The sequence below is a fragment of the Schistocerca piceifrons genome, chromosome 4 (assembly GCF_021461385.2).
Source record: "Schistocerca piceifrons isolate TAMUIC-IGC-003096 chromosome 4, iqSchPice1.1, whole genome shotgun sequence".
Classification (NCBI taxonomy): Eukaryota; Metazoa; Arthropoda; class Insecta; order Orthoptera; family Acrididae; genus Schistocerca; species Schistocerca piceifrons.
In genome coordinates this window covers 240149855-240294033 of record NC_060141.1, presented here as the reverse complement: position 1 = coordinate 240294033, position 144179 = coordinate 240149855, and positions in this window count along the sequence as shown.

The window sequence follows — 144179 nt, the reverse complement described above, 5'->3', positions numbered from 1 at the left end:
ACGACTTGTTATTTTAACAACATGGAAAAGAGAATTTGGAGAGTCTTGTCTATTTGTAAACTTCGTCAAAAGGCTAAACCATCTACCATCTCACATCCTGCTCCGTTGTTTCCTATCATTCCTTCTAAATTAAAAGAATTTGCTGCTGTTGATCCCTTGGGACCTCTTGTCAGAACATCGAATGGATTTTCGTACGTTCTAGTCGCTGTTGTACTAACTTCAAAATTTGTTTCTTTCACACCATTACGTAAAGCCACTAGACGGTCTGTATCCAACGCCTTTGTTAAAAATTTCGTAGGTGAAGTTGGACATGTTGCTAAAGTCATTTCAGGTAACGGACTGCAATTCAGATCTGCTGTTTGGTCACGCATGCTTCGGAATCACAAAATCAAACCTGTTTTTATTTCATTGTACCCACCACATTGTAACCTGTCTGAACGGAATATGACAGAAATCAATAAGCTTTGCAGACTTTATTGTCACAGAAAGCATCAATATTGGGACAGATATTTACACTCATTTCAAAACATGCTGAATGAAATGCCTCATGACTCCACCGCTTTACCACCAATTTTTGTACTGGAGAATGAGGAACCACCTAACAGAATCAGAGGGCTTGTGCCTTTTCCGAATACACATAAACTTCGACACAAAGACATAATTGATTTGCCTATTAAAAACATAAATTCTGCTGCAGAGAAAAGGAGAAAACTACATTCTAATGCAAATGTCAAGAAACTATATATTGGTCAGAAAGTTCTAGTTAAAGCTCACTCATTGTCACATAAGAAGAAACACTTGAGTCACAAATTCTTTCTGATTTACAATGGACCTTACAGAATCCGACGTATACCACATGATAAAGTTGAAACTCTGCGTACTAGGAAGAGTAAAGGATTGCACCACATTTCACATGTAAAACCATTTATTGAGAGATAATTTGCTTTCTGAATTAGTCGTTGCTATAATATTTCTACTTCATGTTACTAGTACACTTTCACACACTTAGAAATTTAATATGCAACAATGTTTTAAAGTTAACTACCCAGTCAAGAACCTAGGGAATTTATTTCAACAGTAATTACGAATGCATTGTTATAGTGAACAGATGACACAGTGTTATTGTGTGTACATTCTTGCTTGTTAGTTGCGCGATTGTGTAATGACTGTAAGGCTTACATACTTTGAACATCATGTGGTGTCGAGGTGTGGTTGTGATCATTATGAAGGGTGAGTGTGTGCATGAATGTGAGTACCACTTAGTTAACAGAAATTTTGAACACTATTATATATGAGATTTTGTTTCTACACCCTTCTAATGTAAATTTTCAACCTGTGAAATTTTTTAAATGAGAGTGTCACTGTAGCAGAATCTGCTGTCGTAAATATTTCAGTAAAGAAGGTAGGTGACCTTGACGTAATGTGTTGTGGGCGCCCAGCTGCGTAACAGTCGCCCGGAAAAAAAGCCATTAGTGTGGGCCTTTCAGAGGCACAGGTGGAGAAAAAAGAGGCCGCTAACCTCACTATTGACATTTCTTTGTAGAAAGCATCGCAAATATGACACGCTCAACCTTGAAAACATATGATTGCAGTTTGGAGCTCGTACTTTCTGATATTTACTGAAATGCCTAGTGATATTGATGAGAAATATTTTACATCTACACACCTGATTATGACTACTGTCTAGTTGAGAGATTTTTTACTGCCTTATGAAATGCCATATGGCTAGTGAATGACGTTTCATGCCTTGCTTTATGTATATATTTGCCAATTTTGTTTAATATCTCGTTTCTAGCTGCACTGCAGCATTGGTTAAAATAAAAGTTAATTGATGAACTAATATGAATGTTTTCTGTCTAAAGATGTATTAAATAATAATTTTGTGATCTACTTTCTTTAAAAAAGGGAGCACAAATAGACATTTCCCTTCACAGGATTCGCATATGTAATTTTTTCAATGCTTTGGTAACCTGTTTGGTAGAGTAAGTTATTGTGAAGCATCACTCTAGTGTTAAGATGTGACATAGGTATTAGACATTTCCTAGCTTTACTGTAGTATTTTTTCTACTTGAGCTTTGTCACGTTTAGGTATAAGAAATTGCATTTGCAGCTGCTGTTTACCAAGTATTGCCCTATTGAATTTTACGTTGTATTAATCCAGTTTTACAACTGAAATATTGTTGCTGCACATTGCCTTACATTAGTTGTAATGTTGCTTTTGCTTTGCTAAATTAGATATACTGCTGCTTGCTTTGCCAATCTGCATTTTTTTGTCACTGCTGTTTGTGTTAATTGTTTTGTGCTGCATTGCCTCGTTCTCTAGTATATACACTCCTGGAAATGGAAAAAAGAACACATTGACACCGGTGTGTCAGACCCACCATACTTGCTCCGGACACTGCGAGAGGGCTGTACAAGCAATGATCACACGCACGGCACAGCGGACACACCAGGAACCGCGGTGTTGGCCGTTGAATGGCGCTAGCTGCGCAGCATTTGTGCACCGCCGCCGTCAGTGTCAGCCAGTTTGCCGTGGCATACGGAGCTCCATCGCAGTCTTTAACACTGGTAGCATGCCGCGACAGCGTGGACGTGAACCGTATGTGCAGTTGACGGACTTTGAGCGAGGGCGTATAGTGGGCATGCGGGAGGCCGGGTGGACGTACTGCCGAATTGCTCAACACGTGGGGCGTGAGGTCTCCACAGTACATCGATGTTGTCGCCAGTGGTCGGCGGAAGGTGCACGTGCCTGTCGACCTGAGACCGGACCGCAGCGACGCACGGATGCACGCCAAGACCGTAGGATCCTACGCAGTGCCGTAGGGGACCGCACCGCCACTTCCCAGCAAATTAGGGACACTGTTGCTCCTGGGGTATCGGCGAGGACCATTCGCAACCGTCTCCATGAAGCTGGGCTACGGTCCCGCACACCGTTAGGCCGTCTTCCGCTCACGCCCCAACATCGTGCAGCCCGCCTCCAGTGGTGTCGCGACAGGCGTGAATGGAGGGACGAATGGAGACGTGTCGTCTTCAGCGATGAGAGTCGCTTCTGCCTTGGTGCCAATGATGGTCGTATGCGTGTTTGGCGCCGTGCAGGTGAGCGCTACAATCAGGACTGCATACGACCGAGGCACACAGAGCCAACACCCGGCATCATGGTGTGGGGAGCGATCTCCTACACTGGCCGTACACCACTGGTGATCGTCGAGGGGACACTGAATAGTGCACGGTACATCCAAACCGTCATCGAACCCATCGTTCTACCATTCCTAGACCGGCAAGGGAACTTGCTGTTCCAACAGGACAATGCACGTCCGCATGTATCCCGTGCCACCCAACGTGCTCTAGAAGGTGTAAGTCAACTACCCTGGCCAGCAAGATCTCCGGATCTGTCCCCCATTGAGCATGTTTGGGACTGGATGAACCGTCGTCTCACGCGGTCTGCACGTCCAGCACGAACGCTGGTCCAACTGAGGCGCCAGGTGGAAATGGCATGGCAAGCCGTTCCACAGGACTACATCCAGCATCTCTACGATCGTCTCCATGGGAGAATAGCAGCCTGCATTGCTGCGAAAGGTGGATATACACTGTACTAGTGCCGACATTGTGCATGCTCTGTTGCCTGTGTCTATGTGCCTGTGGTTCTGTCAGTGTGATCATGTGATGTTCTGACCCCAGGAATGTGTCAATAAAGTTTCCCCTTCCTGGGACAATGAATTCACGGTGTTCTTATTTCAATTTCCAGGAGTGTATATCTGAGCTCAATAGATTTAACTTAGCCTAAGAGGGGGTAGGCTATATAAGAGAATGAGCTGTAATGAATTGGAAGAAATGCATTGAGAAGCTATAAGAAAAAGGTTTGGCCAAGAAAGTAGTGTACAATGAAGAATAATTATTTTGAAAGAGGATATGAACAAAAAAGTAGGGTTTAGGGACAACAGGTTTAAGTAGGATTTTCTTGGAAACAAATGATGAGGTAAGATAATGGAAAATACAGAAAGCATGCTTAGATAGGACCTTTTTGCAAAACAAAACAAAAATGTTGAAATAAGAGGAAAAATCTGTGGAATGAGGTTTTGGGTTGAACTGCAGTACCAAATGTTATACTGAAAACAAACTCTGTCCTTTCCTTTTGTGTTATTCCGCTATGTGTTTATGTGTACCCTTGTGTATCTATGTTCTTCCTGTCGTTATGTGTTTATCTGATAAGAGTTATGTTGTAGCATTTTCTAATACTAAGCTGCATTTACTATGGTGAGGAGTACTGTTATCCTCAAATACTTTGGAAAAATGTTTAGTAATTATTTATTCTGTTATGTTTTCCTTTAATGATCATATGTCAAATTAATGTTTGAATATTCTCATTTCTTATTTATTTGTGAGTACTTATATCATAATTCCTGTAACACTGATGTATATGTTTATTGCTATTCTTTTGTGAAGCCTGTATTACTACAAATGTTGTTTGTATTATTATGCTCTTTAATGATGTTTTCTGTACCGTTATAATTGTATTCTTATGCTGTACATTTGTAAATGTATAGGCACCCATTCTTCAAATTAAGTTTCATTTCACTGCACATGTTTCTGTTGGTCATAGTATATGCACAATATGTGAGAAGTTAAAAAAAAAAGGTACTGTTACTGCTTGCATGTGTGTTGATATATATATATATATGACTTTATTAGTCGATAAACGACAGCCTCATCTGCAAACAACCGAAGAAGGCTGCTCAGGATATGAACAAAAAAGTAGGGTTTAATGACAACAGGTTTAAGTAGGATTTTCTTGGAAACAAATGATGAGGTAAGATAATGGAAAATACTTTTGAACGCTATTATGGTAAATACATTGTTTGTTCTCTATCAAAATCTTTCATTTGCTAACTATGCCTATCAATAGTTAGTGCCTTCAGTAGTTAGAATCTCTTATTTAGCTGGCAGTATTGGCGCTCGCTGTATTGCAGTAGTTCGAGTAACGAAGATTTTTGTGAGGTAAGTGACTCATGGAAGGTATAGATTCTTGTTAGTCAGGGCCATTCTTTTGTATGGATTATTGAAGGTCAGATTGTGTTGCGCTAAAAAAAAATATTGTGTGTCAGTTTAGTGATGATTAGGATAGGTAAAGAGAAAGGTGTCTGAGTACGCCGAGTTTTACTCTGCTGTTTGTTTATCAAATAACGTAAGAGTTTTTCCAGCACTGTCATTCTTAATATTCAGAGGGGAAGTTTCAAATGTTAAGGAAATGTAACTCATCTACGAAGGAAGCGGTTTATAAGGAGCCCGTTCGACCGATTCTTGAGTGTTGTTCATCTATCTGAGATCCCTACCAGGTAGGACTTATAGAAGAGAGAGAGAACATCCAACGAAGGGCTGCGCGTTTCATCACAGAATCGTTTAGTTGGAGCGAGAGCGTTACGGAGATGCTCAACAAACTCCATTGGCGGACGTTACAAGAAAGACGATGTGCTTCACGGAAAGATTTACTACTGAAATTTCGAGAGCACACTCTCTGGGAAGAGTCGGATACAATATTACTCCCCTCCGCCCCACACATACGTCTCGCTTATACAGAGGCTTACCGACAATCATTCCTCCCATGTGCTATTCGCGAGTGGAACAGGTTTGGAGGGCTCACTTAGTGGTACAAAAAGTACCCTCCGCCATACATGATTAGGTGGCTTGTGGAGTGTGATGTAGATGTTAAAGTAGATATAACTGCTAGCTGACTGACACACACACAGTATTTTCCAGTTCCTTCAATTGCTTCGGTTCGCGGGACCAGCCCCATTTGGCGCAACACTCACGCTGACCTAACGCCATTTGACGCCCATCTTCTGTGTAGGGCTGTGAGATCTCTGGCATCGTGCTCCCGCACTTTCATTCATTTTTACCTGTTACTTAATACTCGTATATTGCGTTAGTTTATCTAGTGCGTCCTTCAGTTTTGCAGAGCAATGTAGATGCCAACTACCACACGAAAGCCAATGCACAAAGCTTTAAGAACCAGTACTAAGTGAAAAATCTAGAAATACTCTATAGCGCCTAAGTACTGCTACCGAAGGAACGCCAAGACAAGATTAGGTTAATAACAATTGCGCAAAGAGGCATTTAAGCAATCATTCTTCGCGCACTCGTACGTGAATGGAAGGAGAAGAATCCTTCATATGTGACTGCCAGTCACTTTGCAGTGGTTTTTAATGTATGATCGTACATGTACGCATAGGTTTACGGAATGCGTAACATCACAGTACCACATAGTTAAGACACATATAAAACTATTTTTGCTGCGACGTGTAAATACAAGACGTGGCTATAAAATAACGGGACTCAAACTACCCTTCTCTATCCATACAACGCTCTATGAGAATTTTCCATTGATGGAAAGAGTGCTTTTTCTTTCACTGCTGCAACGGGCTCAAATCGAGTTCCTTTTAATACAGATTTGACCTTGAGGAATAGATAAATGTCACATGATGCTAGGTCACGCGAATAGCTCTTTATTCACATGAAGTGTTGAGTGCTATTGACAAGCGATTTCAGATCGATTCCGTGTTTCTGGATTTCCGGAAGACTTTTGACACTGTACCACACAAGCGGCTCATATTGAAATTGCGTACTTATGGAACATCGTATCGTTATGAGACTGGATTTGTGATTTCCGGTCAAAGAGGTCACAGTTCGTAGTAACTGACGGAAAGTCATCGAGTAAAACAGAAGTGATTTCTGGCGTTCCCCAAGGTAGTGTCATAGGTCCTTTGCTGTTCCTTATCTATATAAACGATTTGGGAGACAATCTGAGCAGCCGTCTTCGGTTGTTTGCAGATGACTCAGTCGTTTATCGACTAATAAAGTCATCAGAAGATCAAAACAAACTGCAAAACGATTTAGAAAAGATATCTGAATGGTGCGTAAATTGGCAATTGACCCTAAATAACGAAGTGTGACGTCATCCAGATGAGCGCTAAAAGGAACTCGCTAAACTTCGGTTACACGATAAATCAGTCTAATCTAAAAGCCGTAAATTCAACTAAATACCTAGGTATTACAATTACGAACAACTTAAATTGGAAGGAACACATACAAAATGTTGTGGGGATGGCTAACCAAAGACTGCGTTTTATTGGCAGGACACTTAGAAAATGTAACAGACCTACTAAGGAGACTGTCTACACTACGCTTGTCCGTCCTCTTTTAGAATACTGCTGCGCGGTGTGGGATCCTTACCAGATAGGACTGACAGAGTACATCTAAAAAGTTCAAAGAAAGGCAGCACGTTTTGTATTATCGTGAAATATGGGAGAGAGTGTCACAGAAATGATACACGATTTGGGCTGGACATCATTAAAAGAAAGGCGTTTTTCGTTGCGACGGAATCTTCTCACGAAATTACAATCACCAACTTTCTCCTCCGAATGCGAAAGTATTTTGTTGACACCGACCTACATAGGGAGGAATGATCACCAGGACAAAATAAGGGAAATCAGAGATCGTACGGAAAGATATAGGTGTCCATTCTTTCCGCGTGCTATACGAGAGTGGAATAATAGAGAACTGTCAAGGTGGTTCGATGAACCCTCTGCCAGGCACTTAAATGTGATTTGCAGAGTATACATGTAGGTGTAGATCTAACACTGGGCTACTGTACTGCACGGTATGAGCCGCTGTGTTGTCTTGTTGCAGAACTCATGGCTCGATCTTTCGCAATTCGGGACTTTTTTTCTTATTTTCTGACGAATTTTAGCAATAACCTCAAGGCAGTAATGTTGATTAATAGTTTGGCCTTCACCTACCCAGTGAAGATACACAGTACCATAAATATCGAAAGAAATAACTGTCGTCGCTTTGAATCTTGATTTGTTCATTCGAGCTTTCTCGCTCTGGCTGAAGTTGGGCCCTTTCAGTGAATGGATTGGTGCTTAGTTTCTGAATAATAAGAGAAAAACCAAGGTCCGTCACAAGTTATCACTCTTTCCAAGAAATTACCATCATTTTTAATGCATTTAAAGTGGCAATGCATTTAAAGTGTCAGTACAAACATTTTCACGAGCTTCTTTCCGTTCGACCGTGCAATCTTCGGCACCAGTTTCTTACACACACTTTTCTCATGTTAAATTGCTTATGTAACATATGCCTTACGCATTCCTTGTCAATTCCTAAAGTTTCAGCAATCAATCGGGTACTCAACCGATGTTCACATCGAATCAGATACCTATTTCTCGTTATTTTCATCCGTTTTTTGATGTTGAAGGGTGTCTCGGGCGTGAGTGACAATTCGTTGCTCTGTTATTACATTTATCACTTTTCCGGCAAAACAAACAGCTCTTACACAAACGAAGGCAACGACCGCACTAAATTGTCTACAGGCACTAGAGATGCCGCATTTGACTCAGGACGTTTCATGCTCCACGAGTATTGGTCGTTGATCTTTGGCCCATGTACTCTGGGACAGCATCAGTCCCGATATTTTATAGCCACACATCGTACAATGAATCTTAATTGAAAATGTGGATCATTATTTACGGTTGTACTTACTGTAATACCAATTTATAAATTGTTTAAAGTATATGTGGAATTCATAATCAATACGTGATTTGCAAAAATAATACATAAATTCACTGATGAGGGAAAACATGATAACCAATACTTAATAGTGTGTACAGCAGCGATTCTGCATGCCATAGATTTGACAAGTCCTTCACATGTTTTCAGAGGCATGTGATGGCACAAGCTGTCTAGGCACAGGTAATGCAGTTTGTCTGTGGTTTTTTGGCGCGACGCATGCGACAAATTTTGTCCCACATGTATTCCACCGGGTCCAGATCAGGTTACTTTGATTGCAGAGACACCATTGTGAGTGCACTATCATGCTCCTCAAACCTCTGTAGCTCGGTTCTGACGTTGTCACAGGGAAAGTTATCCTGCTGGAGGATACAATGGCCATCACGGAAGACATCAAACATGAACGGATGCAGGTGGTCCAGAATAATATTCACATAGTCCAGAGCTGTCATGGTGCCTTCGACAGCAACCGTAGGTCCCATGGAAATCCAGAGGAATGTCCCCCACAGCATAACACGGCCCCCACCAGCCTGCGTCTGTGGCACGATGTAGGTTTGAGCAGCCGATCGCCTGTGTGTCAGCGTATCCAGACACGACCATGGACTTGCTGCAACAAGAAACGTGATCCATCTGACCACTATAATGAGCCTTGCATCCTAGGAACTTCCCCCTGTTAATCGAAATGTTCGATTCCGTATTAACTGTAGAAAACCTTGTGTTAATTTTCTTACTTAAATTATATACTTATCATCTTAAGATACCTCTAACATATTTGGTCGCCAAACTAGTATAGTATCGATCTATTTCGTAATATCGATCTTGTACCATATAAATTAGTGATTAAAAATGTCAACTTAAATGATCTAAAAACAAATTTAGAATAAATATAGTGTATTGTATGCTTCCGTTTTGATGTAAGCAAAATTTCTATCCTCATTTACAATTTTTTGAATTTCACTATCGATAACGAAATTGATTTTATAGAATTAACAGGAAGCGTCTTTTTTTCATATTGTCCAAATTTACAATCTTTGTTATCAACCATTAAAGTTTTAAATCATCGCTTAAATAATTATTTTCAATTAACAATATATAAATGAAATCTGAAAAACAGTTTCAAGCATGACAGTCATGTTAACCTTAATTTGCACTATTTCTTGTTCTAGAAGGTACTGAAAGCAGGGATCCTAATATGTAATGTATTTTTGGCACCATATGCGTCAGAGATGCGTTATATTGTGTTAAGATAGTGTTGAACGATAATGATACAGTGTTTAGCATCTGTTGAGCTCTGTACGTGTTGTGCTCTGATTAACTGTGATCTTTTTGTGGCTCAAGCAAGCTGTACAACGTAGTTTTGAAAACTGTCAAATATAAGGTAGTTAATTGTGTTTCAAGAACATACAAATAAAAGAAGGAAATGATTAAAAGCAACATCGCGTTCCAGCAGCTTCTCATTTAAACAAACCCAGGACGAATTCTTTTCAACGGGTTATAGAGCAACAAAGGAAGCAGCCCTTACACTGAGACTAACTTTGTCCGAGAAAAAATCACAGCACCAAACGGAGCTATGCGACATAAGCGAAAGTTGGTAGGCGTGTTTCTACATCTGAAAGATGATGTTTATTCAACTTCTGCGCCAATCGCGTAAGTGTGGCGCTAGTAGCAGCACTATTAGGATACACGCTGTAACGATCGTGAGCGTTAGTTACCTTTGAGATTGCCGGCCGGAGTGGCCAAGCGGTTCTAGGCGCTTCAGTCGTGAGCCTCGTGACCGCTACGGTCGCAGGTTCGAATCGTGCCTCGGGCATGGATGTGTGTGATGTCCTTAGGTTAGTTAGGTTTAAGTAGTTCTAAGTTCTAGGGGACTGATGACCTCAGAAGTTAAGTTCCAAAGTGCTCAGAGCCATTTGAACCATTTTTGAACCTTTGAGATTGGAAGTGGTGAATTGACGTTAGTCAAGAACGCCTTTAAGGCAACAAAGAGGCCATTATCAACACTTCACTGGGATTGAAAGCGGTCATCTAATAGGGCTACGAGAAGCTGGATGTCCCCTCTGCGATACTGCAGAAAGACTTGGCTGCAATGTAGCCACTGCATATGATTGCTGGCAACGATAATCATGAGAATGTATATCGCAAGAAGACCGGGCTCTGGATGGCCAAGAGGCACTACCGAGAGGGAAGACCATCGTGTTCAGTGTACTGCTCTGGCGCCACTCTCTCGCATCATACTGCACCTGCAGCAACGCTCTGTTACAAACTGGTTACTTAAAGGACAACTCCGAGCAGACACCCTGAAGCGTACTTTCCGCTGAACTCAGACCACCGCTGTTTGCTGCGGCACTGATCTCAAGCAAGAGCTCATTGGAGGGCAGTGTGGAGGTCTGTTGTTTTTTCCTGATGAAAGCTGGTTCTGCCTCGTTCCCAGTGACGGCCGTGTGTTGGCTAGAAGGAGGACGGTGCGGAGTGCGATTTCGTATAGCAGCAAGAGCACTTTCGCGGTTATCCCACGCACCGTGACTGCAGATTTGTACTTCACTTTGGTGATTCGACCTGTTGTACTGTCATTCATGAACATCATTTCTGGAGGTGTTTTCCAACAGGATAACGTTCGTCTACATACCGCTGTTCTAACCCAACATGCCCTACAGAGTGTCGACATGTCGACTTGTCTTCCTCGAGCACGAGACCTGCCGCCAGTCGAGCACGGATGGGACATCATCGGACGACAACGCCAGCTTCATTAACAAAACTGACGGACCACATGCAGTAGGCATGGAACTCCATCCTTCTGACATCCGGCAGCTGTACAATACAACGCATGCACGTTTGCAGGTTTGTATTCAATATTCTGTCAGTTACATCGGTTATTAATGTACTAGTATTTCACATTTGCAATGGTTTATCTCTCGCTCACGTTAACCTGTGATCTTGCAATATTAATCACTGAAATATGTTACCTAGACAACGGTATTCCCGAAATTTCACTACTCTACATTAATTATTGATTGGTACTGCAATCTTTTCCGTCAGTGTATTGATCTGCAAATACGATGGAAGTTGCCTTACGTATTTATTTTAACGCTGTCTAAACTATGAGATAGTTCGAACAACGCAAAAATAAACAATTGAAATTTTAATAATATGAGGACAGTTAAGTATGGGATTGCATTATGCCAGGCACATATTTGCATGATCTTGATGGTCTCATACATAATGCGATCGTAATTGACGCTGTCGTGGGGCAACACAGTTGCACATGGAGGTAATCTCCTACGGACCCCTTTATTTAATAATATGCACTGAACGATGTGCTCCAAAACATGAGCGCCTGTACCAGCAACGTTCTCTGTCTTCACGTCTGCCACAGATGGCCGCCTATCCTACTTTACAGAGCAGGCAAGCTTTCCATTTCCAAGTTCTCTGGTGGGGTGGGGAAGTCCAACGCCTTGTTGTCTGCTCGTCCTTCAAAGACTTCCCATAGAATTTGAAGACATCAGCACGAGAATAGCCGAGCAACCGAGATGCTCGTTCCTAGATTTTGGGCTACAGCAATTCACCCTTTCTCAGAGTCGCTTATGCCAGTGGATTTCCCCATTTGGGGCCTGCATAGTCTCTAGTCTCTGCGGCGCTTATGCAGGATGTCGAAAAAAAGTGTTCCATTTTTGAGAAGTGGGTTATTTTGTTGGGTTATTTTTTGGGGAGGAGCCCAGACAGCGAGGTCATCGGTCTCATCGGATTAGGGAAAGAAGAGGAATGAAGTCGGCCGTGCCCTTTCAAAGGAACCATCCCGGCATTTGCCTGGAGCGATTTAGGGAAATCACGGAAAACCTAAATCAGGATGGCCGGACGCGGGATTGAACCGTCGTCCTCCCGAATGCGAGTCCAGTGTGCTAGCCACTGCGCCACCTCGCTCGGTTTTGAGAAGTGGTAGTGTGGGCCAAAAGAAGAATAAAGATATTCCGTCACAGACTTTAAGAGTTATAAGCATTTGTACACCTACGCTACTGTATAAAACAATTCGCCTCCATCCTCCAAGCTCTTTGCTACTAACAATGCAGTAAACAAATGAGAACACTCATTATTGAGAGTTTGTAATGTACATGCTATTACATACGACCTGTACTTGTGTACCTTCACTAAATGAGGTTTTCAACATGGTTTTCTTTCACAGTACGACGTCTTTTGGAATAATTGTGAAGATGGTACCCTGTTTTCTGGATATATTTCAGTGCGGGCTCGATGGTTGTTTCCATTTACGAGACATAATAGAAGATCATGTCTGCCATTTCCTGTGTGCAATAATAGGTTTCTATTAAGACTGTCAGTGAAAGATAAAACTATAATTACAAACTAGAAGCATTACACAAAAGTATTAAAACACAAAATGGCCCCATTTCAATTAAATAACCTACTGCACTTAACAGAGAACTGCGAATACAGTGTACAGTAACAACACGAACAGATATTTACTGCAAGAGCACCAAAACGCCGCGCGGGATTAGCCGAGCTGTCTCGGGCGCTGCAGTCACGGACTGAGCGGCTGGTCCCGGCGGAGGTTCGAGTCCTCCCTCGGGCATAGGTGTGTGTGTTTGTCCTTAGGATAATTTAGTTTAAGTAGTGTGTAAGCTTAGGGACTGATGACCTTAGCAGTTAAGTCCCATGAAATTTCACACACATTTGTACATTTATTTACACTCCTGGAAATTGAAATAAGAACACCGTGAATTCATTGTCCCAGGAAGGGGAAACTTTAGTGACACATTCCTGGGGTCAGATACATCACATGATCACACTGACAGAACCACAGGCACATAGACACAGGCAACAGAGCATGCACAATGTCGGCACTAGTACAGTGTATATCCACCTTTCGCAGCAATGCAGGCTGCTATTCTCCCATGGAGACGATCGTAGAGATGCTGGATGTAGTCCTGTGGAACGGCTTGCCATGCCATTTCCACCTGGCGCCTCAGTTGGACCAGCGTTCGTGCTGGACGTGCAGACCGCGTGAGACGACGCTTCATCCAGTCCCAAACATGCTCAATGGGGGACAGATCCGGAGATCTTGCTGGCCAGGGTAGTTGACTTACACCTTCTAGAGCACGTTGGGTGGCACGGGATACATGTGGACGTGCATTGTCCTGTTGGAACAGCAAGTTCCCTTGCCGGTCTAGGAATGGTAGTACGATGGGTTCGATGACGGTTTGGATGTACCGTGCACTATTCAGTGTCCCCTCGACGATCACCAGTGGTGTACGGCCAGTGTAGGAGATCGCTCCTCACACCATGATGCCGGGTGTTGGCCCTGTGTGCCTCGGTCGTATGCAGTCCTGATTGTGGCGCTCACCTGCACGGCGCCAAACACGCATTCGACCATCATTGGCACCAAGGCAGAAGCGACTCTCATTGCTGAAGACGACACGTCTCCATTCGTCCCTCCATTCACGCCTGTCGCGACACCACTGGAGGCGGGCTGCACGATGTTGGGGCGTGAGCGGAAGACGGCCTAACGGTGTGCGGGACCGTAGCCCAGCTTCATGGAGACGGTTGCGAATGGTCCTCGCCGATACCCCAGGAGCAACAGTGTCCCTAATTTGCTGGGAAGTGGCGGTGCGGTCCCCTACGGCACTGCGTAGGATCCTACGGTCTTGGCGTGCATCCGTGCGTCGCTGCGGTCCGGTCCCAGGTCGACGGGCACGTGCACCTTCCGCCGACCACTGGCGATAACATCGATGTACTGTGGAGACCTCACGCCCCACGTGTTGAGCAATTCGGCGGTACGTCCACCCGGCCTCCCGCATGCCCACTATACGCCCTCGCTCAAAGTCCGTCAACTGCACATACGGTTCACGTCCACGCTGTCGCGGCATGCTACCAGTGTTAAACACTGCGATGGAGCTCCGTGTGCCACGGCAAACTGGCTGACACTGACGGCGGCGGTGCACAAATGCTGCACAGCTAGCGTCATTCGACGGCCAACACCGCGGTTCCTGGTGTGTCCGCTGTGCCGTGCGTGTGATCATTGCTTGTACAGCCCTCTCGCAGTGTCCGGAACAAGTATGGTGGGTCTTTTTTCCATTTCCAGGAGTGTATTTATTTATTTTTGCTTTCCCTGAGAGCTGGGTTAGGGGAGAGGGAGACGCGGCCCAATCTTGCTAGTGTTAACCACCACATATCTGCATCAGGTTGTTGCAAAATTGTAAAATACAGGGGAAGGGACGTTACAATTTTTCCGTGGAACTCTCTCGCCAGTCCAAGAAGCCTGTGGCCATTCACAGCGCCATTTTTCCTATACGTTCTCCGTCTATTGTTGGTCGAACCGTTATACACTAAATCGCCAAAGAAACTGGCACTGGCAAGCATTTTTAAATACGGACCTTAACAGTTAAGTCCCATAGGATTTCACATACATTAGAAAATTTGAACAGCACCAAAACACCTGAAGTGCAACACCCGTGTTGTTGTTGTTGTTGTTGTGTATTTGTGGTCTGATGCAGCTCTCCATGCTACTCTATCCTGTGCAAGCTTGTTCATCTCCTAGAACTTACTGCAACCTACATCCTTCTGAATCTGCATAGTGTATTCATATCTTGGTCTCCTTCTGCGATTTGTACCCTACACGCTGCCCTCCAATGCTAAATTTGTGATCCCTTGATGCCTCAGAACATGTTCTACCAACTGATTCCTTCTTCTAGTCACGTTGTGCCACAAACTTCTCTTCTCCCCAATCCTATTCAATACCTCCTCATTTGTTATGTGACCTACCCATCTAATCTTCAGCATTCTTCTGTAGCACCACATTTCGAAAGCTTATATTCTCTTCTTGTCTAAACTATTTATCGTCCACGCTTCACTTCCATACATGGCTACTCTCCATACAAATACTTTCAGAAACGACTTCCTGACACTTAAATCTATACTCGATGTTAACAAATTTCTCTTCTTCAGAAACGCTCTCCTTGCCATTGCCAGTCTACATTTCATATCCTCTCTAATTCGACCATCATCAGTTATTTTGCTCCCCAAATAGCAAAACTGCTTTACTACTTTAAGTCACTCATTTCTTATTCTAATTCCCTCAGCATCACCCGACTTAATTCGACTACATTCCATTATCCTCATTTTGTTTTTGTTGATGTTCATCTTATATCCTCCTTTCAAGACACTGTCCATTCCGTTCAACTGCTCTTCCAAGTCCTTTGTTGTCTCTGACATAATTACAATGTCATCGGCGAACCTTAAAGTTTTTATTTCTTCTCCATGGATTCTAATACCTACTCCGAATTTTTCTTTTGTTTCCTTTACTGCTTGCTCAATATACAGATTAAATAACATCGGGGATAGGCTACAACCCTGTCTCACTCCCTTCCCAACCACTGCATCTCTTTCATGCCCCTCGACTCTTATAACTGCCATCTGGTTTCTGTACAAATTGTAAATAGCCTTTCGCAACCAGTATCTTACCCCTGCCACCTTCAGAATTTGAAAGAGAGTATTCCAGTCAATATTGTCAAAAGCTTTCCTAAGTCTACAACGGCTATAAACGTAGGTTTGCCTTTCCTTAATCTATCTTCTAAGATAAGTCGTTGGGTCAGTATTGCTTCACGTGCTCCAATAATTCTACAGAATCCAAACTAATCTTCCCCGAGGTCGGCTTCTACCAGTTTTTCCATTCGTCTGTAAAGAATTCGCGTTAATATTTTGCAGCGGTGACTTATTAAGCTGATAGTTGGACAATTATTACATCTGTCAACACCTGCTTTCTTTGGGATTGCAATTATTATATTCTTCTTGAAATCTGAGGGTATTTCGCCTGTCTCATACATCGTGCTTACCAGATGGTAGAGTTTTGTCAGGACTGGCTCTCCCAAGGCTGTCAGTAGTTCTAATGAAATGTTGTCTACTCCCGGGGCCTTGTTTCGACTCAGCTCTTTCAGTGCTGTGTCAAACTCTTCACCCAGTATCGTATCTCCTATTTCATCTTCATCTACATCCTTTTCCATTTCCATAATATTGTCCTCAAGTATATCGTCCTTGTATAGACCCTCTATATACTCCTTCCACCTTTCTGCTTTCCCTTCTTTGCTTAGAACTGGGTTTCCATCTGAGCTCTTGATATTCATACACGTGGTTCTCTTTTCTCCAAAGGTCTCCTTAATTTTCCTGTAGGCAGTATCTATCTTGCCCCTAGTGAGATAAGCCTCTACATCCTTACATTCGTCCTCTAGCCATCCCTGCTTAGCCATTTTGCACTTCCTGTCGATCTCATTTTTGAGACGTTTGTATTCCTTTTTGCCTGCTCCATTTACTGAATTTTTATATTTTCTCCTTTCATCAATTAAATTCAATATTTCTTCTGTTACCCAAGGGTTTCTACTAGCCCTCGTCTTTTTACCTACTTGATCCTCTGCTGCCTTCACTGCTTCATCCCTCAGAGCTACCCATTCTCCTTCTACTGTATTTCTTTCCCCCATTCGTGACGATTGTTCCCTTACGCTCTTCCTGAAACTCTGTACAACCTCTGGTTTAGTCAGTTTATCCAGGTCCCATCTCCTTAAATTTCCACCTTTTTGCAGTTTCTTGAGTTATAATCTACAGTTCATAACCAACAGATTGTGGTCAGAGTCCACACCTTCCCCGGGAAATGTCTTACAATTTAAAACCTGGTTCTTAAATCTCTGTCTTACCATTATATAATCTATCTGATACCTTCTAGTATCTCCAGGATTCTTCCATGTGTACAACCTTCTTTTATGATTCTTGAACCAAGTGTTAGCTATGATTAAGTTATGCTCTGTGCAAAATTCTACCAGACGGCTTCCTGTTTCATTTCTTACCCCCAATCCATATTCACCTACTATGGTTCCTTCTCTCCCTTTCCCTACTCTCGAATTCCAGTCACCCATGACTATAAAATTTTCGTCCCCCTTCACTACGTGAATAATTTCTTTTATCTCATCATACATTTCTTCAATTTTTCATCATCTGCAGAGCTAGTTGGCATATAAACTTGTACTACTCTAATAGGCGTGGGCATCGTGTCTATCTTGGCCACAATAATGCGTTTACTATGCTGTTTGTAGTATCTTACCCACACTCCTATTTTTTTATTCATTATTAAACCTACTCCTGCATTACCCCTATATGATTTTGTATTTATAACCCTGTATTCACCTGACCAGAAGTCTTGTTCCTTCTGCTACCGAACATCACTAATTCCCACTATATCTAACTTTAACCTATCCAATTCCATTTTAAATTTTCCAACCTACCTGCCCGATTAAGGGATCTGATATTCCACGCTCCGATCCGTAGAACGCCAGTTTTCTTTCTCCTGATAACGACGTCCTCTTGAGTATTCCCCCCGGAGATCCGAATGGGGGACTATTTTACCTCCGGAATATTTTACCCATGAGGACGCCATCATCATTTAACCATACAGTAAAGCTGCATGCCCTCGGGAAAAATTACGGCTGTAGTTTCTCCTTGCTTTCAGCCGTTTGCAGTACCAGCACAGCAAGGCCGTTTTGGTTATTGTTACAAGGCCAGATCGGTCAATCATCCAGACTGTTGTCCCTGCAACTACTGAAAAGGCTGCTGCCCCTCTTCAGGAACCACATGTTTTTCTAGCCTCTCAACAGATACCCCTCCGTTGTGGTTGCACCTACGGTACGACCATCTGTATTGCTGAGGCACGCAAACCTCCCCACCAACTGCAAGGTCCATGGTTCATGAGGCGGGGACAACACCCGTGTTACGACACGGAAACAGTGAACTTTCAATACTAGAAATATGGCTCTGAATTCTGTATTATTGCTTTTCGAAATTCGAGTACTAGATGATAAATTTTTCATTTATACGTTATGGGTGCGGTTAGTTGTCTGGTGGTAAAGTTTGTTTACGTTTAAATCCCAATAGTGCAATTTCGATCGGGTGGCTATTATCAAGTGGAAATTATGTTCTTGACTGCGACCTTCTAGTGCATATTGCACTCTTTGAATTGCAGCGTAAATATGCTGTTCGTATTGTGCTTGATTTTTGCTCCCATCCGTATTATAGTGTGGGGAAAAATGTTACATTTTGGTTTTGGTTTCATATGAGGTAGAAACTGGCTTCGTCATATGGAAGCCTCGTGTCTGTTGGTTACTGCTTACGAATCCTTCTCTGAACTGCCCAATCTAAATGCAGTCTAAATACATTGCTCCTATTCTAAGTTACTTTTGTTACCATCTCTTTATCGTTCTCTAGCATTTCATGGAGGTCACCGAAATTTTCATAGACTTCTGCTAAAATGTACTGTTTGCAGAACCTGTTAATAACTTGTGAAAATAATTGCGTAGCTATTGTCGGATATTGTCGGACTTGTAGCATTTGCAAGGAGGAGGAGGGGCCGGAGGAGATAAGTGTTTAACGCCCTATCGATAACGAGGTCATTAGAGACGGAGCACGAGCTCTGATTAGGGACAGGTGGGGAAGGAAATCGATCGTGCTCTTTGAAAGGAACCATTCTGGCATTAGCTTGAAGCGATTTAGGGAAATCACGAAAAACCTAAATCTGCAGGGCCGGACGCGGGTTTGAACCGTATTCCTCCCGCATGCGAGTGCAGTGTGCTAACCGCTGCGTCACCTCGCTCGCTAGCATTTGTAAGGAAGAATGCTGCAGTCACCAAGGCCACAAAGCATAGGGCCTACTCATTTACATCTACACCCACACTCACCAAGCCACTGAGAAATGCAAGGCACTCAGTGGCAAGAAGCAACACCACTCAAAGCAGAATGACACACTCATTCTGTGGCAAGGTATAATAAAGTTGAGTACCAATACTGCCAAAACCTGATAACAAAGGGGTTTTCCATTAAATGCGAGAAAATACGGAAAAATGAGGCAAACGAAAGTAACGTAGAATACGAGAAAAACTCTTCAAATCATTTAAATCGAGCAGTTCATACACATACATTCGTAAGCAACAACAGATACACGTACGCCCGCAGAACACCATACAATGGAAGCAGCTCCTGCTTTGTATGAAACAAAAACAAATTTAGAATCACTTACTTCACCCAATGTGACGGATGCGAATAGAGCGCAATCAGAATACGCGAAACATATTTATTACGCAATTCAAAGATTGCAATATAGAAGAGAAATCGTAATCAGAACCGCACAGTGATGAAACCAACTTCTGTTATCTACACTACTGGCCATTCAAATTGCTACACCACGAAGATGACGTGCTACAGACGCCAAATTTAACCGACAGTAAGAAGATGCTGTGATACGCAAATGATTAGCTTTTCAGAGCATTCCACAAGGTTGGCGCCGGTGATGACATCTACAGCCTGCTGACATGAGGAAAGTTTCCAACCGATTTCTCATACACAAACAGCAGTTGACCGGCGTTGCCTGGTGAAACGTTGTTGTAATACCTCGTGTAAGAAGGACTTTGATAAAGGTCGGATTGTAGCCTATCACGATTGCAGTTTATCGTATCGCGACATTGCTGCCCGCGTTCGTCGAGGTCCAATGACTGTTAGCAGAATATGGAATCGGTGGGTTCAGGAGGGTAATACGGAACGCCGTGCTGGATCCCAACGGCCTCGTATCACTAGCAGTCGAGATGACAGGCATCTTATCCGCATGGCTGTAACGGATCGTGCAGCCACGTCTCGATCCCTGAGTCAACAGATGGGGATGTTCGCAAGACAACAACCATCTGCACGAACAATTGGACGACGTTTGCAGCAGCATGGACTATCAGCTCGGAGACAATGGCTGCGGTTACCCTTGACGCTGCATCACAGACAGGAGCGCCTGCGATGGTGTACTCAACGACGAACCTGGGTGCACAAATAGCAAAACGTCATTTTTTCGTATGAATCCAGGTTCTGTTTATAGCATCATGATGGTCGTATCCGTGTTTGGCGACATCACGGTGAACGTACATTGGAACCGTGTATTCGTCATCGCCATACTGGCGTATCACCGTGCGTGATGGTATGGGGTGCCATTGGTTACACGTATCGGTTACCTCTTGTTCGCATTGACGGCACTTTGAACAGTGGACGCTACATTTCAGATGTGTTACGACCCGTGGCTCTACCCTTCATTCGATCCCTGCGAAACCCTACATTTCAGCAGGATAATCTACGACCGCATGTTGCAGGTCCTGTAAGGGCCTTTCTGGATACAGAAAATGTTCGACTGCTGACCTGGCCAGCACGTTCTCCAGATCTCTCACCAACTGAAAATGTCTGGTCAATGGTGGCCGAGCAACTGGCTCATCACAATACGCGAGTGACTACTCGTGGTGAACTGTGGTATCGTGTTGAAACTGTATGGGCAGCTGTACCTGTGCACACCATCCAAGCTGTGTTTGACTCAATGCCCAGGTGTATCAAGGCCGTTATCACGGCCAAAGGTGGTTGTTCTGGGTACTGATTTTTCAGGATCTATGCACCCAAATTGCGTGAAAATGTTATCACATGTCAGTTATAGTATAATATATTTGTCCAATGAATACCCATTTATCATCTGCATTTCTTCTTGGTGTAGCAGTTTTAATGGGCAGTAGTGTATGAAGTAAAAACAAACATGGAAGACTATTAATCAGCCAATAGGGAAGCGAGATGACGGATTGATAAACTTGCAGCGCTTGAAGTGGCGTGGCAGCGAATCAAGGGTGTGTTATCAGAAGTCCCTATATGAGTACTGCATGCTATATATCCAAGGAGAGAATAACAGAAGAACATGTCCCTATTTTTTTACTGCATTTTGTAGGTCGTTTGTAATAGCAAAGAGCTTGCAGTAGAAGACGTTTGTTTCACAATAGTGTAGATAAACAATTGCTCATAGATCTTAAGATCTGCATTTTAGAGCCCACAAGTACTGAACAATTTTGTCTTGTTTTTGCCAGCACTGCCACCTCTAAAAATATGAAATACTTTTTCTTTAACGTCCTGCATAATTTCCTTACCGCATCATGTGTGAGGAATGCCACCAGGCAGCACTCATTGTCGGGTTGTACAGTGGTCATAATGTTTTAGATCATTATTGTGTGTGTGTGTGTGTGTGTGTGTGTGTGTGTGTGTGTGTGTGTGTGGGTAACAATTCCTGTAGTGTCATATAGGAGGACCCACCATCACAAGTAAAATTTGTTAAGTGTCACAACAAACGTCTAAACGAAGACACAAATTTAAAATATAAAATTCCAATATTGTCTTACGTTGATGACGTTGTTATTTTGGGAGAAAATAAAATCGAACTTGAAACTCTGACGCAACAGGTAATGGAACGTCTCAGAGGATATACTTAGTAGTTAAATGTCAACAAAACAAAATATTTTACTCCAATCTGAACCACCAAAGACAAAGACCAGACTGAAAGGTTTGAACAACTAAACGAGTTTAAACATCTGGATGTCTTCTTCATTACAGTAAATAACGTAAAACTTGAAACTAAAATTACAAGTCAGAACCCAAATAAAACTTATTTTACTGTCAAGTACTTAAAAGCAAAATTATTTTGTAAGTGAAGGATCCTGTCAACGAAGAATGATAAATTCGAAAAAAGATAGGTCTGAACTATTTGATCTGTTTAAACAAACTTTTCAGATACAAAAGCTAGGAGGATTACGTTGATGCTTCATGTAACAAAAAGTCCAGGTACACAGATTCATCAAAATTATGTTAGAAAAATCTGCAAAAGCATAACCATCATCAGGTCGGCTCAGAATGTGACTTTCACATCATGCAGGAAAGGAACTAAATATCTTGGGCACATCAAAACAAAGTAGTTTTGCAATATGTTACGTCGCCGGCGAAGTATTTCCATAACTTGTACTTGGTTAACAACAACAATAACAACAATAATAATATGTAATAAATCTACACTGATTAGTATGGAGCAGGTGTATCTCTGTAATGAACCTTGAGATGTGCTGAAGACAATTTTTGTCGCCGGCATACATAGCCTCCAAGAGTCAAGTGTCTATGGCTGATTTTTAGTGTTGTTACATCGCTAGTACTGACGGAAATCGTTCAAAAGCCCTGTGGATTTTGAATATTCATTTCATAGACACCTTGATAATTTGATTTCGATACCTGAATAAACTTGGCTTAAAGCTTTGAAGAGAGAAACACGAGGGCACTTAGCTCGTTTGCGACAAATGTTATAGCTGGGATGTAACTTTCTTTTCTTATGACAAAAAGAAGGGACAGCCACCGCTGTTTCTAGATTTCATACTACACATGATCGGGTTGCTAATATCTATTTTTACAAATTACACTGTGGTAGCACTGCGAAATGGTTTCCTAGTATGCCCAAGTGAAACATGCAACAAAGAAAGGATTTCCAACACGTTGAAATATTTTTAGGGACAAAATTGTTCCGTTTCTGCTTTGCGGTACCAAATCTTTAGTCCTATTACAGGATATAAATTAATAGTGGTAGGCCTAAATATTAATACTGAGGCTACTTTAAAATAGGCAAAATGGTTTGGGGATATGCATAAACCGGAGCTGATGACTCAGACAGCCGTATACAGATCTTATCTTCAGGTGAAAACTACTCATCAGAAGTATACGTATGTATACATCGAGTAATGACTGCCAGTACACTTATATGCTACAGAATTTCTCTAGCACTTTTCTGATAAATATATCGCCACATACTCACATAATTTAGTCATGCAATGTTATTTCAATAGATAATGCGGCTCTTTCCGGTCAGACATCTGAAATTAGATCTTTGTGGTACTTACCTATGAAAAGTAGCTTTTCATCCTTTCATGTTTTTCAATTTGCATCCGTAGCAACTACAGTTGTCCGCAGTTAAAAACTGTTATTGACAAATAAATAAACGTGTGTAACCAGGGAAACTTTGAGTAACATTAATGTTTCAGTCATAGCTCGAAAAGTAAGCAAAATGTATGCTTAAGTAATAAAAAAGTCCCAGTTTGATGAAGACCACATGCACTGTAATGCATTATGCTCACTCTATAGATGTTTCTACTCTATGTTGATTCGCATTCAGAGAGTGTGTTTGATATAGGCAGGTACGAAACAAGTCAGTGCAAATAAAATCTGGGACTAGAGAATAAAGTTAGAAGAAGCCCATAAAATAAAAGAAAGTATACGGAACGTATGATGCAGGCGCATAAAACATAACTTCCGATGCGACAAGGAATATCTGTTTATCAGGAACTTTGAGACTTAATATGCTCCATAGTTTTAAAATGTTTGACTTGATGGAAATGGCTACATTATCCCTCTGGACGAATTCTAAGGTAGCTAGAACTGCGTGTGTGTCTGTGTGACCGGGATGCGTACACACACGTGAGGCAATTTGCGAAGTTGCTTTACTGAGAAATAGCGGCTCCAGCTCCCGAAAAATGACAACTGCCGTGAGATGCATCTGGTGATCCTACGCCCCTCCATACTGCATCCCAATGACACCACTGGCAGAGCACGAAACAGCGATCAGTCGGTACGGATGGGCCCGCCAGCGCTGTGGACGGAGTTTACGTTTATATTTATGTAGAACTATGTGTAACGAATTCTGCTGTAGTAGTAATTGCCTACAGTAACTGCGGTGTAGTTCATCATCAACTCCAAGCTACGTGAACGGTTCCATTTTTAATGTCAAAGGACATGGCCAGTGAATTTACTAATCAGCGTCCATGCGGTTACTAAACGTTCAATGTATGATAGGTTGTCTTCACTCTAGTGAACACAAACATCTGATAAAAAATCTTATCTCCATCGACTCGTGTTCTGAATGTCATGTTGAAGACAGTTAATCTGTTGAAATGTAAGTGCTATACGAAAATATTTGTCTATTTGGAAGTAGAATCAAAGAACTGCTGAAAGTAAGGAAATTGCTCAAAGGAATAGATCTATCAGTGTTAATTCATGGGAGAAAATGGTTATAGAAAAGGTTGCAGATAATTGGAGATAATGCAAACAAACGTCCCGAGTACTGACATGCATAAATTGAAAACCATATGCACGGTCATAAGCTGAGAGCCATGTAACATATATCCATATGTCATTTCCAAAGTTTAAAAATACATATATTCTGTTTTACTCCATACACTGTGAGTATTTATTTTCTCCTGCAATTAAAGCTGCTGTAAAATGTATTTATTTACCGACATCAGTTGCTACAAGTTACGGATGCCATAACGTCAGATTAAAGGTGATCAACCACAAATATTATCAGTTGCAGCCCTGTCCATAGAAAATACTTTCTCCTATGCTGAGTTGATAAAGAGCTACACTGTAACTGCGTTGCATTTTTTAAAAATTTCCTTATTATACATCTGAAGTGTTGGTAGGTATAATTCAAGCAAAAGTATGCTAACAATAGTGAATAGTGAAGCGCATGTTGCAAGGTGTCAGCATTACAGAAAGGCCAGAGGAACAGCGAACATGTTAGTATCCATTAGTGAGGGAAAATGAATACCAGGCTACTACTGTATAGTGTTGATGCTTAACTTTGAAAGGATCGTGGAAGGAGAAAGCCACATACTTCGCACAGTACGGGAGCATTTTGTAGATCAATTTACATGTATTATAGAAAATCTTAGAGAAACACATCTTCTGACACTTACATTACGAAGAAATTTTACTTATAAAGAATAGTTTGTCGGCTGTAATTGTAATGTATCGATTTATTCTAATGTATCGGTTTACTGAGACATAATTTCTCATAGCACAAGTTTATCAGCCATTTGTGTAGCAGATCGATTGCAAAAATTTTAACTTCCATAGATACGTTTGTAAACCTTGGACGCAAGAAAGGATACATTGTCTCTGAATATTAAGAAAAGCATTGTTGAGTAAAACAGATCGTGACAGGCGGAACAGAAATAGTGGGAAGAGCGAGTAGTAATCAAGTGTTGGGCGAGGTATGGCGGTGAACGATTGGCTTACTTGAGCAGCTCTTCGTCAGAGCAAGTGGTTCCCTTTTGAAGATGAGAAATTTTGAGAAGTGAACAATAGCTAGCTAAGATTTGAATATTATTGGAGGAAAAATTTTTGGAATTTGATTTTGACACAGAAACGACTAGCAATCAAAAGGTATTTGTTGAATAGCTTTGCATGCATTTAGAGATTATTGTACTTTGTTAACTTTCATTGTTCAGTGATTCCGAGTGTTAGGTAAGGGAGACGACTTATCAATCATATGTCCAAGGTGTTAACAATTTCCATCCACTTCTGTTAGTTAAAAGGAGATTATGATTTAATAATTTAAAAGTAAAACTCATATCAGTTTTATACTTCAGTAATGCTTCGTGTCTGTGATAGCGTTGAAAAGAATGAGTAATATTATTAAAAGAAGTTTAAATTTTAGATTTGCAATGTTGATAAATTTAAATAAATCCTAATTTGATTTTACTTCTCATTTATAATAATCGTCTCTCTTTTCTTAACCGACTTACATTCTGAATACATCTTGAATGCAATGGGTACTAAGAGCCTTTCAGCAGTTTATCAGAATGAAGGGGGGCATTGTCTTTCTTGACAAGCGGTGAACTATAGCACGCAGCACAGTGCTTTTCTCTTTCAGCTTATTGTGCCACAACAGCATTGTCATTGGCAGCTACGTCGAAACAGAACAGAAACGAACATCCGTTGCAGCTGAGACATAATCAGAGCTTAATTAGAGAACTCATTTGGAAGGAGATTTCATTGTTATGGGCAGCGAAATAAAGTAGACGTGAACATATTTGCAGCACGTAATGTATAGCCATTGTGAGCGAGCATTTCCACAACAAGCTTAGTTTCATTTAACACTGTCAAAGTTCAAAGTACCTTTCGTTAGAAATTTCCAAATAAAATATTTTTCATTTTATTAGATACTTTCCACAATTTTCCAATATTAAATATTTTCCATTAGATACTATCAACTTCTTATATACTCAGAAACAGTAAAATATATCTACACTTATACGTAAAAAGGGAACGTTGATTCAAACATCTCGAAAAGTGCTTGCTTCAAATTTTCACACGATGCGCTAATAACCATTCAGGCACATATAGGATATACATTTCTGAAACAACAATGTACAGGTTTTCTGCAAAACAGAAAATGCTATGCTGTGAAACTCTCCATTTTGGGTTTCTTTCTCGTGGCCTGTTTTAAATACGATAACTTAAATTGAACAGGTAAATCATTTGGGATAGTAGCTTCGAGGACATTATTTCAGATAGTTTCAATCTGCGAATGGGTAGCATTACAAAGTTTATGATCATTCAGATTGCATAGTTGTATTGTTATCCCGCAGAGCAAACAAGGGAAAGAAATTAAATTTTTCTTAAGTTCACACAAGCACAAGCACAAAGCAACACCCGCAGAAGTGGTAACATGATTATGCGACAGAAAAAAAATCTACGCCGAAGGTTGGTCGCATACAAGAGCACACGTTGCTGCTGGTTGATGTCTAAGTTCGTTGCGTTTTTGTTTTGCATGTTCACATACCGGTTGCTATGAATTTATTTATCGATTGTCATTTTTTATTTGTAGTTCATTGTTGCTATTTGAGTTTACGTATCATCATTTTGTCATTGAAGATAGTGGGTGGAGCTGTGGACTAGAAAATGGAGTGGCAAGTGGACAAGTGGGAACATTTCTGCAATATTCTTCTGTTTGAGTTCAATAGAAGAGTGACAGCAGCGGTGGCAGCCAAGTACATTTGCGTCGTATGTGGGGATAATGCCATTGGGTAGAGCATGGGAAGAAAATGGATTCCTTGCTTTAAGAAGGATTGTTTTGACATTAGTGTCTCTCCTTGTTCAGGAAGTCCTTTAGGGGTTTGATGAAGATCATTTTAACGCAATAATCCACAATGATCCACGTCATTGTGCTCATGAACTGGCAAATTTGATGAACTGTGATCATTCCAACATCGTGCAATATTTGCAGGCATTGAGGAAGGTTCAAAAATCGGGTGTGTAGGTACCACATGCTCTTAGTCAAAATCATAAAATTAAGTGTGTGGCCATACGTGCATCTCTGCTTGTTCGTTATCAATTGGCATGTAAACAACACCGACCATTCCTGCCCTGTGTCTTTATTGGTGACAAGAAATGGTGTCTTTATGCTAACATAAGGAAAAGAAAAGAAAGGTTGAATCCAAACAAAGCAGCAACTCCCGTACAATGGCCTGCCTGCACACATCCACAAAAGATAATGTTTTGCATCTGGTGGAACAACGATGGTGTGTTGTACCATGAATTTCTTCCCTGAGGTGTAACCATTACTACTGACATTTGTTGTCAATAACTGTGACATCTTGCAGAAAACTCAAGAACCACAAGCAGGAAGACCACGTGAAGTGATGTTACTCCATGATAACACCTGCCCGCTTTCTGATAGACCGACAGAAAACACTATACAGTATTTGGTTGGGAAGCCATCCCGCACCCACATTATGCACCTAATCTTATGACTTCAGACTTCCTCTCTCTATCGAACAACCTTCAAGGAAGTTTCTCCCCTGAGCAAAATGCGCTCCGAACAACTCTCTAACAATTCTTCACCGCAAACATACGCGCAGTTGTGGAATTGAAAATTTACTCCAGCTCTGGTGGACTGTTGTAAACAAGGAAAGTGAATATATTAATGATGACCAAAGGCTCTATGATATGTATTTGTTGTGTTTATTCAACTTGTGTAAAAACGCTGCAAATTTATGCACTGACCCAATACATCGGCACCAGTCGTCAAGCAAAAGTTACATATTCAGGAAAATGAGGGGGGAGATATATTCGCCGGCCGATGTGGTCGGGCGGTTGTAGGCGCTTCAGTCCGGAACCGCGCTGCTGTTACTGTCGAAGGTTCGAATGCTGTCTGGGGCATGGATGTGTGTGCTGTCCGTAGGTTGGTTAGATTTAAGTAGTTCTAAGTCTAGGGGACTGATGACCTCAGATGTTAAGTCCCACAGTGCTCAGAGCCATTTGAACCATTTTTGAGCTATATTCGTTAGCTCTTGTTACGTGAAGCAGTAAACGTTACCTCAAATGCAATATCGCATTTCTGAGGTGTGACAGTGCAGTTAAGTGCCTGTACCAAAGTTTTAAGCAAATCCAACAGGACGAGGACTGCTAACGAGCATTAAAGAAGTGCGCCACTTTTGGTCATAAACAACAGACCCTCACATCTTTAACTTCTACCTGTCTCTATAAATACCCTGTTTCTCCAGCTCTGATTGGAGTTGGCGATTAGGATCGATGGTATTCATACAAAAGCACTCAATTCAATGGCTATTACAGTGTAGTGACAGCCATGTGTCAGATGTTCCAGCACACACTCTGAACATGCTATTGCAGTTCCTGAGATGACAACATCCCAGTAATCACAACCTGTCACTTGTGGGACATTCCACAGGCCGCCGCCTATCACATCGTTGATGGGTAGACTGATGGTCTTCTAGCTCGTGGTGCTTATCACACTATCATCATCGTCATTTCTGGATGAGAGGGCTACCCAGCGCCTCTTGTTCTGATCATTGCTTGCAGGCACTTCCGGATGCCAGGACTTGCCTGTCCGGTGGGGTCAGGATCAGCCTACTACAAGACTTCCCACACCACAGTACATTCGTATGTGTCATCATGGGTCACTATCATCTTGTAGAGTGGGATCAAGGACACTTCAACAGCATGGGGCTACACACCCAAGTTACAACTTCCCCTACACACTGCCAGATGCCAGCCTGGAAGACTTCAGCTAAATAATTGCTGAAATAGTGTCCTTGGTGACCAGCCAAGAGCTAGTGTGATTGTACCACATTACTGGCATGGTGTAGCAGCAGAGCCTGCTGACAAGATGCTGAACTGTAAATCAGAGCCAATAAATGTAATCATGGTTATCTCCTTTTATTAGCGCTGAGAGACGTTCTACTGATTCACATCACCATCTTGGCAACATAGAGATGTCTCGACTTGATATTGTTACAGTGTTCTAGTGATAAACTGATAAGCCATAAATACTGCTTCCCTAATATACAGGTTTTGTGTTATAACCAACTGCAAGCAGGAAAGCAAAACAAAACATTGTTGCATATACAATTTTTGTTTAAAATTGTATATCTGGAGGAACAATATATATGGGATAAACAGTTTGTCTAATGGTTTACTACAATGCAGTCTGAATTGTCTGAAACCTCGTGATGCTACCTGTTCACAGATTAAAACTAAGCGAAATGATGTCATCGAAGCTACTATACTCACTGATTCAGCAGCTAGAGTGCCTCATTCACACCCCACATACCAATAGGTACTGGGAGATGAACAAGCTTGCACAGGATAGAGTAGCATGGAGAGCTGCATCAAACCAGTCTCTGGACTGAAGACCATAACAACAACAACATAAAACTCATCCCAACCGATTTATCCATTCAGTTTAAGAGAACTAGGCTTTCGTTTGCAGTACCAATGAAGAAGGTCGGACATTCAAGTACGCTGAAATTGGTTTACGACTAGACTGTTTTCGCCATAGTGAATTGCTTGCGCCATTTCACGGGTAGCTTAGAAGACCACTTCATACTCTCATCAAACAGTATCCAAAAAACTGAAACAGATACATCTTCTGAAGTTTCGTAATGGTATTCTGCACAAAAAAGTTAAAAAATCTGAAAACAGTAAACCCAAAAACGAAAACAAAGGAGTGTTTTTCATTCATATCGATATGATTTATTATAAGTTTGAATCCCATACATTCAATGTGGGCGTACTCGCAACGAGGAGCCGGAATTTGCGCCCCAGGGATACCTCAGATTAGAACATATATCTCCTTCCCATACATATTTAGCAATCGCGAATTCGTCATGATCATGTGAAGCAGTCGCACCTGAATATTGCGGAAATCTGATTCACTGCGAGACCAAGCAGAAAGAAACTCGTCGACACAAATTCGCGGTTGCTTTATAGCAAGCTGCAATGATCATCAATCGCAATAAAATTCTTTGTAGCGAGCGCAGGCAACGCCCGCCGGGGGAACAGAGGCCGTTAGAAATCAAAGTTATGCAGCAGCCAAAAGTCGTATGAAACTTTGACGACATGTTTCACTCGTCAGACACGAACATGTTCAGAAATGTAGCAGCCAACGGCAATGCGTTAAATATATCCAGCTGTGAACAGCTCCGAAGTGAAACAAAAAATTTATGTCTGACGTCGGAGCTGCACACAGCCGGATATATTTACCGTTTGTCCACTGGCTAGTGCATTTCTGATGATGCTCGTGTCTGATGTGCAAACACGTCAATAAAGGAACACTGTTTGCTACTGGTGGCTTCTGCACAGTTTTAAAATTACACGTGTATTGGTTTGCAGAAATAAACTTTTCCGTTAGAAAAGTTGACACCTGAATTCAAAGACAGAGAATCAGAGATAAACTTTTCCTTAGCAAAGTATAGACTCATGGATTCAAACGTCGATTGCCTGAAAGCCAATACAGTCTACACATCAAACTATTGACAGAAATGTTTACACTATACTCCCCGAATCTCTGAGCACTTTGTAGCAGAGAGCACTTTTAATTGTAGCGTGTATTAAGGTTTCTCATCTTCTCGCCGTTCCGTTCACGGAAAAAACGCAGGAATAGTGGCTGCCTCAACGGCTCTGTGTAAGATGTTATTTGCAACATATTATTTCCGTGATTTATGCGGATAGATATGTTGGGGCTTAAGAATAATTGTAGCTTACTCCTTGAAAACGATTCTCGAACTTTTGTAAGGAGGTTCTCGCGCACATGTACAGCCAGTTACATTTTCCAACTTTGCAAGGGGTACTGCTATCGACAATAGTGTAAAGTAGTAAATTGTACCCCTTACGTGTCGCTGGTTCTCTGTAACTTTCGGACTGAGAGCGCCTCTTTTACTGGCAGGGGCTCTATTTTGCTATTTTTATGTTCAACAATGCCCGTGCAGTTTTGTACAGGTTGCGTACGGAACAATTTTGTGTAGACGCGTCACACCAAAATCATTCGAACAGTTTGCTAAGTTGATGAAGTGTGAGTTTGGAAGAAATATTAGAACGACGATAATGAGCAATGATATGGTTTATTCGCAGAAGATGCGCATAAGTATACGAAATCAGTGAACGAAACAGTATCGTCATTATTAGTCAGTACCTTCCTTTGGAGAAACACATTACAATTTGAACAGTTATAGAAAAGGCAACCGCGGACAGTTATAAGTTGAAACATTAATTCAAAAAAGCAATCCATTTGAATGTGAGAAACTTTAATAATAAAATAAATAGATACGTTTTCATATTAGGCAACAAGATCAAATTCCTTTAGCAATGAAGACTGTTCTTTCTGTTAGCCAAGGTCGTCCACACAATAGTTTGCAAGGGGGTGGGGGCGGCTAGATGTGGAGGTATGGAGTACTTCTAATATTTGAGAAGATGAATTGTGGCTTGTAAGTAGCCATAAAAATGTTACAGATCCTCCTATTAAAAATCTGGATGGTATCAACCTGTAAATCATTTTCTTGAAAGAAAACATATGATAACACTACATTTTTCGCTTTCCCTGGGATTAGCCGAGCGGTCTAAGGCGCTGCAGTCATGGACTGTGCGGCTGATCCCGGCGGAGGTTCGAGTCCTCCCTCGGGCATAGGTGTGTGTGTTTCTCCTTAGGATAATTTAGGTTAAGTTGTATGTAAGCTTAGGGACTGATGACCTTAGCAGTTAAGTCCCATGAAATTTCACACACATTTGAACATTTGTTTATTTATTTATTTTTGCTTTCCCTGAGAGCTGGGTTAGGGGAGAGGGAGACGCGGCCCTATCTTGATAGTGTTAACCACCACATATCTGCTTCAGGTTGTTGCAAAATTGTAAAATACAGGGGAAGGGACGTTACAATTTTTCCGTGGAACTCTCTCGCCAGTCCAAGAAGCCTGTGACCATTCACAGCACCATTTTTCCTATGCGTTCTCCGTCTATTGTTGGTCCAACCGTTATACACTAAATCGCCAAAGAAACTGGCACTGGCATGCATGTTGAAATACGGAGATATGTAAACAGGCAGAATACTGTACTGCGGTCGCCGTTTGCCTGTAGACAACAACTGTCTGACGTAGTTGTTAGATCGGTTACTGATGCTACAATGGCAGGTTTTCAAGATTTAAGTAAAATTGAACGTGGTGTTATAGTCGGCGCACGAGCGACAGGACAAAGTATCTGCGACGCAGCGAAGAAGTGAGAACTTTCCCGTACGACCATTTCACGCGTATACCGTGAATATCAGGAATCCGGTAAAACACCAAATCTCCGAGATCGCTGCAGCCGGAAAAAGATACTGCAACAATGGGACCAACGACGACTGAAGAGAATTGTTCAACGCGATAGAAGTGCAACCCTTCCGCAAATTATTACAGATCTCAATGCTGGGCCATGAACAAGTGTCAACGTGCGAGCCATTCAACGAAACATCATCGATATGGGCTTTCGGAGCCGAAGATCCACCGAGTACCCTTCATGACAGCACGACACAAAGCTGTACTCCTCGCCAACGACATCGGACTGCTGACTGGAAACATGTTGCCTGGTCGGACGAGTCTCGTTTAAAATTGTATCGAGAGGACGGACGTGTACGGGTGCGACGACAACCTCATGAATCCATGGACCCTGCATGTCAACAGGGAACTGTTGAAGCGGCCGGCCGAAGTGGCCGTGCGGTTAAAGGCGCTGCAGTCTGGAACCGCAAGACCGCAACGGTCGCAGGTTCGAATCCTGCCTCGGGCATGGATGTTTGTGATGTCCTTAGGTTAGTTAGGTTTAACTAGTTCTAAGTTCTAGGGGACTAATGACCTCAGCAGTTGAGTCCCATAGTGCTCAGAGCCATTTGAACCATTTTTTGAACTGTTGAAGCTGGCGGAGGCTCTGCAATGGTGTGGGGCGTGTGCAGTTGGAGTGATATGGGACCCCTGATACATCTAGATACGACTCTGACACGTGAAACGTACATAAGCGTTCTGTCTGATCACCTGCATCCATTTATGACCATTGAGCATTCCGACGGACTTGGGCAATTCCAGCAGGACAATGTGACACCCCAAACGTCCAGAATTGCTACAGATTGGCTCCAGGAACACTCATCTGAGTTTAAGCACTTACGCTGGCCACCAAACTATCCAGACATGAATATTATGGTGCATATCTAGGATGCCTTGCAACGTGCTGTTCAGAAGAGATCTCCACCCCGTCGTACTCTTACGGATTTATGGGCCGCCCTGCAGGATTCATGGTGTAAATTCCCTCCAGCACTACTTCAGACATTAGTCGCGCCCATGCCACGTCGTGTTACAGCACGTCTGCGCGCTCGCGGGGACCCTACACGATATTAGGCAGGCGTACCAGTTTCTTTGCCTCTTCAGTGTATAAGTTCCCTACACTTGAAGAGGATTGAAACTTGGACCATAAATGTGTTTTGTATGCATCTTCTGTAAAGAAGCTACAGTCTTTCACTATCCTACCGATGAATTGCTGGTTGCCATTTGATTTACTCACATGTGCATCTGTATGGTCGGTTCACTTCATACCTCTACGCATATTACTTGAAATATTATTGTAATATTCCTGTATTTGTGATTCATTAATCTTGTAGTAAAAGGAAACTGCGCTATTACGTTTCGCGAGGTGCGCATTTAGAGCCATCTGTCAGTGTTTGCATCAAGCCAACATTTTGACGAAACCTTAAAGTAAATTACTGCAGTCTTTATCCGACAGAATTTCCTTGTAGATAGCTACATCATATCAAAAATGCCGGAGACTCTAACTAGTGCTAGCCGCTAAGTCATAAATCTTTTTTTTTTTTAATTTTTTATGTCTAACTATTTGACGTTGCTATTTACTTGCTCTTTTCCAAGTATAACTTCTTCTCTTCTAATTTCTTACGGACTGTGTTTCGTTACCTCTTGTGGAATAAAACCTTCCCTTTCTCGAGGCTCAATGTCTCCGATAATCCTTCCTTTCATACTCCTTCCTCCTACAACTTTCCAGTCTCTCATGACAAGAAAATTTTCATCTCCTCGCATATATTTTATTAACATCTCAATTTCCGCGTTTATTCTCCGTTCTGTTACCTTCAGCTCTCGGCGCGGTCATGTAAACCTATTGAGACGAGCTTCGTGTGGGCTTTCCAGAATAATCACTCAGTCGATACATTGCTCAGTGTGCGCTGCACTGTACTGCTCTTCAAATATTCAGTGTAAGTTATGACACTCTTTGAAGATATACACTGGTGTGTAAACATTAAGGACGAAACTCGCTTCCACATGATGTGTCACTAGCAAGTAACAAAGCTCTATGAAACTTGGACTATACATGGAAAGAACTGCTACAGTATAGTACAGAAGTTAATTGAAAGAAATACGGAGCGAGACAAACAGAAACGAGAGTTGTATTCAAATACAATAATTACACTGAAGTTACCGTGATTCAGTATGATCTCCTGGATATTACAAACGGCATTAAATGGTCAGTAGGGTGTGTGTTCACCACGGAAGGCAATTGTAAGTGGTCAACCACCCCTTACGTACAGAGAACAATCTATATTTTCCTCAGGCACGTCGCAACAGGTACTGTTGATAGTCGAGCTCCCAGTGCTCCAGAGGGTAGTCAGTATTGAGACTCCGAGCAAGCTGTTGGCTGCTAAGAGAGCAGGGCGGATTTCGGCAGGACGGCCGACCGCGTTTACAGTTTTTTAACGGCTGTGTCTGTCACTCAAAGCTGCGGGCCTGACCTCCAGCAAGCACGTAAATGGCGTTAATTGAGTGATTTGGTTGATGTGTTTAAGTGTTCATCTGTGCACCGTGATTACGCGACAACCACTCTGGACACCCACGATTTGGATTGTAGGGAGGATTGAGTAGTCAGTGCCACATGAAGACATTAATAGGTGGCCTATGACGAGTCAAACATTATTACTTTCTCAGCTGAAGGGAGTAACTGCCACATTCGTGCTGTTTAGACAAAAGATATAGAACATTAACAACAAAGTATGTACCGATTATTGCTACCTGACATCCAAATTAGCTTTGTTGGCTTTGATACTAAACAACTCCCGTGCAAATATTAACCGAGCAGCCTTTATCAGTTGCACACGGTCTAACTATTTTAAACTGTTAGGCTATAGAATACTAGTCAATAACGGTTGGTTTAATAGGGCCTGTTTCACAATGCACAGTTAACAAGAAGCGCCCATGCTGCTCACAAGGTTGAAAAGGTCCTGTAGTCCCCTTTCATTATCATTTTATTTGCTTTCCAATGATACAGAACTCTCTGCCATGCGTGAGTGAATAAATGAATGTGGGTGTGTTTCATTTTGCTATACAGTGGTTTAGTCTGCTGCAGAGAATCAGCGGTAGTCGTTCAGAATGGCCAATCCTTGTAGTTTTCAGGTAGGCAAAGAGGTTTGCTCCCCTTTTGCTAAAGTTACCGGTGTTAGGTTAGCGGCGGAAGCCTCATCTCTGGCTTTTCATGGCCACGTGGTCGCGTGTGAGACGTTGGAGTGTGTGAGAGTCAGTCTGCTTCCAGGTCGCTGGGGGGTCCGCAGCCGAAGTCTCTTCGAAGAAGGGTGAGTTGACTTAACCGGGTGGCGCGTTGTCTCATAGCAAGAGGGGAGCTTTTAACTTTTGGTCTCGCATTTTATCTTATAACGATTCATTTGCTGGGTCGCAGCAAGGAATGCAAGGCTTTTGCAGACTTTCAGTTTGATTCCTAATGCAGACTTGACTTTTATCCGTAAGGCGAACTTAGCGCAAAGGTGTTGCAAAAGTTGAAGCGCCCTCGGTTCAGTGTGAATGTTTCTTTGCCTGCAACTGCGTGTGTATGCATTCTAGTCTTATCCGAATCTTGGTAATGTTTGCTTCTTGATGAATTTTCTTTCTCTCATTACTTTATGTCCAGTGGAAACCATCCACGTGGGATAATATTAGAGTTTGTTGGCCCTCTGCCATTGTTGTTGTTGTTGTGGTCTTCAGTCCTGAGACTGGTTTGATGCTGCTCTCCATGCTACTCTAACCTGTGCAAGCTTCTTCATCTCCCAGTACCTACTGCAACCTACGTCCTTCTGAATCTGTTTAGTGTATTCATCTCTCGGTCTCCCGCTACGACTTTTACCCTCCACGCTGCCCTCCAATACTAAATTGGTGATCCCTTGATGCTTCAGAACATGTTCTACCAACCGATCCCTTCTTCTAGTCAAGTTGTGCCACAAACTTCTCTTCTCCCCAATCCTATTCAATACCTCCTCATTAGTTATGTGACCTACCCATCTAATCTTCAGCATTCTTCTGTAGCACCACATTTCGAAAGCTTCTATTCTCTTCTTGTCTAAACTATTTATCGTCCACGTTTCACTTCCATACAAGGCTACACTCCATACAAATACTTTCAGAAACCACTTTCTGACACTTAAATCAATACTCGATGTTAATAAATTTCCCTTCTTCAGAAACGCTTTCCTCGCCATTGCCAGTCTACATTTTATATCCTCTCTACTTCGACCATCATCAGTTATTTTGCTCCCCAAATAGCAAAACTGCTTTACTACTTTAAGTGTCTCATTTCCTAATCTAATTCCCTCAGCATCACCCGACTTAATTCGACTACATTCCATTATCCTCGTTTTGCTTTTGTTGATGTTCATCTTATACCCTCCTTTGAAGACGCTGTCAATTCCGTTCAACTGGTCTTCCAAGTCCTTTGTTGTCTCTAATAGAATTACAATGTCATCGGCGAACCTTAAAGTTTTTAATTCTTCTCCATGGATTTTAATGCCTACTCCGAATTTTTCTTTTGTTTCCTTCACTGCCTGCTCAATATACAGATTGAATAACGTCGGGGATAAGCTACAACCCTGTCTCACTCCCTTCCCAACCACTGCTTCTCTTTCATGCCCCTCAACTCTTATAAATGCCATCTGATTTCTGTACAAATTATAAATAGCCTTTCGTTCCCTGTATTTTAACCCCGCCACCTTCAGAATTTGAAAGAGAGTATTCCAGTCAACATTGTCAAAAGTTTTCTCTAAGTCTACAAATGCTAGAAACGTAGGTTTGCCTTTCCTTAATCTAGCTTCTAAGATAAGTCGTAGGGTCAGTATTGCCTCACGTGTTCCAATATTTCTACGGAATCCGAACTGATCTTCCCCGAGGTCGGCTTCTACCAGTTTTTCCATTCGTCTGTAGAGAATTCGCGTTAGTATTTTGCATCCATGACTTATTAAACTGATTGATCCATAATTTTCACATCTGTCAGCACCTGCTTTCTTTGGGATTGGAATTATTATATTCTTCTTGAAGTCTGAGGGTATTTCGCCTGTCTCATACATCTTGCTCACCAGATGGTAGAGTTTTGTCAGGACTGGCTCTCCCAAGGCCGTCAGTAGTTCTAATGGAATGTTGTCTACTCCCGGGGCCTTGTTTCGACTCAGGTCTTTCAGTGCTCTGTCAAACTCTTCACGCAGTATCGTATCTCCCATTTCATCTTCATCTACATCCTCTTCCATTTCCATAATATTGTCCTCAAGTGCATTGCCCTTGTATAGACCCTCTATATACTCCTTCCACCTTTCTGCTTTCCCTTCTTTGCTTAGAACTGGGTTTCCGTCTGAGCTCTTGATATTCATAGAAATGGTTCTTTTCTCTCCAATGGTCTCTTTAATTTTCCTGTAGGCTGTATCTATCTTACCCCTAATGAGATAAGCCTCTACATCCTTACATTTGTCGTCTAGCCATCCCTGCTTAGCCATTTTGCACTTCCTGTCGATCTCATTTTTGAGACGTTTGTATTCCTTTTTGCCCGCTTCTTTTACTGTATTTTTAAATTTTGTCCTTTCATCAATTAAATTCAATATTTATTCTGTTACCCAAGGATTTCTACTAGCCCTCGTGTTTTTACCTACTAGGTCCTCTGCTGCTTTCACTACTTCATCTCTCTTCTTCTATTGTATTTCTTTCCCCTCTTCCTGTCAATTGTTCCCTTATGCTCTCCCTGAAACTCTGTACAACCTCTGATTTAGTCAGTTTATCCAGGTCCCATCTTCTTAAATTCCCACCTCTGCCATTATCCTTTGTCTATTCAAATGTGTCCTCTGTAAGACGTTAACTGCTCGTGACTGCGTGGTTTGATGTTACTAAAATTTGGTCACGGTACGTAGAAATTGTGTCTCCGAGAATCACGTGGGCACACGAATTTGCTGTGAAACGAATAGCGTTTCACAAGCAATTGTATTTAGTAGTTACCAGGCCACAGCAGCCTGTAGAGGCATTACATCATTGTTTTAAGGAATAAATAATTTTACTTCCAATCTTATGCAGTGTACCGATGCTACGTCTCTGTTACCTACGCCATTTACCTTGTAGTTTCCTTGTTAGCCCATCCATAGCATTTCCATGCGCACAGGTCTAATAATTAGTATTCCCTTTTTATTTAAAACAAATGCGTTAGAATAGATCTTGTTTTCAGGGATGCTGCTGCAAGCTGCTCTTATGCACAGTGTTCACTCACTCTTTACTTTATTTTAATTTTTGATTCACGTGAACAATGCCTGTATCATATTAATAATTACATCCCATTCTTTATGAATGACTTTATAATGAATGTTCTTTTATGAGTTTTTCTTATGAATTAATTAAGTAAGTTTCCGACTCAGTCCAACCTGTTATTTGTCGTGTGGCTAGAGTTGGTGGTGACCCAATCTTTTAAGTTGACTCCAATGTCAGATAGCATTTTCTTATTCAAAGTGCACGTGGCTCTGTTGGCCACCACGATATACGCTACTTGCCATTAAAATTGCTACACCAAGAAGAAATGCAGATGATAAACCTGTATTCATTTGAAAAATATATTATACTAGAACTGACATGTGATTACATTTTCACGCAATTTGGGTGCATAGACCCTGAGAAAGCAGTACCCAGTACAACCACCTCTGGCCCCAATAACGGCCTTGATACGCCTGGGCATTGAGTCAAACAGAGCTTGGATGACGTGTACAGGTACAGCTGCCCATGCAGCTTCAACACGATACCACAGTTCATCAAGAGTAGTGACTGGCGTATTGTGACGAGCCAGTTGCTCGGCCACCATTGACCAGACGTTTTCAATTGGTGAGAGATCTGAAGAATGTGCTGGCCAGGGCAGCAGTCGCACATTTTCTGTATCCAGACGGCCCGTACAGGACCTGCAACATGCGGTCGTGGATTATCCTGCTGAAATGTAGGGTTTCGCAGAAATCGAATGAAGGATAGAGCCACGAGTCGTAACACATCTGAAATGTAACGTCCACTGTTCAAAGTGCCGTCAACGCGAACAAGAGGTGACCGAGACGTGTAACCAATGCCACCCCATACCATCACGCCGGGTGATACGCCAGTATGGCGATGACGAATACAAGCTTCCAATGTGCGTTCACCGCGATGTCGCCAAACACGGATGCGACCATCATGATGCTATATACAGAACCTGGATGCATCTGAAAAAATGACGTTTTGCCATTCGTGCACCCAGGTTCGTCGTGAGTACACCATCGCAGGCGCTCCTGTCTGTGATGCGGCGTCAAGGGTAACCGCAGCCATGGTCTCCGAGCTGACAGTCCATGCTGCTGCAAACGTCGTCGAACTGTTCGTGCAGATGGTTGTTGTCTTGCAAACGTCCCCATCTGTTGACTCAGGGATCGAGACGTTACAGCCATACGGATAAGATGCCTGTCATCTCGACTGCTAGTTATACGAGGCCGTTGGGATCCAGCACGGCGTTCCGTATTACCCTCCTGAACCCACCGATTCCATATTGTGCTAACAATCATTGGATCTCGGCCAACGCGAGCAGCAATGTCGCGATACGACAAACCGCAATCGCGGTACGCTACAATTCGACCTTTATTAAAGTCGGAAACGTGATGGTACGAATTTCTCGTCCTTACACGAGGTATCACAACAACGTTTCACTGGGCAACGCCGGTCAACTGCTGTTTGTGTATGAGAAATCGGTTGTAAACTTTCCTCATGTCAGCACGTTGTAGGTGTCGCCACCGACGCCAACCTTGTGTGAATGCTCTGAAAAGCTAACCATTTGCGTATCACAGCATCTTCTTCCTGTCGGTTAAATTTCGCGTCTGTAGCATGTCATCTTCGTGGTGTAGCAATTTTAATGGCCAGTAGTCTATTCAAAGTGCACTTCACGCACCTTACACGTAGCGACCCTTTACTCACGCTACTTACAAGGTTTGTAAGGAGTTCTTGTGATATGGGGTCCATTCCTCTTCCAACGCGAGTGACAACTCCTGGACGATCGTTGGCATGCTGCATTACGACTCCCCAACGCATCCCACACGTGAGGTGAGGTTTAACTTGGGGGAATGGACAGGCCGGGTCATTCGCTGAATATACTCTCCTGCCAAGAGCTGCTCCACCTGCTCTGTTCGATGTGGTCACTCATCCACAAAAATGAAGTAATGGCGAAATGCACCACTAAAATGACGCACTTGGCGAAGGAGTACAGTGTCACGATAACGTTCACCAGTGAGTGAAGCGTATTCAAAGATTTGGCGATCAGTACGCCCACGCAACATTATGCCTCCGCACACAGTAACACCTGGACCACAAACACGATCATGTTCGACAGTGCCAGACCTAGTTTCATATAGCGACAGGTGGGAGGAGAGGACCTAAGGTATAATAATGTCGTGTGACGAGGGCCTCCCGTAGGGTAAACCGCTCGCTTGGTGCAAATCTTTCGATTTGACGCCACTTCGGCGACTTACGCGTCGATGGAGATGAAGTGATGATAATTAGGACAACACAACACCCAGTCCCTGAGCGGAGAAAATCTCCGACCCAGCCGGGAATCGAACCCGGGCCCTTAGGATTGACAGTCTGTCGCACTGACAACTCAGCTACCGGGGGCGGACAGGACTAAGGATAAATGTGGGTACTGACCTACAAATCTTTGAACACGGTACACTCAGCGGTCCACGTTATTATGGCACTGCACTCCTTCCCCATATTTGTCTTTTCAGGAATGCATTCGGCCCCGACGCAGTTTTTATAAATGACAATGCGCGACCGCATCGAACAGCGCATATGGAGGAGCCCTTGGAACGGACTGTCCCGCCCGTTGCCTAGAAATAAATCCCATCGATCACTTGTGGTATGCATTGTGGAGACAGATCGCAGCATGGCCACATGCAGCAACGACCATCCAGCAGCTGTAGATCAAACTGGTGGAGGAATGGAACGCTCTACCACAAGAACTCCTCGCCGACCTTGGAGCCAGAGTGGAAGCACGTTGCACAGCAAGCACTGCTGCTTACGGTGATCACTCACTCTGTTACGAACCTTGTCCGTCTATTGTTATGGTGAAAGGACAATCATCAATCGTTGCGAGTGCAGTGTAATTATTGTCTTTGAGCAAACGTGTAAATTCTCTTCGTCTCATTGCGTATTTCATTCAGTTAATTTCTGTACTATAATTGTAGCGGTTCTTTCAGTGGATGATCGAAGTTCCGCCGAGCTCAGTCACTTGGCAGTGACACTTCACGCGAAAGTTTTGCGCACCGCTGTATGTAGCGGATTTAAGTAAATACGATGTGTCCCAAGACGAATGGTCAATATTCTGCGATATAACAGGAACAATCTTTCGAAGAAAAAAGTCAAGTAAATATTGGCTCTAAAATGCATACCTTAGGAGCTATGAGCACCTGTTGATCTTCGATACTGTGAAACAAATCTCTTCTACTGTCAGCTATATGCTTCACAAATTTGGAACGTCTTAGTATGGACAAAACAAGAAAAAAGAATTCCAATTAAAATGGGCTCTGAACTGCATTCCTTAAGAAATGTGAACAGTTGTTCATCTTTCGATGCTGTGAGATACTACCGAAGAGAGGCAGCAGCCTTTTCAGTGGTTGCAGGGGCAACAGCGTGGATGATTCACTTATCTGGCGTTATAACATTAACCAAAACGGGCTTGTTGTATTGATACCGTGAACGGCTGAAAGCAAGGGGAAACTACAGCCGTATGGTTAAATGATGAAGGCGTTCTCTTCGGTAAAATATTCTGCAGGTAAAATAGTCCCCCATTCGCATCTCCGGGCGGGGACTACTCAGGAGGAAGTCGTCATCAGGAGAAACAAAACTGGCGTTCTACGGATTGGAATGTGGAACGTCAGGTCCCTTAATCGGGCAGATGGGTTAGAAAATTTTAAAAGGGAAATGGATAAGTTAACGTTAGATATAGTGGGAATTAGTGAAGTTTGGTGACAGGAGGAGCAAGACTTCTGGTCAGGTGAATACAGGATTATAAATAGAAAATCAAATAGGGGTAATGCAGGAGTAGGTTTAATAATGAATAGAAAAATAGGAGCGCGCGTAAGCTACTACTAGCAGCATAGTGAACGCATTATTGTGGCCAACTTACAGACATGAGGCACACGCCTACCACAGTAATACAAGTTTATATGCCAACTGGCTCAGCAGACGACGAAGAGATTGAAGAAATGTATGGTGAGATAAAAGAAATTATTCAAATAGTGAAGGGAGACGAAAATTTAATAGTCATGGGGAACTGGAATTCGATAGTAGGGAAAGGGAGAGAAGGAAAAGTAGTAGGTGAATATGGAATGGGGGTAAGGAATGAAAGAGGAAGCCACCCGGTGTAATTTTTCAAAGAGCATAACTTAATCATAGCTAACACTTGTTTTAAGAATCATGAAACAAGGTTGTATACGTGGAAGAGACCTGGAGACACTGGAAGGTTTCAGATAGATTATATAATGGTAAGACAAAGATTTAGGAACCAGGTTTTAAACTGTAAGACATTTACAGGGGAAAATGTGGAATCTGAGCACAATCTATTGGTTATGAAGTGTAGATTAAAACTGAAAAAACTGCAAAAAGGAGGCCATTTAAGGAGATGGGACCTGGATAAACTGAAAGAACCAGAGGCTGAGGGAACGACTGACAAGAAGAGGGGAAAGAAATACAGTAGAAGAAGAATGGGTAGCTTTGAGAGATGAAGTAGTGAAGGCAGCAGAGGATCAAGAAGGTAAAAGGACGTAGGCTAGTAGAAATCCTTGGGTAACAGAAGATATATTGATGAAAGGAGAAAATATAAAAATGCAGTACATGAAGCGGACAAAAAGAGATACAAAAGTCCAAAAAATCAGAACGACAGGAAGTGCGAAATGGTTAAGCAGGAATGTCTAGAGGACAAATGTAAGGACGTAGAGGCATATATCACTAGGGGTAAGATAGATACTGCCTACAGGAAAATTAAAGAGACCTTTGGAGAAAAGAGAACCACTTGTATAAATTTCAAGAGCTCAGATGGAAAACCAGTTCTAAGCAAAGAAGGGAAAGCAGGAAGGTGGAGGGAGTATATAGAGGCGATGTACTTGACGGAAATATTATGGAAATGGAGGAGCAAGTAGGTGAAGATGAAATGGAAGATGTGATACTACGTGAAGAATTTGACAGAGCACTGGAATACCTGAGTCGAAACAAGACCCCGGGAGTATACAACATTCCATTGACTGATAGACTTGGGACACTCATCCCTGACAAAACTCTACCATCTGGTGAGCAAGATGTATGAGACAAACGAAATACCCCCAGACTTCAAGAAAAATATAAGAATTACAATCCCAAAGAAATCAGGTGTTGGCAGGTGTGAAAATTGCCGTTTAATAAGTCACGGCTGCGAAATACTGACGCGAATTCTTTACAGACGAATGGAAAAACTGGTAGAAGTCCAACTTGGGTAAGATCAGCTTGGATTCCGTAGAAATGGCGGAACGCGTGAGGCAATACTGACTCTACGACTTATCTTAGAAGACAGATTAAGGAAAGGCAAACCTACGTTTCTAGCATTTGTAGACTTAGAGAAAGCTTTTGACAATGATGCCTGGAGTACTCTCTTTCAAATTCTGAAGGTAGCAGGGATCAAATACAGGGAGCGAAAGGCTATTTACAATTTGTACAGAAATCAGATGGCAGTTATAAGAGTCGAGGGGCATGAAACGGAAGCGTTGGTTGGGAATGGAGTGAGACACGATTGTAGCCTATCCCCGATGTCATTCAAGCTATACATTGAGCAAGCAGTAAAGGACACAAAATAAATTGGAGTAGGAATTAAAATCCGCGGAGAAGAAATAAAAACTTTGAGGTTTGCCGATGACATTGTAATTCTGTCAGAGACAGCAAAGGGCCTGGAAGAACAGTTGAACGGAATGGACAGTGTCTTGGCAGGAGGATATAAGATGAACATCCACAAAAGCAAAACGAGGATAATGGAAGATAGTCTAATTAAATGAGATGATGCTGAAGGAATTCGATTAGGAAATGAGATACTTAAAGTAGTAGATGGGTTTCTGCTATTTGGGGAGCAAAATTACTGATGATGGTCGAAGTAGGGAAGACATAAAATGTAGACTGGCAATGGCAAGAAAAGCGTTTCTGAAGAAGAGAAATTTGTTAACACCGAGAATAGATTTAAGTGTCAGGAAGTCTTTTCTGAAAGTATTTGTATGGAGTGTAGCCATGTATGGATGTGAAACGTGAACGATAAATGGTTTAGACAAGAAGAGAATAGAAGCTTTCGAAATGTGATGCTACAGAAGAACGCTGAAGATTAGATGAGTAGATCACGTAACTAATGAGGAGGTACTGAATAAAATTGGGAGAACAGGAATTTGTGGCCCAACTTCTCTAAAAGAAGGGATCGGTTGGTAGGGCATATTCTGAGGCATCAAGGGATCACCAATGGGCAGCGTGGAGGGTAAAATCGTAGAGGGAGACCAAGAGATGAATACACTAAGCAGATTCATGAGGATGTAGGGTGCAGTAGTTACTTGGAAATGAAGAAGCTTGCACAGGATAGAGTGGCATGGAGACCTGAATCAAACCAGTCTCTGGACTGAAGACCACAACAACAACAGTCCGAGTTACCTCTTCCCAAAATATGGAAAACAAAGAGCTTGCAGTAGAAGTATGGAAGGCGAGGAAGTCTCTTAGCTGTTAAGGTACGCATTTTTGGTTAATGATTTCCAGACTCTTTTGCTTTGAATGATCGTTCCTCTCATGTCGCTGAATATTGAGCATTTCTCCTGTATAGTTGTATACAGAAGGTAGTTTCATCTGTAATTTGGCTCCCTAGTTGTATACTATCAGCCATTCATTAATTTAGAAGTCATTTGGTAATAAGTCGAAATGGATAATGTTACCGTTTATGCGACCTCAGCCTGAAAAGTACAACAAAATAGTTTACTAGATTGATACTGTGTTTCCTTAAGACAGCAGGCCTGGTTTGTATATGAGTTGGAAACTGTTCCTTTCAGTCTGCGTGTGAGACCATTAGGATCTAACAAAGCGTCACCAACAATGCCGACCAAATCTTTGTTTATAACTTGCTTCAAAAGTTGTGTGGAGACTTACGTCAGCCCGTATGAGCAGACTGTGAAAATGTGTTTCTCATTATTAACGTAGGTCTACTATGAAGACTAGAAAATGATAACTTTAACATGAAAATAAAGCTTTTTCGGACCCACGCCCATGTAACATGTTTTCTTGTTCCGCATTTGACGAAATCTTGCAGATTTGCCAAACGTTTTTCTTACGCCCTATGTGAAAATTCTTTATTGGTAGGGCTGTGGTAATAATGTGTTTCATAAATCCCGTACCTCGACACATATTAGAATACGCTAATATCCGATTTCTGTTACGGGTTCCGTGCTACACGATGTAAAAAGCTGTTCGAGTCCTATCACGCAAATTCATACCGCTGTCGAAGCTAATTATCGCCCAGCCCTTTGTTTGTTATTCCCGCAGCCGTTGGTGATTACCAAACTTTGCATTGGAGTGAGAACTGTTGGCGACTTTTTTTTATGTTTCCTGTTGATAGACTGGAGCTGTCGCGGATTTATTACGTGACGGCCCTGGCGACAGCTGCCATCACCAGCAATTGCTCTACGTCAGTCCACACGCCGCCACATTTTATGACATTACGGACGCGAGGTAATGGCGCCATCGTTTATGATCATTGTATACGCGCTTATCGACATGTTAATGAATCATAATGAAGCATGGTGTCAAGGCAACTGTGATTAATTATCAGGAATGAGCTACTTTTCTTCCCTCCCCCTCCCACCCCCCCACCCCCCAGAAAAAATTGGTTGTCATTATTCTCAAATGTGGTTTTAAATCAGTCGCCCTCAGAAATGTCAACATCTATAGCGTCCAAGTCACTGTAAAGTGCGGGGCAGAGGGTGCTTCTGATAGCATCATCTGTATAGGGGAAAAAGAAGGGTAAAGTGGCCAGGTTGGGAAAAATGTCCACCAGTTATTTGATGCCGTCAACATTCTTGCTCCGTACTGAGAAATGACCAAACTAGGTATAATCGACACCATTTGTTTTCTCAGCGACGTTGACAAAGGATGCTTGCTCCATTATCCTTCTGTGAACACTTTTAGGTTTTTCGATCGTTTGATGTAAGGTAAGTCACTCACATTGCTTTAGCCGCTTCACTTTTACGTAGATTAATAGGTTCTTGCGATCTCAGGGTTTATGCAATGCCTTCTGGCTCACAGATATGAGTCACCGTCGTTCCCTTCGGTTGTATTGTTTCGCGTGTGAACCGTTTATACAGACAAGCCGTCCGATCGGAAAATTGGCCACGTTACGTGTCGGGAAAAGTGGCCAGTACAGGCAAGGACTGGATGGCATGCTTTAGAGGACGGCATCCTAATATTAGTTTTAAGAAGCCAGAATCAACTTCTATGACTAAAGCACAAGCATTTAACAAGGTGACCGTAGACAAGTTTTTTGATATCCGTAAAATATTGCAAGATAAATGATTTCATTCGGCTCATCGTATTTATAATGTAGATGAAACTGGTCTTCTGATAGTTCAGTCCAAAAACAGCAATGTGTTTTCGCTCAAAGGAAGACAACAAATCGGAGCCGCTAGTTCAGCTGACAGAAGGTTGCTGTCGACTTTTGTAGTGTACGTGTATGCAGGAGAAAATTTCATTCCCCCTTTTGTAATCTTCCCTAGGCGAAGAAAAATGAGGCTTCGACAGGAACCGAATTTGCGTGCCACCATAGCGGGTGGATGCAGAGTGAAAGCTTTTTGGACTGGTTTGAACATTTTTTAAAACATGCAAAACCAACTGTTCAAGATCCTGTTCATGTTCTGCTAATCTTAGATGGTCACTCTATCCATACTAACAATATAGGTTTCATTGATAAGGCCACAGAAAATCATATAACTGTTGAGTGCTCGACCCCACACTGTAGCCACAAACTCCAACCTTTGGATGTGGCATTCATGTCTTCTTTTAAAACTTTCTAAATTGTAGCTCGTGAAAAATATCTTCGTAATAATCCAGGAAGAACTATTACACAGTTTCAAATAAGTGCTCTCTTCAGTGAAGCGTTTTTTCGGGCAACCGTTCCAACGACAGCAGTCACTGGGTTTCGAAAGTGTGGAATTTCTCCTCTAGTCACTACCGTGTTTACCATAAACGCTGTACTGCAGCTGAGGTTACTGATATTCCTTTGGATAGTGACACTAACTTGTCCTTGTTCAAATATTGGTTCTTCTCATTGCGAAATTGCTGCATCTACTATAAGTGGTGGTCCCTCTGGACGCCAGACTGCTGTGTCTTCTTAAAAAAGGCCTGCTGGTTCATTCCCGGAACCAACTTATGAGCTGTCTTCAAGTGCAGGCTGCATTCAGATTATAGGTGGTAGAACTTCTCCAAGAGAAGGTTCCCCTCAGCGTCCGACCACCGAAGAACGTCCCTCTGAGTATCCAACTGGTGGCTCCACATAAGCCCATCATCATCATCATTTAAGACTGATTATGCCTTTCAGCGTTCAGTCTGGAGCATAGCCCCCTTATAAAATTCCTCCATGATCCCCTATTCAGTGCTAACATTGGTGCCTCTTCTGATGTTAAGCCTATTACTTCAAAATCATTCTTAACCGAATCCAGGTACCTTCTCCTTGGTCTACCCCTACTCCTCCTATCCTCTACTGCTGAACCCATGAGTCTCTTGGGTAACCTTGCTTCTCTCATGCGTGTAACTTGACCCAACCATCTAAGCCTGTTCGCCCTGACCGCTACATCTATAGAGTTCATTCCCAGCTTTTCTCTGATTTCCTCATTGTGGACACCCTCCTGCCATTGTTCCCATCTACTAATACTTGCAATCATCCTATCTACTTTCATATCCGTAAACTCAACCTTATTGATAAGGTAACCTGAATCCACCCAGCTTTCGCTCCCATACAACAAAGTTGGTCGAAAGATTGAACGGTGCACAGATAAGTTAGTCTTGGTACTGACTTCATGTCCATAAGCCCAATGGATGTAAAATCTTTACCTAAGAAACAAAGTGTGAATGAAAGACAAACTAGGAGTAAAATAGGAAAGACTGCCGTAATCACTTCTAGCACTTATAAAAATGTGTTGGCTGAAGCTAAAAGAAAGAATGATGAAGAGCTTTTAAGGAAAAAAAGGAATTTCGAAGAAAAACAAGCAGATAAGGCCAATATTCTGCATTCTAAGGCAACACAAAATAAAAGTAAGAAGTTAAAATTGGGACCAAATGCTAAGAGTTACTGCTAAACGGTAACTTTTTCGAGAAGAAATGGAAAAAAAATTCCACTGATGAGGACAATGACAGACTGTTTTGACTGCAAGGAAGTGTTTTTTAGATCTAAAGAAAATGAAGGAAGGATGAGATGTCGGAGCTGTAAAGGCTGGGCACGTGAACTGTGCGCTGGATGTGATGAGAACGATGACTTCATGGGAGAATTTTGTACATAAATTAGTATTGTTACTGAGTGGATAAGTTGTGTATGACTTAGGCTGAAATAGTAACCTACAGTTATTCGTTGATTTCTCTATTTACATAATTAGGCATAATTAGTACTTCTCATTTGTTGAAGTTTTCACGCCAACAATATATTGCACTTTTGGTTTGCATTATTGGTCTCCTAATAATAATCAATGGTGAAATAAAAACTATAAGCCTACCTGTTTTTGTAAACTAAACACTCTTTTTGGGAATGATGGCAAAGGACTGGCCACTTTAACCGATTAGGTAGGGAAAAGCGGCCACTACATAAGCAGTCAGAAAACTTTTATATATTCTAAAAATATACTTTAACTTAGCTATAAGTGTTTGATGTGATACATTACAGAATGTAGATTCGAGACGTATATGCAACAAGCCTGTTAATAGCCATGGTGTTACGAAAATTCAATTTCACCTAGAGTGACCAGTTTACCCTTCCTTCCCCTATATAAAAGACAATGGCCCTCTGACTGACTCTTTCAATGGCTCATCATCGGCCACAACATACCACTAAGGAGAGAAATTTGAAATTTGCAGAGAATGTTATATTGTAGGGGCCGTCTGAGAAAGGAGTTTTCGAAATTCAACCGCTGAGAAGATTTTTTAAGGTCCTAATAAAGCATTTTAAAGCAACATCTATGAAAATTTATATTTGACTTCTCGGTTGGGAATAAAAAAAATAGGGGATGAAAATTTATATGAAAATATTTCGTTATATTAAAACATTTTTAAAGCTAAATCCATGAAAATTTTTATTTGGCATCTAAATAAAAATGTGTTAAGAGGTGAAAGCTTTTATGGAAATAACACCACCAGAACTCAAAAGGCAGGCTTAACAAATATTTTGGATTCTACCTGCCAGGATCGCTTTTTGGTCAGAAGTAAGTCGTGAAAAGACCATGCTTCTGTGGCCTTAATTATCAAGCAGTTTAGAAAATGTTTCAGTTTGTGAACAACATAAAAGTTCGAGTACAAGAAAACAAAAACAAAAAAATCTGTATAGATCATACAGTCAACGTGAGCGAAGCAGCGGGCCCTAAGCTAGTATATTATATGTTGGTCTTCGTTCTATTCGTGAATGGAGCGTGTGCAGGATGAATGTTTGTACACCTCTGTAGGATCTGTTATTTGCCTAGCGTAATCAGTACAATCTCTAAGTGATAAATGGAAATTGGCTGAACGCTTTCCTTAGTTTATACTCTGAAGCAGGACTCTTGAAATGCTCTACGCACGTTCTCACGAGAAGTACGGCTCCTTTCTTCGACAGCCTGCCAGTTATGGCTGTTCAATATTTCTATCACACTCTCTCAGTAGTAAAACAAGCCTTTAACCATGGCATCGCCATTCTTTGTGTGCTGTCAATGTACAGTGTTATCCTGATCTTATATGGGTCTCATAGACGTAAGCAGTATTCAAGACGGGTCCATACTAGTGTTTTGTACACAATCTTGTTTGTTGACAAACTGCAGTTTATCAGTATCCTACTAATAATTTATAGCCTGCCAACTAGTTTACCTACAACTCAGTCTGTGTGGCCGTTCCATTTCGTACCTCAACCAATTTTACTTTCTAATATTTGTGTGAAATGATTGACTCATCAATCTTGTAGGCCAAAGACACCATGCTTTTCCATTTCATGGAGTGCTGAATTTCACATTTCTCTTCATGAGGAGATAGTTCCCAGCCTTTGCGTCAAGCTAATATTTTGCGAAGATCAGAATAGATGTTGTTGTTCCTGACTTCAGTCCTAAGACTAGTTTGGTACAAAAACAACTCTAGTCTGTTCTGTGCATGTCTCTTCATCTCTGCATAACTACACATCCACTTCAATCTGCCCACTGTATTCACGACTTGGTCTCACTCTACTATGAGTATTTTTATCCCCCACACTTTCCTCCATAATGAAACTGACGAATCCTTGACGACCACTGTGCGTCACATCAACCGATCTCTCTTTTTTAAAATCTCTCTTCTCCCCAGTTCGACTCAGTACTACTTCATTAGTCATTCGATCTGCGCATCTAATATTCAGCATTCTTCTACTGCTCCACATTTCGAAGAGCTTCTGTTCTTCTGCTGTCTGAAGTTTGTATTGTCAACGTTTCACTTCCGTAAAAGGCTACACACTTTTAAGTTTGATGTTAACAAATTTCTCTCTTCAGAGATGTTTTTCTTGCTATTCCCAATCTGCATTTTACGTCCTCTCTACTAATTTGCATCATCAGTAATTTTTCTGTTTAAATAGCAAACCTCGGCTGGTACCTGTTAGTGTATCATTTCCCAAGCTATTTCCTTCACCTTCCACCTTACTTAATTTGACTATATTCCATTGCCCTTGTTCTACTTTTGTTGATGTTCGTCTCATAACATTTTTTTCAAGATGCTATCCACGCCTGATCTTCAAAGACTGTTGCTGTCTCTGGCAGAATTATATTGCCATCAACGTACCTCAAAAATTTTATGTCTTCTCGTTGAACTTAAATTTCCTTTTCAAAACGACTGAATAACATTAGGGATAGGCTAAACCCTATCACACTCCCTTATAACAAAAAAAAGTTCAAATGTGTGTGAAATCTTATGGGACTTAACTGCTAAGGTCATCAGTCCCTAAGCTTACACACTACTTAACCTAAATTACCCTAAGGACAAACACACACACCATGCCCGAGTCCCTTATAACCACTGCTTCCCTGACACGCCCTTCGATTCTTACAACCGCAATCTGTCTTCTGTAAAAGTTGTAGACAGTCTTTCGCTTCCTACATTTTATCCTTCCTACCTTTATAACATGTATGATTGCAGTGCAGTCAACATTGTCGAAATCTGTTTCTAAACCTACAAACACTATATATGTGGAGTTTTATTTCTTCACTTCGTCTTCTAAGATAAATCATAATATCGGTACTGCCTTGCTACTCCTATTTTTCCCTACAACCCAAACTGATCTTCCACGAGATAGGATTCTACCAATTTTTCCATTCGTCCATATATAATTCGTGTGAATGTTATGCAAATATGACTTATTAAATTTACAGTAGAGTAGAGTTCATACCCATCAACACCTGCCTTCTTCGGAACTGCGTTTGCCTCTGTCTTCATGACGTCTGAGGGTATTACGTGTATCTCATCTTATATCTTGCACCCCATGTGAATTGTTGTGTCACGAGTATTACTCCCCAGGTTGTCAATAATTCTGAGGGAATTTCGTCTACACCAGTGGCTTTCTTTCAAATCAGGTCTTTTAGTGAACAGTCAAATTAGTCTCGCGGTATCGTATCCCTTTCTCCAAAACTGGATATTACTCCGACATTTATCAGATATAATTTCCCCATAAGTAAATGTAAACAAGCTGTAGTGCTTTACATCAGCGAACAAATGGCGAATATGCTCCTCTTTATTAAAAGACTCTGACTGAAAAGTGGGTTACCTGCTGCTCATTCTGCCTTCCTCAGCAACCTTACAAATTTTCGCAAGAGTATTGGCATGCGAACATATGGTGCTTTTGTATGCTCAGAGAGAAGGAGGCAGTGGGAGAGGGAAAGAAGCGGGGAAGTAATAAATACTGGACAGTGGTTGTGGTTTAGAAAGAGTGCGGGAGGCAATGACAGTGTGTGACAAAGAGAGGAACGTAGTGGCAGTGGAACATAGTAGACAGTGAGAGTGTGAAGGAGACAGTGCTAGTGACAGAAGAATAAAGAGAGGCAGAAAGAGAAAGTGGGTGAGAACCACCGATAATGATAGACAGAGTTTATAACAATGACAACGAAAAAGAGATGGATAGTGACAGCGGGAACAGACAGCAGCAGTGGGAAGGAATAATGAGATAGTGGCAGTAAGAGAGAATAAGAGGGAGACAGTAACAGTGAGAGCAGGCAGGAACAGTTACAGTGAGAGGAGGCAGTAGTAGTGGGACAGAACGAAGGCGACTGTGCTGTGAGAAAGGGAACAGTGGCAGCTGAAGAAACACAAAGAGGTAATGACAATGAGTTGGACCGAATGAGTGAGTAGAAATTTGACTGCTTTCAAGAAATGGTCTTAAATGATTAGTTATGTCATTTTATGACCCTAACATGCTTTTCTTTCTCTTGACTTTCAGTATTCTTTTATAAAAACAGAAGTGAAATTCAAATAATTTGAACGCCTGCTAAAACACTTCATTCGAGCCACGTGATGCCTGTGACGTCACTGGCTAGCTCGCTGCTTCTACAGTCATAATGCTAATTCACAGTGATGTCTTGTTTCAAGATTTACGTTGCGGAAAATGGGTTACAAATGGTGTGTAGTACCATACTGTATAGACAAATCTACAAAAACTCCTGAAAAGTTGTTTTTGGGTGTTCCAGAGACTGAGAAGCTGCGTAAAATGTGGTTGCACTTTACCAGAAAATTGCCACCACGTCAAAACTAAATTAAAATATGTTGCACTGTGAAGTTAACATTAACTTATCTACGTGATATGCTCTCCCACTGTTACAACGAAGGACATTGTTGTTCAACGAAATTAAACTGCTAGTGAAAATTACCGTTTTGCTTAATTACAGCTCAGTTATTTGGTAGCTCAGTTATTTGGTAGCTCAGTTGTTAGACCGGTAACCGTCGAATTTTGTAAGACGATGTCCATAGATTGCTTGTTCGAATCTAACCCGAGAGAACATTTTAACTTATTTGTAAAACGACTCGATAGTCCTGTCATATGAAAACCAAATCAAAATTACAGAACCTCACCACACCGACCAGAACCAGAATATTATTGTGTTTTCATTGCTGTTTGTATGAGCTTACATTTACAGTCGCTGTTCACATACGCCACGTTCAAAAAGATATTTTCTAGTTAATGCAACCACACACTTTTTATTGTATTGGAAATATTGTTCTTATCTTCCTTCGTACAGTCTAGGTAGGATCCTTATACAGATGAAGTAAGTCTGCTTCACACGCTAACTTTAGTTTACGCTTATATACATCACAGCCCTTACGTTGGTGTCATCTGCATTTTGCACACGCTTTATATCTTTTCGTATAACCTCGTTGTCCTGCATCTTGATGTACCGTGGACAAATGGTGATATTCTCACTTCACTATTTGCAATGCTTTCTAAAAGAGTGAATTGTTGTTTGCACAGTAAATGCATTTATCCTCTGTTGTTCGTTTCTCAGAATCAGACTGGTGTATACTTTGAAGCTATACTTCACATCCCACAATCGCAACAACCGCTACATCAGTTCTTGCAAACGCTGTTTTCGTATTTCGTGCAAAACTTTTCAAAACATGTGCCGTCTTTTACTGCAGTCGAATGCGCTACGTGTATGCGTTGTGCCACGTAACACCTGACACATGTAGGCTCTCTGCTGAGTGCCTTCTACACAGGAAATCAACACTAAGTTTTGCCAAGAATAATTGTGTTGTGCTTTGGGTCGTAGCTCATGACTGATAGGCGACAATCTAGTCATAATACGCTGACCCATTTGCAAAAGTTCTACAATTCCTTAGTTTTGAGCGAGTTTAATGATGTTGCATTGAAGGCCAGTCGTTTTATAAAATGGCCCTGAGCACTATGGGACTTAACTGCATTGGTCATTAGTCCCCTAGAACTTAGAACTACTTAAACCTAACTAACCTAAGGACATCAAACACATCCATGCCCGAGGCAGAATTCGAACCTGCGAACGTAGCGGTCGCGCGGTTCCGAACTGTAGCGCCTACAGCCGCTCGTCCACTCTGGCCGGCAGTCGTTTTACATATCGCCGCTCTAAATGCGTAGAACATAAACACATTAACTTTCACAAGGGTTCCTCTATCAGGGTTCAAAGAATTCTTTTTTACAGTCACATAAAGTTGTAATTGCGTTTTACATCACTTAAGAGCTAAACTGTTTGCAATAAATGCACGTAAAAACTCGTACATTCGGCTAACGCTGCTATAACACAAGTACAGCTTCGTCTCACTCCTGGCCTGTGACGTCAGCCAAGAACAGAGCGTTTTCGATCACGTGACCAGAGCTTGATATTTAATGATTTTTAAGCTTTAATTACATAAAAATAACAGATATTTTGTGGGACTACTGATCGTAAATGCTCTTTAAATGTTATAATCAATCAGAATAATAACAATCGGAAACATATTTTAACGTAGGAAGATAGCCTACTGGGAGTTGATGGGTGTGAGAGACTTAAGCGATGGACTGGTGGGTGTGGGCGAATTACAATTAGGGCACCTTGTGGATTTGGGAGGTGAGTTGCATGTCAAAAAGAGTGAGAGTATGTTCGCGTGCCAATATTAAGGTGAAAATGTTTGAAGGTGCTGCGGAATGTAGAATGGGGCAGCAAGTACCCCGGCTTTCATTCAGAGTCTTTTAATAAAGAGGAGCTTATTCGCTTTTTTCGCGCTCGCCTAGGAGCAGCTTTCCGCTAGTTCCCTTCTATTCCACGCCACGGCAAGGCATTTCACTCATATGGAAGGAACTTGATGAGTCAGTAAAATTTAGATAGTTTACTTATGTGGAACTGAAGTCACGCGAAACAAATTTTACGCCTGAGACCAGATTTTATGTGCACAAAAATTTTGCATGTGCTTCAGTACTGCGACGTGGAGTTTCCAGAACCCTTCTGATGATAATGGACGCACTTTACACCGTATTTCTCAGTGTTACTTCACTTTATAAACTACGTTTTCACCTCACACTGCATTTTACATGCGTATTTTGTGTGTCCAAGCAGGGTAAGGGGAAATTATGTATCTCGGAAACGGATAAAGAGATCCAAAAAAATTTTCAAGGTTCGAGACTGGAATCATAGGAATATATCGTAAAAATTACAACCATTAACTGTGCACAGCCGTCTTCGAATCCGCGACTGGGGGTTGGTCCCCTGCTGATTTCGAAAATATAGTAAAGAGAACCTTTTTTTGGTGTTTTCCGAGGAAATGACGTATACTAATGGTGCCTTCATACGTCACATCAAGCCCACTATACAGCACATCAGATACAAAAAGAACCAACCGATTTGTTCCATTTACCTAAGCAGGAAGAAGTGTGTAACATTCGGACTTTGACCTTGTACTGTAGGGTATAGGCACTAAGATGATCCTCCGGCTGGGTGTACAAATGGTCCCTAACCAAAGGGCTATCCAAAACATTTGACCCTACCTTACTATCGCCAACAGAACCCAAGGCATGAGCACCAGAAAATCACATTTTTTTTCACGCGACATTGTAGTACATATTGGTAAACATTGCATGACGCGGGAGGGGGGAGGGGGGAGGGGGAGGGGGGAGTTGGTGGAGGAACAAAAACTGAGGTTCTCAGGTCCGTCGCCGCCGAGGTCGTCAGAGACGGAACACGAGTTTGGACTGCAGAGGAGTAGGAAAGTAACTCGGCTGTGTGCTTCCAAAGGAACCACCCTCGGCATTCACCTTAAGTAATTTAGGGAAGTCACAGAGAATCTAAATCTGGATGGCCACACGAGGATATGAACAGCTTTCCTGTGCCTGGTTTATTACTGACGCATCTTGCTCGGTGTACATCAGGCCTATGTCGACATCTACGTGATTGCTCTGCAGTTCACAAATATCTATTTGGCAGAAGGTAGTAGTGAAGTGTTCGGTACTATGTGTATAGCTCCCTCCTAGTGTTCTGTAAAATACTTTGTGAGTGTGTCTTTGTAACTGATTGGCCAGCTGCTGTTGAAATGTAACTGTGTATCCTAGGATGGGAACGCCAAGTGAAACTTAACTTTAGATATTTTATTTCTATTTACCGCTGCCTGTGACGTGATGAACTGCACTTTCAGTGTAAATCTTGAACTAAACATGGAATTTAAATAAATAAACCTTGACATAACTGAGTGAATATAGAAAACTTTCATAGTAATAAGGTATTCGTTATAGGAATAACTTGTACAATGCACATTTTTGTGCCTTATATGTGAATGCACGTACAGTCCAGAAAACAGGAAAATACAACAGTAATACGACTATGTAAGTACAAGTTCACTCCGGAGTTTGTATTCCTAAGAACACTTAACAAGCACTAACTAATATAGACTGCATTTCCGCCTTTGTGCGACTGAGTCGCATATACAGTCTAGCTAAAACCTTGTAAGATCACATACATACTGATACTGTATACGGTGACTATATGCTGTTCTACATCCCCTACATACTTTGTGGTTATACAAACTGAATGTCATTTAATAATAGTTCACGTGGCTGTGGTGTTATGACACTGAATGAACATACTCAGCCGACCGTTGTGGCCGAGCGGTTCTAGGCGCTTCAGTCTGGAACCCTGCGCTGCGACCGCAACGGTCGCAGGTTCGAATCCTGCCTCGGGTATGGATGTGTGTGATGTCCTTAGGTTACAAAATTGTTGAGGCTTTCGTGGCCACTTGTTGACAAACTGCCTACTGGCATCTAATGATTTTTCTGACGTTTCGCCAGCACGAGTGGCTGGCATTGTCAAAGCTTCACCCTCCATTGCCGGTGGTGAACTGGAGCCGAGCTCGCGGGCGCAGACTATATGTACCTGGCGCGCCAACGTCCGAGGGCTTCTCCGCGGTCATTTCCGGTGCGGTTCTCCTCTTGCTACCTGCGACGGTCGTTCGCTGCAGTACGGGAAGCCAGAATCCGTTTACCTTAAGGCTTTCTTCTTTCTTGTTCAAACTGTTCGCATGTTTTTGTATTTCCACAGCTTCTCTGAACAAGCGCGTGTGATAGTGTTTCTCTACAGCCAGAACTTCCGTGTCGGCGAATTTTATTACATGGTCGGTCTCATTCAGTGCGTGCTCTGCCACGGCCGATTTCTCCTCCTGCCCCAACCTGCAATGTCACTTATGCTCTTTGATGCTGGTGTTGTCCGCCCTGGTAGCTGAGTGGTCAGCGTGACAGACTGTCAATCCTAAGGGCACGGGTTCGATTCCCGGCTGGGTCGGAAATTTTCTCCGCTCAGGGACTGGGTGTTGTGTTGTCCTAATCATCATCATTTCATCCCCATCGACGCGCAGGTCGCCGAAGTGGCGTCAAATCGAAAGACCTGCACCAGGCGAACGGTCTACCCGACGGGAGGCCCTAGCCATACGACATTTCCATTTTATCCTGGTGTTAATGGATCGTCCAGTCATTCCGACATAAACTTTTCCGCATGTGCATGGTATACGGTATATTCCCGACATTGCAAGTGGGTCTCTTTTCTCCTTCGCCGATCTAAGACACTCTTTGATCTTTGTTTAATTGTTTTTCGAGCCATCACAGGTTCATCATCAGATGAAGGTGTTACACGAACATTATATCATGGATGACGTGTAGCTAGAACATCACCACAGCGTTATCTGATGATGAGGCTGTAGTGGTTCGAAAACTGTTTAATGGCACAATAAATTGTACCAAAAATCCAAAGAGCGACTGGTTGAATATTTATATCCAAATAAATCGCCAACTGAAATCAAAGTTGACCCTTTTGTGATGTTTATGATGCAATAGGGTAATATCGGTCTGCGTATTATCTAAAAGTATATATAACGTACGTTTGAAACACGTACCGTTTATGAAATATATAACAGCTGGTCTAGTTACAAAATGCTCTACTGGCTTTAGTGGTTGGTCACGTGACAGTTTTTAAAAAGGTAAGCAGGAACTGTTTCGTAGTCTTTTCGACGTTCGTGTTTTGGTGGATAAAGCTGTTTGGTAAGGTCTGCACAGTCGGTGAGCAGCGGTGAGTTTGAGTGTTGGTCAGAACATAGAATTAATTCGTGTGCACCTGCTCAGGACTTAGGAATATTTCAAAGTAGCTGTTCGGGACTTACAAGATATATCAGGAATAAGAGGCAGTGTAGCTAAAAGTGACTGAGCTTTTGCCATGCTGAACTGGGTATTGTATAAGCGCTCGAATGAACTTGATTATCCTGAGAGATCAATCCTTTAATACTGCCTTTGTTTCATTAATCCATTCATTTACTTACTTCGTAAATAAAATTTTCAGTTGAGTATTTTTATCATCATGCAGCAGAGTCAGCAACTGTAAAATGTAATTACACTAAATTTCAGCCTCTAGTTGCATAAGCAAAGGAACTGTACCTGGATTTCGGCTATAATAAGGTAGCCTTCTTCAGAAATGTCACAATATAAAATTAAAATTAAAACATGCCAGGTATTGGCCTTATCAAACTTAAAATGTTAGTACCACAGTACATAGTCATACACTGAAGAAGACTACAGTATTATAGCCGAAACCTAGGCAAAGTTTCTTTGCTTATGCAACTGGAGGCTGAAATTTAACATAATTAAAATTTTCATTGATTATTTGCTCACTGCACCTTCTCGAAGATAAATGCTTTTATTGGGGCCTCAGGCAGCAATGTATCACCGAACCCCTAATTTACAGACGAGCCATATACGAGGGTCACTCCAAAAGAAATGCACACTATTTCTGTAAAAATACAGTTTTCATTCTGTCAGTGTGAAACTTTTACAGTGTATAGATACGTCCTTCCCGCTTGTTTTCAAACTTAGTTCGACCTGTTCCCATGAGTGGCGCCGTCACAGCATGTCTTCAAGATGGCTGCTACACTTGGCGTTCCTCAGAAGCAACGTGCTGTCACAGAATTCCTGTGCTGTGAAAACGAGACAGTGGGAAACATCCACAAGAGGCTGAAAAAGGTGTATGGAGATGGTGCTTTCGATCGCAGTACAGTTAGTCGGTGGGAAAGCAGGTTACGTGATGAAAGCGGGCTCGGCAATATTGAGGATTGTCCTCGCAGCAGCAGGCCTTGTACTGCACACACTCCAGACAATGTGCAGAGAGTTAACCAATTGGTGACTGCTGAAAAATGCATCAGAGTGAACGAATTGTCACGCTGCGTTGGGACAGGGGAAGGAAGTGTTTGCAGAATACTGAAAATTTTGGCGTTAAAAAAGGTTTGTGCCAGGTGGGTTCCCAGGATGTTGACAGTGGCTCACAAAGAAACAAGAAAAACGGTATGCAGCGAACTTTTGGAACAGTACAAGAATGGTGGAGATGAAATTCTTGGAAGAATTGTGACAGGTGATGAAACATGGCTCAATCATTTTTCACCAGAGAGGAAGAGGCAATCAGTGGAGTGGCATCATGCAAATTCACCCAAGGAAAAAAAAATTCAAAACCACACCTTCTGCTGGAGAAGTTATGGCTACAGTGTTTCTCGATTTCGAAGGACTCTTGCTTGTGAACATCATGTCAAGTAGAACCACCACAAATTCTGATGCATGTGTGACGACACTGAAAAAACTTCAAGTTCGACTGAGTCGTGTTCGACCACATCGGCAAAAGCAGGATGTTTCGTTGTTGCACGACAATGTACGGCCACATGTCATTTAAAAAACCATGGAAGCGATCACAAAATGGAATGGGCAACACTGAAACACCCGCCTTACCGTTCTGACGTGGCTCCATGTGACTATCATCTCTTTGGGAAACTGAAAGACACTCTTCGTGGAACAAGGTTTGAAGATGATGACTCCCTTGTGCATGCTGCCCAACAGTGGCTCCAACAGGTTGGTCCAGAATTTTACCGTGCGGGTATACAGGCGCTGGTTCCAAGATGGCGTAAGGCAGTTGAGAGTGATGGAAATTATGTGGAGAAATGAAAATATTGTTCGTAAAGGATGTATCTACACACTGTAAAACGTTCAAACATGTAGAATAAAAGATGGATTAAAAAAATAGTGTGCATTTCATTTGGAGTGACCCTCGTACACATTCAATGTCGTTACTCGTCCTCTGGGGGTTAGGTATCAACAAATTGACCCCACCTTGCGAATGATTTAACATCATTTTATTAGTTACCACCCTCAGCCTGAATTTTCAAGGAAACACATCGACATAATCAAACGAAAATACGCTAATAAGCCAATACATTATAGCCACTGCCACTGCTACCATCTAGTGGCGTTGCAGGCCCGTGACGCAGTAAGAAAAGTATGTAAGCCGAGCAGAGGCGGATGGGGGATTATCCTATCGAAGATATTCACTGCAAACGCAGAAATCCACTGAGATAAACGACTCTGTGAATAGCAGGTTATTATTACGTAGAGCCCGTGATTGAGTATCTCGAAAACAGCGAAGCTGATCGAACATTCACATGCTACTGTCCTGAGCATCTACGGAAAGTGATAGAAGGGCAACGAAACTGGCATTAGGCGCTAAGTGAGCGGACATCTACGAGTCTTCACAGAACGTAGGGTTTGGAGGCTTGTCTACTCTGTAAAGTAGGATAAAAGGTGACTTATGGCTAGAGAGGACGACGTCGGACGGGGCACATGTGTTCCGGAGCACACCATTAGCGCACGTTGTTGAACAAGGGTCTCCACAGCAAACAACCCCTGCGTGTTCACATATTGAGCCCATGACATTCTAAATTACTATTGCAGTGGGCCCGGGATCATCGAGATTGGACCCTGTATCACTGGAAACAGTCGGCTCGTCGGATGAATCGCGTTTTTCTACACCAGGTGGATGGTCATCTGCACAAACGCCGTCATCTAGGCGAACGGCGGCTCGAAACGTGCAGCGTACCAAAGGCGCAGGCTGGTGGGAGCAGTATTATGCTGCGCTTCTTTGGGAGCTGTGGTAGTAATCGAAGGCACCATGTCAGCTGTGGACCACCTGCATCCCTTCATACTTGATATATTCCCAGACGACGATGTCATCTTTCAGCTGCGTAATTGTTCGTGCCTCGAATTCAGGATCGAGCTACACTGGTTCGAGGAACATGATAGTGAAATCACGTTAATGTCTTGGCCACCAAATTCGCCTGCAATGAATCCGATGGTTCCCAACTGGGTCGCTATCGAGCGCCATCACCACGTACACAAATCAGCGGCCAGCCACTCCCGCTTGTAACGCCGGAAATGCATATCCTCCTATTTCCATCTATTCTACTACTTTTTTTTCTTATTTTGTTACCTGAAGATATGACGTTTCTGTGTCTTTATATATTGTAATTGTTTTACTATGCATTTATGTCGATGTATAATTGGTTTGTTGTGTAAATATTATTTCTATTTTTACGCTGGGTCTTGCCTAGGGAAAACTATGCTATCGAACGATTACATCGATAGGTCGTGTGGAGAACCAAAGTGTTTAGGATCTTTGGTAGTGTTAACACTGTCGCGTGGAGCGCGGGCAGAGCGGAGTCTGGCTGGAGCAGGGCGGCGGAGCAGGTGTGTTGAGTGGCGCTCCCGCGAGTTGCCGCGTTTCCGGGGTTTGGCAGCATGTAATTGCGCTCGACTTGCTATGATAGTTTCTGACACGGTGTCGCGGACGGGAAGCATTAGCTGGTGCACATAAAGAGCCAGTTTCGCCTGGTGACCCTGTCGAGGAGAAGGCGCGCCAACATCCAGCTTCTGCAACAGCTACGGCCGACAATGAGTGATTGTCGCCACCTCCTCGATCGACGACTTCAAACCTTCAATCAACCAACAAGGAAGACTGAAAGGACATAAAGTTTTAGAACAGTATGGCAGACCTCAGCTTTTCAAACTATTCCATTAGCATCACTAAAATACAGCAACTTAGCGTGAACCTTTGTTGCTCATTGTCCCAATTGCATTACCAAGCAGGGTCCCTTCCTTTTCCGAAATGAACTCGTGTGTCATTGAAATTCAAACGCCATCATTAAATTAATATCGTTCGATTTCACTGCTTTAATTTCAAAGTTCAGTTAAGGTATTCATGGCTGGCTACAATATTTAGATTACACAAGCACAAATTAAGATTGCGAGTTTTGTTACCATATTTTAGCTTACCTGTGACTGCAGCTCAGCTTGGTACGTAATAAATTTTACTATTGTTAATTGTTCAGATTCATTTAATTCAAGTTCAAAGTTAAATCTCTTATTTCTAAATTGCGTAGATTCAAGTAGCTTTTGAAATGATTGTTGAGGTAGCGCAAGACTGACCTTATTTTATATAATTTCGTAGTGCTTCAAAAACAAAGTTCACTATTAATTTCAGTCACTAAATTGACTTTCAATTTTCCGGTTTTATTAATTCTTTTGCTAAATTAAGTCAGAGTGTAGCAAAATTTATTACTTCTGAAAAACATTCAGTTTTCACACAACACGTGTCAACCTTCAGTTGCCACGTTTTTAGTGCTACTTATATGTGCAATAACCTTTCTTTTTCAGTTATTATAGTAGTTGTCCATAGGACTGGCGACCGTAATCTTCTCGAAATCTCAAATATCTAATTAACGGAAGTTAACTGTTAACGTAACGACCGCACATTTACTTTCTTTATTAACTTTACCCCTTTTCAAAATTAATTTCCACCAGTTTCATTTGCATTTTTCCTTTCATTTAGATGTAACACTTTCCTCCCTCTTTACCGACAGATTAAGTTCGGTGACGATTGCTTTTCCCAAATTTCCATGAGGTACACGCGGTTCAGTTTTTACTGTCACTAGGGTCGATAAGTGAGGGGGAGGTTACACGCAAATTACGTCACTTGGGCGTAGACACCTGGTACCACATAGCTCCGCGAATCTTTCAACGAACTGTAGAATCGATGATACCAACAATCTATTAAGCACGTGGTTGTAATGTTTTGGCTCGTCAGAGTAGGTAGCTCGATTAGTAACTAGTTTGATCTCCAAACGGTCACCATTACTGAGGGGGAGAGGAAATGGACTGTCAGTTCTTGTCTGATTACTCCTAAGGCATAGATAGCATTTATCACGCATTTCTTCTTATGGTGCAAATGGTTATGAACTCAATTACCACAACAAGTGGAGACAGTTGAGAATGACTACCCAAAAATTCAATTTTTGCAATGATTATACAAAACAACTCATAATGTTCACGAAGCAAAACAACATAAAGAATGGATGTTGATTCTGCATAGGACTGCCCTCTTTGATATCTATCGAACTCGGCGTGTTCGACTAAAATCCACAGATTTACGAAACGAGGCACACAGAAACAGCTTCCACATTTCAAGGATCTTCGTCTCATCAATATAAATATTGAGGGCAGCTAATGCTACACCCTTGACAAGATCATTCCTTTCCAAAGCATTCCTGCTTAATGCTTATCTTAGCCAGTGTGTGCAAACTTTTATTGGATTATGAACCGTTTTGTCTTCAGGCTTACCCACTGCGCTAATATCACCGACCACGCAGTGCGACATCACAGTGGGTATGTCGGACATATAGAGGGAACACAAAAATACGGGAACACCAACACCACATTACATCTACATCTACATCCATACTCCGCAAGCCACCTGACGGTGTGTGGCGGAGGGTACCTTGAGTACCTCTATCGGTTCTCCCTTCTATTCCATTCTCGTGTTGTTCGTGGATAGAAAGATTGTCGGTATGCCTCTGTGTGGGCTCTAATCTCTCTGATTTTATCTTCTTGGTCTCTTCGTGAGATATACGTAGGAGGGAGCAATATACTGCTTGACTCCTCGGTGAAGGTATGTTCTCGAAACTTCATCAAAAGCCCGTACCGAGCTACTGAGCGTCTCTCCTGCAGAGTCTTCCACTGGAGTTTATCTATCATCTCCGTAACGCTTTCGCGATTACTAAATGATCCTGTAACGAAGCGCGCTGCTCTCCTATTGACCTTCTCTATCTCTTCTATCAACCCTATCTGATACGGATCCCACACTGGTGATCAATATTCAAGCAGTGGGCGAACAAGTGTACTGTAACCCACTTCCTTTGTTTTCGGATTGCATTTCCTTAGGATTCTTCCAATGAATCTCAGTCTGGCATCTGCTTTACCGAGGATCAACTTTATATGATCATTCCATTTTAAATCACTCCTAATGCGTACTCCCAGATAATTTATGGAATTAACTGCTTCCAGTTGCTGACCTGCTATTTTGTAGCTAAATGATAAGGGATCTATCTTTCTATGTATTCGCAGCACATTACACTTGTCTACATTGAGATTCAATTGCCATTCCCTGCACCATGCGTCAATTCGCTGCAGATCCTCCTGCATTTCAGTACAATTTTCCATTGTTACAATCTCTCGATATACTACAGCATCATCCGCAAAAAGCCTCAGTGAACTTCCGATGTCATCCACAAGGTCATTTATGTCTAACGCGAATAGCAACGGTCCTACGACACTCCCCTGCGGCACACCTGAAATCACTCTTACTTCGGAAGACTTATTTCCATTGAGAATGACATGCTGCGTTCTGGTATCTAGCAACTCTTCAATCCAATCACACAATTGGTCTGATAGTCCATATACTCTTACTTTGTTCATTAAACGACTGTGGGGAACTGTATCGAACGCCTTGCGGAAGTCAAGAAACACGGCATCTACCTGGGAACCCGTGTCTATGGCCCTCTGAGTCTCGTGGACGAATAGCGCGAGCTGGGTTTCACACGATCGTCTTTTTCGAAACCCATGCTGATTCCTACAGAGTAGATTTCTAGTCTCCAGAAAACTCTTTATACTACAACATATTACGTGTTCCAAAATTCTACAACTGATCGACGTTAGATATATAAGTCTATAGTTCTGCACATCTGTTCGACGTCCCTTCTTAAAAACGGGGATGACCTGTGCCCTTTTGCAATCCTTTGGAGCGCTACGCTCTTGTAGAGACCTACGGTACACCGCTGCAAGAATAGGGGCAAGTTCCTTCGCGTACTCTGTGTAAAATCGAAGTGGTATCCCATCAGGACCAGCGGCCTTTCCTCTTTTGAGCGATTTTAATTGTTTTTCTATCCCACTGTCATCTATTTCGATATCTACCGTTTTGTCATCTGTGCGACAGTCCAGAGAAGGAACTACAGTGCAGTCTTCCTCTCTGAAACAGCTTTGGAAAAAGACATTTAGTGTTTCGGCCTTTAGTCTGTCATCCTCTGTTTCAGTACCATTTTGGACATTTTGTTTTGATCCACCTACCGCTTTGACATAAGACTAAAATTTCTACTCATAATACGGCGTAGGAAAGCCGTTGGTATTCACGACAGCTTCCAGGCGTCTCAGAATGGACGAACACATGTTCTGCATAGTTTTCAAGGGAATCTCATGCCATTCTTCCTGCACAATAGTGGCAAGTACATGTGGATGGCGATCACGCAGATTTCTCAACAAAGCAAATCACAAAGGCTCAATAATACTGAGATATGGTGACTGTGGTGGCTGGGTGCAATACAACAATTCATCAGGCAAGATCAAAACATATTTCAGGAATTAGGCCGTTACACTCCAAGCAATAAATTCGTTAACACACCAAATCCAACAAACATGACAGAGGCAGCTCCGAACGACAGCAAACACTAACTGCCTAACAAATTCGGACGAGAGACAGACAAGCAAGCTGGGGACGAGAGACTGACCAAGAAAACAAGAAAAATTTAACAAGAGTAAATCACAGAACATATCACCAATCACTTAACTTTTAATAAACTGTGATTCCTCGAGAAGACCTGGCGCAGCCCCCCCCAAATCGCTCTCCCCAACCGTCCGCTGCCAGCCGCCTCAACGGACGCAGGAAGGCGCGCCGATCTCCCGTCTTTCCTGGTCCGCACCAACCGACCGACTGCCCGCTGCTCCGTCCGCGACTGCTGCTCCGTCGCGACTGCACTGCTGGTGCGTCTCCCACTCACTTCCAGACACACGGCGGCGGAAATACTGGCTCGGACCCAACCATGCAGAGGAAACACACCCACTGGCAAAACGACATCCCTGCACCAGGAAAGGACCGAGCCAAGCTCCACAATATGGTAACTGAAGGGCCCCAGAAACGCTCGGAGAACCAGTTATACCAAGGCGTCGCAGCTCACACCGGCCAGACTGATGTCGTGGGTTGACTCTTGTTGCTCTCCTGCCGACCGCGAAGTCACTACCCCTCTCTATACGGCGCAGCCCACTGGATTCACGTGGCATCACATGCGCCGACGCTCAAGACGGAGACGTCATCTTGTGTCTCAGTGCGCGACCGACCAGTCGACCGATCCAATCACCGGGCGACCACTTGCTGAGTTCTCTTACTGGCGGAGTGGAAAGACTCTCATTTGCCGGCTTCAAAGGTTGATCCGAACGAAGACATACTAGCAAGCTGGGGACGAGAGACTGACCCCAGACTGACTCCCGACTCGCCCAGACTGAACGCGACTGACCAACTGGCGAGCTCATCGCGCCCCTTAAATGCACGTGAACAGGCAACCTTTCCCCTTTCCCACCAGAGGGAGACACCAAAGCTGCGATTGCAACAGCGGCGCCACCGCCAGAAACGGAGGACGACTGCTTCACACTACGCGCTGCGGCGCGCTCTTCAAAACAGCAATTTTTACCACGGCTCGCTCGTCACAATCCACTTCAATGACCGATTGGAACGATCAGTTAACACGTACTTCGTCCGCGTTGGACTTAGCGGATAACGTTTTTCCTTTTTCCCTGTATGCAGTATAAATCTTGGAAACGGTGCCTCTTGAGGCGAAAAACACTTCGGCTGCCTTGGTTAAGAAAGCATTCGCTATACGATCACCAACAATTTGGACACGTTCTAACGCACTAAGCTCCGACATAATGCACTCACAACTACACAGAACACTGTTCTCACCACGACTGACATTTGCAAAGTATTGAGAACATTGCACAGGTGCAGTTCGATGTCAAATACAACAGTGCAACTTGCAGGCTCGGTTAACATTTGCCTTAATGTTCAATCATAAATTTCTCACGGTGTTTCGATATTTTTGTCGACCCCCTGTGCACTGGCGCCTGTAGACCCTTCTGGAAAGTCACAGTGCAGCGAATTGGCTTCTCTTGATGTTGAGAATATGCTTGGTATCCCCTCGCACAGATACACCACGAAAATTTAAGGAGAAAGCTGGAGATATAGAGATGTGGTTTCTGTTCTTTCGGACATGTCCGAAAGAACTGACACCATATCCATATATCTTTCTGGCAATACCGACCATGACCTTCTTATTTTGTGCGGATGCATACATATTCCCCGAACTCTTACGGGACTTGGTAACAACGTCTTCCCCGAGTAATGAGTGTGTTGGGGTGGGACACTACGAATGTAGTGTGTGAACATACAAGGTGAATGTGGGTCTCGTGGGAGGCGCGCGCGAGATAATCCCTGCAGTCACACTACCCTATGTGCCCTGGTGGCTCAGATGGATAGAGCGTCTGCCATGTAAGCAGGAGATCCCGGTCTCGAGTCCCGGTCGGGGCACACATTTTCACCTGTCCCCGTTGATATACATAAACGCCCGTCAGCAGCTAAAGGTATTAATATCATTCTAATTTCTAAAGCTGGAGACTCGCCCTAACTTTGCAATACAGTCTAGGCAGATCAGGCCACTGCCCAAAGTGTTCTGCAAAGAACTGTCAGTGATTCCTTAACACAGATCGACCGGCTCATTATTTTCAACACTCACACTGTTGCGTAGGCGCGGTTAAGTATTTATCTTGCCATGTTGCTGAAATAGTTTAATATTGTCTTTTTCTCGGTTAATTCTCCGCTGTATCACAAACGTGCCATGGATTCTGGCTGATTCACGAGAAGAGCATAAGAAGTAATGGTAGAACTATACCATAATATTAACGCGTGCACTGATTTTGTTGATTAAGATGCGCATAATGGCGTTGGTTTGTTATTGAAACATAGTTTATGATCTGATCACTAAATGGTGTATTGTTGTACTAAAAGCCCAGCTCTTGGCCAGAGCAACCTAGTGCACAACCATCAAAATCCTAATATCAGTTGAAGAATGGAAGTTAGTAAACCTTCATGAAATGATTTTAGTTTATCCATGTTGGTTGGGAACACTGCAGCAGTTTCCGTAAATTACACTGTAGGAAATACTGCAACCAGCCACATGTTTTCTTGAAAAGATTTTGTTATACCACTACTAGTTTTGGGCCTGAGCTCATCATCAGATAGCAGAGTCCGCAGCTCGTGGTCTAGTGGCTAGCGTTGCTGCTTCTGGATGACGGAGTCCTGCGTTCGATTCCCGGCCGGGTTGGGGATTTTCTCTGCCCAGGGACTGGGTGTTTGTGTTGTCCTTATCGTTTCATCATCATCATCATTCGTGACAGTGGCTATATTGGGCTGTGTAAAAAAAAACTGGCAATTTGTACGGCCGCTGATGACCGCGCAGTTGAGCGTCCCACAAACTAAACATCATCATCATCATCATCATCAGATAGTAGCGTCGACTTCCTGCAAGTTTTACATTTGTGTCCTAAAACACAACAAATTTTTTGTGATGCATAGTTTACAAAAGGTTTTGCATTTTACATTTGCGTCTTAAAATTTTACAGTGTTTTTGTGGTAACATAGTTTTACAGCAATACATGCTCTATATATTGTTCTTGCTTCCTGAAAAGCCCTCCATTACATATTAGAAGAGTAAGGTTTGGTTTTATTTCACAATTCATACTGGTCTATGAACTCAACTAAAAACAAGATGTTGATTTGGTCTGCCAAAGAATACGAGATTTGTACAAATATGTTACACTTCTGCAGTTACTTCAGAGATACTTCTACATAGTCCAGATAATTCTATACAGTTAGACATTTAATAATTTAGGTTTTAAAGATGCTGGTAACGGCCAATGAAGAAATTTGTCTCTGTCAATTAATTGTTTCTTTCGTTTCAAATTATAAAGGCTGTATGAAATTTGGTTTTTTAATACTAGTTGATCATTTAGTATGCAGTCAGGTTTATTCTGAATGTGTCTGTTCTTTTCTAATTCCTCTAACAAATTGATCCTGTACTCGGGCCTGAGAGCATCCATGTGTTCCCAGAATCGTTCATTGAAACTCCTACCTGTCTGGTCAATGTGAAATTTGTGGCACACACAACTTAGTTTATGAATGGCAGACGTATGCTATATTTCAGTTTTTAAATCTAAGCTGTGAACAACTGTAACCATTTTTGTGGGCTATTAGAAGATGGCTTTGTAATGAGCAGTTGCCTAGTTAGCCTGCTAGCCAACATTTGCATAAATCATTTAGAAACATCCTTTTCCAGTGCCAGTTTAACAGTAAACTAAAAAATAATATATAATAAACGCTGTGTGTGTGATACATGTATCTAATTTGATGGAGCAGTAGAACAAATTGATCGATATGTAAAAGAACTTAACAAACTGCACAAAAACAAACACTTATTATTGTGTACCGACGAAGTTAATCAATCTCCGTATGCTCTCATAACTTTCAATCTTTCGTGTGCGCAATGTGGCCCAGTGGTTAGGACACTGGATTCGCATTCGGGAGGACGGCAGTTCAAATCCCCCGATGTTCATGCAGATTTACGTTTCCCTGATTTCCCTAAGTCGCCTCAGGCCAATGCCGGATGCTTCCTCTGACAGGGCAAGGCCGATTTCCTTTCCCACCCTTTCGTAATCCGGGATTGTGCTCCGTCTGTAACAACATCGCTGTCGACGACACGTTAAATTGTAATCCCCCTTCTTTCGTGTGCAGTACACCCTCTGCCGGTTCTGAAATGTGAATTTTTTCAAATAATTATGAGCTCTCGCGCACCACGTATAAAAAATCAGTCATACGAATACATAGATTCCATTGCACTTACTTACAACGTTCGTGTAAGACGCTGAATTCAGAATCTCTCAGAAATTTTTAGTTGAAGTAGTTTTCTGGGTACCATCTAAAACTGTAGACATCCTGAGGCCAAGGGATTGATAAAGGATAATTTACTTCCGCGAAAGGCTGGAGTTCGTAACATAGCTTTGCCAGACTGGTACGATTCATATGGGAAGAGGGTTGCAATCAACTCCGACATTGCAGTAGATTTTACCAACCCGCCCAGTTTGCAGTTGCCGTGCAGGCGCACTGTCAAGAGGAGTTCGTACAACCTGGTGCTACCTAACACAGAGGGGAAGAGCACAGCAACCACAAACATATGCGAGGACTTAACTTGAGCAGTAGCGCCGCCGTGAAAGTCAGCTGGCTGTTGCTGTGTTTTAGTTACCTGTTCTGCTGTCAATGTAGGGCTACTCATGAGGTCAGCGTCTTTTCTGCACAATACAGTCAATAGAACTGTAAGGGGCAGCAAAGTCTTGGTGTTGTTCTTACCCCTAAAATTAATTTCCTGCTATTTGCCACAACTTACTTGTTTTACGTTCCTTACTATTAAAATGGACTTGTAGGACCCTCTTACATCTGTACAAACAGTTAACTAGGAATCTATATTAAAACGGTACCCGCGTCTGCCATGCAAGTAGAATTGGCAGTTTCCCCACTAGATACGAGACGAAAGTTCTTCTGTGGCAAGGAAACGTTGGGTGTCGGTCCTCTACCAATAAGAACATTTAGAGGTTAGTCCTTAAAGAGGTACCCTGCCTACAATTTAATGCTTGTACTCTATCAGTCAGAAAGTTTGTTAAATGAGCTTCCAGTGGGATGCTACATAACAAACCTTGCCCTCTCTCCTCCGAAATGTTTATTTACCCTCTAGCTAATCTCTAATTAATTTTGGAGGGTGAAGGACCTTGTCAGAAATTAAGCCTAGTGTTCGACGACTCACTCGTAATTTCGGCTTTTGGTTTTTTTGTGATTACCTTTAATTGACATTAGATGGATGCAATCATCAGGTACATTACACAAGCGCATGTCTGATTTACTTCGGTGAAGTGTAGATTATTTACGGGCCTCTTTTTAGTACCCCTTCCCCGTGGGATTTGCCGTTCGATGGTTGTATTTAGTTGGACTTTTTGTAAAGATTTTGTGTTCCAATGTCTCCTCACCTGTGTCGGTTTGGAGAATTTACTGTTATCTTTTCTTAATCACCTTTGTTTTTATCATTTTTGACAAACTACGGTCAAAGCAGACCCATCGTTGATTTCAGTAGACAGATGAAGCCCACAACTCGGGTTATTACAATTGGTTTCGACAAAGACCACAGTCTCAACTCATTTGTTACGGCCAGTAATTCCTAAACTATTTCCGTTGCACACAGTTTATCTTTTCACATCTGTGTTGCTGAGGGGCGATCTGCACATCGAGAGGCTTCGTTCGATGCAGATCAGTGAACTCTTACTCATGCACAAACAGTCAACTAGGAGCAAGATGGGATATGGCTGAGCGTTGTATTACTTCGTTCCAACATTATGGCTGAAGGTTCTGCACTGTCTACAAACAGCAGCTCTATGTGTCTATAGAGGCTCTATTAAAGCGGCAAACGTGTCTGCTATGCAAGAAGAATTGGCAATGTTCCCACCAGATACAAGAAAAGTTCTCATGTGCCAGTATATGTTGAGGTTCAGTCCTCTTCCATTCCAGTGGAAGTTAACTCGATTACTAAATCTGATACAGATGAAGCCATACTAGCCGAAGAAACCAAAATCCTTAGTATCAATAACATGTAGTACTGCGAAATCCTGGAACGTCCGACTGCAAAATGTAAACCTCAGTTTCGCAGACGACACATAACGTCAATCAAACAATGTCTCTTTTAAAATTCACCGTGATTTAAATGATAGAAATAGAATTAAAATATCCGTAGCCTCGAGTGAACTGAGCGTCAAAACTGGATCGTTAACTATCATAACGAAGGAAAGTACACAGATGCTTCAAAAATATATGTTTCTGTAGGAGCCGCATTTTTTGTGAGCAAACAGGATATGGAGAATCCTTGTTGATACCTAAAGGATAGTCGGTATCAACTGTGGAGTTGTATGACGTTCATCAAGCTGTTCTTTAAGTAGTCTATTTAGAAGTCTACAGAACTCTAGTATGTACTAAATGGACGAGTCGCCTATAGCCTCTTACAAGGACAGCCAAACGCAAAACTGTAAATCCACTGGCAAACGTTATATTCAAAAATCTCAATAGAGCAAAGGATCCGCTTGAACTGATTCGTCTACAACGGGTGCTGGGACGTTGTTGTCAGGGACAACGAACACGAGTATGTTGCGTTAGTTTGTTGATGCCGACCAGTATGTAAACATGTTGTGTTTTAGTGTGTGAAGAGCCAAAGAAACTGGCGCACCTGCCTAGTATCCTGCAGGGATCCCGCAAGCACTCAGAAGTGCCGCAACACGACGTGGCATGGACTAGACTAATGTCTGAAGAAGTGCAGGAGGGAATTGACAGTAAGAGTACGACGGGGTGGAGACCTCTTCTGAGCAGCACGTTGCAAGGCATCCCAGATATGTTCAATAATGTTCATGTCTGGGGAGTATGGCGACCAGCGGAAGTGTTTAAACTCAGAAGAGTGTTCATGGAATAATTTTGTAGCAATTCTGGACGTGTGTGGTGTCACATTGTCCTGCTGGAATTGCCCAAGTCCGTTGGAATGCTCAATGGACATAAATGGATGCAGGTGATCAGATAGAATGCTTACATACGTGTCACCTGTCAGAGTCGTATCTAGACGTATCAGGGGTCCCATATCACTCCAACTGCACAAGCCCCACACCATTACAGAGCCTCCACCAGCTTGAACAGTCCCCTGCTGATGAGCAGGGTCCATGTATTCATGAAACTGTTTTCATACCCGAACACGTACATCCGCTCGATACAATTTGAAACGAGACTGGTCGGACCAGGAAACATGTTTCCAATCATCAACAGTCCAATGTCGGTGTCGACGGGTCCAGGCGAAGTGTAAAGCTTTGTGTCGTGCAGTCATCAAGGGTACAAGCGTAGGCTTTCGGCTCCGAAAGCCCATATCGATGACGTTTCGTTGAATGCTTCACACACTGACACTTATTGATGGTTCAGCATTGAAATCTGCAGCAATTTGCGGATGGGATGCACTTCCGTCACCTTGAACAATTCTCTTCAGTCGTCGTTGGTCCAGTTCTTGCAGGATCTTTCTCCGGCCGTGGCTATGTCGGAGATTTGATGTTTTACCGGATTCCTGAGCTTCGGTGCATTTTGTATAGAGTAGTGACAAATGGCGGACATGATACAGCATATAATTCCCACGGATATACCCTGACCATGCAAAGATTTTTAAAGCATGCTCGCCAGTTACACAAAAAGGGAACGGACAATGTTAGCGGACCTGGACCGCAACACCAAAGTCAAATCTTCTTGGATTCATCAAGGACTCTGGACACCGCAGGTAAAACAATATGTAGAACGAAACCAAACATCAGTCAAATTTCAATCAGTTCTTATTTATCTTTCTTTAAGCTGCTAGTTTCGGTACTTCACTGGTGATCATTTTACCCATTTGATTGGTTATGTCATATCACATATTTCTTGTAGTTTCTAATAGTTTTTTATGTGTTGTTTTAGTTTATTCATGCCAACCAGTATGTGAATATGTTTTGTTTTAGTGTGGTTTGCGTGCATATTTAACTCTTTATGTCCCTTGTGTGACTTTTTGTATAGTGTAGTGACTTTTACCAGTGTTGCTTTACATCTGTACTATTATCTTGTGTTATACACGACACATGCTTTACACTGTATACTTGTTGATGTTCTAATGTACAGGGGACTGAGGATGGCACCAGTGAAGTGCCGAAACTAATGGCTTAAAGTGTTGCTTTACATCTGTACTATTATCTTGTGTTATACACGACACATGCACTACACTGTATACTTGTTGATGTTCTAATGTACAGGGGACTGAGGATGGCACCAGTGAAGTGCCGAAACTAATGGCTTAAAGAAAAATAAGTAAGAACTGTTTTCCACACACTCAAAGACACATGGAACTGGGTGATCCCGCAATATATCCCACGTCACCCTTGGTTTTACAACTTTGCTTTCAGAAGAACGGAAACTATTACTATTAACAAAGTAAGAGTAGGTCACAGAAATACTAATTAAACGTGCCACTTGTTCAGGTTAATATCCTGTAAAGCTGTGATTCTTGCCTCATTAACGAGGGCATTATTCATAGACTAACAGAACGTAATAAATACACTACTGACCATTGAAATTGCTACACCACTACGATGACGTGCTACAGAAACGAAATCTAACCGACAGGAAGAAGATGCTGTGACATGCAAATGATTAGCTTTTCAGAGCATTCACACAAAGTTGGCACCGGTGGTGACACGTACAACGTGCTGACATAAGGAACGTTTCCAACCGATTTCTCATACACAAACAGCAGTTGACCGGCGTTGCCTGGTGAAACGTTGTTGCGATGCCTCGTGTAAGGAGGAGGAATGCGTATCATCACGTTTCCGACTTTCAAAAAGGTCGGATTGTAGCCTATCGCGATTGCGGTTTATCGTATCGCGACATTGGTGCTCACGTTGGTCGAGATCCAATGACTGTTAGCAGAATATGGAATCGGTGGGTTCAGGAGGGTAATACGGAACGCCGTGCTGGATCCTAACGGCCTCGTATCACTAGCAGTCGAGATGACAGGCATCTTATCCGCACGGCTGTAACGGATCGTGCAGCCACGTCTCGATCCCTGAGTCAACAGATGGGGACGTTTGCAGGACAACAACCATCTGCACGAACAGTTCGACGACGTTTGCAGCAGCATGGACTATCAGCTCGGAGACCATGGCTGCGGTTACCCTTGACGCTGCATCACGGACAGGAGCGCCTGCGATGGTGTACTCAACGACGAACCAGGGTGCAGGAATGGCAAAACGTCATTTTTTCGGATGAATCCAGGTTCTGTTTACAACATCATGATGGTCGCATCCGTGTTTGGCGACATCACGGTAAACGCGCATTGGAAGCGTGTATTCGTCATCGCCATACTGGCGTATCACCATGCGTGTTGGTATGGGGTACCATTGGTTACACGTCTCGTTCACCTCTTGTTCGCATTGACGGCACTTTGAACAGTGGCCATTACATTTCAGATATGTTACGACGCGTGGCTCTACCCTTCATTCGATTCCTGCGAAACCATACATTTCAGCAGGATAATGCACGACCGCATGTGCAGGCCCTGTACGGACCTTTCTGGATACAGAAAATGTTCGACCGCTGCCCTGGCCAGCACATTCTCCAGAACTCTCACCAATTGTAAACGTCTGGTCAACGGTGGCCGAGCAACTGGCTCGTCACAATACGCCAGTCACTACTCTTGATGATCTGTGGTATCTTGTTGAAGCTGCATGGGCAGCTGTACCTGTACACGCCATCCAAGCTCTGTTTGACTCAATGCCCAGGCGTATCAAGGCCGTTATTACGGCCAGATGTGGTTGTTCTGGGTACTGATTTCTCAGGATCTATGCACCCAAATTGCGTGATAATGTAATCACATGTCAGTTCTAGTATAATATATTTGTCCAATGAATACCCGTTTATCATCTGCATTTCTTCTTGGTGTAGAAATTTTAATGGCCAGTAGTGTACAATCAGCCAAGAACAATTAAGCTTTACAATATTTTAAAAATTCAGTTTTATTTTTTCTTTATATGTTTCGGTGGATGGGTCTAGGAAAACCATCACAGCAAGACGCATCCTGATGACTAGAGACTTGAGACCCCTAGGAGCTGCCTAACTCTAATTCTAAGAACAGTGCCGCAGCTGCTCCGCCCCTCATGTGACCAGTCCCAGCAGTGGACCGCCACTCGACTGACTCCGAGTTGGTGGAGCAGGGTGACTTGTTTGGAAAACCTGTGCTGGCGTCTGGCAAATGGGATGCACATAATAGGGTGCAATAATGTGCAATAGAGAAACAGCTGGAACTGAGGGAGACCTGTGTGTTTCTTTATACACGATCCTATTCAGTCAAACTGCTCCTGCGGTGCTGGATGGCTGCAGGTCAGACGCTGGTCATAAAACAACAGAGTATGGACGGTCGGAATGCCAGATAATATCTGGCCAGGTCTGTGGGTGTGGCAAACTGGCGGAATGCTGGACCCGCTTTGGAAACAGCCGGTGTGACTTGCTGTCGCCGCGGCCACAGAGGTCGTTAACACAACTTTTGAAGAAGAGAGTGGGACACGCAATGATTGGACGGTTCGTAAAAAAGTAGATAGACTGAGAGTTAGGGCCCCGATTTTTCAAGAAAAGGAAGCTTGGGGTTGCTCATATTGATCCATGTCAAAGAGTGGGAGTTTGTTACTGAACTGTGAGAAGTTCTGAGGAAAGAGGGCAAGGTTTGTTATGTAACATCCCGCTAGAGGGTCATCTAACAAATTTTGCTGATTGAGAAATAGGTATTTTTTATGGCTTCTTCACAGAGAGCACGAAGAAGCGTCGTTTGTGAGACTTCCTACTTCCGCCTTGTGAACTGCTGGCCAGGTTTTGAATCTTACTTACGGAAATCGGACTCTCTCCTACTTACAGTCTGTATTCTACACGAGCACTTGGATTCCATCTTAGAAACATGAGATGTCTTTCACTCTTAGATTTCGGTCTTGGCGTTCTTTTCTCCAGCCATTGAGAGCAGTCTGCTTTCTCGTGACAAATAAGTACCCCACTCATACAGTTATAATTGGTGGAGACATCTACGCTCAATTTGTTGGCGAAAATACATGTTCAAAGCCGGTGGTAGACAGAAAACATCTTCCGAAATTGTACTAAATGCTTTCTCTGAGAATTACTTTGAACAATTAGTTCATGAGCCCACACGAATTGTAAAGTGGCTGCGAAAACACACTTGACCTCTTAGTCACAAATACTCCTGATCTAATAGAGAGTGTCATGACGGATACAGGGATTAGTGAACACAAGGTCATTGTAGCGAAGATCAAAACTATATCAACCAAAACCACTAAAAATAAGCGCAAAATATACGTATTTAAAGCAGCAGATAAAAGTTCGCTTGATGTCTTCCTGAGAGAGAGTCTCCATTCCTTCCAAGCTAATTATGTACGTGTATTCCAGATATGGTTCAAATTCAAAGATATAGTATCGACACCAATAGGTAAATTTACACCGCGTAAGTTAATAAGAGACGGGACTGATCCACCATGGTACACAAAACACGTCAGAACACTGTTGCAGAAGCAACCAAAAAAAGCATGCCTAGTTCAAAAGAACGCAAAATCCCCAAGATTGGCTAAGTTTCACGGAAGCTCGAAACTTAGCGCGGACGTCAATGCGAGATGCTTTTAATAGTTTCCACAATGAAACACTGTCTCAAAATATGGTAGAAAACACAAAGATATTCTGGTCGTATGTAAAGTACACCAGTGGCAAAATACAGTCAATACTGTCACTGCGCCATAGTGATGGAAATGTTACCGATGATGGTGCCACTAAAGCGGAGTTACTAAATACAGTTTTCCGTAATTTCTTCACAAAAGAAGACGAAGTAAATATTCCAGAATTCGAAACCAGAACAGCTCTTAGCATGAGTGACATAAAAGTAGATATCTTAGGTGTTGCGAAACAACTCAAGTCAAGAATGAGATATTCACTCTGCAGCGAAGTGTGCGCTGATATGAAACTTCCTGGCAGATTAAAACTGTGTGCTGGAGCGAGACTCGAACTCGGGACCTTTGCCTTTCGCGGGCAAGTGCTCTACCAACTGAGCTACCCAAGCACGACTCACGCCCCGTCCTCACAGCTTTACTTCTGCCAGTACCTCGTCTCCTACTTTCCAAACTTTACAGAAGCTCTCCTTCGGTGGAGTATGGATTATTTACGAGATTCTTTTTAGCACCCCTTCCCCGCGGGCTTTGCCATTCCGTGCTTGTATTCAGTTGGACATATTGTAAGGATCTTGTGTTCCAACGTCTCCTTATCTGTGTTGTGGAGAATTTATTGTATCTTTTCTTTATCATGTTTGTATTTTTCTGTCGCATTTTTAACAAACTACAGTCAAAGTAGCGCCATCCTTGGTTTCAGTAGATAGATGAACCCCACCACTCCGTTTATTACTACTGGTTTTGACAAGGGCTACTGCCTCAACTCCTTCGTTAGGGCTACTATTTCCTAAATTATTTGCGTTACATGCAGTTATTCACTTCACATCTGTGTTGGTAAGAGGTGATCTGTACATTGAGGGGCTTCGTTCGTTACAGACCAGATGAACTGTTTACAGTGGGCCATAGTCCAGAGGCATCGTGCATTAAGTTGTGCGACATGGTTGGAATCTTGCAATATACGTAATTAGATTTCATATATTTAATATTGTGAGTTTTATTTAATGGCACAGTCATACTAATGTACCATGCTGCTCAATTATCTTGTAAGATGGCAAGAACTATGCACCTTACTTGAAGTAATTAAAGATCACCTAACTCACATTGAGCGAACAGTAGAGCTGAACAAAAATGACTGACAAGGCACAATGCATCTTATAGAAGGTATAGTATGGACGTATTGGAATAATTAATGTCAGGTGATGGTTTTAAAGTAATTCACACGACATGAAAACTTTGTGGAAACGCGTCGATTTACTGGAGGCTAGTTTATCCCAGGGAAGTATTCGAGTTGACCGTGGACAGCTGGGGAGCGGCGAAGGGATGCGACAATAGGCAGCTTAGGGCAGCTCAAGCTCTGAGAAAGCAGTAACGGGGCGCAGCCTCCAGCTGCCTTAAGATGAGTCACAGTGAGTGGGTGGTTGACCCCATGCTGGTGTACTGGGAAGCAGACGGAGAACTTGTACACCTGTCGATAAATGTCCGTCGTCCTGTTTTCAGTGAAACATGCGAGTAAGCCGCACAAAGCTATGGTGGAGCGGTCAACAGCGGCCAAAATATGTGTGTTCGTGACTATAGCAACTTCACGCTGAATTCAAGGTCTGCATAGTCTGAAGTGAATCAGGTGAAGAGCGACAGGATGAAATATGCCGGCCTCCGATGGGAACATAGGACCAAGGAATTTGAAGTACTCTCCTGGGAGTCAGAATTCCGGAAAAATTGGTGTTTTGTGCAGACGCTAACCTTGATGGGTGGCCTGGGAGGAGCTAAATAGAAGAAGTTGAGAGGAAGGGAAATTTTGTGGGAATTTGTTCACTTCCCAGAGCAGGCATTGGTCGGCGCTGGGAAGCAATGCATAATTAATGCGACTTGCAGTACAATTGGCATAAGTGATTTTGCTAGAGGGGAAACCGAGGCGAATAGCGGACTGTGAGAAGTCACCGTGTTGGTCTTCCGTTCCCAGCTTGCCTAGAGTGCGGACGTGGCGTTCTTTACTCAGCTTGCCTGAGAAAGAGTGAGCATCTCTGCAGTTTAGGACTTAGCAAATGGAACGATTGAGCTTGGAGATAGGAAGTTTTGGTTCAGCTATGTACTGGGCAATATAGCTAGGAGTGAATAGACGAGCGCAGCCTTGCAGCACCACGAGGTCGGCCGACGTCCGACAACAACGCCGCTCTGCCACGCTGTATCAGGTGATATTGGGCCCACTCCAGCCACTGATTAATTTGTTGGATCACGTCGGCAAAGTTTCCACAAGGGTTTTATGGGCCGTGTATTGTAGAATTCTTCTCGCACTTCGCATTACGCCTGGGTCAGTCGATAGGAATTACTTTTGAGTTATCGCACTTTACTCCATGCAAACGCAATTTATTACCACTGCCTGATAGGAGAGTCTTGTAATGTGATGATTGAAGGTCGGGAGTTAAAATAAACTTGTGCTAATCGACTGCATCTGTTTTCAATCAAGTAGTTGAAATCCCAAGTCACTTTCTTAATTAATTTTATGTTCAACATTTGCATCTGGTGTTCAATAGCTGAGTATAACATCAATGTGCACCTCTTTTTATTTAAAAGTGATCAATTCTGAATCAATTAATGTCAACACTCCCACCGCAGTTCAATCAGGAGTCACAGAGTCTTATTACTTTTTTTTGCGTTATCCGATATTGCGGCAGTTTTGCACTCTCTATTGATCTGTTAGTCAATTAGCTGGGGCGTACACACTCCAAAACCAGATAAGTGATGGGTGGGGTGTTACAATCTCATGTAATTATGTTTAATATTTTGTAATGAAGTCAGACAAATGTCTTCTTTCTATCATTATGTGCCATTATTGTATCTGGTGAAATCGACTTTACCTAAAAACAATAAAATAGAATTTGAAATAATGGACTTGCTTGTGCCTAAATCATAAGTTTAAGAGAATGCTGGTAACTTAGAATCATATCTGACTTGAACTGGATGTTATCTAAATACCATGAATTTATTTCTCGATAGAGATTAAACTGTAGCTTTAGTACGGATCTCTTGGCTGATAGTTATGCTCTGAAGCTGACACCTCATTAGATGGACTTTTATGCAAGAGATACTATTTGTGCAATCATGTCGCATCTCGTGGACTTGTACAATGTCAAATTTGCCTTATGGTCTGAAGCTCATAGAAAATATATTTCTACTTCTGCTTCTGGCATACATAGCGTTATCTGATGGAAATGTGCGTAATTAAGAGCTTAGGGAGCCATGGAAGGACCATGCAAAAAATTACTGGCTTGGGATGAAGAAACCAGTATAAAGTCTTGTGTGGTTGTATCACTCAGCAAAGTATAAGTAAAATTATCAGAATTAACTGGAATTTCAATTACAGATGTTGATATAAGTGTAAATGCCGATAGATAAAAGCACACAATGTGTTACCACATATTACTGAGGTACAAACGACACGTAGCTGTACGCCAATCACAGTTACAAAATGTATGGAGAGAAAGTATAAGACGTTATAAAAGAACACGAGATACTAGCATGTCCATGAGGTCCTCTACACACACTGAATTAGACAAGTTAAACAGTTTGCGTTTCAAGTACAATACTCACAAATGACAATCATTTGCAATTCCACAACCATGAGATGGCCAGATTGTGGCTTTAGATTTAATCGATAATTAACAGTAGTTTGTTAATCTGGCTGTAGTCTGTGCTAGCATACTTATCGGAGAAATGAATGCAGAAGACATAATGAATTCGTAGATTAGAGTCTCTGACATTAAAGGGCTTATGAGGACATCAATGTGACAGCCAACAACAAGAGCAAACAAACGACTACGGTTCAGCTGCTAAAAACACACGTTCCAGTACTAAATGAATAATGAAATGAAGCTGTAAATTTTCCAGAAAAAGGAGCATTAATGTGGTGTGCATTCTATAGAACAATGAAACATCTCCATCATATCAAACGAATTCGTCTGACATGTGGTGTTGGACTCTTTATGAAAGATGATAAGAAGTGATTTGTAGAGTAGCACAAGACGTGAGAAATCACTTGATTTAACAGTCATTTTGCAGTGAAACCGTATACAGTAAAAACACACGAAGATACATTTATTTTAAATGCCTTTGCTTACCGCATCGTAACAGAGGATGACAGAGAAAAAGCCGAAATACTGAACTCCCTTTCCAAAACTGTTTTACTGAGGAAGATTGTACTGCAGTTCCTCATTTAAATTCTCTCATCAACCTCAAGTTGACAGATATCGAAATAAGTGGCCACGGGTTGGAAAATTAACTGAAATCAATACAAAGATTATGCGAAAGAGCTTCCTCCTCTTCTAATAGCTGTGTATCGTAGGTCGCTGGAGAAGCGAGGTGCTCCTAATGAATGGAAAAAAAGCGCAGGTTTTCCCGTTTTCAAGAAGTGTCGTCGAACAGACGCACGAAACTACAGGCCTATATCTCTGACGTCGGTCTGTTGTAGAATTTTGAAACATGTTTTACGTTCGCGTATTATAGCGCTTCTAGAGACCGAAACACTCTCCTGTCAGAATCAACATGGATTATGAAAAAAACGATTGTGTCGAACTCAGCTCGTTTGTTCGTCCTCGAGATCCACAAAACCAATAGTTACCGTCGCCCATGTTGATGTCATTTCCCTTGACATCCGGAATGCGTTCGATACGGCTCCGCACTTTGCCTAACGAACAAAATAAAGGCGTACGGAATATCAGACCAGCTGTGTGAGAGGATTGAAGAATTTCTAGCAAACAGAAGACGGCATGTCGTTTCTAACGGAGAGAAATCTTCGGGCGTAAAAGTAACTTCGGGCTTACCACACGAGGTGTTACGGAGCCATTACTTTCACAACATTTACATACAAATACCTTCCATGACAGTTTTCGCAGATTATGCTCTTATAAACAGCGAAGCCGACCACTAGTAAACCGCATCGAAATGCAGGAAGACCTGTAGAGGATCGAGATTGGGTGCTGAGACTGTCAGTTGATTCTCATCTACATAAACAAAAATGTAAATGTTCGTTTGTTCAAAATACCAAATCTCCGAAAGTTCTTGATCAATTGCTTTGAAATTTTGACACAACGTTGCATTCTAATACAGACATGTCTTTATGTACCTAAAAATTATATATATCATACATTTTAAAAGACGTATTTAGGGGCACACATATATTTCAATGCAACGTTGTATCAAAATTTCAAAGCTTCTGGTCAAAAACTTAAGGAGGTTTGCGATTATGAATATTTACGGTTTCCGTATAAGTACAAACGTAGATGTCCGTTTCTTCAAATGTCAAATCTCTGAAAGTTCTTGATCAGTTGCTTTGAAATCTTGATTCAATATTGCATTCGAATAATCACGTATTTTTATATACTTGCTGGAATAAAAGGGGGAACGATATAGAAATGCAAATTTTGGTTTCTTCAAAATCATTAATCTCCAGATTGCTTTGAATCATTGCCACAACACTGAATTTTTAGGTACCTAATTCATTAATATATGAATATCTTAATAAATATAATATATAAATATACATGTTTCATATATTAAGGGAAAACATAGTTAGCAAAAATCTCAAAATTTACCTATCTGATTTACTTCAGATTTTTACACGTCACTGTAAAAAATTCTTTAGTATATATATATATATATATATATATATATTCATTTTGTCTCCAACCGCTCATCTCTGATCATCTGCCCACACTCTCTTTGATCGAGGTTTTGACTTACGTTTCTCATAGTAGCCTGTCAGTAGCCTGAAGTGATTGCTGTCATATTATTTCTTCTGTAACACTATTTTGTTCCCATCTTTCTTCACTGCTTCTACCGAGCGAGGTGGCGCAGTGGTTAGACACTGGACTCGCATTCGGAAGGACGACGGTTCAATCCCGCGTCCGGCCATCCGGATTTAGGTTTTCCGTGATTTCCCTAAATCACTCCAGGCAAATGCCGGGATGGTTCCTCTGAAAGAGCACGGCCGACTTCCTTCCCCATCCTTCCCTATTCCGATGAGACCGATGACCACGCTGTCTGGTCTCCTTCCCCAAACCAACCAACCAACCAACCAACTGCTTCTACCCATTGCACAGTTTTCTTCAATTTATTAATGTAGTTAAAAATTTTCTTTGTAATCCGTGTTTTTTTCCATTATTTTTAATTGTCCACATGATTTTAGCTGTCTCTTCCTCACTGTATTTGTGATTTTTCTGTATTTTTATATAAATCTTCATTTCTCCTTTTAATCCTTATGATTTCATTGTTTTTCTCGAAATCTAGAACTATTCTTAGTACTTTCCTGTCCCTTTTTTCTAGTTCTCTTAGTTCACCTTACTTATTCAATGTTAGGCAAACTGATTTGTATGTTGCTTGTGTCCTAACAACTGAATTATAATGTCTTCACATAGGTGGGTATTGATTTCTTATTGTAGAAGTTTTGTGTTAATTTGTATCACATTCTAATTTCTTTACTCTTTCTTTATTTGTTGTGTTATCCAGTCCATTGGGTTGGATCCATTCCCTGAGGTATTTAAATTTCTCAACTCTTTTAATGTTTTCACACTTTGTTTTAATAAATTTTTCTCTATTGTGTTTGTATTCCATATACTTGTTTTCTCTCTCGTGTAATATATCAAACGTAAAAGTTGTGATTGTTCGGTTTTCATCTATCATTGCTGGATAATCCGCAAAGATTAACACCTTACTTCAGATTTGTTCTTTCCTTGTCCTGTGGTTATAGCTTTTACACCTCTGTTTTCTAATGTTTTCCCACGTTTTTACTATTGTAACTAAAACCAAGTTAAAGAGAACTGGGGATAGTCCGTCTCCTTCTCGAACTCCTCTTTTGGTTCTGAATGGTTCAGAAATTTCACCTTCAAATGTAATCCTTGATTTTATATCAGTGAGCGTTTGTTCAACAAGTCTTCTGGTATTTTCATCTAACCCTGATACGTAAAGTATCTGAAATAGTGTTGTCTGTCAACTGAGTCGTAAGCCTTTGTAAAGTCAACGAAAGTAACTCTGTTATTATTTTGTATAGCTGTTACTCTCGAAAAAGTTTTTAAACTAAGAATCTCTCTGTACATGATCTACCTTTCTTAAATCCTGCTTGGTAGTCTCCTACATCAGATCCCACTTGTTCCTCTATTCTGTTTAGAAGTGCTTTAGACAATATTTTGTATGTTACAGGTAGCAAGGAGATACCCCTGTAGTTTTTGGTGTCTGATTTATCTCCTTTCTTGTAGAGAGGAAGAATCAGTGTTTGTTTCTAATGGCTGGGTATGATTTCTTTGGGTTTTTTGGGCCTTGTGAATTTTCTACCTTGTGCATAAGCCCACCAGTTTCCCTATTTCTGTTACTATCCCATCCTCTACTAGTGTGTGTTATTTTCAATCAACTGATAATCTTTTCTATTTCTTCTATTGTAGGTGGTTCCAAGGTGGATTTTCATGTTGTGGTTATTGATATTGTAAGCTGACAATAGGATCTTGATACTTTAATAGATTTTGAAAAAAGTATTAAGCTAAAAGCTGCCAGTTCTCTTTATTGCTTAAAACTATATTTCCATTTTTATCCTGGAATCCTGTTAAAATTTCTTTAAAAGTCTTATAGAAGCCGCTAGTCTAGTTCCTTTTACAGTCTGAATCCATTTATTCTAGTCTGTCTTTGTCATATGTTCTTTTCACTTATAATTTTTGCTGTTTTTTTTTCCTTTCGCCTTTAACTCTTCTCAATATTCACGCTTCTTATTACTGTACCATTTTTTCCATCCCTTTAGTCGATTGTGAATTGTTTCATCACATAACTTATTCCACCATCTGTGTCTTGGTATTCTTTGTAGCTGACTGTATCATCGTTTCTTTGATTTCTTTCCATTCCCTCATCTTTCGTTTATTTAGTATATCATAGAATTTATCCTGGTTTTAAGCGAGAAATTTAGTGTTTACTCTTGGAAATCTTTTTAGTTTCGGTTTAGGTTTGTTCGGTTGAAACTTCGACTTTATTTCTGTTATATAATGGTGTGAGTCTAAGTTTAGGCCCTCGCTCATTCTGACATACAAGATTTCTTTGTTGTTACTAGTATTTATTGCCACATGGTCTATTTAATATTCATCTTAATCTGGATTAAGTGATACCCATTTTTTTCTTTCTTGCAAGTTTTCTGAAGAATGTTGTCATTAATTTTAATTAATTTGTTTAATTAATTTGTTTACAAAGGTCTATGAGCCTTTACCCATTTCTGTTTCTTCTTTCATGTACTGGATATTCTCCAACTACCGATTTCAATATTCTTTCTTTACCAACTTGCTCATTATAGTCTCCCAATAAAATTTTGATATGTTCTTTCGGTAGTTTGGATGTTTCGTAATCTAGCATTTCCCAAAAATCTTCCACTTTTTCAACGCTTATTCTGGTATGTTGGTCGATAGGTGCACGTGCATTTATAAAGGTGTAACTTTTATTGCCTGACTTAAAAGTCAGAAATGAAATTTATTCTGATGGGGAGCTTAAATTAGTTATTGATTCAGTAAGTTGCTGTTTGGCCATAAAAGCTGTCCTTAACATAGTCATATTATTGGTCTTTCTAATGGCTGGTGGAAATTTCTAATAGCTGGTAAATTCTCTATCTACCTGACTCAACCGCATTTTCATCCATATATCTTGTTTCTTGAAATCGTATTGTATTGTATGTTAACCGGGGGCCTGGAAAAGATGGAAGGCTCCATCCCCGCAGCAGCTGCAGTGGTCTACAACCCAATGACGACTACCACAGTCCACTTCACCCCTCCGCCGCCCCACACCGAACCACCCTTTCAGGGTTATTGTGTGGTTCAGCCCCCGGGCGTCGTCCCCCGCCCCCTCCCCCCCGCCGGGAACGTCTCACACCAGACGAGTGTAACCCCGACCTTTGCATGGTAGAGTAATGGTGGTGTACGCGTACATGGAGAACTTGTTTGCACAGCAATCGCCGACGCAGTGGAACTGAGGTGGAATAAGGGGAACCAGGCCGCATTCGCCGAGGCAGATGGAAAACCTCCTAAAAACCATCCATGACTGACTGGCTCACCGGACCTCAACACAAGTCCGCTGGGCGGATTCGTGCTGGGGACTGGGCGCTCCTTTCCAGTTCAGAAAGCTGCGCGTTAGACTGTACAGCTAACTGGGCGGGCTTTCTTGAAGTACTAATATAAGTATGTTGAGTTTATTGGGAGTGTTAGTTAGGTATTTTAGTTTTCCAACTTTCATAAGTGTGTTAATATTCAGAGTGCCCAGTACTCGTTTTTTCTTGGGCATTATCTTTGAAGAAGTTCTAGGAAAGTCCGACTATTCCCTACACGATGTTCTAGGCTCTCCAGAATCCAACGAGCTAGCTGCACTGCCATGAGTAGCGGTGGAAGATTGGTTACATCCTGGAGCAGGTTTCCTTTTGAAACTTATCAACGTAGGTTAAAGTTAAGTTTGGGGCAAGATACTTGAACCTTTCTGTAATTAAAATTCAAGCATTTAGGCTAGAATTATAAATGAGGCAGCCACTAACATGTGGAACAGACTTTTGTAGCCGCCCACTGTGGGAACAGACTCTATACTCTTGTGCTTTTCTATAAAAGCCTACCTCTTCCGCCAGGTCTGCCAGTCTGATGATCTCACTGCCGTTAAGGTCTTCACGGTCATCCCGACAAGGAACCCTTACAAGGTACCATCACTAAGTGACGTGAACCAAGGTATTTTTTTTTTATGTGTTATTCCATCTTTCCTCCTTTTTCAACCGGACTTGGGACCGGCTTTGGCGGAAAATGTGTGTGTGTATTAGCAGAAACAAGAGTGTTGTATTTATGTCTTATTGCTTTATGATTAGAATGCCACTATAGAATTTGAACTTGAACAACAATAAACAAGGCTCAAGCACAGAGAGAGGAGCGAAGAAATGGACAGAGGGGTGGGATGAAATGGACATAGAAAACGGAAAGAAGGAGACGGATAGAGAGAGGAGGAGGAGGTGACTGACAGAGAGTACAGGAAGGAGGAAGAGGAGATGGACAAAGAAAAGGCGAGGGGGAGATGGACAGAGAGGGAGGAGAGAAGGCGATTAGGATCTATATCCATTTCCCATACAAATTAGAAACGTGTGCTTTCTCTTTTCTTTCTTTTCCATTTAACTAGACTGAGCCACAGAAAATCGTGGCCGGGTGCAGCTATTCATAAATAAATGTAAGTTATAACACATAAATGGGCAGAAAGGTCCATTATTGTATTGTTACAAGACAACAGAACAGTCACTGGAAGCTTTCACACCCGTTAAGTATCTGTGAGTATGGGTATGGAGCGATTTAAATAGGGACATCCACATAAAACTAACTGCAAGGTGGACAGGTGCTAGACTAGGAATCATTGAAAAAATCGTCAGGTAGTGTAGTCCGCAAACGACGGAAGTAGCATAAAAATACCTTCGTTCGAAGAGTACTACAATGTTGTTCGTCAGTCTGGGATATGTAACAGATAGAATTTAAAGAGAAAATAGAGATGATCGAAAGAAGAGCAACACGTTTCGTTACAGATTCATTGAGTAAGCCTGAAAGCGTCACAGGGATACTCAGCGAACGCTTGTGGCATACGCTACAAGAGAGGCGACGCACATCGCATTGTACTTTATTGTTAAAATTCCGAGAGCATACATTCCTAGAAGAGATAACCAATGTATTACTTACCCCTACGCATATCTCACGAAAAGACCATGAAGCTAAAATTATATAAAATGGCTCGCGGAAATAGACGTAGATATTTGAGTTGTGTGAGAAAAGTAATGAGACTAACAACAATGCGAGCGATCTGGCAACGCTGTGTTGTTCTACGTGTCTAGACCGGTGCGTTCATCCTTTCCAGATGTTCAGTCCGAGATTCAGCTCCGTACAACCATCATGTGATTTTTGAAAACGCCATCAGTGAAGTTGTGTTTATGTTGTGTGTTACGAATATGGAACAGTATAATTTATAGCAACGCTATGCCTTCAAGTTTTCTATTAAACTTAGGGAATCCGCGAGTGTGGGCCTTGAAAATTTGAAACAGGCCTATGGTGAACATTCCTCACCAAAAGCACAAGTTATTTGCTTGCGCAAATTGTTCTTGGAAGACCGAGAACATATTGAAGATGAATCCCGCTCAAGGAGCCGTTCAACTTAAAAATCTGACGAAAACGAGTGGGTGCTCTTATGACATCAGACCGACGTTTAACGGTAAGGATGATGGATGACCTGCTAAACACTTTCACTGTCCGTCAAATTTTGATCGATGTTCTGCACATGCGAAAGCTTTGTGCCAAAATGTTGTCAGAAAACCTCACAACTGAGCAGAAAGATAATCGGAGAAACATGTGCATTGATTTCTTGAGAGGATTGCTAAAGACCACGAATGATTCAGTCGTGTGATCACAGGTGATGAGCCCTGGATTTTGGAGTACTATCAATATCTCCTCGGCCGAAAGAAGCTCGAGTGAGCAAATCAAAGATAAAAACAATACTTATTTGCTTTTTTGACACCAGGGTTATCTTGCATAAAAAATGTTTCCCTCTAGACTGACGAATTGTCAACCACATGTTTTACAAAGCTATCCTTGAAAGGTTCAGGAAAGGGTGAAAAGGGTCAGGATAGACATCGCAGACAAGTTGTTGCTGCATCACGACAACTTCTCATATCACATGGCCACTCACATCATGGAATTTTTCACATCAAAAGGCATTCCTGTAGTCCCATAGCTCCCCTATCCACCTGATTTGAATCCTTGTGACTTTTCTCTTTTTTCGAAACCGAAAATTGTCTTTAAAGGACGTGATTTTGTGACCTTGGAGAACATTAAAAAAAATGTGGCCGACATGTTAAAGGCACCCCAAGTAGAAGCCTTTCAGCTCTGCTACCAATACTGGGAACAACGACTCCATCAGTGTATAAATGCCGTAGGGAACTACACATATCAAAAACAGTTTTGCATCACCCCAGTTCCCAGAATTCCTGAAGACAGACATTGGCTGTGGATATTGTATCACAGACACAGTCCCTTTGACTGTTCAGAGATGTCACCAAACCCGACCAAAGATGTAAACAGCTATGCATGAACAGCGCCTATTAGACGGAGGGGGTCCGACAGCCGATCAGTTCCAGTCATTCCACCAGGAAGGAGGTACACGGCTCGTGTTATATGTAGTTCAACCAGGCCTAGGCCGTCAATACCGTGGTTCGATCGCGTCCGCCTTATTACTTTGTGCCAGCAAGGGCTCTGAACAAGGGAAGTACCCAGGCGTCTCAGAGTGAACCAAAGGGATGTTGTTCGGACATGGAGACGATACAGAGAGACAGGAACTGTCGATGACATGTCTCGCTCAGGCCGCCCATAGGCTACTACTGCTTTGGATGACCGTTATCTACGAATTATGGCTCGGAGGAACCCTGACAGCAGCGCCACCATGTTTAATAACACTTTTCGTGCAGCCACAGGACGTCATGTTACCACTCAAACTATGTGCAATAGGCTGCATCATGCACAACTTCACTCTCGAGCTCCATGGCGAGGTCCATCTTTGCAACCACGACAACATGCAGCACAGTACAAGTGGGCCCCACATGCCGAATGGACCGCTCAGGATTAACATCACGTTCTCTTCATCGATGAGTGTCGCATTTGCCTTCAACCAGACAATCGTCGGAGACGTGTTTGGAGCCAATCCAGTCAGGCTGAACGCCTTAGACACACTGTCTAGCGAGTGCAGCGAGGTGGAGGTTCTCTGCTGTTTTGGGGTGGCATTATGTGGGGCCTACGTACACCGCTGGTGGTCATGGAAGGCGCCGTAATGGCTGTACGATACGTGAATGCCATCCTCCGACCGATAGCGCAGCCACATCGGTAGCATATTGGCGAGGCATTCGTCTTCATGGACGACAATTCAGTCCCTCATCGTACACATCTTGGGAATCACTTCCTTCAGGATAACGACATCGTTCGACTAGAGTGGCCAACATGTCCTCCAGACATAAACCCTATCGAACATGCCTGGGATAGATTGAAAAGGGCTGTTTATGGACGACGTTACTCACCAACCACTCTGAGGGATCTACGCCGAATCGCAGTTGAGGAGTGGGACAATCTGGACCTACAGTGCCTTGATGAACTTGTGGATAGTAAAAATGGTTCAAATGGCTCTGAGCACTATGGGACTCAACTGCTGTGGTCATAAGTCTCCTAGAACTTAAAACTACTTAAACCTAACTAACCAAAGGACATCACACACATCCATGCCCGAGGCAGGATTCGAACCTGCGACCGTAGCGGTCGTGCGGTTCCAGACTGTAGCGCCTTTAACCGCTCAGCCACTCCGGCCGGCTGTGGATAGTATGCTACGACGTCTCTGCCTCGTGATGACTGGGTGTTGTGTGATGTCCTTAGGTTAGTTAGGTTTAAGTAGTTCTAAGTTGTAGGGGACTGATGACCATAGATGTTAAGTCCCATAGTGCTCAGAGCCATTTGAACCATTTTTATGCCACGACGAATATAGGCATGCATCAATGCAAGAGGACGTGCTACTGGGTATTAGAGGTACCGGTGTGTACAGCAATCTGGACCACCACCTCTGAAGGTCTCGCTGTATGGTAGTACAACATGCAATGTGTGGTTTTCTAGAGGAATAAGAAGGACGGAAATGATGTTTATGTTGATCTCTATTCCAATTTTTCGTACAGGTTCCGGAACCCTGGGAACCGAGATGATGCAAGCCTTTCTTTGATATGTTTATTTAGAAGGGCACAGTACTGTTGTACGCAAAAAAAAAATGTGTAGATAAAAAATTAGTCTCATTACTTTTATCACACACATGGCAGATGAGGATGTTACATTAATGTAGTATGTTCTTGATTGTGCGTTATTAACAAAGTAATAATGCTGAGAAAGATATTACTGCTGGTAAACAAAAGATTAGGATCTCTGCACCTGCTCTGATTTCATCCCGATAATGTACTCATTTCAGTTGACTCGGGCGCCCCCTACAGTAGACGCCAGCGCTCCCAGCCTCGCAGGCAGAGGATCCAGACGCAGCCGCTGCTCCAGCTGACTGCCTCGGGTTCTGCGCAATGCGGAGCCCCCGCCCCCCACCCCGCTTCCATTGCAACCCTTCGCCCCTCCCCCAACCGCGCCCCACCACGGCACCTCCCACCCCTCCACGCCCCTCCCGCTGGTGACCCAGATTTGTGGACGGTGCGCTAATGAACGTTGCTAACCGCAACAACTGATTACATTTCTGTACTCCGCGCCGCGCCGTGCGGGCTCAATAAAAATGAATCGACTTTGCTCTCGTTTTGCGCGGAACGCGCTGCTCGCTGCTCCAGATGCAAATTACTGCTCTCGGCTCGAGAGATGCGAAACTTTATGAATCTGTTACCGACCCTCTGAATACTTCACAAAAACGTTGAGCGCAAGACACAGTGCAGGACAACCTCGTTTGGCGGTCTCGTTATTCGTTGCTATTCGCCTACCGAGTAGTACCAGGTAGACAGGCCGTTAGAAAGATATTTCCTGCTTTATTTCTTTCTTACGTATGCAATGCCTATGAGGTTGGTGGATAAGTCTGTAGTGCGTTTTTGTTTTTCATGTTGGTATTCCTGTTGCTATAGGTTCATTTATCGATTTTCATTTTTATTTGTAATTCGCTGTTGCTATTTGTGTTTACTTAAGTTCATTTTGTCATTTGGAGACAGTGAGAGGAGCTGTGTGCCCTAGAAAATTTTCGACGTATTCTCTGTTTGAGTTCAATAGGGGGTTGACAGCCGTGGAGGCAGCCAGAAGCATTTGCGCCGTACAGGGATAATGTCATTGCTCAGGGCGCAGCAAGAAAATGGTTTCCTAGTTTTAAGCAGGATCGTTTTGACATTAATGATTCTCCACGTTCAGGAGGACCTTCGGGGTTTGATGAAGATCGTTCAGACGCATTAATCCACAATGATCCACGTCAGTGTACTCGAGAACTCACAAATGTGATGAATTGTGATGACACCACCATCGTGCGACATTTCCACGCAATGGTTCTAAAAGCGGGTATATGGAAACCACGCGGGTGGCTATAAGCACATCTCCGCTTGCTCACAAACAACATCGACCATTCCTGTCCTGTATCGTTACTGGTGACGAGAAGTGGTGTCTTTTTGCTAACGTAAGGAAAAGAAAGAAAGATCTGAACCAAACAAAGTACCAACTCCCCGTACAACGATCCGTGCGCACCCGCAAAAGATAGTACTATGCATCTGGTGGAACAGCGACGGCGTGGTGAATTACGAATTCCTTCCCCGAGGTGTAACCATCACTGCTGACTTTATTGGCAACAACTGATACATCTTGCAGACACAATCCAATAACAACAAATAGGAAGACTGCGTGAAGTGATGCTACCCCACGTAACGCCCGCCCGCATTCCGCTAGACCGACAAAAAAACGACGCGAAATGTCGTGTAAAGAGCGACGCCACTGAACAGCGGATGACTGGAAACGAGTGATTTGGAGTGGTTGGTTGATTTGGGGAAGGGGAGCAGACAGCGAGTTCATCGGTCCCATCGGATTAGGGAAGAATGGGGAAGGAAGCCAGCCGTGCCCTTTCAAAGGAACCATCCAGGAATGATTTGGAGTGATGAATCACTCTATACCCAGAGGCAATCCGATGGGGTGGTTTGGGCTCAAGGAATGCTTGTAGAACGTCATCTGCCATCGTGTGTAGTGCCAACAGTGAAGTACGGAGGAGATACATTGTTATGGTATAGTGGGGTCGTAGTTAAGAGTGTCGTCTCCTTAGTGCAATTAAGGAAACGCTACGTGTGGAAGGATATGAGCGCATTTTACAGCGTTATGTACTGCGTACAGTAGAGCAACAGTTCGAAGACGATGCTTGTATCAACATGACAATTCATCCTGTCTTAAAGCAGAATCTGTAAGGCAATGGCTTTTGGACAATAACGTTCCTGAAATGGACTGGACTGTCCAGAGTCCCGACCTGAACACAGTGGAATACCTTTGGGATTAGTTAGATTGTCGGCTTCCCTCTAGAGCCCAACTTCAAAAGTCACTATTTTCACAACCGATACGAAAGAGTTATATGGTTACACCTGTTACTGTCCTTCAAAGTAGTCACCAGCGTTGTGTAGAGCCCGTTGCCAGCGATGTGGAAGGCGTACTATACTGTGAGCAGATCCTGTTCTGTTGACGATGCGAATGGGGAGGTCTACTGGCTGTCGAATCTCTGGAACAGTTCTGAAGCGAATGCCACCAAGTGGTTCCTTCATCTTCGGAATCAAACCAAAGTCACAAGGAATTAAATTCGGGAGTTTGTGGATGGTACAGTACTTCCCAGTCCCATCTACCGAACAGAGCAGCTACACCTTGAGCTGTATGCACCCGTGCATTGTCGTGCAAAATGATAGGTGGGCTGCGCAGAAAGCGTCGCCGCTTCTTTCGCAAAGCTGGTCGCAGATGATGTTGCAAAAACGAACAGTAATACTGTGCGTTGACGGTCGGTCGTGGAGGAACGTAATGCGTTAGGATAACACCACCACAGTCGTACACGAGAATTACCATAACTTTCACCATACTGGGGCTCTGACGCACTTTCGACTTTCGCGGCGACCCATAATGACGCCATTCGTTGGACTGGCTCGCTTCAGAACTGTTCCAGAGATTCGACAGGCAGTAGACGGCTCCATTCACACCATCAACAGAACGGGCTCTGCTAACGGTATACTATGCCTTCCACACCGCTGGCAACAGGTTCGACACAACGCTGGTGACTACTTTGAAGGACAGTAACAGGTGCAAACAAGTAACTCTTTTGTATCGGTTGTGAATAAATAGTTGCCACTATTTAAGTTCCAACCCTCGTATATTCTCCTTCACTATTTAGAACAGTCTGCCAATGCTGAAGTAACTTTTCGATCCCGCGACTGTAGAAATCACGTGTTTGTGAGACGAAGAACTCGTCGAGCCATGTTCGGAGCGCGTTTTCGTCTCGAAAGGAAGTTTCTTGAGGGTTATTTGATAGAGAGCAGAAAAGGCGAAAATTTTAGTTCGCAAGATCAGATGAATAGGCTGGGTGCGACATGACTTCCCAACTCAGTTCCTGCATAGTGTTATCATGGAGTAGCGTTACTTCGGTCAGTCTTCCTGGTCTTTGTTCATGGATTGTATCTGCACGAAAATGACAGCAGTGATATTTACACCTCGGGGAAGCAATTCGTAGTACACCACACTGTCGCTGTTCCACAGATGCATAACATTATCTTTTGTGAATGCGCACAGGCCTTTGTACGGGGAGTTGCTGCTTTGTTTGTGTTCATCTATTCCTTTCTTTTCTGTGAGTTAGTAAAAAGACACCATTTATCGTCACCAGTACCGATACAAGATAGGAATGGTCGGTGTTGTTCACGAGCCAGTTGATGACGGACAGGCAGAGATCCACGTGTGGCCACCTGCTGATCATTGCTGATCACTGCTTATAGCATGCGGTACCCTTACACTCGACTTTGGCACCTTCCCTACTGCATGCAAATGTCGCACGATGATACAATGGTCACAGTTCATCACATCTGCCAGTTCACGAGTACACTGTCGTGAACTATTGTGGATTAATGTGTTTAAACGGTTTTCATCAAACCCCGAAGGTCTTCCGCAACGTGGAGGGTCACTAATGTCAAGACGATCCTCCTTAAAACTAGAAAACAATTTTCTTGCCGTGCTCTTACCAGCAGCATTATCTCCACACACGGCGCAAATGGTTCCGGCTGCCTCCGCTGCTGTCACCCCTCTACTGAAATCAAACAGAACAATATGTCGGAAATGTTCCGATTTGTCCACTTGGCGCTCCATCTTCTAGCGTCTACAGCTCCATCACTATCTCGAGATGATCAAATGACAATATGTAGGCCTAAACTGAAATAGCGACAGTGAAATACAAATAAAAAATGACAGTCGATAAATAAACCTACAGCAACGGGAATAGCAACATGCAAAACAAAAACGCTACGAAGTTATGAACTGACCTAATAATACTTGGTAGCTGCCGACGCACCTCTATTCTGGGCTTGCTAAACAGCCTCGGAGTTCCGAGAGCTGCTGCGGTTCAATATCAACTCCAGGGGGCGCAACGCGTCGTGAGAAACACTACCGAGAACGGTTTAACTTATCTGTGTCTGGCGTTTGACAGCTCCCGGTAGATTCCGTTCTATGTTTACAAAATAGCCTCGGCGATCCCACAGTCGCTATGCTTCCACAGCAACTCCAGAGGTCGCAGAGCGAAGGCATCGCGACAGACATTTCTAAGAACGGGTTGAATTCTCTGTGTTCAGCGTTTCCAGGACTCTTGTCCGCGGGCGGGCGACTAGCCCGTTTTCCATTGCCGGATGCCGTTATCTGGCGGGCTATTCTCCTCGCGGCCGAAATAACATTTTCTCTCTTTGACTTAAAACAAGACCAGTATACAGCTTACTCATATTTTCAGACTATAGTCTCACTAAATGATACATCACATTAGTCCTTTCAACTGTCTGCCCATTTTATGCGTTTGAGTTTTTCCATCTGCGTTGTTAGGCGCGTTATGGGACTCCTTAGGGACTTGGCTGACAAGAAGGGTAAGAAACCCAATGTCCAATCCGTGTACATACTGGGTGGAGTCATTCCAGATGTGGAAAGTTTTGTATCCCGCCTGGAAGGCGGCGCGTGGGTAGGAGCAGGAAAAGGTAACACACGTCGGTACCGCAAATACAGTTTAGGTGATGACACGTAGGTGCGATGTTGTGGCCCCATCGTAACTGATGCAAAGTCTCAATAGCAAACTAAGCTGAAGTGATATTTCCTGGCTGTCTGCAACTGATGAAATGTGGAGAATTTGGAGCGACGCTCGTAGAGCTCTCCAGCGCCGGCTAGAGGGCGCTGTCGTCGGTGTCGGTGTAGTGCCAACCTAATAACTTGCCCCTCGCCGTGGCATCTTAGCTATCGATACCACAGAAAGCGGCCTCCCGGATGCCATGAAGAGCACAGGGTGCAGCCAACTGCAGGTGGTTGCTCACGTCGGTCCAATGATGTGTGTCGCTTTGGATCAGAAGAGATTCTCTCTGGTTTCGAGCGGCTAACAGAAGTGGTAAAGGCTGCCAGTCTTGCTTGCAAGATGAAAGCAGAGCTGACCATTTTCGGCATAGTCGACAGGACCGATTGCTGACCTCTGGTACAGAGCCGAGTGGAGGGTCTGAATCAGAGGCTCAGACGGTTCTGCGACCGTGTAGCTGCAGATTCCTCGACTTGCGCCAAAGAGTGGTTGGGTTTCGGGTTCCCCTGAATGGGTCAGGTGTCTAGTACACGCAGGAGGCGGCTACAAGGGTAGCAGGGGCTGTGTGGCGTGGACTGGGCGGTTTTTTAGGTTAGAGGGTCTCGGGAAAACACAAGGTGAGCTTCAGTCACAAAGGGTGCAGGCTGAACATAGATACAGGAACCATTGGTATAACAGTTGTAAATTGTCGTAGCTGTGTTGGGAAAGTACCAGAGCTCCAAGCGCTAATAGATAGCACTGATGCTCAAATCGTTATAGGCACTGAAAGCTGGCTAAAGCCGGATATAAGCTCAGCCGAAATTTTTGCGAAGAACCTAACGGTGTTCCGAAAAAAAAAAATGGTTCAAATGGCTCTGAGCACTATGGGACTTAACATCTGAGGTCATCAGTCCCCTAGAACTTAGAACTACTTATACCTAACTAACCTAAGGACATCACACACATCGATGCCCGAGGCAGCATTCGAACCTGCGACCATAGTAGTCAAGCGGTTCCAGATTGAAGCCCCTAGAACCACTCGGCCACACAGGCCGGCTGTTCCGAAAAGATAAGCTAAACACGGTTGGCGGTGGCGTGTTTGTTGCTGTCAGAAGTAGTTCAACTTGTCGCGAAATTGAAGTAGATACTTCCTGTGAGTTAGTATGGGCAGAGGTCATTGTTGGCAACCGGAATAAAATAATAATTGGATCATTTTACCGACCTCCCAGTTCAGATAATACAGTTTCTGAAAGGTTCAAAGGAAACTTGAGTTTGATTTCAAACACGTACCCGACTCATACGATAATAGTTGGTGGGGACTTTAATTTACCCTCGATATGTTGGCGAAAATACATGTTTAATTCCGGAGATACACGTAAAATATCATCATCCGACATTGTGCTAAACGCATTCTCTGAAAATTATTTCGAGCAGTTAGTTCATGAGCCCACGCGAATAGTAAACGGTTGTGAAAACACGCTTGACCTCTTAGCAACAAATAATCCTGAGTTAATAACCAGAATCAAAACCGATATAGGAATTAGTGATACAGGGTTGTCGTAGCGAGATTGAATATTGTAATCCCCAAATCATCGAAAAATAAGCGAAAAATATACCTATTCAAAAAAGCAGATAAAAATTCACTTGACGCCTTACTTAGAGATAATCTCCACTCATTCCAAATTAATAATATAAGTGTAGACCAGATGTGGCTTAAATTCAAAGAAATAGAATCGGCAGCAATTGGGAGGTTTATACCGAATAAACTAACGAAGGACGGGTTAGAACACTGTTGCAGAAACAACGAAACAAACATGCCAAATTTAAACAGACGTAAAATCCCCAAGATTGGCCATCTTTTACAGAAGCTCGAAATTTAGCGCGGACTTCAATGCAAGGAGTTACTAAACACAGCCTTCCGGAATGCCTTCACAAAAGAAGACGAAGTAAATATTCTAGAATTCGAATTGAGAACAGCTGCCAACATGAGTAACGTAGAAGTAAATATCCTCGGAGTAGTGAAGCAACTTATATCACATAATAAAAGCAAGTCTTCTGGTCCAGACTGTATACCATTAGGTTCCTTTCGGAGTATGCTGATGCATTAGCTCGATACTTAACAATCATATACAACCGTTCGCTCGACGAAAGATCCGTACCCAAAGACTGGAAAGTTGCACAGGTCACACCAATATTCAAGAAAGGTAGTAGGAGTAATCGACTAAATTACAGGCCCCTATAATTAACGTCGATATGCAGCAGGATTTTAGAACATATATTGTGTTCGAACATTATGAATTACCCCGAAGGAAACGGTGTATTGACACACAGTCAACATGGGTTTAAAAAACATCGATCCTGTGGAACAGAACTAGCTCTTTATTCACATTAAGTGCTGAGTGCTATTGACAAGGGATTTCAGATCGATTCCGTATTTCTAGATTTCCGGAAGGCTTTTGACACTATACCACAAAAGCGGCTCGTAGTAAAATTGCGTGCTTATGGAATATTGTCTCAGTTATGTGACTGGATTTGCGATTTCCTGTCAGGGAGGTCACAGTTCGTAGTAATTGACGGAAAGTCATCGAGCAAAACAGAAGTGATTTCAGGCGTTCCCCAAGATAGTGTTATAGGCCCTTTGCTGTTCCTTATCTATATAAACGATTTGGGAGACAATCTGAGCAGACGTCTTAGGTTATTTGCAGACGACGCTGTCGTTTATCGACTAATAAAGTCATGAGAAGATGAAAACAAATTGCAAAACGATTTAGAAATGATATCTGAATGGTGCGAGAATTGGCAGCTGACCTTAAATAACGAAAAGTGTGAGGTCATCCACATGATTGCTATAAGGAATTTATTAAACTTTGGTTACATGATAAATCATTCAAATCTAAAGGCCATAAATTCAATTAACTACCTATGAATTACAGTCATAAACAACTTGAATTGGAAGGAACATAGAAAATGTTGTAGGGAAGGCTAACCAAACACTGCGTTTTATTGGCAGGACACTTAGAAAATATAACAGACCTACTAAGGAGACTGTCTACACTACGCTAGTCCGTCCTCTTTTAGAATACTGGTGTGCGGTGTGGGACCCTTACCAGGTAGGACTGACGGAGTACATAGAAAAAGTTCAGAGAAAGGCAGTACGTTTTGTATCGTCGCGAAATATGGGAGAGAGTGTCACAGAAATGACACAGGATTTGGGATGGACATCATTTAAAGAAACGCGTTTTTCGTTGCGACGGAATCTTCTCACGAAATTCCAATCACCAACTTTCTCCTCCGAATGCGAAAATATTTTGTTGACACCGACCTACATAGGGCGGAACGATCACCACGATAAAATAATGGAAATCAGAGCTCGTACGGAAAGATGTAGGTTTTCATTCTTTCCGCGCGCTATACGAGATTGGAATAATAGAGACTTGTGAAGGTGGTTCGATGAACCCTCTCCCAGGCACTTAAATGTGATTTGCAGAGTATCCATGTAGATCTAGATGTAGAACGTTTCTTAACTTACAAGTTTATCGAGATATAAATTTAGGCCTAAGTGGTGAATTTTTACAAGCATAGGATTTTTGTTAAGGGAGTTACCTCGTGCAGAATGACTGTAAAAAAGGCAATATATATGATTTACGTCGGGTGATTATAAAAAACCGTCTATAAACTGACATGCCACATCGTGCATACAAGGGTCAATAAGCACATATGGACCGGGAAAGCAAATGTCATCTGGGGCTAATAAATGGCGTTGCAATTCTTTAGCCATGTGCTACAAATGAACGCCCACTACAGAAGATGATGCTCAAACTTTTGTCCAGACGCATTGAGACACGCCTCACCTTGAGAAAAGGCATTTTATTATGCAACAATGCAAACTTTTACCGGTGTTTTATTGACGTTAACATTGTATAAGTCTACCAGTATTGTTTCGTTAGCTAGTAATTCAATTTCAGATGGATGCTGGTGAGAAAGTCTGACTTGAGACGACATGAACGACCATTTAGAGCGAAAAGAATCATCAAGCCAAAGAATTTGGCGTAGTTACAGTGCAAGCTTCGAACCTACAGTTGTGCGTTATGCTAAACTCACAGCCAATAGAGAGGCTGGGAAAAAGTGTGGGCTGGGCGAATCTAACGTACGACGTTGGGTTGCTTCAGATGACAAATGGAAGAAAGTAGTTTCAACGAGAAAATCGTTCACAGGACCGAAATGTGGCAAGTATTCGGAATCCAGAGCTAAGGTTCTTTCCTATGTGCAAGATAAGAGGGAAGAGGGGATGCCTGTCTCCCTGGAAATTATTCAACTGTAATCCTTAGGAATCAGAAAGTTCTAAAACTGCCACAGTGAGAATTTCGAGCGAGTACTGGTTTGTGTCGTCGGGTTATGCGGAGGAATGGTTCAAATAGTTCAAATGGCTCTGAGCACTGTGGGACTTAACTTCTGAGGTCATCAGTCCCCTAGAACTTAGAACTACGTAAACCTAACTAACCTAAGGACATCACACACATCCATGCCCGAGGCAGGATTCGAACCTGCGACCGTAGCGGTCGCGTGCTTCCACAATGTAGCGCCTAGAACCGCTGGGTCACCCTGACCGGCGCGGAGGAATGGCCTTGCTGTACTGCACTAGCACAGAGAATGCCAGCAGGTTTCGAGGAGAAGTTGGTCAACTTCCAGAGTTACGCCATTCAGATGCGAAAGTGTCACTCATACCCTTTTCATCAGATTGGCAATGCAGACGAGACGCCAGTTCAAAAAATGGCTCTGAGCACTATGGGACTTAACATCTGTGGTCATCAGTCCCCTAGAACTTAGAACTACTTAAACCTAACTAACCTAAGGACATCACACACATCCATGCCCGAGGCAGGATTCGAACCTGCGACCGTAGCAGTCGCGCGGTTCCGGATTGAGCGCCTTAACCGCTAGACCACCGCGGCCGGGAGACGCCAGTATTTTTGGACATGCCGATCAATACAGCAGTAGACATGTAAAGGGCAAAAAGTAACTGTTTAAGAGTAACCGCAAAAGAAAAAAAGTAACAGAGCAATCGTGAAGTTAGGTCTTACAGCTGATGGGGGAAAGTGGCTCCCTTATGTTATTCTGAAGAGAAAAAAAACATTACCCAAAGAAAACTTTCCTATGGGCTTAATGATCGACTGGTTCTCTACTGTTTAGAATCGCAGACCTGGGGCACTGCTTGCTAAGAGAGCCATACTAGATTAGCATGTTTTTAAGCAACATCCTACTGCTGAAGTAAAAGATAAACTTGCTACACAAAAGACAGATCTTGTCGTAATACCTGCAGGAATGGCTTCAAAACTACAGTTACTGGTTGTGGCCATAAACAAACCGTTCAAGGACAACCTCTGCAAAATGTATTCAGATTGGCTCCTGGAGGAAGATCATGTCCTTACACTGTCTGGTAAGATTAAGAAGCCGCCAGTCACCCGTTTGTGCGAGTGTATTTTTGCTTCATGGTCCTCAATTTCAGAGACCATTATCAAGGGGTTCAGGAAATGCTGCATATCGAAACGCTGGGCGGCAGTAAGGACGAGCTACTGAGAAAAAAATTACAGGAGTGAGAATGAGGGTGATGAAGTGAATTCCGGTACTGATAGTGGTTCAAATGATTCAAATGGCTCTATGCACTATGGGACTTAACATCTGAGGTCATCAGTCCCCTAGAACTTAGAACTACTTAAGCCTAACTAACCGAAGGACATCACACACATCCATGCCCGAGGCAGGATTCGAACCTGCGACCGTAGCAGCAGCGCGGTTCGGGGCTGAAGCGCCTAGAACCGCTCGGCCACAGCCGCCAGCTACTGATAGTGATGAGTGTAAATAAGACAAAATATATTGCCAATATGTTATATCAATTATTATAACAAATGTTTCCAGTACGTACCTAGGTCTTACATGTAACTGCAAATAGAAGTTTGGTAATTTTTTTCCTCTCACTCAGTGCGTGGCTTATTTTCGCATAAAATATTTTTTTATATTTCTTCCTCGAAAATTAGGGGTGCGGCTTTACAATATCTGTCCAACGCTTCTCAGCTGCAATTCGCTCCGCCTATACTTTGGGCTTGCTACTGCGTTTGATGGACCCTAAAGACAGCATCGAAACAGCCCTGTACCGCTGCTTTCCACTCTCGATCCCCCCCTCCCCCCTCCTCTCTCTCCCCATCCTCCCACCCATCTTACTGAGGTAAACAGACGCCACGGTTAATCCCCGGGCTGTTTACCACGTCTGGTGGCCGCCACAGGGGCTCAGCCAACTAGGCACACAACTCCAGTGTAACAGGCTGCGAGCTGGAATGTGGGAGTCTGACGTCTCTCAACTTTAACCAACTATAATTAAACCGCTGTAATGGCACTTGTTAAATGTTTCCGAAGAGGAATTCGTAAGATAAAAGAGGACGCGATGCGCTGCAGCAGAGATTCTCTTAGATGAAAGAGATGTGATTGTTGACTACTTCCTTTTTTTTCTTTTTTTTTTTTTTAAGTCAACAGAGAGAGATGAGTCTGTGGTTGTAACAGTTTCCTGAATAAGATTGTATTTTGGGTTAATATAAAAGTGAAGTGAAACACATTGCCAGTCTATTTTTTTCAGACAGTTCATCTCACCACCTCGAAACAGAAGTTTCTTTCATTAGGCGACATGGTCAACAATTACCGACTTCTACAGTAGCTGTACTCGAGACGACAACAACAGCAGAAATAATAAGTAAAACTTCCCACTGGGAAGAAAATACGACTAAGAACATTTGCTATTACATTTCCTTGAAAGAACATTTGAGATATGTTTGGTGACGTATGTTCGGCTACCGGCTGTAAAAGCATTTCATTAACTTCCCAGCCACCAGTAATAAAAAATTGAATAGGATACACTAGCGACTGAACAGATATCAGATCTCGCAATCTTCGGATCATGAGCAAAAAGTAGTGTAGTTGTAACAGTGATTGCTGAAATACTAATTGTGTTATGTATTTGTTCCACATATTCTATATTGAGGGTAAAATGAGAAAAGGAGAATGTTACCCGTAAAAAAGGAATAAAATCATGGAAAATGAAGAAACTTTTCTCCAGAGACAAGTAATTGAACTTTACGGAACGTGAAGAGAAGAACGCCAACCAAAGGTCGGATCAAGAATATTCTATTGATCATAGTACACAAAATCAATTTCGCTGCAATATCCTGATTCTTGACCTGTTCAAAACCATTTTGCAAGCAACAGTTTGTTTAGCAGAGTTGATTTTTCATTGCAATAGTAAACGATTTTCATATACGTAACAGCAACAATAATGAGAAGCAATTTTGTCACGAACGTATATCAGTAGTGAAATTTACCACAAGTGAGTTTCTGTTATATTTCATAATTCAGTTGCAGTGTATACCTTTTATTGTCACTAAAAATGGAATCACGTGTGAGTGAAAAAATTAATAGTAACGGTAGTGATCACGAAAATACTGAATCAGAATCTAATGTTTTAGATAATGAAAAATGACAACGCATCGCAACGGGATGACGATTCTACAAACTAAAACAATGTACAACTGAACTCAGTTGCAATGAATGGGTAGGATGTGATGTCACATGGCTAACAGTCGAGGAGATTAATTCACAATCCTCAATTGGAAAAGTCTCTCTTCAAAATAATTTGGATAGAAACAATGCAACAGACATAGGAAATTTTCTGAGCTCGATATTGAGTGAACGGAGCAGATACACACATGCTCATGCTACACGTACATTAGACAATTATCATCCACAGGTATCAACCATAGAACAGTACTCACAGAAATTAATACAAATGAATACTGAGTTACGTACAGAGAAGAGCACAAAAATTACAAACGTGTCCATTGGTCTCGGCAATTTAGATCAAAGTTTCAGTATGTTAGACCAAAACGTCACGACACTTTCGAACGACTTCGAAAATTTGCGTACTAACTTGAACAGATAGTTGACAGCTGCAACTAATAAATTAGGTACAATATTTTCTAATGTGTACAAACAGCTAGTCAAAAAACTTCTTAGTGTGAGTGAAGATCAAGAGCAAAGTCCGCGTCAAGTTGAAGAACTTGCAACGGCGCACGGTAGCTTAAAAGGCGCACATGAAAGCTAGCTCAGGTGGTAACAGCTGTTCAAACACACGTATCTGAAACGAAGTCTGCGGACGAAAATTTGCTGAATGATGTACAAAAACTCCGCAAGACATACGATTTCTGACTTTAGGACAAAAATGTTTGACAACCAAGTACGACAACAACAGTAAGGATGTAAAAAGTTTAAGTGAGGGAGCTGAGGCTGGCGCCTTTGAAAGCAGTTCTATTCTAGCTGAAGAGGGTGTCCGGAAACAAAAGACTTATCAGTAGAACGAAAGACCAGTCCAAGTTGCGAATTTTTACTTTTTATTCGTCCGATGACTTGTTTCGGGCCGAGACCCATTTTTAAATCATCATAACAAAGCCGAAAATGGCATTTTTGCAATGAATGATTTCGACATCTTCCGAAATATCTTTTTCGACTTTGTTTGATGATTTATAAATGGGTCTCGGCCCCAAACTAGTCATCGGATGAACAAAAAGTAAAAACTTGCAATTTGGACTGGATTTTCGTTCTACTGATTAACAGAAGTTGCTGACCCAAGCTACTCCAGCATGATGTAAGTTTGTAAAAAACTTGTGCGGACGCAGTTGAATAGATCATAAATGGAAGAGAACATTAAATTAAAACGGACAGTGATATGAAAGCAATAGAAGGTAAGATTCGTTCCGAACTTATCACTGAAAGAAATTGATCGAACAAACAGTGGTGAATGCAATAGACACTGCATCGTCAAAACACTAACTGTTGAAAATGACAAAATAAGACTTAATGTGCAAAGGAAATACTATGAACAAAAAGCATTAAGTAAACGCTGACACATACTTACGACCAAAATTACAGGAAATTCTAATAAGCAAAATAGCAATTTTCCATGTTATATATGCAACTAGTTATAGGAACAAAGACTACACTGATAGTCAGTGTATTAAGCACATTAATAAACATGTATAACAGGTATTATTACTGCACACTTTGTATTTTTTAAACAGATTTTGTTAGTATGGAATATTTTATCCCATGACATGTCCATTTTGCCACGTCATTACGTGATAAACTTCAAAACCAGCTTCACACATACAACTGTATGTAGACGTAGGACTATGTACAAGAAGAAAGATATATCAGAGTAAGAAGATATATGTAACAGAAAGTATTTACATACAAAGAGCTATGGTCACTCCTGAGGAAAAACTATTTACAGAAAGGTTACGAATGTACTAAAGTAATTAATAAAACAAATGTTAACGAGTAAGCTATGAAGAGGAATGGGCTAATGAATACAGTAATGGTGCTAAAATTAAGTGTGATTTATATTACACTATCTACAGCTATTTATAATAAGAAAGAACTATGCTATTTATATAAAACCACAACTGGTTAAGTGATGAGGATTATACAACATACTATTCTATCGAAAAGTACCTCTACATTAAAGTGAATAGGAAAAAATAATATGCTTTATAGGAAAAATTCAAGAAGACATGATTAAAATGGCGAAAACTGTGCATAGTTAACAACTATAAGCCTAAAGGTAAGTTAATGTTCATTATGGCAAATAAATGTTAGTTACACAAACACAGTGCAGCAGGCAAATTGCATTGTGCAACAATGAAAATGTAAGTCAAATGAAAATAGCCATTTTCTATCAGTTCTAATGTGTTGATCGCGAATAGCAGAAAGATAATTCAAAATTAGCTCTAGTTTTCATTTGAGACTTTTTATATGGTGAGATAATTATATACAGATTTTTATGTAAAGTTTGATATCAAATACTATAATGATTTGCCAAAGTCATAATAACTAGTAACAATGGATTATATTATTGTCCCTGGTCTTACTCGTGTGCAATACTTTGGTTATAAACATTTTGATAGCAATTTTAGTGATCTTTTTGTCTCCCTCCTCTTCAACTCCAGTGACTTTATTAATGCATGTAATAATGTTTGCACATTGTTTCCAGATTAACTACCACTTGTTCAAGTTGACTGCAATTGAAGTGAACAAAAATGTCATGAGTTTGTGCTAATAGTGCTGACACATTTTGCTATGTGTGAGGAGAAGTGATACTTGCTTCACAAAAACCAGCAAATAACTCCATTGATTAAAAACGTTTATAGCTGTTATTTTGGGTGCATAATAGGTGATCAGGATAAACCCTGGGCTCCATAAGTGATCTGCAACACTTGTGCCAGCAACCTCAAAAATTGGATATGTGGGACAGGACGTTCAGTGCCCTTTGCAGTGCCTATGATGTGGTGTGAGCCAACTAACCATATCAGTGACTGCTACTTTTGTTTGGTTCCTCCTATCAAGAAGGGAATATCTAGAAGAAGAAGAAGCAGATAATGATCTATCCTAACATCCCATCTGCCATGCTTCCAGTTCTACATGGGGAAAGATTGCCAATACCTGAACCACCGACAGACTATGAGATTGCTTCTGATGGGGATTTTGAACGTCCTGAACCATGTACATCACAACATCCAGAGTTTCTTCCAAATATATCATCAACTGATGATCCAAAAAAATTGTCTCAAAATGAGTTAAGTGACCTCATTAGAGATTGGGAGCTGTCTAAAGCTAAGGCTGAGATTTTAGCATCAAGATTGAAGCAAGATTTTCTGGAAAGCAATGTAAATGTTGCATTCTACTGCAGAAGAGAGCAATAATTCACTCCTTTTTTTAACATGCAAGATAGTCTTGTAGCATGTGTAGACATAAATGGTCTAATGTAGGCTCTGATAATTAATTACAACCTTGATGAGTGGAGACTCTTTATTGAACCATCAAAGATGAGCTTAAAAGCAGTGCTTTTACATATTGGTAATGAGCTTTCTTCTATTCCAGTTGAGCATAGTGTGCATATTAAAGAGTCATAACAAAACACAAAAATTTTACTAGAAGCCATCAAGTATAATGACTCTGTGGGAGATTTGTGGTGACTTGAAAGTGGTTGCACTGCTATGAGGTATGCAGCTAGGGTGTACTAAATATTGCTGCTTTCTCTGTGAATGGGATAGCCAAGCTCGTGCATCTCATTACAGTAAACATGAAGGGCCCACCAGAAAATCTCTTCAATCAGGTATGAAGAACATTAAGAGTGAACCTCTAGTAGACCCTAAAAAGATTCTGCTCCCGCCCTTGCACAGCAAGTTGGGTCTCATGCAAAACTTTGTTAAGGGAATGAACAAGGATGGTGACACATTTAAATACTTCTAAGGCAAATATTCCCTTACTTAAGTGATGCCAAAGTAAAGGAGGGCATATTTGGAGGCCCACAGATTCAAGAGCTTTTTGGAGACCATACTTTTGATGGAATCATACAAGGTGATGAGAAGCATGCATGGGAATTTTTTAAGAAAGTATGTTTACAGTTTCTAGGAAACAAATGAACAATAAATTACAAGGAGACTGTAAATAATATGTTGTCATCTTATGAAAAGCTTGGTTGCAGCATGTAATTGAAAATGCATTTCTTACATAGTCATCTTGACTTCTTTCCCAAAGATTGTGATGCAGTATGTGATGAACATGGGGAAGCAACATTTGAGAAGAGGTATGCCATAAAGTGGAGTCCTACTATTTTAGGAGATTACTGCTGGACTGCCATAAGGGATGTTCCTGAGTATGTGTATAAACATCAAGCCAAGCGAAAACAGTCATCTTCTGAATTTATGTCTGATCAAAATATGTAATTGTATACACTGCACATAAGGACATTTAACACAGTCATCCTTTATATACATTTGTGACCAGTTAATTTATATATTTTCTTTTGTCCTTTACATAGTTCTGTTACAAAGCAGACTTACAAAGTATTTTCATTTATGTAATGTTATCTTCATTTTTCTTAATATTTTACTTTTGTAGTTCCAGAATGGCACTAAAATCTATCAATGCATGATACATAACATAATTCAAGTAATTATTCACTTAAAATTTGTTATGCTGAATCTTGGAACATGAATCCATATTAAGTTAGTCAGTTATTTATACAAAAATGTAGATTACTTTTTCATACAGAAATAAACACAGCTAACTCAAAATCATGCAATTTACACACTTTCACTTCAAATTTGATGTTCAGTGTAATAGGACTATGACAAGCTGGATGTTCCTTCTTGAATACTGCAGAAAGACTTTTCAGGAATATGACTACTGTGTGTGGTTGCTGGCAGCGGTGGTCACAAGAATGTAAGGTCGCAAGGAGAGTTGGCACCAGACAGCCACGTGGCACTCCAGAGAGGGAAGACCATCATGTTCGGCATATGGCTCTGGCGAATCGTAGTGCACCTGCAGCAGCAATTTGAGCAGCAGTTGGCACCTCAGCGACACAACGAACTGTTACTTCAAGGACAGCTCCAACCCAGCCGCCCTGTAGTGTGGATTCCATTGACCCCATAGCACCACCACTTGCGACCTCAGTGGTGTCAAGCAAGAGCAAGTTGGAGGGTGGGTTGGGGACATTGGACGTACTATTTTATATGTAGCGCAATCACAGCCGAAATATTCCATGATTTGAACAAACAAGACTGCTGCGATTGCTAGAGTTCTTTATTGGAGACCACAATCGGTTTCGCATATTAAATTTGCATCATCAGCTGCTTCAAGTAAAAAGATTAAAAGTTCTGTTTAAACTCGATAAAGCCATTCCCAACATTTATATCCGGGTATTTAAAACTTCTGACTCAAGAATGTGTGAGCGTCTACGATAATACACTTCATCATAGATGCTCGCACATTCGTGAATCAGAAGTTTTAAAATTCCAGACATAAATGTTGGGAATGGCTTTATCTGGTTTAAATTGGACCTTTAATTATTTGAGCTGAAGTGCCTGAAGATGCAAATTTAGTTTGTGAAACTGGCTGTGTTCTCCAATATAACAGTTGCCCATTGGACCTACACCTGGAGCTATGATCAGGGTTGCGATTCTCTATGACAGCAGGAGGACACTTTTGGTTATCCCAAGCACCCAGACTGCAAAATTGTACCTCAGTCTGATGGTTGGACGTGTGCTGACATTCATGAATAGCATTCTAGGGGCTATTTTCCAGCTCGGTAGCGCTCGCCCGCATACCGCTGTTGTAAGCCAACGAGCTCTATGGAGTGTCAGCATGTTACCTTGCTTTGGTTTATCACCAGATCTGTCTCCAATCGAGCACAAATGAGACATCATCAGACGACAACTCCAGCGTCATCCACAAACAGCATTAACCGTCCTTATATTGACCAACCAAGTGCAACAGGCATTTTAGCTCCATCCCAAAAGCTGACGTCTGGAACCTGTATAACAGAATACATGTACGTTTGTATGCTTGCATTCGACATTCTGGCTGTTACATCGGTTACTAATGTACTAACATTTCACATCGGCAATGCCTTATCATGCTTGCATTAACCTGTGCCTTGCGATGTTAATCATTCAAATATGTAACAAATGTATTCCCTAAATTTCACTACTCTACATTAATTATGTTTTGGTCTTGTGATTTTTTTCTATCAGTGTATAAACAAAGAGTTTCATTCACAAGAAGCGTATATATAGAAATGCAATGAGCCTTCTGATCCAGAGATGATGTTAACTTTGTCCTTTTGTCTTCCCCTCCCCACTCTCCTCAAACTCTTTACCCTTCCCCCTTCTATACGCCCTCCCTTCCCTTCGCCACTTCACTCCAAACCCAACTCTCCTCCCCAAAGTACATTATATTAACATTACATGTAGGTTACAAAATCAATTTATGTCTTTGGAACATGTACAACACCTAGGCTACCATTTCAGTATGTCACATTCACAACTTGTATTATACAACTAAAACAATTTTACAGTATCTCATGTTGTGCTCACAGCTGCTGACTATCCATGTCTTCCCAAAAATGACCTCACACTATAGTCCTCACTTAGAGCATGAAGCGCATATAATCTTCTGCCAAAAATGTCCTTTTACATTGCTTTATAGTGGAAACTGTATGGATCTTAGACTAATTTTTATACTGATCATTCCATTGGCCAACACCACTTAATACACATTCTCAGTCATCATAAATACTTAATTCCTCAGCTGATGAGCGTTTTCCTCCTTTCACTTTAGACATTATGTATATATCCAAACACATCATCTGAAGCACCACTCACACACCAAGGAGTTTCACCACATTGAACGTTGTACGTGTGGATGGTGATAACACAACCATAGCAGTGTCAAAGATTTTCTCTCTCAGAGATATTTCGATATATACACTGATGTGGCAGTATAAATTAACCAACTACAAAACTTTCATTACTTACAATTTAGATTAAATGAGTATTGATTAAAATTAAAATAAACAAATAAAGCAGAATGTTTATTACAAAGTTTTACTGAAATCACATTTTGTAAATATTATGGTTCATGTTGTAGGTAAAACAAATTATAAGGGATAGGTGTACAATAATAGATATTACAATAGAGGACATATCTGGTTAAGTATTGTATGACAAAGCAGTCTGTTATATTTTATGCACTATTGCATGTTGGATTAGTGTTTGCTCATTGTTATGGTTGAAGGGGAAATAGTGTTTATTTTAAACTGGAAAGCAACTGAAAGTTTCGAAGATAGGTTGCGTGGACTAACTCAATCTGATCGTTGAGGAGATTTTATGGGATTTGCTTTTATGTTGTTGTTGTTGTGGTCTTGAGATCAAGGACTGGTTTGATGCAGCCCTCCATGCTACTCTATCCTGCACAAGCTTCTTCACCTCCAGCTAACTACTGCAACCTACATTCTTTGGAATCTGCTTAGTGTATTCATCTCTTGGTCTTCCTCTACGATTTTTCCCCTCCACACTGCCCTCCAATACTAAATTGGCGATCCCTTGATGCCTCAGAACATGTCCTACCAACCGATCCTTTCTTCTAGTCAAGTTGTGTCACAAATTCCTCTTTTCCCCAATACTATTTAGTACCACCTCATTAGTTACATGATCACCCATCTGATCTTCAGCAGTGTTCTGTTGCACCACATTTTCAAAACTTCTGTTCTCTTCTTGCATAAACTGTTTATCGTCCATACATGGCTACATTCCATACAAATACTTTCAGAAAAGACACTTAAATCTATACTTGATGTTAACAAATTTCTTTTCTTCAGAAACACTTTCCTTGCTATCGCCAGTCTACATTTTGTATCCTCTCTACTTCAGCCATCAGCAGTTATTTTGTTGCCCAAATAGCAAAACTCATCTACTACTACTTTCAGTGTCTCATTTCCTAATCTAATTCCCTCAGCATGCAACATACAATATCTGTCAGCACAGATAACACAAAGCTACATAAATGTGAAGATTAATTCTAAAAACAATACCACCAAAATAATTAAAGCAAAATATGAAATTATATGGCTCAAGACAGAGATAAAAGTGCCATACAAAAAGAAATAACTTCTCAACAAGCAGCTGTACAGTCCGCACCTGCAACTTGGAAACTGCCTCTACAAACTACAGCTCTCCTACACCTTACAATACACGGAAGACAACACTGGAAAATAACATCTGTAAATACCATTTAGGTGTAAGAAAAAACTTGGTACTCTGAAAATGAAAAGAAGCTGCCCCAGCGACAAAAACTCACATGATAGCCCACATCAGCTTCATGAAAGATTATTAACTCAACAAACATTGGTTTTACAAATAATGAACTTGTTCTCATAAACAAAGGTCTAAAGCACAACACAGAGCCCAAACTTAATCAATAATTTGCAGAACCTTATTCCATCCATTAAACTTGGATATAATGCTGCAAAATTAAATTTCAGTGAAACCAATGCTTTAGACTATAAAGCCAATAAAATAATAAGAAAACACCACAAAACAACAGTACACACAGAACCAGTGACCCAGACGTTGTTAACTGTATAAACTCCAAAGTTTCTAAGCGTAATGCTTTAATAGTCAAGCCTGACAAAAGTAATGCTGTCATAATATAAGAAATTGACTACATTGATAAAACCATGGAATTCTTCAAAAGTAACAACAAAACTAAATAAAATTTTAACCCTACTTCCAAATTTCACACAAAAATTAAGAGAGCACTTGTGAATTGAAATTTCCTTCTAACTAAATTGGAAGTGCATGACTGTTTCCATGAACATCACTACACCTCAGCAGCAATCACAGCTTAAGTTCTATAAAGAAAATTGTCTTACCAGGTCTATTATTAACTCTAGGAATAACCCTTCATATATGTCAAATAACAAACTGCTTACTCTGCTTAATACTCACCATATTTTTGAAAACAAATTCTCTATCAAGCAAACAGGTGAAATGACTGACAACATTAAAGATATGTACTTTCCACTGACAGCCAGATTTGAACTGCTTGAAATAGTAAAACTTTATACAAACATTCCTATAAAGGACTCCATAAACATGATGAGCAATAATCAATTAAACATAAGAAACTAAGCAAGGCAGAGATATGTGAGATCACTAAGTTACTTAGTTTGGTTCTGTCATACAATTACTTCAGTTTTCATAACAAAATACACAGAAATAAAGATCGATTGGTAATAGGCAGCACCCTAGCTGGAATGTTAGGAGATATTTACATAAATCACTTAAAGCACATATTTTTGAAGTTAACAGTTACATCAAAACCAAAATGTATGTTATGATACAATTAACTTTTTGATGGCACCAATGAAGGAATTTACACATTAAGAACTAATCTGAGCAGCATGTACAAAAGCATAAAATTCACCATTGCACATGAGGCCAACACAAGTATTAATTTATAAGACATAAAAATCACCAATAAAAACTGTAAACATAATTTTAAGATTTATAGAAAACCAACATCCACTAATGTTTGCATCAACAGCTCATCTTGTCATACAAACCAGCAAAACATGGCATATTTCAGATCCACACTGAAAAAATTCCACCTGAACCAAATCAGGAACAAAAAGAGATCAATATCATTAAAACCATAGACTCAATCAAAGCATTAAGCCCTCTCATTATAGACAAACTATCACAAAAGATCAAAAAACCATCAAACAACAAAGGTGCACTGGAGACAACCATACAGTTAACACAAGATACAGTAGAAAACAGCAGAAAAAATGTTGCACTACCGTTCATAGGCAGCATATCCTTCAAAATAAGCAATCTATTTAAAAACACAAACATTAAGATAAGCCTCCACACAATCAACAAACTTAAGCAGTTGACAATTCACAACTTAAAGAACAATAACCACCATACAAAAAATCACCTACATACAAACTACCTTCCAAAGTTATCTTTCCTACCCTATAGAACATACTGATGCCATATATTTGAACAACATATCGAAATCTACATTTGCAGTGCACATAACTATTAACAATCACGGAATAAAAAGCATTGAAGACGACATCCAGGTATTGAATCATGTTGACAGAGAGTTTACTGGAAGAGACTGAAATATGTATACATAAAAGCACATCACCATAAGATCTTCTCAATGAACAAACAAAGTTAGCGAACGCAGCCTTTTCTCAAAATCTTATTCACCTGCTTTCAAGTTTATAATAAACACTACTCCCTTCAATAATAACAATATGCAGACACTAATTCAACATGAAATTGTGCTTAAAATATAACAGCTTCCTTAGCCATACAATATCTTCAACTGGGCAACGAAAAATTGTCATGTAGTGTCTACTATGGTCATATCTGTTAATGTACATCGATCCCTTATCATTTACATTACTTCCAAAGTAAACCATAACATTTATATAATATCACTGCAGTAACACTTTGTAAAAAAAACTGGCTACTTTATTTGTTTATCTTAATTTTAATCAATTCTCATTTAACATAAGTATTGGAACATTTGTAGTTTGTAAATTTCTATTGCCTCGTCAATGTATCTATCGAAATGTCTCTGAGAGAGAAAGTCTTTGACGCTGTTACGGTTGTGTTATCGCTGTCTTTGTATACATCATTCCATGTAACGAACTCCTTGGTGTGTGAGTGGTGCTTCAGATGATGTGTTTACACATATATAAAGAAAGTGCTTAATATAGTCTTCACTGTTATATGAAGACAGGCAGTCATCACTGGAGCATAATGGCGCAGAACTTTCGATGTTAGCAACTAAAATATTTTCACTTTAATATTTTGTTTACATCTGTTAAAATCGTTGTGAGGCACAATTACAGTTAAACAGACATTTTCTCACATCACATTTTTGTTGCAGGACACCACCACCCAAAGGAAATGGGGGAATAAAAACTGAAGACTAATTCAAAGCAACCAAAAAGTATCGCAATGTAAGAAGCTGTCTGATGATGGTCCTGTCGATTCGGCGCTATTTATATTATTAAATAGCATTATAAAATATCTTCTCTGCAAAAATCAAGCTGGACAGTTAAGATACAAAGAATTTCAGTCACATTATAGAGTAAGAGTTTGGGTTACTTTCAGTATATCAATATCAACACAACATTCAGCCATGGGTGTGCCAATAGGTGGAGGTAGAGGAGGGGGTGTTGTTGATATTCAGACTAATTGCGCCACATTAACCACTGGAAAACGAAGCTTAAAGGAGGTTCCTGCAGAACTTGTGCAACTGTCTGATGACTGATCTTATTGGGAGGTAATGACAGTGGCACGTAAAGTGCCCTCCGCCACACACCGTTGGGTGGCTTGCGGAGTATCAATGTAGATGTAGATGTAGATGTAGATTGGGGTTGAGCACTATATCCAACATTCTTTCTGATATTGTTCTCATAAAGAAATAAGGGAGACTTGGCGAAACCACTCAAAGTCTTTGTGGCTCCAGAACAAGTCACAAACAAAGGCCCAAAAATTTACAAAATACTGAACAGAAATACCCTTGTTCCGTTTCTATTTCTATTAGAAAACTTTTAACACGGTAAACGTAAGTAAAACCTTGAATTTCTACTTGTTAAGCTCTACACCTATGAAATGAACATGTGCTCACACCTTTGTTACAAAGAAAACTGCATAAAAATCAAATTTATCCCACAAAATGATGGTTAAAATGCAATGTCATCACACATACTCTCAACTACACAAATTTTACCGGCAAATATCGATAAAGTGTAATTGCACAGCAGATGGCCAAGGCTTAGTCTCAATGTCACAATCATGGTTACTACTGTCATTTAAATAACCAAAGGTCTGACACTTCTCTGGCTACATTGACTCTAAACGACATATTCCGAACGTTATCGACTATGATATAACTCTTTGATACCTGTTTCTCACCAAGCCAGAAAGAGATACAAAGAGCATCCGCACCTCAGGTTAGCGAGTCTAACAGTACGAAAAACATGGCGAACTTTCGGATACAACGTCTCCTTGTTCAGACTCCAAGCAGGGGACAATACCCTATTGGCTATGGGCACCTGTATGTCATTTGCAGTTAATAAGTGTTTTTCGACTTTATTTTACGTAATTTCCAAAATTTTGGCCTAATGCGAAGTCATAACTTTTCTGTCATTATTTTACTTCTGTTGTCAGTAAAGGTTAGCTGTTTTACTCTTTGACTTACTTTTTTTAAGGTTACAGTATTACTTTTTGGAAATGGTTTGGAAAATATGTTGCTTGTGAGTAGCATGTTATTGTCCACAGTGTAAAGGAATCAGATTTCATTCGTAAGTGGACTCGTATAAGCGATATTTTCTTTTATATACACGAATTTCGGTTGAGCTGGTTACCTTTACTATATTGGTTTTATTTCTGTAAATTGACTTTAGATTTCCTATCATTACAGCTCCAAGAGCGCTCTGGTTGAACGATATGAGAAGGAAATATTGCAAACGACCCAGGCACAGCAAAATATATTCTCAGCATTTTCGAGAAGAAGACATAGATGGATCATCAGTTTCGTCACTCTTCATTAAGGAAAATGCTGGATTATGGAAAGAACCTTTCCACATCACATACTTCGCTTTTGTTCATTCGAAACGTGTAGCAAAAAGAAAGTTACACTAATGAGGCTAAATACGTAGTATACTGGATCAAACATACGTTTAAGGTCAGTAAATCATCTGGAAATGCGATTATGACATTGTGTTATTCACGAAAGCACTCTAATATTTGCTATTTAAAACAACTGTTGTGTCTATATGAAATTAAGAACAAGAACCGATTGTAAACGGTAGTCTGCTTATCTTTAGGAGCTCTCAACATGGCGACGCCAGCTTCAAAGCCAAGTATTGAGTAAAGCCAGGTTCACACCCGCAAATAATGTGACGCCGCAGCTTGTGGTTTTCTGTAGTGGCACTGTGACCTACCGTTCACATCTGATGCAACAGATTCTACGTTGTTGCACGCCTTTCATCATGGCGTTAACTGAAATCATGTGGTCGTGTATTAATGTTATAGTGCAGGTTACGGCACTGAACCATGACGGTAGTTAAATACAAGGAAGAAGAAACCCAAACATTAGAGCCAAAAATTGATTTTGTGCAGGGATAAATCTGGGACCACAAACACATTTACACAAAAAGCAGCATTCGAAGACGAAAATGCTGTCTGCATTGACAAACTAACCAACAGCTGGCATGAAAATATCATCTGCAGACACATCACTTTTTCAAGATTTTAAATGTCATGGTATTCGTTGATGTAGGCATCTTGAACAAGTAATTTTTAGTGTAACAGCTGCCACATCACACTCGGGGGCTGTTTCCCAGATGTAATACTATACAGTGCTTGGTGTCACAAATCACAAGGTTTATGTGAATCACTTTTTTGGTTACTTGTTATTTATTTATTCATTCAAAAATCTTTCAAGATTGTGGGATAGGCGTACATAATTGGTTTGCAAATATTGCACACACACAGACACACACACACACACACACACACACACACACACACACACACACACACACACTGCTACGGAAAATTAAGCGCAGATTATTGTTCTTGTAATTCCGGAAGTTGCGAAAGTGTACCTGCCGACCACTGTTTGGACTTTTTTCTGTAATAAAATGAAAATATACTGAAATCGAATTGGGTGCTGCATTAATTACTCTACGAAAGCTGCGACAGAATGTTCGTGTTTCGCAATACTGCCACCTGGGAGTAGTGGTTGTAGGAAAGTGTCGTAACAAAGTGCAAACCAATTTAAACTTTTTGTTGATGAGGAAAGTTCCGTCTCTTGAGGTGCGCCAGCAATAACTGGGAGTTCACACATGCAACTGCATTACAATTGCAGTATGCCATTTGCTGTGGTGCTCTTCAGCAGCCTGTGTGAAGCCGGATTAAGTCTGTAGCGCCACCTCTCCTTCCGTGCTTTCACTCCTCGTGTGATATTCTCTCGTTCAGCCGTCTTGTTCTGGGCGGGGATTGATTTTAGGGATATGTGTGTGTGTGTGTGTGTGTGTGTGTGTATTGATCTACTGATAGTTCTTTTAGTGCTGAGCACAGAATGCCACTGCACAGTGCTGTGTATTCATTCTATTAGGGCACATTTATCCAGTACTTGGCCAATTTTGGCATGAAATTAAATAACGAGTCAAGAGCCAAACAGGAAATTTTGAGGTATTGGTGAAATTCCGCTGTAAATGGCAAAGCCAATAACATACATTCTAACACAAGCGCCAGAACAACGTGGAACAGTGTTTACAGCTGTCTTCAGATGGCACTCGTGTCTAAGACCAACATCGATGTTCACATATCAAGTCATGTGCCGACTCTCGGTCAGTGTCTTGGTGTGCACCTGTGTGAACTGTTGACCATTGTAGTTTGCTCTGTGGTCTTTTTGCAACAATAGGACATTGCTGAAGTAATTATTACATGCAAATAATACACAATATCGCAAAATGGAAAGAGAAACTGCGCCAAAACGGAGGAAGGGGGGTGAAGGTAGAGCTCAAAGTGAATGGAAGAAACCAGGCAGCGAAGGAAAGGAATATACTCGCAAAGGCAATATTGTGGTTCCAGCTGAAGAGTCTCCCAAGCACCAGTCAGATCGTGATTGTCATTTTAATACTTATTATAAAGCTCGAAATCAACGTAAATAATGTTAAAATATTTTAAAGCATTAAATTTATTACTAAGAGGAATTTCGTATCGACAAAAATCATCGTCCTGATTATGAGGTTACAGTTAAGTATGTGCATGGAATCACTTACTTGCCTAACTGAAGAGGGTTACTTTGCGGAAACAGAACGTAGGTTTTTGGTGAAAGCACATGCTTTTATGTCTTGCGATCGTGATTTTGCTCACAATGAGGAATTAAAGAGGCAACGGCGTGTGAAGTTCGGAAAGATTTAGCTAGCCTCATCATTGTACTGTACCTACGCGCACAACACCATTCATAGTCACTGTTACGCAAAAAAGAGATATCTACGACTTTAAGCGAGCTGCTGAAAAAGTATGAATTTCACCAATGTGCATATTTCAAGAGCACAGTGGACCAGAGTTACTGTTGAACGGTTGGGGTTACTGTAAGTTCGGTCAACTCTCAATGCGACTGAAGAGTTGAAGAAACATTAAATCTTGGAAAGGAACATGAAACCTTAAGATGTTCAACATATACCACTGGAAACGCTACATCGTGAACCTTGGTAGTCTGAAGAAAAGAAAAGAATTTTAGCTAAAATAAGAAAGGCTGGAACCCATGTGGAAGAGGCCTTCCCCACCTTGGAACAGGCTTCATCGTGAAATCTAACTGGGTAAACTCAATAACCGACTTCCAGTCACCTAATGAACGCTTGTCTTTTCTCACATTCCGCGCCCTAAATAAAACCTATACACCTATTAATTGCCACGCACCCATCAACAATGACAATAAGAAAAACCCTCAGAAAGTAGATACATATTGGAAATCTCTAGACCACGAACTTTCTAAAATCCCAACATCAAATGTGAAAATACTGTTTGGGGACTTCAATGCACAAATAGGCCAAGAAAAAAAAATACAAAAAAACAGTAGGAAACTACCCGGCTCACAAAAGGACAAACAGAAATGGAGAAAGATTAATAGAACTATGCAAGGGTCATAACTTAAAATTAATGTCTACTAATTTCAAAAAACCTCCTACGAAACAGAAAACATGGAAATCACCAAACACAAGTATTGGAGAGTTTAGATAGATCACATAGCCATCACACACTATAATCAAAAAGAAATAATGAATGTGAGAGTTCGGAAAGGGGCAAACATTGTAACTGACCACTACTTATCGACAATCAAATTAAAGGTCATACCACAAAGAAAGAAACAAATACAAAACAGGAAAACTCAAAAGATAGACGCAAACATCTTGAAAGAGAAAAGAGAAGAATTCTGTCAAAACATAGTTATATGTTCGGATAAATGGGAAGATATAAAAGAAGGAATGATAAGATCTGCTCAAGAAGTCGCAAAAATGAAAAAGAGAAAGAAACACGAATGGTGGGATGAGATATGTGAGGAAGCAATATAACAAAGGATGAAGGCATGGAAGAAATGGCACTCAACCAAAAGTGATAAGGACTACCTGGAGTTCAAACAGCAAAGATCTTCTACAGCAAAACTCATTAGATCAGTAAAAAGACTATTTGAAAAGAACCAACTTATACAAATGGATAAAGATTTTAAGAGAAACAATAACAGATCCTTTTACAGCACATTCAGACAGAAACTACAAAAATATGTAGCACCAAATCTGTGTTTTAAAGATACCAGTGGAAAACTGGCAATGAATAATGAAGAAAATTGTGAAATATCAGCAAAATATTTTGAACAACTCCTCAACTGTCAGGAACCTATTGAAAAATTACCAGCCAACACCCTAAACACAGTAAACAATAATTCTGAACCCCCATGCCTCATAGAAATCATTAAAAACCTTAAGAACAATAAAGCACCAGGGGAAGACATGATAACTGCAGAAATGTGGAAAAGTGTGGATAATACAACTCAAGAAAAACTACTGGGAATAATCAATGAGATTTGGAGAACGGAACGTATACCGGAAGAATGGAAAACTGCATTAATCCACCCGATCTTCAAGAAAGGGGATAAAACCGATGCAAATAACTACAGAGGGATATCTTTACTTCCGGTAACGTATAAAATTCTATCTAAGGCCCTACAAAACAGATTGGAGAAACAACTTGATCAAGAAATTGGTGAATACCAAGCAGGCTTTAGGAAGGGAAGATCTTGTGTGGAGCAAATTTTAAACTTGAAGTTAATTATTAAATATAGACGATTAAGAGGAAAAGACATCTTTATCACGTTTGTTGACTTCAAGAAGGCGTACGACTCCGTTGACAGAACAACCTTGGTTAACATCCTTAGGGAGTTTGGAGCAGACAAGAAAACAGTCGCAATCGTCAAAGAAACACTTACGGATACCTATGCAAAAGTAAAGTTCCGTGGTGAGGTATCCAGACCATTCAAAATCAGAACAGGATTAAGACAAGGAGATGGGTTGTCACCTACCATATTCAACTGTGTGTTAGAAAAAGTTATTAGAGAGTGGAGGAAGAAAACGACTGAAGAAGGAATACATAGCGATTCTGGCAGGAAGTTTGAAAGAAGCAGTCAAACAGATCAATATTCTGAATGAAACAGCAGAAAAAGCAGGACTGAAAATCTCCTTTGAAAAGACAGAGTACCTAACCAATGTAAAAGAGGCACCGAACAATATGATTACAAAGTATGACCAGATAAAGAAGGTTTCTAATTTCAAATATTTAGGGGAAATCATCCAGCCCAATGCTTCAGATAAAGAAGGAAATAAAACACGAACAAGAAAAATGGAAATGGCATTCCAGCTAACAAAGAATGTGTACAACAAGAAGTCAGTATCAATTAACGCAAAAATAAGGCACTACAACACTGTGATTAAGCCAGAGTGTCTGTATGCATCTGAATGTTTAGCAATGAACACTAACAAGGAAATGGAAGCTATAGCAAAAAAGGAGCGAAAAATCATTAGAAGAGTACTTGGGCCGAGGTTTGAGAATGGGACTTGGAGGCTTAGAAGTAATAGAGAAGTGTATGACAAAATTGAGAAAGTGGGAGATACTATGAGGAAGAGAAGAGTAAGCTTTTACGCCCATTTGAAAAGAATGAATGATGAAAAGCTGACAAAGAAAATATTCATGTTTTTTGACAAGAACCCCAGAACCCAAATTACCTGGTTCAAAGAAGTCAAAGCAGACTTAGAGGAGATGGGTATAGGAGAGGATGATATAGCCAACAGAGACTTAATGAGAGACAAAATTCAACATTTTGAAGGATTTGAAGTGAAGAAGAGAAGAACTGGAGGAACAGTGTGGACAGGAGACCGAAGGGAGCATCACAGAGAGAGGATGAAGACATATTGGCAGAAGAGAAAAGAGGAGGAGCGCAATAGGAGAAATTTACATTGAAAAATAGTTGTTTAACGCGGTCCCTAGACGGCCAAAATCGGAATAAAAAAAAAAAATTCCATTTGTAAATGAGGAGAATAAGTTTCTTTACGAGAACCTTGTGAAATGAGTGGCAATGGGTATGATGGCACTTTTATCGTTATGTATGTTAAACCGTTGCATATAGTACATTTCATTTTCTTCAAATTACACATATATAACATGAAACCTATATAGTTTTTGTGTTGCGATCTCCAACTTTTATACTGGGGTGGGGCAATTAAAGTGGTCCAGACTAGTGGATACGATTGGGCGTGAATGTATGCGCTAAGTCTAGATCACTTAACGTGTCTATTGTTCGCTGTGGAGGTACTGAGAGTATTTGTGGCCTTGAAAACCTTAATAACCGTGACGTCATTACTTATCGTTGGTGAAGTCTTTCATAAGGACATTGGTACATAATATTTCTACTCTTCAGTGTCTTTAGTTCTGAGGACTCGTGGACGTCGTAAGGTGGGATCAAGATGAAGCTATTTATGAGCGGTGTAAAGGATTTGGTTTTTGTGAAGCTGTACAACTTACTGGTAATTTGACTGTAGATTACCATAAATAATGAACCCTGATTCCCAAAATAACCTACCCACTGATCTTGCCAAAAGCCGAGAAGCGATTCTTGATGTTGTAGCTCTCAGGAGCCCTATGGGGTGCTCTCCGTGTGAGGCAACCCTGAGCGTCTCTGCAAGTAGCAGCTCGATTGCGTAGCACAACACACAGCTGTATGCCAAAGCACAGTTGTGCGGATTGCCTATGCTGTTCTCCGAGCCACTTTTATTTGCCCGACCCTGTACTGCTTTGGTCTAACTGCTATACACATTTTGATGGTAATCTCTAAATCAGATTTTTGACGCTTGACCCTGTACTTACTTAAACGACAAAATTGTACTTGTAAACTTTAGCCACAGTTCATGTACATGATGCTGGCTCGTTTCGGAAGTGTTTGCCCATCTTCGGGCTTGAGCGCGCATTGTACAGTGGCCATACCAGACACGCGGCTGCCGGCCAGTGACCGCCGGCTGTAACCTGTTGTGGCTCTGAGGCGCCGAGTCGTGGCCTTGACGGCTTCCTGTCTCTCGCTGCACATGCCTATGTCCGTGCGCTGCCGCCACCCAGCTGTGGACAGCGTCTCTAATCCTGGGTACGAGCGGTTCCCGTGCCAATACGCCAACGCGCCCTCATCTCATTTGGGCTGTTTCCCGACGTGCGAAGCTTTCTTAGGGTCATGCTTAACCTTAGGTCGTCCATGTTGGACTGTTGTAAGGAACTGCGACTGTTTATAACAATAAGAGTGCAAATAAAACAATTATCTGCATCAATCATTCTTTTTATTTCATCCCACTACTCGTTTCGAGAGTTTACGCTCTCATCTTCGGGTGAAACAATGATATTGCGTTACATATTCGCTAACTAGATGCAGCCACTTGTTTGTTTTGGTTTCATTTTGGTATAAAAACGTATAACAGGAACTTGTTAGCTTGAAGTGGCACTAATATTATAAATCTTCAACGTTGATAGAGTTATCAACAATCTGTTCCAGTCTTCGACCATAGATACTAGTAGACTGGCCTTGCTGTGCAGAAGCTATAGGGCTGGTGTGGCTCCAACATAAACCACGGGACTGTTGGCAAAACGTGACGGGATTTCAAATCAGCGGTCTGCCATCCTATGTTTGTATCATATTTTCTCCACATTTCTCAATTGACTGCCAAACGCTTCCAACAAAAATTACCTTTTTATTTGCGAAAAATTATGCCAGAACTACATTTGACCTGGATTTGTTCACAGTACCATTTATAAAATCTAACAAATACATCGAACGCCACTCTGGTGGGCAGTGGGACGAAATTACTCTAAACTATCAATTGAAGTAAAATGTTAAAATTCTTTTAAACAGTAAAAGTGGGCTCGTGTCAAAACTTTAAACATTGGATTCGCCGCGTTCTGAGCTCTAGTCACTTATAAAAGAAAATGGGATATAGGAATTATGTCAACTATAGATGCCAAAATTGTCGACTTTAGGAGCAGGTCCATTTTAGAGTATCAATTTTAGGTGCACTTCAAAGGTTCAGTTCCCACTATTTTTACAAAAGTTTAAACTATCAGTTAAAAAAAAAATGATATTTCAGATGAAAGGTGAGACTTTGAAGTTTTTCCGTTTCAGGGCCTGTATCCAAAGCTGCCTTCGGTTTTTTTCATCCTTAGGGAACCTATGAGTAGGAACGAGAAACAGTTATACTTACTTCTGTAACCGAATTATCACAGATACTTTCCAAAATGTAATATGAGTCTGACTTTACAGACATGAATTTCAACACTTTAATTTACGTGATACTTCAGCCCAGAGATGTTGGAGCCTCGAAAATGACGTCAGGTCCAGTCTATTATATTTATGGTCGAAGGTTCCAGTGTACAGAACTCTGAGGTTCGTCAGAAATATAAATTATTACTTAACTTTTCTCACAGAGCCCAAACCAATAACATAAACAAACCAGAGATTATAACGATGTAAGGATATAGTGCTTTGCCTCAGAGATGTCTTTACATCGTTTATGTTATTCATTCGTGTTCTGTGAGAAAAATTAAGTTAAAAAGTATATTTATGACGCACCACAGGGTTCTGTGCAGTGGAATAGATTTTAAGTAACTCTATCATCGTTCAAAATTTATAATATTAGTGCTATACTAAGCTAACAAGTGCCTGTCATACGTTTTTGCACGGAAATGAACCACAACAAACAACTGGCTGCATCCAGCTAGCAAATCTGAAAGATAATAGCATTTTCAACCTGATGATGAGAGTATAAACTCTCTAAATGGATTGTGAGATGAGGTAGAAAGAGTGACCGACGCAGATAACTGTTCCATATAAACGTTTATAGGGTCACGCTTACCTCACGTGCGTTATGTGTAGCAGCTGTGTGAATTAATGAATGCGTTCCGCTAACCAACGCCCATGTGTTATGCTGCAAATTATTAGTATTCGTATTTGGGCCCCACAGAATCACCTCAAGTGCAACACGGAGCATTTTCATAGTTTTGTATTTACTTTGCTTCTTGCCCATATTACCTCGGCTCTTTTCCGTTCGCCGGACCACGTTCTGCGGTCCTCTTCGGTTTTTCCGCCGGGGAAAGCTTCCAGTCGTGAATTTTCTCCATCAATATTTTCCTTTCTGGTTCATTATGTTGCGTTATTCCTACTTTCTTGGGCCTTCTTTTGCTAAAACGATTCATTTTATTGGTTGGTTTGAGGGAGGGAACCAAACAGCGACATCATTTTATTGATTCTGTTTTTGCTTTACTGTGAATTTCGTAGAACTGTACAACCTGTCTAGTTAATCTGGTTGGTTCCACTCTTTTTATATACCGACAGAATCTTAGCCTAAGTTTTTCATTATATCACCGGATAAAAAATTGGTCACTCCCAGAGAAATCATTTTAAGCATCATTTAATACCGTGCAATTCCGCCCCTGGTCTTGATAACCACCTACATTCGGTTAGGTAGTGATTCTAGAACGTTATGCTGGTACGTCGCATCCAGGTTAATCCAATCGCTGCGGATTTGATCGTGCGATCCACCAAATTGCGGGGATCCTGATGTCGGCGTTTTACCCGTTGTTCCAGATTGCCCAAAGTTTTTTTAGGGTGTTCAATTTAGGTGATTTTACCGGCTAATTGATATTTAATACGGTGAAGGAGCGTTCAAAAAACCAGTCACATATTCTTCCAACCCCATGAACTTTGCTGTTGTCTTCTTTAAGTGCCTATATGAGCAACGGCTTCTTCCGATGTGATCAACGCCAAATGGTCTTTCCATGCAGTTCCCGTCGCAATGTTCTGTCGCTAACAGGTTGGGCTCGACTTTTATTCACTGCCTGCAGCAATTCCTGTCGCTTCTGCAAGCGATTTTGATTCACCAGCGGTGAAGCGCGTCTTTGACCCCTCTCCGATCACAACTCTTGTGGTGTCACCGCCAGACACCACACTTGCTAGGTGGTAGTTTTAAATCGGCTGCGGTCCATTAGTACATGTCGGACCCGCGTGTCGCCACTGTGTGATCGCAGACCGAGCGCCACCACAAGGCAGGTCTCGAGATACGGACTAGCACTCGCCCCAGTTGTACGGACGACGTTGCTAGCGATGCACACTGACGAAGCCTCGCTCATTTGCAGAGCAGATAGTTAGAATAGCCTTCAGCTAAGTCAATGGCTACGACCTAGCAAGGCGCCATTAGTAACATTGCATGTATCTAAAGAGTCTCACTTGTATCGCCACAATCTCCAGATGTACCAAAAAGATGGATTAAAGTTAAGTATTCCAGAAGCTACGTACTTTTCTTTATAGCATTCATTACGTATCCTGTTTCAGACCTCACGCCATCCTGCTTTAACTTAGCGCGTGCCTTTCGGCTTCCTCTCATTGTGTCTAGGCTGTCTTGTCTAGACACAACAACTCTGACCTGTTTCGTAGCCACGTGCGTTATACCACTGCTCGTAGATACGCTGAACAGTCCGCCGCAAAACATGAACAAATCCAGCAACTTCGCACACCATATGGCCATGGGCGCGTTCGAAAACGGTTGCGCCTTTTTGCCACTTTCACATTTACCCATGTTTACACACAGCATCCGACAAAAACATAAATGTCTCACTGATCGCTACTGCCTCATGTTCACTTACGGACAATGCACGTAAGGTTGAGTCGTGAATCGATGGTTACGCCACCGGTAAAGGTTTAAAGATTCATCCGTGCGTGCACATCGAGGTGATTAATTTTTTGTGCGTGAGCTCGTCTGAATAGATGTAGGTATACTGTCCAGTTTCTTTATTTGCTGTGAGTCTGTACGTTCCTTCCTCAGTAAGATTTCGATCTAAAATTTTCGTTATTACTTTTCATTCTCTCTGTCGAATTTCTCCAGCGTCTCTCTTTCTGTTTAACATGACTTGGTGGCTGTCTTATAATATCTGAGTTTGATATATTCTCTAGATGCATTAATGGCTATAAACGTCTCCTGTATGCCTGAAAGCTGTTACCATTCTGTGACAACGAATGATGTACCATTCTTCTCCAGGCTAGGCCTGAATCGTTTCGTTAAAATATTTCAATTGAGATACTCTCTCGATTTTCCCACATTTATTTTTTAGAATTTTAGGTGCCATGTTGTTGCTGGACTTGTATTTTGTTTTTTCCAACGGTACCTGGAGGCCTACTCTCTGTGTTGTTTCTTTAACCCTCTAGCAGGCGCGCCACATTTTCATTGGTCGAGAAGGCGTGCGGGGTATTTTGTACTCCAGTACATAATTTACACAATCCAGTCTCAAACTTTGTGAAATGATGTTTATTTTGTGAATACCGTTACTGAGAATTTTTTTTTGAAACTGATTGATTATTTGAACTATTTTAGGGTAAAATTTAAGTATTTAGTGAAAAATTAATACAAAGGGTTTCACTTGCGATTTACTTACTTTATTTATCAGTTCTGTGCACGTTCCCAACAATTTAAACCTTATGAACATAAGCCTCAGTTGAAAAAAGGACTTAGTCGTTACACTTGCTACAAGTGTAACAACTGTCACATGTTCCTTACAGACAAACTTTTTGCATATATCATATACAATGGCTGTCAACACATCATTTGCTCAGCCACAAATTACACACCTCCCATGTTTCTTGTTTGTTGATTCTTGGAAAGTAGATAGATATTTGTCTTGCACCATTTGACATTGTCGAACGCTTTTTCCAGGTCGGCAAATCATGTGAACGTATCGCAGCGTTAGAACTACAGCGTGAGAACTGCCTCTCTGGTGCCTTTACCTTTCCTAAAGCCAAACGGATATCCATCTAAGACATCATCAGTTTTGCTTTTCGATTCTCCACTCTATTATTATTGTCAGCAATTTGGGTACTTGAGCCGTTAAGCTGATTGTGCGATAATTCTCGCACTTGTCGACTCTTGTAATCTGCGGAATTGTGTGGAAGATGTTTCTCAGAAAATCTGATGGTACATCGCCAGTCTCATACATTTTACACCTAACTTGAATAACATTCCCGAATGACTGTAGAAATTCGGATGGAATGCTATCCATCCCTTCTGCCTTATCAGATCTCAAGTCGTCCAGAGCTCATTTTTATTTTGATTCCAATATTGAATCCCCTGTGTTTTCCCTTCCAGCTTCTGTTTCTTCTCTATCACGTCATCAGACAAGGCTTCCTCCTCATGGAGCCTCTCAATGTCCTCTTTCCACCCGTCCACTCTCTCCCCTGCGTTTAACAGTGGAATTTCCATTCCACTCTTAATGTTAGCGCCCTTGTTTTTAATATTACCTAGGGCTGTTCAGACTTTTCTATATCCTCAGTTAAAGTGACTTACATTTCTCTATTCCTCAATTTCCCGAAGATTTGTGAACTTACCTCTTTCGTTGATCAGCCGAAGTGTTTCCTCTGCTATCTTGGTTTCCTCCTGTTACCTTCCCTGGACCTAGTTTTTCTTTCCAACTTCAGTGATCGCCCTTTTTACAAACATCCACTCTTCTTCAATTGAACTGCCTACTGAACTATTCACTATCGCGGTATGTATAGCTTCAGAGAACTTCAAGCGTATAGTACCTCCGTATCCCACCTCTTTACACATTGATTCTTCCTGACTAGTCTCTTACAATTCAGTCTACACTTCATCGTTACTAAATTTTGATCTCAGTTTATGTCTGCTCTTGGGTACGCCTTACAATCCAATCTGGTTTCGGAGTCTCTCCCTGACAATGTTGTAATCTACTTGGAATCTTCTCGTATCTCCCGGCTTTTTCAATTAAAAAGTCGATAAAATTAGTTAGTGAAAGTATACATTAAAATCAATTTTTCCCAGCCAGCTGAAATCACCAACTGCTCGCAGGAGTAGAGGTCCATCGAACGTTGGTTGTGGAGCAGTTTTCAGGTTCACCAATCAATTAATTCAGAAAATTCACAAGCTCCATCTGCGTTTGGAGAACTGGCACCATGATAGGTTCCCCAACCAGAATGCCTGGATGCCGGGCTGCTCCACCGGCCAGAAGCAGCCGTTTCCATTGCCATCATCACCGTTCCCATTGCCATCATCAGCCCAGTTGGCTGCAGGAATCTAACAGAGTTCGTACACTTATGCTTTGCGTCTGAGTGTGCAGAAGCATGAAGAGTTGCTCTCCGGATCCCATTCCATTGCAGTTTTTGGATGGTTTCAAATCATTATTAACAGCAGTGTTGAGTTACCGCCATTTTATTGTACGTATGTTGCCTCCTATCTCCTTGGAGGCCACCAAGTGTAGACTGATTAAGTGTAGCTAGGATGTGTCGCGGTAGAGCACTCGCTTCGGCTGTTGTTATTATGCAAATACGCTGTTTGCACCCCGAGCAACTGGCATTGCGATTTCATGAGTGCTAACGCGGTAAGGTTTGTCGTGCTGTCTCTCTCTATGTGTTCGTTGTACGTAACTCCTCATGGCTGACAACTTTCTTCCGCGGTTTTCATTTCCCATAATCGATTGTCACTCTCTCTAGGGACTGTCCGAATTATCATTGTTTCTAATTTAGCTCTCAACGTTTTCCATCATGTATTTTTCTTGTCCTTCCGCAATACGGCAACTTGACAAGCAGCCCAGAATAGTTGGTTGACTAATTTTCAATTTATATGGCAAGATTACCTTGCATTTATCGTGTTTTTATCGTCAACACACTTGATTTATTTTCAATTCATTGTCTGATACTGGTCTGCAGTTTCCCCCATGCTTCCTTCATTAATTATTAAGCCAGGTGATAGGAGCCCCTCCTGTACGAGAAGAGGGCTCTCTCCACGATCATAGGACAGAAGATTGAAAGGCGAGAGTACTTTTAACGGTTGATAGGGAAACAGTGACAGACAACACATCTTGTTCCCATCCAATCAATAAAAACCAACTTCTACAAATGTGTTAACCTCAGTCCCCCGATTTCAACTCAATCTTCAAAATCTTGCCCATTCAAGTTCGTTTCCCAGTAGCGACAAATGGTTCAAATGGCTCTATGGGACTTAACATCTGAGGTCATCAGTCCCCTAGAACTTAAAACTACTTAAACCTAACTAACCTACGGACATCACACACATCCATGCCCTTGGGAGGATTCGAATCTGCGACTGTAGCGGTGGCACGGTTCTAGACTGAAGCGCCGGGGCCGGCCGGTGTGGCCGAGTGGTTCTAGGTGCTACAGTCTGGAACCGCGCGACCGCTATGGTCGCAGGTTCGAATCCTGTCTCGGACATGGATGTGTGTGATGTCCTTAGGTTAGTTAGGTTTAAGTAGTTCTAAGTTCTAGGGGACACATGACGTCAGAAGTTAAGTCCCATAGTGCTCAGAGCCATTTGAACCATTTGAAGCTCCGAGAACCGCTCGGCCACAGCGGCCCGTAGCGACATGACGAGGTGCGGCAAAAGAAATCACCCACGACCAGGTTCGTAGATTTGCTGCGTAAGTTATTTGGTTCTTTGTTACTGATATTTGCCTTAGATGATTTATACACTGACACGGTGCATGACTGGCCTTCAACTGTCAGCATTTCTATCTCTTCTTCTGCCGTCAAGTCTGTGAATATGGTAAGTGGGCCTGATTTCACATACGCTGTCCCTTCGATATTAATTGAAATTATAATGAGAGCTGGACTCTACGAGGTGGCACCTTCCTTATACCCACCTTATTATTGCAATAAAATCATTGTGTAGAAGGAATCCTGTGAGAATAAAGATAGACTGTGATAAAAGTAGTGATAACATAAATCGAAGAGTCAAACAAGAGTATCCTCCATCCTTAACACTCCACTTGTCAAACAAATTGAACCATAAACAAGACATGGTAGGGTGTCAATAAGACTTAGTATACGAACACCTCATTGGCAAGTATGTAAATTCATACTGCAACACAGAAGATAGCATTGTCTCGCTCCAAACTACAACGACGAGTGAGAAGTGCTGGCGAAGCCACACCCTCCCTCAGCTTCGTAGCGCCACTGCACAGAGACGCCAGTATAAGAGTACAGCTGAGCAGAAGGTTCACTCCAGTTCGTGATCAACGGTTGACACTACAGCTTCGTCTTAGATAGGGCACCAGTGTATTTCAGGTCTTATGCTGAACTTTAACTCTGAACATTATGTCTGTGTACTCCAAGTGAAAAGTCTTGTTAATTGGTTTTATCCAGTCAAACATTAATATTCAGAGACAGTCGTAAATACTAAGAAAATTGATATGGAAATTGATTACATGAAGTTAGGTAAATCGTCCTGTATATTTTGTAATAAAGTGAACTAATGTTTTAGATGTTTATTCCACTGATTCTTCTCTCAGAGCAAGTAAAGAACCCACCGCTATACTGGCGATGGTGTGTGTTCTATAACGAAGTGATACCATCCCACAGACATCGTAGAGTTGGCAACGGAATTGCAAGTTTCCATCACACGCTGATTGGTGGTCATGCACATCTGGTACACCCAATGATGTGTGCCAGCTAAGTCATGTCTCCAGTGGCTCTGTACCACGAGCACTCTATGCACAAGATATTTTGGCTAATATCTTATTTACGCCCACTCTTCAATACTGTACACGGGTTTGTGAATTATCCTCATCCATTACTTTATTGAGCTAGGTCTCGTTCGCATTGCATCGCTACTCTCTATTCGTTTTTGGGGCAGTTTCCTCAAACTCTATAATACAGCTGGCACCATGTAACTGATAAATAATGTACTAAAGCATGTATATTCTACACATGAATATGACAACAATACACAAAGAAAGAAAATAAAACAAACGATACTTACATGCTTGATCGTCTACATAGCTCCCAATTTCATGTTTCTGCAGCATCTCCTTATGCAGTAGTTCCACATCAACATTATGGAGCCATGGCACAATCATCAGCTATTGATGCACCTCTTCAAGTATTTTAGGTTCAAATGGCTCTGAGCACTATGGGACTCAACTGCTGAGGTCATTAGTCCCCTAGAACTTAGAACTAGTTAAACCTAACTAACCTAAGGACATCACAAACATCCATGCCCGAGGCAGGATTCGAACCTGCGACCGTAGCGGTCTTGCGGTTCCAGACTGCAGCGCCTTTAACCGCACGGCCACTTGGGCTGGCAGTATTTAAGGAATATAGCTATAACTTCTAGAATAATTGCTTAGATAATGAATCCACACATGTATGTATTTTACATACACGTAAGTTACTAGAGAAAAATGTTATCAGTACCTACATGGAACACCTTGAACTACTTGTGTTGAGAATGTTGGAGGTGGAGGTCGTGATGCTATGGTGATGAGTCGATTTCCACAAAATACTCTTCATTCCCTTTTAGCATTTCAGCTGAAACATATATGAAGGGAATAACTTGGTAATGAGTGAAATCACATACACACAGACACACAAACACACATGAGTTGAAAAAAATTATTGCGTTCACCTTCATGCACACCCACAATGGGAAAAGAGATCCTATCATAATCATCATTGTCAAAAGTTGCATCTGTAAAATAACGAGGAGTAGATTCTTCAAAATTCGCAAACATGCCTAAAGCCGGGTCTGTGGCCGAGCGGTTCTAGGCGCTTCAGTCCGGAGCCACTTCACTAAATGTTAATACGCATACGCTGCCTACTTGCGGCTCCAACATCATCATTCATGCTTTAGTTCAGGGAGCCTAATCTTTGTTGACGTCGATAGCTGGACTTTACTTCTTGGTGCAGTATTTCTAATGAGTCTTCATGCACTTGGAGAAATGCATGTTAAGTAATTCTTCTGTTTACTGTGTTAACTTGTTCGCTAATTATTTCTGCTCCTGTCCAGATTTCCAACGATGACAGTTGCCACACCACTCTGTGGCCCAACTCTCCTTACCATTGCGTGTACAACAGTATTTCCGTCAGGTACAACATAAATGATTAGAATTGCAATTCGCTGTGGCAGATAGAACCACCCTCTGAGCGATTTAGCGTTATTTGCGTTTAGTGTTGTTACCAGATCTGGAAAGGTGTATAAGAGATGTGAACAGTGTCGGATGTTGGGTGATCACTGTGAGAGACACAGAGATTCCATGTATTTGTGAGAGACTGAATTATCAGCACCTGACTGAGTTTTAAAAGGACCTCACTATGGGTCTCCATTTCGCTGGCTAGTCGATGGAATCCTGCAATATCAACATTTGTGGGTAATTTGAAAGTGCAAATGTGCTTAATGTTGGACTGTATGGGAACACGAAGGTAGGCATGCTTTTTGTCGAGGTTCCAGCTGGTCGCATCTGACCGCCACAAGGAAGGATCATTGTATTGTGCATGAAGTACATCATAACTGCCTCACATATGCACCGGCCAACTGAGAACAAGCAATGGACTCCCTGCAGTATTAAGTTATCCTGCACCTTTGGTCAGAGACTAGCCACAGCCGGACTATGTAACCACTGTTCCATGTGTAGGCTATAATTAACACCCCAGAACAAATGGCAGCATTTAGAATAGTGCCATGACCTGGAAGCAAAGAATGGCGGTTCTGCAGTACCCTAAATGACCATTGTCAGCGAGTATGATGGGCACCTGCGAACAGAAGTCCCATACTTCCACTGCTTTGGAGAGGCACAGTGGTGTTACTCCTGGCACCATAGTGTGAGAGCCATCAGGTATAATGTCAGGTCATGGCTGGTAGTGATGTAGGGACATCTGATGGCACAATGGTATGTCATGGACATCCTGCACCCTCATGTACTTCCTCTCGTGCAACAGGTTCGTGGTGCCATTTTAAAACAGGACAATGCTCGTCCACACACGCTCTATGAATGCTCTGTCGAATGTTAAGATACTCACATGGCCAGGAAGATCCCCCAATGTGCCCCTGACAGAATAGTCCCAATATCCAGGATACAAAGTAACAATTACACCAGTTGTAGGCTAGCTTGCCTTAGGGAGGGATACGACAGCTTTAAGACACCATTCCAATCCAAATCAGTGCGTACATCCAGGTAGGTGTGGTTGCAAGGTCATACTGATAAGCGAACTCATCCTGCTAAGTTGTATGTAAATTTGACTCAATTTTGTTATATCTTACCTAACATCACATACCCTCTCAAATCGTAAAATTTGATTCAGTTTCCTCCCCATCCTCCACCCCCCCCCCCCCACCCCCTACCACGCCCTTCTAAGTGGTTCACTTTTTTGTCAGGCAGTGTATGCCATGGATGCGATGGATTAGGTCTGTAGCCCTATGAGCCACTCTGATGATGAGGTAGAGGTAGAGACACCACGACATTTTAAGGAAATGCAGACTTAGTGATGGCCAGTGTCTGGTGGAGACTGGCAGCTGACTCCAAATGTAAGTAAACGTGCATGGTGGTATAAAAAGATTCGTCCTGTTTTACTCGACTGTACCTTCTGAATGACTGGAGATAGGAATGTGTGATGCATTTTTAATTGTGCATCGATACTAAAAGTGTACTTTAGTAACAGTTGTAAGTCACTGGATCAAATGGTTGGTAGTAGGTGCCCTGAGGTCGCTTGCTCTTTCGTTCATCACACAGTGCGCACAGAGGCGAGACGGTGATAACACAACGAAAAAAGGCGATTTGTGTTTTCTGTTGCTACAGCTGCACTGCAGTAACAACAGTATGGCGTGATTTTCGTCGAGAATAAGGCACTGCACATCCTGCAGCGTAAGGGACTTGCGGGTTTCGCATTACACTATTGGCCTCCGAGTTTGCCTGATCTCATATGTGAATTAATTAAAAGTAATGTTTGTGAAACAGTCAGATTACATGACTCCCCTTCCAAGAACGTTGGGTGAACTACGGCACCGCATAACAACCATAGTTAGTGTACTAAATAAAGGCATTGTAGTCGCATTGTACTCTGGAACACAGACACTGCAATATCATATTTACTAGCCAACAAAATGGTTCAAATGGCTCTGAGCACTATGGGACTTAACATCTATGGTCATCAGTCCCCTAGAACTTAGAACTACTTAAACCTAACTAACCTAAGGACTTCACACAACACCCGTACAAGCCAACACCGAGCAAGTGACTTTCATTTAAAATGCCTTCCCATGGGAATTACATAATGTGTGTACTAGCACAGGTTCTGACACAGGAATGACGACATACAGAAGTTTGAATTTTGCTGTGAGTCACGCATGGATAGCCAAAGTGGTTAAGGTGGCCACTACTGTAAAGTGGGAAATCCGAGTTCGAGCTTCGGTCCAGCACAATTTTTCTTTGTCGTCAATCCGTTATATAGCCGATGGTTGTCCATATACGCAACTGTGAATACATGTCATGTATATACTTGTAAAAGTCTTGGACAAGGCTGATTATCATCTGCATGCTTGTTGTGTGTCCAGTGGCGAGTACATTTATCGTTGACCACAGGAAGTACGTTCGATCCTGCACACAGCAGTTCAGTGAAGAAGTGGATGCAAGATAAAAAGCCACACACACACACACACACACACACACACACACACACACACACACATATGGCCATTAAAATTGCCACACCGAGAAGAAATGCAGATGATAAACGGGTATTCATTGGACAAATATATTATACTAGAACTGACATGTGATTACATTTTCACGCAATTTGGGTGCATAGATCCTGAGAAATCAGTACCCAGAACAACCACCTCTGGCCGTAATAACGGCCTTGATACGCCTGGGCATTGAGTCAAACAGAGCTTGGATGGCGTGTACAGGTACAGCTGCCCATGCAGCTTCAACACGATACCACAGTTCATCAAGAGTAGTGACTGGCGTATTGTGACGAGCCAGTTGTTCGGCCACTATTGACCAGACGTTATCAATAGGTGAGAGATCTGGAGAATGTGCTGGCCAGGGCAGCACTCGAACATTTTCTGTATCCAGAAAGGCCTGTACAGGACCTGCAACATGCAGTCGTGCATTATCCTGCTGAAATGTAGGGTTTCGCAGGGATCGAATGAAGGGTAGAGCCACGGGTCGTAACACGTCTGAAATGTAACGTCCACTGTTCAAAGTGCCGTCAATGCGAACAAGAGGTGACCGAGAAGTGTAACCAATGGCACCCCATACCATCACGGTGGCTGATACGCCAGTATGGCGATGGCGAATACACGCTTCCAATGTGCGTTCACAGCGATGTCACCAAACATGGATGCAACCATCATGACGCTGTAAACAGAACCTGGATTCATCCGAAAAAATGACGTTTTACCATTCGTGCACCCAGGTTCGTCGTTGAGTACACCATGCAGGCGCTCCTGTCTGTGATACAGCGCCAAGGGTAACCGCAGCCATGGTCTCTGAGCTAATAGTCCATGCTGCTGCAAACGTCGTCGAACTGTTGGTGCAGATTGTTGTTGTCTTGCAAACGTCCCCATATGTTGGCTCAAGGATCGAGACGTGGCTGCACGATCCGTTACACCCATGCGGATAAGATGCCTGTCATCTCGACTGCTACCAATACGAGGCCGTTGGGATCCAGCATAGCGTTCCTTATTACCCTCCTGAACCCACCGATTCCATATTCGGCTAACAGTCATTGGACCTCGACCAACGCGAGCAGTAATCTCGCGATACGATAAACCGCAATCGCGATAGGCTACAATCCGACCTTTATCAAAGTCGGAAACATGATGGTGCGCATTTCTCCTCCTTACACGAGGCATCACAACAACGTTCCACCAGGCAACGCCAGTCAACTGCTGTTTGTGTATGAGCAATCGGTTGGAAACTTTCCTTATGTCAGAACGTTGTAGGTGTCGCCACCGGCGCCAACTTTGTGTGAATGCTCTGGAAAGCTAATCATTTGCATATCACAACACCTTCTTCCTGTCGGTTAAATTTCGCGCCTGTAGCACGTCATCTTCGCGGTGTAGCAATTTTAATGGCCAGTAGTGTGTGTGTGTGTGTGTGTGTGTGTGTGTGTGTGTGTGTGTGTGTGTTTGTTTGTGTGTGTGTGTGTGTGTGTGTGTGTGTGTGTGTGTGTGTGTGTATGTATGTATGTATGTGGCTTTTTATCTTGCATCCATTTCTTCACTGAGCTGCTGTGTGCAGGATCGAACCTACTTCGCGTGTGTGTGTGTGTGTGTGTGTGTGTGTGTGTGTGTGTGTGGCTTTTTTGTGATGGTCGCTTTCTTCCACTTCTCAACTTCCATAGTTGCTATATATCCAATCTTCTTCCTGAAGGCCCCTTCAATTCAATCCATCATTAACATCTTGCATCCATTTCGTCACTGAACTAGTGTCAATTCACAGATTCTATGGCCATCAGTTTACTATCCATTCGTTGCAGGTGACCACACCATGCTACTATTTTTTATCTATGGCATCATCAGTAGTGTACTGTAGTATTGCTACCCAGTCTTTTATCAAAAGTAATGAGAAGTGGTGACAACACTCCCATGAAGTATTGCTTCAACAATTGCAGGCTACTGGCCACAGTGTGGCGACATGTATTTCAAGATTGCAGGCACATAAGGCGATTGCGAGATGAAGCTAGCTGCAGTCAGCAGAAAATTGCACCATGCAGTGACAGTAACTGTAGCAGATGGGCCAATGGCACCACACCAGGACAAGTATATTGTTATGGGTGACATGACTAGGTGCCCAGCTTTAGTAAAACAAATGCGCCATGCAGTGATATAAATATGTTTGAATTTTGAGGCAGAGGCACTTCTTTTCGCCAGAGTCCAGCAGTGCCACCACAAAGCCAGGCTCACGCTGTACACTGAGATGAATGGGCATCACCAACAGCAGCTATGCACTAAGTTCCCCACAGGACTTAGTGCCACAGAAATGCTAACCTGCCATCCACACCTGTTGCCACCAGCACTGTATTCCCCATTGGACTTAGTGCCTGAGTGTCAGCCACTGTCCGTCTCCTGCACACAGCAGTCTCCAAATGCCGCTGCAGTGAACTGGTCCAGGGCCAAGGGGCCACTCCAGGCGCCAACACTGATGGAAAAGTAGCGCTCTGCTCACGTCATGGGGTTGGCCTAAGGGGCCATCGGCCATCCATGGGTCTGCTGTCAGCAATGCTGTGTACCTACACAGCATCCTCTCACCAGAGTGGAACCCGAAGCCCATACATCAACACTTCCCATGGTCAACAGAGTTAGATGTGTTTTGCATTGCTGAGCCATAATGAGGCATGTCTGCAAGTTGAAGGAAGCATTTTTTACTGTCAGCCATGTTTCGTTCATTGGGTCCTCCAGCCTTTCACCACTACCTCCACTCAGCCCACTGAGTGTTACTACACTCTTCAGAATGGTGTCAAGGCAGCCGACATTGTTGTTGTCAACAGTGGAGGGTGTGCCATGGCCCCACCTCATCCCCGACCCATCCCCGAGACGCCCCCCCCCCCCCTCGCCGCGCCCCCTTCAGCGCGATATCCAAGCACAGGCCACAATGAAGTCGAAGTCGTTTGGGTTGAGCAAGACTATTTCTATTCTTTTGCGGTGACAATCATGTGGTCCAGGATTAAGAGGCATAATAATAGAAGTGTTACTTTTGTAAAACCAGAGTGACCAGCAGATTTATTTCAGTATAAGGGTAGTTCTAGAGATGAGTGGTTAGGAACTATGAGTTGTGCATAGCGCAATTTGCTTGGGCATTCTGCCCATAGTGCTGAGTCTGTAGCAGTTTTTGCTTTACATGTAATCGTTCTGAGTACATGGATAGACAGTTCAGAGAGTCCAGGTGATTCATGATAGGCCAAAGAGACAGCTGATAGTACATGTAGCAACAGAGTGTCTTATTTGTGTTATTGTTGGATTACTATTTCTGGTTTGTGTTTGGATTATTAGTTCCGAGTCGTGGAAATGAGCAACAGCGAGGAAATGGCAAAATCAGTCATTACTGAATCAGGTAGCTCAGCTAATGTTGTACAGATTGATTTCGGATAATAAACTACCGGAGAAAAATAAGGAGAGAGAGTTCTTACAGTCACACTGTTGCTAATCTTCTTTCCCCCTTTCCTGACAGGTCGTCTGAGAGCGGATTAGCATTGATGGAAGATCCCAAATCACTGGCTGACATAGAAGATAGGTCCGATAACTAATTATTACAGATAACAAGGTTATGTTTAGCCGTTTTATCTGTGATGTTATGTGTGCTTCTTAAACTTGTAAAAATGACGCCCAAGTACTGAAATGTACAGAAATACACTCCTGGAAATGGAAAAAAGAACACATTGACACCGGTGTGTCAGACCCACCATACTTGCTCCGGACACTGCGAGAGGGCTGTACAAGCAATGATCACACGCACGGCACAGCGGACACACCAGGAACCGCGGTGTTGGCCGTCGAATGGCGCTAGCTGCGCAGCATTTGTGCACCGCCGCCGTCAGTGTCAGCCAGTTTGCCGTGGCATACGGAGCTCCATCGCAGTCTTTAACACTGGTAGCATGCCGCGACAGCGTGGACGTGAACCGTATGTGCAGCTGACGGACTTTGAGCGAGGGCGTATAGTGGGCATGCGGGAGGCCGGGTGGACGTACCGCCGAATTGCTCAACACGTGGGGCGTGAGGTCTCCACAGTACATCGATGTTGTCGCCAGTGGTCGGCGGAAGGTGCACGTGCCCGTCGACCTGGGACCGGACCGCAGCGACGCACGGATGAACGCCAAGACCGTAGGATCCTACGCAGTGCCGTAGGGGACCGCACCGCCACTTCTCAGCAAATTAGGGACACTGTTGCTCTTGGGGTATCGGCGAGGACCATTCGCAACCGTCTCCATGAAGCTGGGCTACGGTCCCGCACACCTTTAAGCCGTCTTCCGCTCACGCCCCAACATCGTGCAGCCCGCCTCCAGTGGTGTCGCGACAGGCGTGAATGGAGGGACGAATGGAGACGTGTCGTCTTCAGCGATGAGAGTCGCTTCTGCCTTGGTGCCAATGATGGTCGTATGCGTGTTTGGCGCCGTGCAGATGAGCGCCACAATCAGGACTGCATACGACCGAGGCACACAGGGCCAACACCCGACATCATGGTGTGGGGAGCGATCTCCTACACTGGCCGTACACCACTGGTGATCGTCGAGGGGACACTGAATAGTGCACGGTACATCCAAACCGTCATCGAACCCATCGTTCTACCATTCCTAGACCGGCAAGGGAACTTGCTGTTCCAACAGGACAATGCACGTCCGCATGTATCCCGTGCCACCCAACGTGCTCTAGAAGGTGTAAGTCAACTACCCTGGCCAGCAAGATCTCCGGATCTGTCCCCCATTGAGCATGTTTGGGACTGGATGAAGCGTCGTCTCACGCGGTCTGCACGTCCAGCACGAACGCTGGTCCAACTGAGGCGCCAGGTGGAAATGGCATGGCAAGCCGTTCCACAGGACTACATCCAGCATCTCTACGATCGTCTCCATGGGAGAATAGCAGCCTGCATTACTGCGAAAGGTGGATATACACTGTACTAGTGCCGACATTGTGCATGCTCTGTTGCCTGTGTCTATGTGCCTGTGGTTCTGTCAGTGTGATCATGTGATGTATCTGACCCCAGGAATGTGTCAATAAAGTTTCCCCTTCCTGGGACAATGAATTCACGGTGTTCTTATTTCAATTTCCAGGAGTGTATTTTTACTGTGGAGAATCGTACATCCAGGTCTTACCGTTCATCTTCATTCTCTACCATGTATTTAGTCTACTTTGTGTTTAATGGCAGGGCCATTCTGAGTATTCTTAGTGCAGTTTCATGAACTTGTAACTGGGGGTCGTCTTTCCCTCCTTCCGTCAGGACATGGTCATGTATACCGCAGAGACAGGCTGGACAGTGAAGGGGGAGGCGTGTTTATAGCGATAAGAAGTACGATAGTATCGAAGGAAATTGACGGAGATAGGAAATGTGAAATAATCTGGGTGAAGGTCACGGTTAAAGCAGGCTCAGACATGGTAATTGGATGTCTCTATAGGCCCCCTGGCTCAGCAGCTGTTGTGGCTGAGCACCTGAAGGATAATTTGGAAAATGTTTCGAGTAGATTTCCCCACCATGTTATAGTTCTGAGTGGAGATTTCAATTTGCCGGATATAGACTGGGAGACTCAAACGTTCATAACGGGTGGCAGGGACAAAGAATCCAGTGAATTTTTTTTAAAGTGCTTTATCTGAAAACTACATTGAGCAGTTAAACAGAGAACCGACTCGTGACGATAACATATTAAACCTTCTGGTGACAAACAGACCCGAATTATTTGAAACAGTTAACGCAGAACAGGGAATCAGCGATCATAAAGCGTTTACTGCATCGATGATTTCAGCCGTAAATAGAAATATTAAAAAAAGTAGGAAGATTTTTCTGTTTAGCAAAAGTGACAAAAAGCAGATTTCAGGGTACCTGACGGCGCAACACAACAGTTTTGTCTCAAGAACATATAGGGTTGAGGATCAGTGGACAAAGTTCAAAACCATCGTACAATATGTGATAGATGAGTATGTGTCAAGCAAGATAATAAGAGATGGAAAGGAGCCACCGTGGTACAACAACCGAGTTAGAAAACTGCTGCGGAAGCAAAGGGAACTTCACAGCAAACATAAACATAGCCAAAGCCTTGCAGACAAACAAAAATTACGCGAAGCGAAATGTAGTGTGATGAGGGCTATGCGAGAGGCGTTCAATGAATTCGAAAGTAAAGTTCTATGTACTGACTTGGCAGAAAATCCTAAAAAATTTTGGTCTTATGTCAAAGGGGTAGGTGGATCAAAATAAAATGTCCAGACACTCTGTGACCAAAATGGTACTGAAACAGAGGATGACATACTAAAGGCCGAAATACTAAATGCCTTTTTCCAAAGCTGTTTCACAGAGGAAGACTGCACTGTAGTTCGTTCTATAGATTGTCGCACAGATGACAAAATGGTAGATATCGAAACAGACGACAGAGGCATAGAGAAACAATTAAAATCGCTCAAAAGAGGAAAGCCCGCTGGACCTGATGGAATACCAGTTCGATTTTACACAGAGTACGCGAAGGAACTTGCCCCTATTCTTGCAGCGGTGTACCGTAGGTCTCTACAAGAGCGTAGCGCTCCAAAGGATTGGAAAAGGGCACAGGTCATCCGCGTTTTCAAGAGGGGACGTCGAACAGATGTACAGCACTATAGACCTGTATCTCTAACGTCTATCAGTTATAGAATTTTGGAACACGTATTAAGATCGAGTATAATGACTTTTCTAGAGACTAGAAATCTACTCTGTAGCAATCAACATGCGTTTCGAAAAAGACGATCGTGTGAAACCCAGCTCGCGCTATTCGTCCACGAGACTCAGAGGACCATGGACACGGGTTCCCATGTAGATGCCGTGTTTCTTGACTTCCGCAAGGCGTTCGATACAGTTCGCCACAGTCGTTTAATGAACAAAGTAAGAGCATATGGACTACCAGACCAATTGTGAGATTGAATTGAAGAGTTCTTAGATAACAGAACGGAGTATGTCATTCTCAATGGAGAGAAGTCTTCCGAAGTAAGAGTGATTTCAGGTGTGCCGCAGGGGAGTGTTGTAGGACCGTTGCTATTCACAATATACATAAATGACCTTGTGGATGACATCGGAAGTTCACTGAGGCTTTTTGCGGGTGATGCTGTGGTATATCGAGATGTTGTAACAATGGAAAACTGTACTGAAATGCAGGAGGATCTGCAGCGAATAGACGCATGGGGCAGGGAATGTCAATTGAATCTCAATGTAGATAAGTGTAATGTGCTGCGAATACACAGAAAGAAAGATCCCTTATCATTTAGCTACAATATCGCAGGTCAGGAATTAGAAGCAGTTAATTCCACAAATTATCTGGGAGTACGCATTAGGAGTGATTTAAAATGGAATGATGATATAAAGTTGACCGTCGGTAGAGCAGATGCCAGACTGAGATTCATTGGAAGAATCCTAAGGAAATATAATCCGAAAACAAAGGAAGTACGTTAAGTACGCTTGTTCGCCCACTGTTTGAATATTGCTCAGCAGTGTGGGACCCGTACCAGATAGGGTTGATAGAAGAGATAGAGAGGATGCAACGGAGAGCAGCGCGCTTCGTTACAGGATCATTTAGTAATCGCGAAAGCGTTACGGAGATGAAAGATAAACTCCAGTGGAAGACTGCAGGAGAGGCGCTCAGTAGCTCGGTACGGGCTTTTGTTGAACTTTCGAGAACATACCTTCACCGAGGGCTCAAGCAGTATATTGCTTCCTCCTACGTATATCTCGAGAAGAGACCATGCGGATAAAATCAGAGAGATTAGAGCCCACACAGAGGCATGCCGACAATGCTTCTTTCCACGAACAATACGAGACTGGAATAGAAGGGAGAACCGATAGAGGTACTCAAGGTACCCA